At 45.7% G+C, this 144,179-nt stretch overlaps 1 protein-coding gene across 2 annotated transcripts; it reads right to left on the bottom strand.

Moving 5' to 3' along the window:
• Positions 1-28,750: 28,750 nt before the first annotated feature.
• On the bottom strand, positions 28,751-105,244 carry thbs2a (thrombospondin 2a). Of its 2 annotated transcripts, XM_041217559.1 has the most exons (23): positions 105,086-105,241; positions 104,730-104,916; positions 104,469-104,546; positions 103,748-104,301; positions 103,406-103,484; positions 88,162-88,358; positions 87,848-87,988; positions 63,492-63,585; positions 59,917-60,087; positions 57,195-57,371; positions 54,869-55,042; positions 52,735-52,862; positions 52,480-52,632; positions 50,949-51,167; positions 47,838-47,945; positions 47,552-47,711; positions 46,455-46,573; positions 44,639-44,873; positions 42,278-42,505; positions 41,059-41,330; positions 36,142-36,239; positions 32,153-32,292; positions 28,751-29,266 (listed from the first exon to the last, which is right to left on the bottom strand). In XM_041217559.1, the coding sequence occupies exons 3-23, from the start codon at positions 104,539-104,541 to the stop codon at positions 29,259-29,261; spliced, it is 3,528 nt and encodes a 1,175-aa protein (XP_041073493.1). In that variant the 5' UTR covers positions 104,542-104,546; positions 104,730-104,916; positions 105,086-105,241; the 3' UTR covers positions 28,751-29,258. The 2 variants fall into 2 exon arrangements, with proteins under 2 accessions (XP_041073493.1, XP_041073483.1); XM_041217549.1 differs by lacking the exon at positions 104,730-104,916 and having other exon boundaries at positions 105,086-105,244.
• Between the last annotated feature and the right edge of the window lie 38,935 nt (positions 105,245-144,179).

Below are 144,179 nucleotides of genomic sequence, written 5' to 3'. Positions count from 1 at the left end.
GCAGAACTAGATGCCATTTAGTGAAGGAGAGTGCAGCAAGGAGCAGAAGTCCAGGACTTGTCAATTGCAGCATGATAAGGCCATGAATAAGGCGTTTGAAGCTTCTGACGGTAGCTAGAGAAACGGGAAGTGGAAATGGAGCAGGCATACAGTGCCTGGGCAGCACCGTGAGTCTGAGAAGTCCCAAGAAGAGGCAGATTTCCCTCGATTCTGGGAGACAAGGTGATCTGGTTCATATGATCATGGGAAATTAGCGATAGGACCTCACCAACTGAACTCTGATATCCAGCTGATTAAAGATTAGGAGTTGCGCTCCCAATGCTCTCCTGGTGGATCTGGAGTATTGATCGCGAATATCCATTGTAAATAGTCTGCTCCTCTAAGTTAAGCTTTTCACTTAACGTTTATAAAGATTTGATGCCAGTAGAATAAAAGAACCCTGTTTTATAACCTTTGTGTATTCAGTGTGCTCGAATCTCCCATTACACTTCCTAACAGCACTCTGGGTGTACCTACACCACATGGACTGCAGCAGTTCAAGAAGGCAGCTCAACCACCATCTTTTCAAGGGGAATTAGTGATGGCCAACAAATGCTGATCTAGCCAATGATGCCCACATGCCATGAAAGAATAAATAAAAGTGGTTTTAGTGAGCTCCAGAGGACAGAGGCATAAGAATGAAATATTGACTTCTCATGATGGAATGGAGTAAGTGAGGAATAAGCAGGAAACCCAGCTTAGAAGGTAGTGCAGGGTTCAAGGCAATGGAGGGATTTGAAGGCAAGGGTTAAACATTCAAGGCTCCTTTTCTAGGCACAGGAAGCCAGCAGAGCTTTGTAAGAACATGCGCAACATGTGATTTTGCAGTTTCCTTTTTCACTGCTTATTACATCAGCTAAATATCCCATGGCACTTATCACCACTATGTGTGGAGCTTGTTTTAGTCCAAAGGTATAGATTAGCATAAAAGGTTCCCTTATCATGCACAACAAACAGCAGTTCATAACAATTTAGAGCTGCCCTGTATCCAGCAAAATATGTTATTAAGATACTGTCTGAGAACTTCTCAGCATTTAGACTTGTATACCAAGATGAAACAAACTCCTGAAATTCAAAAATAGAAGGGAAGACAAATAATGAGGAATAATGTGGCTGGATTCAGAAATATTTATCCATAATATTGAAGTGATCACCCTTCAGAAGTAATTAATTGGTTGCAAAGCATTTTAGGACATCCTGAGTATTCAATGGTTCAGTTGTTCTGTGTTTGATTTTGTGAGTCTGGTAACTGATCTATGCTCACTGTGCTTGATTGGTTAAGCCTGGGTGTTGACTCAGCAAAGTAAACAGACATTGCAGAAACTATTAGAAGCAGATCTGTAAGCATGAGTGCAGACATTACGTGATTGTAGATATATTTTAAAACTCTTGTAAATAAACCTATTGCATACTTAGAAACTCATGTCATCTCTGCATTGCTCAAAGATATATAAAAATTACACACCAATGATAAATGCAAGAAAATGCAATATATTACTTTTCTTTATTTAATCTTTAATTTACTCACTGGGAATGCAGTTCAGTAATTCATAATAGGAGTAAGGACTCACAGGAGAGAATGGGTGAAAAATGAATTGCTGCATTGATGAAGGAAGAGACTGAAGGTTTAATGTTAATGAGCAGCTATGATCTGGAATGCACTGCATGTTAGGGTGGTGGATGCAGCTTCAATAGTCGTCTTCAAAAGGAAATTAGATAAATACTTGAAAGAGAAAACATTGCAGGGATATGGGGAAAGAGTGGGCGAGTGGGACTAACTGGATTGCTCTTCAAAACAGCGGGCATGAACTTGATGGATCAAATGGCCTCCTACTTTGTTGTATTATTCTATGATTCACCAGTGACAGCAAAACTGAACCTCAGTATTTATCTGTAACTTTCAACTTCACTGAAAACCTTTCATCTCTTGTTGGCCACCGGATCATTATTATCAGAAACGTTGGGAGTCTTTAGTGTGTGGGGCTTCCAGAGATTGGATGTTGAGTGCTGCAAGCTGGAGATATGTTACAGCTTTCCTGTTTGTTAAACCATCTCTAAGTAAATAAGACCTCTGGTTCCCTTCCAACTTTCTAAGCAAATCATAGCCGGACTAATTTGTTGAGCAACTTCTTGAACAAGTGAGACATCTGCAATAAATAACTCAAGCCTTACAAAAAAACTATGCACTCCAGTAACAGTGTATGTAGAATATCTATTTTGCAGCATAAATAATAATTGAAGTTAATTGCATTAATGTTTCTGTCATTCTTTTGCGATGTGCAATGTCTTTTTTAGTTAAATGCAAAACATTTGAGTAGTTAAAATTGCTTTACCCAAACCACAAAAATGAATAACGGCTGGTGTTCCTTTTCCTTATGATTGCAACTTTATGCTTGTCTACAGATCTGACGAGTTGACTTAATGAATTATGTCCTTGTGGTCAACTTTGGGAAAAGGAGAGAGAAACAGTGGTCTGCCAGCACCAGGGAGCTAGGAATTTCAATGTGGACCACAGATCAGTTACTGGTCAGCTCTCCTTCTGACCAAGATTTATTGCCTACTTTCTAAGTGGACAGATAATTCTATTCACCATTATGGAAAGTGTTCTGGTCACTTAACTGACGTTCAGGACCTTGTGACGTTATTGGAAGAAGAGCAGCACTCTAAGCCACATTCCAACATGCACAAATTGGCCACGTTTGCGTACAAAATAACACTGACTACACTTCAGAAGTAACAGCTTTGAAATGCTTAAGGTTGTAAAAGACACTATATAAGTGCAAGTTAGTTCTTTCTTCTCTGACTCTGATCTCGCACAGCCCCATTTCTTTCGCCCCATCATTGACTTAAATTCCACACTCAGATTCCTTTCTTAAAACCCACCCATTCCTCTATTCTCCTTGAAGGCTTTTCTTAAAAACGCTCATCCTTTAATCCAATTTTGGTCACCTCCTCCTAATATTTCCTTCTTTGACTCGTTATCGATTTTCCTTAGGCCTTTTTTGCAACACCTTAACACACTTATCCTACAATAAAATGTAAGTGCACAACTGGGATTTGATAAAGAATGATTGATTGAGTTTGGGGGTGTTTTCTTTCCTGATGTAGATTATTTGGCAGAAATGTTCACCAATTTCCCTCGTTATCTCCATTGTCTCTCTCCCTGCTCTTTATTCCCTATTTTTTTTCCTTTGCTTATCTTGCAGAAGCAGCCCAGGCAGCAGTAAACTAACAATCATATAAAATACAGTTTTAAGCTAAACCTGCTGTTAGCAATGGGATGCAATGGTGCTTTAGGAGAAGCTTGGGGTTCAGAGCAATTAAGCCAATATAATTCCTAAACTAATGAAGAAGCCACAGGATTGTTGTTGTTTATTGGAAGAAGTGGCTTTGAAAGTAAAGATAAAATACAGCCAGTTACACAGTTCTTACCATCACTAACACTAATGGGACACGTAGCAGAAACAAGGGATTGAAACATTCAGGCTTAGAGTGATCAAACATATTTTCAATTCATCGATAAAAGCTTCCAAAAATAACAAAACTGCTTAATAAAAGGAACTGCTGATGTGTCTGACCCAGCAGCTCGTCCTCAGAGTGATGTTGCTACAAGACCGAATTCTAGAATAACAGCGCGTGGTTCCTTCTGACTGGATTTCCAGTCTATCCAGCTGAAGGAATTAAGTCCAGCTGTGCTTTCTCAATGGGCGTAAAGACTCTCAAAAAAGACATTCAAAATCTTGCTCCAATCTCATGCTTAATACTTACACTGACTGCTCTTCTCACAGCAGAGGAGATTTAAGGGTGATTTCATAGAGGTGTTCGAAATTACAAGAGGCTATTGTAGAGTAAGTAAGGAGTAACCATTTCCACTGGAGGATAGGATGGTAAACTGCAGACATAGAGTGAAAGGACTGTTCCCTCAGCAGTTCCTTGTTCCACTCCATAGTCAACTGAAAACCTCCTCCCTGTCCCACGGTTCCTTTCCCCATGCAAGCACAGGAGACGCAACACCTGCTCTTTTACACCTCCTTTCTCACTGCCCAAGGCCCTAAACACTCCTTCCAAGTGAAACAATGATTTACTTGTACTTAGTATATTGGAGTATACTGTATTTATTGCTCACAATGTGGTCTCCTCTACGCTGGGGAGACCAAGCATAGGCTGGGTGACAGCTTTGCGGAACGTCCCTGTTCAGCCTGCAAGCGTGACCCTGAGCTTCCAACACTTGTCATTTCATTTCTTCACCTTGCTCAACGTCTGACCTTTCTGTCCTTGGCCTGCTAAAGTATTCCAATGAACATTAATGCCAGCTTGAGGCACAGCATGCACCTCATCTATTGACTGGGCACTTAACAACCTTCTGGACTCAACACTGAGTTCAACAATTTTAGATCATAACCTCTGCCTCCATTTTGCTTCTTTTTTTGTTGGTTTTTTTCTTGCTTCTTTCTGAATTATTTTGTGTTTGCACAACTGCTACCCTACCATTCACACCTCCTCTAGACACATCTTCTGTTTCTTCGCTTGGCCCATTACCACTTTCCTTGGCCCTGCACCATGAAGCCTTTTGCCATTTAATCGCTCCTGCCATCCACCCTATCACAGACCTTCCCTTTTGTTCTTCCCACTCTCCCCCTTTCACTTGAGATTTCTAACTTTTCTCAGCTCTGATGGATGGTGGTCAAAATGAACAGTTAACTCTGTTTCTCTCCACAGATGCTGCCAGATCTGCTGAGTATTTCCAACATTTTCTGTTTTTATTATGCTTTTCAGCTGATTGGCGACAGAATTGTGGGGGTGAAGGGTGGGAGGCGTGTGGGATGAGCAGAATTTTCTTTATGAGTTATTATGATCTGGAATACACTGTCTGAAAGGGTGGTAGAAGCAGATTCAATTGTAGCTTTCGAAAGGAGGTTGGATAAATAATTGAAAAAGAAAAATTTGCAGGGCCATGGGGGAAGAGCAAGGGAGTAGGACTAATTGGCTAACTCTTTCAAAGAGCCAGTACTGGCACAATTGGCCAAATGGCCTCCTTCCAAACTACACAAATCTGTGATGATTTCAAATTCAACCAAGGTCTAAATGTTTACAGACCTGTTATCCCACATTTTCTTTTGCTGCAAGCTGTTCCAAAATTGGCCATTGACCAATAAGGCCAGCCCGCCACACTCACCCTCCCTCGCTGGGTCGTCCTCCCACATCGGTGGGAAAACACGCCGATGTGTTTCACAACAGCATATATAAAGCGTGCACTTGGTGAGCTGCACTTCACTCGTGGCTTTGTTTGACTACCTTGCTTCAGTCAGCACTCGCAGTCATCAGCGCCAGGCTTCACAGACAGCACCACATCACTTTTAGGCGGGTTCACAGGCAGGTCTCTACCTACCAGATAAGCCTTATCTGGGTGGCTTTCAATGGCTGCAGGACTAGGGCTTGTTTGGGGAAGGGGGAAAGTGGCCTCAGGCAAGGGGAGAGGCTGCAGGATGAGGGCTCTACTGGGGAAGGAGGGTATCCCAGGGTTTGTGTGGGGGCACATGTTGATCTGTGCAAGTGACCTCAAGATGGTGAAGACTGAGGGTCCAGAGGAGATGAGGTCAGATGGATTGTGAGGGTATGTGTGTGAGAATGGGTGGTGATGTCCCTTGAGCTGGCAGTGAGTGAGATGCCAGTGAATGTGTGATGGGCTTGAACGTATGAGTTCAGAGTGATGAGGTGGTTGCCTTACCCCAGATGCACAAATGAGATCATTCATCCTCTGTCTACGTTGGATGGCCAACCTCTTCTGTGCAGCATTGGCAGTGACCACCACCGCCATCGATTACCAAGCTGGAGTGATAATGTAGCTGTCCCTCTTGCAGCCAGGGTGCATGTAGGGGACATCACAGCAAGCCTTCACAGTTTCTGAAAGGCGCTTGAGGGCTGCAGTCTTCGTGCCTTTAGGGGCCATGTCTTCTTTGCTGCAGTCCTGGGCTGGAAACACTGAGCGCAGCTGGACTTTAAATATGGTGCCTGGCATGACGGCTTGGCAGGCGAATTGGAGCCCGCCCGCCATCAAAACGCATGTATCCTGGGAATGCATAATTAAAGTGGCAGGTTTGGGATGACACAGTGTGAAAAGCCACCGTTGTGGCAGACGTTAAAACGTTGTTTTACCCGTCGGCTACCACACTTAATGCAAACCTGGGCTGATTCTACCTTGAATTCCGCTGGCTTCCGGAGGCTACACTCCAGCACCAACTCACAGGGCCAACTCCAGCTCTTCAGCCACACCAAGCGGAGTTCCAAGGGGTTACCTTTACCCCAGCAGCCTGCAGCACGGAGTCACTGAACCTCTGCTGCCTTTTCAGCTTTCCAGAGCTTCTCCTGAGCCCTCGCTACCTGGAGCCTGCCAACAGCAGCGCTTTTGCTACCTGCAGCCTCTCCCTCAGCCTCCTCTCCCAGTTGTTTCTCTCCCCAGGGTTCCGACTGGTGGTCTCCTCCCAGTGGTTCCTTTCCCCTGTGATCTCCCTCTCTGGGTCCTCTCCCCAGATTCTCTCCCTCTGTCCCAGGACCCCCCTGGTTATGTTGCCAAAACCAGGTCCTGTGAATATTGTTTTTGCACCATGCAGGCGAACTCTAGATTTCCAAGTTGGCTGAGTCCCTTAACCGAGAAAACAAAACTAGAACGGAGCACGCACAGCCTGTCACACTGTTGTTCTCCATGCATGCCACAAACACTTGACTCTGCCAGGAGTCCTTGACCTCCACCTGGAACCAGGTAAGTTCTCATTTTGTAAAAGTTCAAGAAAAGTTGAGGTAAGTGGAGGAGCAGTAACTGGATAACACCATATTTGGGTTTAAAAAGCATGAAGATTGTAGAACAAAGAGACAACCGACGTCAGAAATTCTACAATTTTAAGCCCTGGGGAAACTGTGAGGTAGAGTTGGAAATAGTTAATAGGTGTATAAAAAAGGCTGGCATAATATGTCTTGGGATAGATTTCCCAGCTGGCACTGTTGTTGTACAAATGCACTCATGCAATTTATTCATGCGCTCATCTTAACTCATTTTGAGGAATTTTGCAACAGCTCATTAATTTAATTATTGTTGCTTGTCACTCATGCCTAAATGCCCTTGAGAAGGTGGTGGTGAGCCGCCTTCTTGAACCACTGCGTTTCTTGTGGTATAGGAATACAGTGCTGTAAGGGATGAAGTTCCAGGATTTTGACCCAGCCATAGTGAAGGGACAGTGATTTATTTCCACACCAGGACAGTGTGTGGCTCAGAGCAGAACTTGCAAGTGCTGGTGTTCAAATTCCTCTGCCGTCCTTGCCCTTCTAGGCGGTGGTGGTCTTACAAGAATGGTGCAGACTGACAAACCCTTCCTTTAGCTCTGATTTTAACCTGTTGTGCCTGCTGAGAATGGCATGGGCTTGGGGTTTGGGTGGGGTGCCCGAGTTACACCCCACCCGATTTCACTTTCCACTGGAGTCAAAATCAGGCCAGGTTTATTGGGCACCCAACACAAAGCTGTCCCACTCCCATTGGGCAAATTTTATTACCAAATTAGAGCTCCTGAAGATGCAAGAGGGAAGAAGAGGAGATTATGGTGGGTCTTCCCATATTGTAGAGTGGAGGAACTGGTCAGAAAATAATAGTTTGATTTTTAAATTTCCCCTTTTTGATACTTTCATCCCATTACCTATGAGTTACATTCTCTTTTTGTGGTAGAACTAGGCTCTTTTCAAGAGACATACTTGCATATTTATTAAGAACAGAGCTAAACGCAATCGAGACACGGTCGAGCTGGCCTTCCAGTCATGAACCGTTCCTTCCCGTCTAAAGCCGTGCTAGCAATGATTAAGTTATTTTTCTGAAAATATTATGGAAAAATTGCACATGACCACACACGCACTGTGAACATCTGTAATGCCTAAAAATGAAACAACAATACCCTCGGCTAGCAAGCATAATGCTGGCTGAGATTCTTGTAAGAGGTTTATGAGTAATAATGGAATAATGTTTCCCTGAAATATTCAGGCTCCTTTGTTCTATCCACAGTTATATTTAAAGCTACAGGCCTCCCTTATATTATTCGAAATGGGTTCCCTTCTAGTAAGGAGTGAAGGAGCGAAGATAGATACAAGAATACTCAGGGATAATTCCCACAGGAATTCCTTGAATTTCTGCTCTACCTTCATTGGAAGATCAGACAGGATCACAGAGGAATGGCAGCAAAGGCTGTTTATGCCATTTCTCCAGCATTTTCATCGATCCCCAGAAATTGAGAGGATGCTCAAGGGAATTATTGACATCTATGGGTCCCTCAGTAGCTTAGTTGGTAATGGACTCACAATCTCAAGTAATGTAAGGACAACAGTGGGTTAGATGATCTGACCTAACAATATTTGAGATTCTGACCACCACCCTCAACATCTCCCCAAACCTGTGAAATGGGGCCCAGCCCACTGATCTGTCCATTAACGGTAGCTCAGCTGGTAGCACACCACCTGCGAGTCAGAAGATTCTGCGTTCAAGTCCAACTTCAGGGCATGAGGATAAAAACAAGGTTGCCCACTCCAGGGCAGTACTGAAGGAGTGCTGTACCGTCAGAGGTGCTCTCCATCAAATGCGCCATTAAACAGAGGTCCCATCTGCCTGCTTGGGTGAATGTAAACCATCCCACAGCACTGTTTCAACAAAAAGCAGGCAGATTATTACAAAGAACAGATTATCTGTCTGTTATCACATTACTGTTTGTCGGAGCTTGCTGAGTTCAAATTAACTGCTGTGTTTCCTACATTACAACAGTGACTGTACTTCACAGGCTGTTAGAATGCTTTGAGATGTCCAGTGGTGCTGAAAAATGCTATATAAATGCAAGTCTTTCCTTTCATCAAAGTTACTATCCTGGGGTGACAACCTATCATTTGATTTGGAGCTAGGAAGTTCCAAAGCATTATTCGAAGTAAACCTCCCACTATGTGGTTGAGTTGCCCTCAGCAAGAACGATTGCAAGAAAGAAATCACCGCATAATGGCACTGTGTGTGTGTGTGTTAAGATTTCAACTCATTATTGTGACCAGGTAAAGTCTAGGCTGCCGGCTTATTGCTGGGATTTGGCGCTGTGAGTAGCTGTGACATGCTGAACCTAGCATTGTGGAAACTTGTAAGCTTAAAAAATATAGCACAGGCTACAGTTTTGTTACAGTCTGTGGAGGGTGACATTCAACTTCAAAAATCATTGGGAAAGAAAATTGTAAAAGCAGGTCCCGATGCAATATCCCTCATTTCCCACTACCATTGAAGACAACTATCGTTTGAATCTTGCTGAAAAGAGAGACATGTTGCTGAAGCTTTTCTTCTTGCTCACAACAGGACAAAGGCAAGAATGCCAAATTTTAAACAATCACACTAATTTATATTCCAGGAGAAAAGGGTACTTATTTGTTGGCAGGTCGACACTTATTGGCCAAGGCATTGCCACGGAGAAAGCAACGGGGAACTATAGGATCCCCAAGCTCCCTGGTAATTCAAAAATGCATACGGCTTGAACATATTCTTTTTGTTTGCAGAGAATGGGTCCATGTATGAAGGTATGTTGCTTCTAGCAAGTGTAAATGAACCACATTACGAGCTCAACTGATTATCTTAAATTGGTTGTTCATAATTATGTTTATAAAGTCCTTGTGCAACTCCAACGTTTAATAGCTTTGGATGTGCCCATGATAGAAGCAAACTGCGAATGGCATATGAAAGCATAATTCATAAAGTTCTTTTGCTGTTAATGTTATTGTTAATGCTGTGTTAATGTTCTTTTCCTTTCATTTCAGGCACTGAAACTGTTTAAAATGGCAACAGTAGAGGAAAAGATTAACCATGTGTTACTGCTGGCAGAACTGCAGTCCATAAAGTAGGTGAGCCACAATCCACAAAGGACCATAGGTATTGCTCTCCATTAGAGAGAGGCAGTTGGTTATAGACAACTTGAGGGACACCACTCCACCAGAGTGGGGCAAGGTGAGGAAACAGGTCTCCATGAGCTACCATAGCACAACAATAGCACTAACATTATGAATTATGTTTTCTTACATATTTATGAGTATATTTATATACTCATGTTAATATAAATATTTATATTTATATTTTTATGTCTTGGGTAAATGAGTTTGTTGGCCAACCGAACTCTAACTGCACACCTTCCTACATTCTCCTCAATTGCTGCTTGCAATCAATAACAGGGAGATGTAAAAAATAAACAGTGGTGCTTTATTGAGACATAGGGCAGTGTAACAGATCATATGTGCTCACTCAGAAACCTCCAGAGCTAGACTTAAATTTCCCAGTTGCCCACGCTGTACAGTGATTTGTCAGTGCTGTCACGTAATCAGTACACTTGCATTCTCTGAAAAGGACAGGGTATCTCACTTTACCACAGTATAGGTGCTAGTTTGTTTCTATTTTTTTCCTTAATTCTTTCATGGGGTGTGGGCATCACTGGCAAGGCCAGCATTTGCTGTCCATCCCTAATAGGCCTTGAACTGAGTGGCTTGCTGGGCCATTTCAGAGTCAGGTAAATGTCAATCACATTGCTGTGGTTCTGGAGTCAGATGTAGGCCAGACCAGTAGATTACCTTCACTAAAGGACATCAGTGAACCAGATGGGTTAATGACAATCAACGGCAGTCACAATTACTGAGATTAGCTTTATATTCCAGATTTATTAATTGAATTTAAATTCCACCAGCTGTCATGGTGTGATTTGAACCCATATCCTCAGAGCAAGCTTGAGCTTTTGGATTACTAGTCCAGTGACATTACCTCAACATTACCATACATTGATATACATGTTTGTTCGTATTTAGTTATAGATTTAGATGTGTGTCTTTTATATATGCATTAATTTGTGTGTATTTAGTGTAAATTTGCATGTGCCAATGCATTGATAGAAGGACTGAATCTTATTCTAAGAAAGCCAAGGTCTTTGAACAAACCCCATTCAGTCTTGGCCTGATTGAATCTCACCTCATTTTGGACCCATTTTTAAAATCTGGGACCACTGTCGTTACTGCTTTCCCTTCAAATATTTCATTGTTTTCATTAGCCAATACGGCAGCCTTGAATGTTTGCAATCAAGTAATAACAACTCATGGGGAACGCAATGTGCAGAGTGCGTTTGAGATAGCTGTCATTCACTGATATGGTGCTGACACTAGAATGCAGTGTGCCAAAATATATTACAAAATACAAAAATAAGTGTCGTATTGCCAAATCTAGATCCCCCCGGTTATCTAGAGGAATACAGAGGAAGATCAAACAGAAAAAGAAAGCGTACGATAGGCACAAAGAACTAAGCACTGCAGGTAGCCCAGACGAATATAGGAAGCGCAGGGACAAAGTAAAAAAGGAAATAAGGGAAATCCAAGAGAGGACATGAAAAAAGATTAGCAAGTAAAGTTAAAGATAACCCACAGATGTTTTACCAATACATTAATGCTAAAAGGTTGGTTAAGGAAAAAGTGGGACCTATCAGAGATGAAGATGGAAACTTGTGTTTAGATATAGAGGCTGTGGGAAGGGTTTTGAATGAATATTTTGTCTCCGTGTTTACAAAGGAAAGGGAGGATGTAGATACAGTAGTCCAGGAGGAACACTGCGAGATATTAGACGGGATAGTCATAAAGAGGGTTGAAATCCTTGAAAGTTGATAAGTCACCAGAGCCAAATGGATTGTTTCTGAGGCTGCTGAAGGAAGTCAGGGAGGAGATAGCAGATGCTCTGAGGATGATTTTCCAATCTTCACTAGATACAGGGAGGTACCGGAGGACTGGAGAAATGCAAACGTAGTTCCATTGTTTAAAAAGGGATCAAAGGAAATGCCAAACAATTACAGGCCAGTTAGTCTTACATCGGTGGTGAGCAAATTAGTATAATCAATCCTGAGAGATAGGATTAACTGTCATGTGGAAAGGCATGGACTAGTCAGGGATGGTCAGCATGGATTTGTTAAAGGAAGGTCTTGCCTCACAAATTTGATTGAATTATTTGAGGAAGTGACGAGGGTTGATGAAGGTTGTGCAGTGGATGTTGTGTATGTGAATTTTAGCAAGGCATTTGACAAGGTCCCACAGGGCAGATTGGTCAGGAAAGTAAAAGCCCATGGGATTCAGGGTAATGTGGCAAACTGGATAAAAGGTTGGCTTTGTAACAGGAAACAAAGGGTAATGGTCGATGGATGATGCCCTTGCAAATGGAAAGTTGTCTCAACTGGTGTTCCACAGGGCTGGCTGTTTGTGTTATATATTAACGATTTGGATGTGAATGTGGGGGGCACGATTGGGAAATTTGCAGATGACACAAAGATTGGCCGAGTAGTAGATGATGTAGAGGATAGCCATAATCTCCAAAACAATATAGATGAGTTGGTGGAGTGGGCAGTAAAGTGGCAGACGGATTTTAACATAGAAAAATGTGAGGTCATACATTTAGGGAGGTCAAACAGTTACAGGGATTACACAATAAATGGGAATATACTAAGAGGGGTAGATGAAGTGAGAGATCTTGGCGTACAAGTACACAGGTCCCTGAAGGCAGCAGTTCAAGTAGACAAGGTTATAAAGAAGGCATATGGAATGCTCTCCTTCATTGGCAGAGGTATAGAATATAAAAGTAAGTATATAATGTTGGAATTGTATAATACATTGGTGAGGCCACAACTGGAGTATTGTGTGTAGTTCTGGTCACCACATTACAAGAAGGATGTAATAGCTCTGGAGAGAGTGAAGAGGAGGTTTACAAGAATGTTGCCAGGGTTAGAAAAGTGTAGCTATGAGGAGAGATTGGATAGGTTGGGGTTATTTTCCTTAGAACAAAGAAGGCTGAGAGGTGACTTGATTGAGGTGTACAAAATTGAGGGGAATAGACAGAGTGGACAGGATAAAATTGTTTCCCTTGGTGGAGAATTCTAGAACCAGGGGACATAGATTCAAGATAAGTGGCAGAAGGTGTAGGGGGGACATGAGGAAGAACTTTTTTACGCAGAGGGTAGTGGGTGTCTGGAATTCGCTGCCCAAGTTGGTGGTAGAGGCAGAAACTCTAAACTCTTTTAATAAGTACCCGGATCTGCACCTAGTGCTGCAATCTGCAGGGCTATGGGCCGGGTGCAGGATGGTGGGATTAGAAAGGGCACTTGGGTGTTCTCGGGCTGGCATGGACAAGATAGACTGAATGGCCTCCTTCTGTGCTGTAACTTTTCTATGGTTCTATGGAGGCCAGAGTGAAGGCCCAAGCCCTTATGCAAAAGGCGTCAAGGTTAAATAATACCAAAGGAGATGATAAGATAAATACAAAGTGGTGATTAAGAGATGCCAAAGCTAAGCTTTGCCTTAAAGACCTGAGTTTGGACATTATTATTGGATGAAAGCTCGATGTGTCAGTCCCAAAGCTGTTTTGTCTGCCAGTTTTTAATGGAGGCATTAGAAGGAGGACTTTCAGCCCATTGAGCCCATACCATCTCACTGTAGAGCAATCCAATCAATCCCATTTCCCCGCTCTACCCCCATAGCCATGCAATTTTATTTCCCTCAAGTGCCCATTCAGTATCCTTTTGAAATCATTCATTATATCTGCTGCTACCGCCCTCATAAGCTGCAAGTTCCAGATCATTGGTTCCATTATCTGGTCTGATCCAGTGTGTTTAGTGTCCATATGAACCTTCAGGCTAAGAAGTAGGCGCAAACCAAAAAAGGACGAAAAGAGTTAATGCTTTCCCCTAGACTTGAGCCTGGAAATAAGTGAGGTTATGGGTAAGAATGTGGTGTGTGATCAGAGATAGTTAGTATCAATGTTAACTTCTTAATACACGGAGTAGCACAGATTGTAATAGATGCTGCTTTCAATGTAAACCCTGTCTCGAGTCCTCATCCTGTTATGGGGTGATATCTCAATGTGAATGCAGTAACACAAAGGCGGGTTTCACTCTGTGTCCAAGTTAATGTGAAGCCATTAATCAATCATATTAAAGAGTGTTGGCTGTCATGTCATATCATGTCAAAGAATCCCTTTACATCTTCATACAGCTCAGTCTTTCCAATTCATGAATGTGCATTGGGACGAGGTTACTTTTGGTTCAATGGAAGTGTTAATGGTTAGGTTGATAACTTGCAGCCGAGGAGAGATGATTACTTGTCATCTCCTTGCTGTTCCATCCAGGAAGAGTGGACCTGCCAGAAGCAGAGTCTGACATTGTCTCACACAACCCTGCAACTGAAACAGTGCATAGAAAAACATTGGGACTTATTATGAAAACATGCAAGCACACTATAGTTTGCTGCCAGAATTTAATTAAATGCAAGTTTTTTGACTGCTCTTTAATGTAGGCTTTAAAGGAGTGTTTGATCCGCTGGTTCCCAGCATACGCATCTTGTGCAACCAATGGCCACGCCAATGTAAACATGTCAGATTTGCTAGACCTGGTTACGAGGGAGAGAATCCTATTTCCTTAGGGTCTGTCTAGATATGGTAGATAAGGCAGTTTTACATGGGTGATTAAAATGGAAAATACTGGAAATACTCAGCAGGTCAGGTAAGGAAATGAAAGATGGATCTAGGGGAATTGGAAATGGCAACAGCAGAGGGAGTATCAGCGCCTGCTGTTTGAACAAATAGGACCAGTGTTTTAAATTGGGGTTGCTGTTGTCTGCACAACTCCTACCTTTTGGGAACTGACACCAATAACAATCCTATAAAGCCAGAAACAGCTTTGATATATTTAAATACAGAAATAACAGGTTGGCTTTCTTAATGTCTTTAATGACACAAATTGCTTTCACAACTATTATACACAGTTCCTACCTCATGACCGAATCTTTTGGTCACCTGTTCAATATCTCCATGGTTCAATTATTACATGGTTTAGTGTCAAACCTACTGGTTACCTCCATCCTGACTAAATCCAGGCTCAATTTCACTGGTCCTCTCATTGCTAAATTTCACTCGTTCAAAGCCTCTGTCGGCCACTTCCTGTCCTGAACTAAGTCCAGTTTATCTATTGTCCCTGCCCTTGGAAGTCCAGTAAATGCCTCGATTTTAAAATTCTCCATGGCCTCACCCCTCCCTATCTCTGCAGCCTCCTCCAGTCCTATGACCCTCCAACATCTCAGCTCCTCTCCAATTCTGGCGCATCCGCGATCTTCATTGCTTCATGTTCAACTGTCTAGGCCTCAAACCTGGAGTTATCTTCCCAAACCTCTCCGCCTCACTTTCCTCCTTTAAGACAAGACACTCCTTAAAACTTAATTCTTCAACCGAATCTTTTGGTCACCTGTCCAATATCTTCATGGTTCAATAATTACATGGTTCGGTGTCAAATTTTGATTGTTAGTGCTCCTTGGTACATTTTACTACTGTTGTCTTTCTGTTGTTGCCAATCTCAACAGGTTCCCCAATAGCTAGCTCATTGAGATCAAAATTTCATGCTTATTTGACAGTTCTGCCAGTGCCTTGTCCCACTGTAGCTTGGAAACTTCACCATGTAGAGTTCCCAATCCTCTAGGATTAGTCTGGAGTCTCCAGGAATTGCAGAATCTCCTGGTCACTGCTGCAAGTATTTCCCCTTGTTTAATAATTATCATGGAGATAGAGGTCAAGAATCATTCAATTACACAATGAAGAACCTGCTCATATTCAATTAAGCATGAAAAGGTGGGTTCCATGAGGATCAACAAATTGGATCACTGCAGGGCGGGTCATGTAGTATATTTGCAATTCTCCAATACTCTGGCACTGCCCCTGTACCTAAGGAGGATTGAAAGATTATGGTCAGTGTCTCTTCAGGTGGCATTTATTGCATAGAGGATGGTGTATAAAAGTAGTGAAGTTTTGCTACAGGGCATTGGTGAGGAAAGGTTGAGCAGGTTGGGACCAAGACTCATTGGAGTTTAGAAGAACGAGAGGAGCTCTTATTGAAACATATAAGATTCTGAGGGGGCTTGACAGGGTAGACTGAGAGAATGCTTCCTCTCTTGGGGGAATCTAGAACTAGGGGGCACTAATAAGGGACATCCAATTTAAGACAGAGATGAGGAGGAATTTCTTCTTTCAAAGGGTCATTAGTCTTTGAAATTCTTTTCTACAGGGAGCAGTGGAGACTGGGTCATTGAATATAATTAAGACTGAGTTAGACAGGTTTTTGATCTATAAGGGAGTCAAGGGCTGTGGGGGACAAGCAATAAAGTTAAGGCCACAATCAGATCAGCCATGACCTTATGTAGGTAGTTCAGGCTTGATGGGCTGAATGACCTACTCCTGCTCCTACCTTTATGCATTTATCACACTTCCTACCCTTACTTCCTTCAGTATCCTCTGATGCTTCAAATCTGACCCTGGTCATTTATCAATTTTAAGTAGAGCAATACCTCTTTGTCAATCTTTAGCCCATTCAATATCTCAATTACCCCCTCCTTCACTATGATGTTGGTTGCATCTCCTTTCTTTGTAAAGGCAGATGCAAAACATTCATTCAATACCTCAGCCATGCCCTGTGTCTCCATGCATAGATCCACTTTTTGGTCCTTAATCAACCCCACTCCTCCTTTTACCACACTTTCACCATTTATATGCCTATAGATTACTTTTGGATTCCCTTGAACCTTAGTTGCCAGGGTCTTCTCATACTCCCTCTTTGCCTCTCATTTTCTTTTTCACTTTTCCTTTGAAATTTCAAGTCAGCCTGGTTCTCATTTGTATTATCAGCCTGAAATCTGTCATGTGTTCCGTTATTCTGTATCATTTTACTGTCTCTTTTGTTATCCAGGGAGTTCTGGCCTTTGTTTTGACCTTTATGGGGATGTACCTTGACTGTACCAAACCATCTCCTCTTTAAAGGCAATCCATTGTTCTGTCGTGGTTTTTGAAAGGGCAAATTTCCCTAGATCAAAATTCCTCCCTCAACTGGCACCACCAATGCCTGCCATCCCCAACCCCCACCCCACCCCACCCCCTCCATATCATTGAACGTTCAACTTGTTTAGAATTACAGAACAAAATAGCACAGAATGAGGGCATTCAGCCCATCGAGTCTGCACCAGCTCTTTCAAACAGCAATCCAATTAACCCTCACTCCCTGGCTCATTCCTAATATCCCTGCAATTTTTCTCCTTTAAGCACTTATCCCTTTGAAGGCTGCCATGGAATCTGTATCCACCACCCAATGAGCCAGCGCATTCCAAACTCTTATTACTCATGTAAAAATGTTCTTCCTCATGTCGCCTCTGGTTGTTTTATCAATCAAGTTTGATGGTGGTGAGATGTTATGGCATCTAACAGTCGCTTCTCGGCCAAGGTCACTGAGTGTGTGAAATGCTTGGGGGTGTTTCACTGAGGTAGCAATGCCCTCAATAAATTAAATTCGTAGCTGGCATTATCTGCCTTTTTAAACGGTCAGCTCTCCCCTGGAGCAGCTGCAATTATGAATGTACTGACTGTTCATGAAGTAAATAGGCAAACTGTAATTGGTAATTGCATTTTAATATTGTGATGAGCATTTGCATCTTGTGCTCTCATCCGTAGCTGCATGGCTGACAGAAATTCATTATTTTAGACTGGACAACAGTTAATTAGCGGAGGTCGAGGAGCCTGGCTTGTCATTGTAAAACTGGTATTTCTACTCTTCAATCCTGAAGCAGAGAGCAACTGCTTGTGCAGGCAAAATGCAGATCAGCTAATGTGGGTCCCTTAGGATGTAGCTGGGCAGATGGATTAACATGTGCAATGGGTAATTTCAAAGGCAAGGAAAAGCTTGCCTTACCTTAAATAAAATGCAGAGACAATCTGGGCCTTATTATAGGGGGAAGAGGAGGTGAGTAGGGCATCAATTTTTTAATATGTTTCTCTTTCAGTAAGCTTTTAAGGTGAATTTGAAGATTGAAGATTATTTTGTGAGGTCAGCAGCAGTGTTCTCTCTCGACCCCGGCAGTGAGTGCTGACAGGGAGCTGATGACTGATGTGTGAGAAGGGTAGAATCATCCTCTGCACCACGTGCCTGAGCTTAAGTCTGTGCGGCTGTGTGGCTGAAGTGAGGAACCTCAGGAATGTCGGGCTATCAATTGGTGTCCACTCCCAGATCTCTTTATCTAAAGATTTGGAGTCAAGTGATTTTTCCCCTTTTGGCCTGAGCTTTGATTAAAAACATGCTAGAATTTTGTTTGAAATACACCCCAGTAGCGTAAAATTACCCTTTGTATTTTGAAAGAAAGGTTTTACTTGGCAATTAGAACTTTGACTTTTGTGTCAATGCATTGCTGGTCAGCTGTTGCCAGCCTGCAAATAGGTGCTTTTAATGTGAAACGGGCTAAGAAATGCACTTAGGTGCAAACTCCTTCACCATCATCGCCCTGTCCTCCCCGCCCTTCAGATTTTTGCCAGGTTCCACTGCATACTGCTCCACCCCGAAAGATCAATTATAAGATCACTGCGGTCATGTTCAAGTCTCACATGGCCTCGTCATCTGCTGTTCTTCAGTTTGCATCTGACGTCTACTCAGGTTTGCTAGTTTCTGCCATGGGTCTTCATGCGGGGTGAACAGGCCGATTCTCGATCCATAGGTCTTTGGGCACGTGGGGCAAGATGTCCCACGAGGCACTGGGATCCGGAGTTCAGGATTTGCTTCATTCTCTGTCCTTCTCTGTCGCCGTTCTACTTCATCATTAAGGCATTTGGACTCAAAGTGTGATGCAGTTTCTTGGACAAGTTGTTGCCATTTTGAACAATTGGTAGCAAGCTCCTCCCAGTTATTAATGTCAATGCTGCCGCACCTCAAGGAGAGCTTCAGAGTGTCTCTGAAGCATTTTCTTTGTTGTCTCCTGAAACTCTGGGCTTTTGAGAGTTAAAACAGGACCTGTGTGGGAGATGCTTTTCAGTCATCCGGACACAGTGTCCAGTCCATCGAAGTTGATTTTGCAGGAGTTTTGCCTGAATGCTTGTGGAGTTGGCTTCAGGAAAGAATTTTGCGCCCCGGGGTTGGATACATGCCTGGCCCGAACATGCATAAGGTCGCCCGAGATGACATCGGGCGAGCATCCCAACGTCCTCATGCATTCCCGCGATATTTCACTCAGCGGGCATGTGCAAAAGTCGGAAGTGCACCTGCCAACAATTAAGCGGCCAATTAAGCCCGTTAATGGTCCAATTGTCAGTGATTTTTCGTGGCCCCGTTCAACCTCACAGTTGGTGGACGGGCCAGTCGGCCAGCCAGGCTTTACACTTTTGCTCAAACTTCATCCAATGGTGGGATGAAATCTCCGTTAGGATTTAAAATAAATAGAAATATCTGGGGACTGCTTTTTTTTAGGTATGCTTTCAGGTGCTTTATTGTGCTGCATGGTTATATTTTGCAGCATTTTTGTTGTTTGGTTTATTCTATGGGGGTCTGCAGCTCCCTGAGGCTCAGTGGGAGCGCTCGCCCGTGCCTGTGGTGACTTCATCACCCAACCTCTTCCTGCCCCCACCCCGGCAGTGCTGAGCCTTTCTCCAGGTGCATTTCACGGTGGTTGGCTGTTAATTGACCAGCCAGCGTAAGATCACGTTCATAGCGCGATCTCGGCCGGGAGCCGAATTTACGACCGCTTCCAGCCACACCGACCCCGGGCCCGCCCTGAGGGTAAAATTCAGTATGTTTGTGCAAGAGGAAGCCCGCCATGGCCCTCACTACTCCCACCAACCTCTGTATCTCACTTGCAATAATCTAAATCCACATAGACCTCTGAATCTGGGTTGCTCCTCATTCCTTGCTCCCTGTGTAACACCACTTTTTCCTCCTTTGAGAACTGTCTTTCCAACTACAGCTGGCGTGCTTTGCTTTTAAAAGCCTGTTGAAACCTCGTCCGGGACAGCAAACAATGTCCTATAGTCAATATTTATATCTCAAGCCAATATTGCAGGGAAATAAAAGCACAATTTTTTCTTATTTCTTTCACAGGATGTGGGCGTCACTGGCAAGGCCAACATTTGATGTGCGCCCCTAAATGCCCATGAACTGAATGGCTTGCTTGGTCATTTAAGAGGGCAGTTTAGAGTCAACCACATTGCTGTGGGACAGGAGTCATGTGTAAGCCAGACCAGGTAAGGTCAGCCAATTTCCTTCCTTAAAGGGCAGATGGATTTTTACAACAATTAATGATGGTTTCATGGTCACCATTACTGAGGCTAGCTTTGAATGCCAGATTTATTAATTGAAATTTCCACCAGTTGCCTTGGTGGGATTTAAGCCCATGTCCCTAGGCCATTGGTCTGGACCCCTGGATTGATATTCCAGCGACATTAGCACCCCACTAAATCGGGTCAACTGATGACGGGGCGGGAAGGCCATCCACAGGCCAGACTTAATTGAGGTGGAGGCTCACCTGCCACCCTCCCACCTGATTAAACACCCTCCAGTCACCAAACATTAAGGGGAAGGACACAGGATTCTGTCCTCTGACACTGTTTGTTGCAGGAGACCAAAGTCAGCTTTGTCCTGGAGGGTCAACTCTCTTGCATCAGTGACCATTCTGCCAGCAGCCTACCCTCCATGGCCAATTCCAAACTCCCTCCTCCCACCGACCCAAGAACATGGGTCAGTGTTTCTGTGTAGGAACATAGAGACATAGGAAGTGTGCACCATCTACAAGATGCACTGCAGGAATTCACCAAGGCTCCTTCAACAGCACTTTGCAAACCCATGACCACTACCATCTAGAAGAACAAGGGCAGCAGATAGATGGGAACACTACCACCTGGAAGTTCCCCTCCAAGCCACTCACCATCCTGACTTGGAAGCATATCGCTGTTCCATACCCTCCCGAGGGCATTTCGCCTTTCAATTCAATAATGGCTGATTTGCTGCCTAACCCTATATTTGAGTATTGCTGAAAAAATACATTTTGTCAAAGCTTTTCATCTTGCGCTCATCAGGAAAAATGCAAGAACATCAATGCCAAAGGAACATTGTATGAGAATAGACTGCTAATTTGTGGGCAAATAGACAATGATTGGTAGAGGTATTGCCAAGGAGAATGCACCAGTTAATGTGATTGACAGTTAACTGCCAACCATTATTTGAAATTTAAACTAGGCAGCTTGATTCTAATTGGTCAAGTCATTGCCCTAAGGAATGAACCAGCAAATAGCTATCATTCATTTTGTTTAGCTGAAACAGGTGCAATGTGTGTACATTCTCTTTCTGTCTGCAAAGAACAGGGCCATTTGTATTATGTAGCTTCATATGGAAGTCACCATTAACTGGTGCATTCTCCATTGCAATGCCTCGACCAATCATTGTTCACTTGCCAACCAATCAGCACTGTCTTCTCATGCAGTATGAAGTTGTTGCTTCCCTGATGTCAGTTCCAGAACATCATTGCAGCAGTTCCCCAGGGTAATGTCTTCGGCCCAACCAACTTCAGCTGCTTCATCATTGACCTTCCTTCCATCGTTGGGTCAAAAGTGGGAATGTTCACTGATGATTGCACAATGTTCAGCACCATTCACGACTCCACCAATACTGAAGCAGTCCATGTGCAAATGCAGCAAGATCTGGACAATATCCAGGCTTGGGCTGACAAATGGCAAGTAACATTTGTGCCACACAAGTGTCAGGCAATGACCACCTCTAACAGGAGAGAATCCAACCATCGCCCCTTGATGTTCAATGACATTACCATCACTGAATCCCCCACTATCAACATCCTAGGGGGTTACCATCATTCAGAAATTGAACTGAACTAGCCGTATAAATACTGTGGCTACAAGAGCAGGTCAAAGGCTGGGAATCCTGCGACGAATAACTCACCTCCTGACTCCCGAAAGCCCGTTGACCATTTACAAGGCACAAGTCAGAAGTCTGATGGAATACTCCCCACTTGCCTGGATGCGTGCAGCTCCAACAACACTCAAGAAGCTTGATACAGGACAAAGCAGCCTGCTTGATTGGCACCACATCCACAAATATTCACTTCCTTCACAACCGACTCACAGTAGCAGCATTGTGTACCATCTACAAGATGCACTGCAGGAATTCACTTCAACGTCACCTTCCAAAACCACAACCACTATCATCTAGATGAACAAAGACAGCAGATAGATTGGAACACCACCACCTGAAAGTTCCCCTCCAAGTCACTTACCATCCTGAAATTGAAAATATATTGCCGTTCCTTCACTGTCGCTGGGTCAAAATCCTGGCACTCCCTCCCTAACAGCACTGTGGGTGTGCCTACACCACATGGACTGCAGCGTTTCAAGCGGTTAGCTGAAACAAGTGCAATGTGTGTATATTCGCTTTCCGTCTGCAAAGAACAGGGCCATTTGTATTATGTAGCTTCATATGGAAGTAACCATTAACTGGTGCATTCTCCATGGCAACACCTCTACCAATCATAGTTCACTTGCCAACCAATCAGTACTCTCTTTTCATGAAGTATGAAGTACTTCACCTTCTCATGGGCAACTAGGGATGGGTAATAAATGCTGGCTGGCCCAGCCAGCGAAGCCCACATCCCATCCCATGAATGAATAAAAAAAAGGTGGGCACCCTGTGGGAGGCTGGGTTGCCAGCCTTCCTGGCAGGCCTACAGGCCCTCCATGCCTGCCTGGGTGTAGCTGCAGCAAAGGCCATCCTGTAGATAGAATCCCCACCCCAGTGGCGGCCTGACTGCGTTTTGTATTTTTTTAGCAAAGTTTTTAACAAGTTCTTGGTGAAGTGCCCTCTCCGTTACTTACCCCTCACTGCAGCCGGGTGCTCCTATGGAGCTGGAAGGTCTCTAATTGGCCCTCCAGTTTAGAGACCCTGACTGCCAACCTTAATTAGGCAGTGAACTTGTCCCCATGCCATCTAAAGATCTTAACATTAATCAGGTTCCCTTTCAAAGAGGGTGTCACGAAAGTATAATAATTCTCATAATATTATTGTGATTTATTGTAAAAGTAGTTTAATAGTGGGGTTTGAATAGTTTCTGCGTGTGTGCGTGTGTGTGGGATTTAATTGAATTGAAGACAGCTGGCCTGGAGGCTTTGATTCATCAAAAGAAGCTAAGTCTGGAATGTTACATATGTAAACATGCCTGAAATTTTGGAATGTGAGGTGAGGTGAATTTGCATTTTTACATAAATCAGGGTAGTTTGAATTTGGATGTCACGCCTGGCCAGAGAAACTAGGCCAAGCAGTGTGTTTATTTTTCCCAAAGTTTACTGATAATATTAGCACCATGCAATCATTTATATTATGAAAAAAGTAAAGTTCCAAAGACATATGGGAACAGTGGAATTTGCATTAAAAGGGAGAAACATGTATAAAGGAGATTGAGGTTATGTGTTAGGAAAGGCATTACAAGATCTACCAGAAGTATTAAAAAGCCTCCACTATTTGTGCATCAAGCTTGCTGTCTACAGAAACCAAAGCTGAGAAAAGCAGCTTTGAATTTTACTGTCCAGGGTATTGTGTTGACTTGCCTGGATCTGTTTAAATTTATTTCTTTTTACTGTTGCCTTAACGGCGGTGTAACTGGGAGCCAGATTAATTTGGGGTTTTAGGAGTTATTATAATAGTAATTTGTGACCTATGTATGTGCTTGAAATCTTTTATTTTGTTAATAAATGTTTGATTTAGTTTTGTAAAAATCTTTAGAGTCTTGGTGGACTTTCTACTACTGAATTCAGGGCACACCTTAAAATAAAATACAAATTGCGAAATCGTTGTGACCACGTGATCAAGTTTCCTTCGTGGATTTGATGTGCCTGACACACATCATCTGCTGCATCACAACAAGGGTTAGGAACCCGAAAATAGTCCTGGCTCCTGTTTCCTGCCTCCATGAGGAATATCCTGCCCCTGGTGAATGTGTACTGATGGAGTTAACAGTCTTGGTCGTTGTGGCTTGGTTTCCATGGCAGTGAGTCAGGACAGGTGTTTCATGTTGAAGATCGCTCCGGTCCATCTTAATGACTTTTCAATGGTGCGCTTTTTCTCCACTCCTCTCAGACGTGAGTTGGAACAGGGTCACAGTTACGTGCAGGAAGCCATGTCAGGACTCACATTCTGACCTGGGCTTGGCTTTGCCCATTCAGCTTTTCTGAGCTGAGAAGTTCTGAAACGTCAAACCAAATACCAAGAGTGTTTATACAGCAGCCACTCATTCCTGTGTTCCACAATGGGGAGATACTTCGTATCAGGCTTACAAGGCTTTCAATGAACTTTCGAACATACAAAGATAAGAAGGCCAAGGAAAGATTGCCAGGTCTATCAGTGCTCAGACATTCCATTTGACTCTGTGAGTTTCTGTTCAGCCTCCCACCCTCTAATATTACTAACTACAGGAGCAGTTTCTGGGAGAAATCCCTCCATAATAAGCTCCAGATAACGGTTGCTCATGATTTATCTAGGGGTGAACTTATCTAACACAGACACCCCCAGTATTCTTGAATGTTTTTCACACTCCTGAACACCCTCCTGAATGTCTTACTCACCAGGCAATCCAAGCTCAGAACTCAAACTCTTATTCCATGCACTGAAGGTGATTCTGTTTGGCATCTGGTCTTGAAAAGTTTTGGCTCCTGCCCCACACACTTAGCTTCCTGCCCAGGAGTTAAAACCTATCGTCTGCTTTCAAAGACTGACATAGAGTATCATAGAATCAAACAAAACAAAACGAGGCCATTCGGCCCATCAGGCCTGTGCCAGTTCTTTGAAAAAACTATCCAATTAGTCTCACTCCTCTGTTCTTTCTCCATAGCCCGTCAACTTGTTGCTTTTCAATTATTCATCCAATTCCCTTCCGAAAGTTTTAATTGAATCTGCTTCCGTCACCCTCTCAGGCAGTGTATTCCCAATCATAACAACTGGCTGCATTAAAACAAAGCTTCTTATCACAGAGCAGTTTCCTGTAGGCCGTAGTTCAGTCCAAAAGTACAATTAAGTCAAGGTGCATTGTGAAAATGTGAAGGCAGCTACTGTCCACTATTTAGAGTACATAACACAGACAGGCCATTCAGCCCAATTAGTTCATGTGGATATTTATACTCCAGATGAGCCTCCCTCCCAACCCATCTTCATTGAATCCTAAAAGTATATCCAAGGTGAAAGGAACTTGGAGAAAGAGGCCCAGAGTAAGGATTCTTAACCCTGCGAAATGAACTTTATTCCTCAATGGGCAATGTAAATTTGGAATACATTAACTCTGAAGCAGACATGAATTCAAGGAACAATTGAAAGTGCTTCTTGATAGGGGGAGGATTGAGGGATAGGGCTGATAAGCTGAGTTATGAAGAGCAGGCTTTATGGGAGGCCTAAAAATTTTCAATGTAGAATTAAATGCAACATTGGAAGATGTTGCATTCATTTAACTTTCCTTCAATCTTTACTTCAATGGACTCTGTTGGAAAGCAATATTAGATAGTCAGCAGTAGTACATAATTAGTATAAATCAAAATTTTTCCAGGCACCTATGTTTCAACATTAAGGGAAAAATCTTCTCCATGTCAGGGGGGTGGGGGTGTTGGGGGGGGCGGGGGGGGTGGTGGTGGAAGTTCGGGGACGGGTGCGGGCAGGCGCGCCCCGCTATTTTACGTGGGCGGGCCAATTAAGGCCCACCCAGTGTGATGTCCACCAGGAAGCGCTATGCGCTCTCTGTGCAGGCGGTGGGGGGATTCCCTCAGCCGACAGTGCCCTCTTTTGCGCATGCATGCGAAAGAGCGCACTAATCTCCCTGAGGCTAAGTGCTGCCTCAGGGAGATCGGCTCCAACTTTAAAAATGTTAAAGAGACAAAAACAAAATTTCCCTGTCATGTCCCCTCATGTGACGCTGTCACATCCCAACATGAGTTGGAGTTAGGATGTGTCCATCACTTTTAGTGAAACCTTAATTAAATATTTTAAAACCCTCATGAAACCTCATCCTGCCCGTGGATGAGGTTTCCTGCTTTATCTTAAGCCCGCTAGGGCTCCTGGCTTGCCCGCCGATCCTAAGATTGGACAGACAGGTCCATTAATTATGTTAAGTATTTTTTAGATGGCCTCAATAGGCTGTTGATAGGTCAGCAGGCGCACAGTTGATTCGGCTGTGCCCCTGCTGACCTGAAAATTTAAATGAGACGGGGTGACGTCGTGAGTTCTGCCCGACATCCTCACGCGTCATTTTACATGTTGGTGAGCGGGCCCTGGCCCCGCTCGGAAGATCCTGCCCTGATGATGTCAGCCTTGGCACCGTGGGTGCCGCTCTTGCCTCTGAGTCAGAAGTTTGTGGATTCAAGACCTGCCTCCAGAGATCTAAGCGCAGCAGCTCTGGTGACACTCTAGTGCAGTACTGAGGGAGTGCTGCACTGTCAGATATGCTGTCTTTCAGATGAAATGTTAAACTAAGGTCCCATCTGCCCTCTAGAGTAGATGCAAAAGATCCCATGGCACTATTTTGAAGAAACGTGGGCTTGTTCTCTCAATATCCTGGACAATATTTGTCCTCGACCAGCATAACTATAACAGATTACCTGGTTGTTACCATTTGCTGCTTGAAGAACCGTTCTGTGTGCTAATTGGCTGCTGCATTTCCTACAACAGTGGAAACACTTTAAAAGTACGTAGGCTGTAAAATGCTTTTGGGACATCCTGAAGTTGTTACATAAATGCAATTTATTTTTCCTTAAGGCCTCTTATGAGCTGCTGATATTTTCTCTCGCCGTACTCTGTAGATCATTATGCACTGGCTGACCTAATGACAGAGATATGCTGCAGGCAAGACACCTCCCATTCCAGGGAGAAAACAATGCAGATCGGCTCAGGTTTGGTTTATCACTGTCTTGAACATATTGTTGTACAGGAGAGAGCCTCTAAAACCACAATCATTTCCTGCAGACGCCTGCTGCAATTCTGATACAAGAATATTGAAACGTAAAGCTGAGTAATTTTATTAAATGCTTCATTAACAACTGCACCCTTTAGCTATGTACAGTTAATATGCTAAACTTGTGTGTGCGTATATATATATTTATATATCAAAAAAAACACAATAAACATGACAAGCATCAAAACCTGATAAAGGAAAACAAATTATTCTGCGGTACTCAACAGCTATACAATGTGAAGACATGCATTGGTGTGGCAAGATTTTGGATCAAGCAACACATTTATCCTCAGAGATAAAAACAAAAAACTGCGGATGCTGGAAATCCAAAACAAAAACAGAATTACCTGGAAAAACTCAGCTGGTCTGGCAGCATCGGCGGAGGAGAAAAGAGTTGACGTTTCGAGGACTCGAAATGTCAACTCTTTTCTTCTCCGCTGATGCTGCCAGACCTGCTGAGTTTTTCCAGGTAATTCTGTTTTTGTAACACATTTATCTTGCTGTTCTAAGGGGACATATCTCCATGTACATTGTGAAGCGTTTGAGGTAATAAAATACAACTAGAGTGGAGTGATGAAAAATGTGGGAATTGACTGTCGCCAGCAATGGAGTGGCTGAACCGTGAGCTTTGACCCAACGTGCAGGCTGCGAGGCCTAGAGGCCTGGTCCAGCGGGGCCCATTTGTTACTGGCAGGCTTGCCCAGTTTGAATTTGCCAGGAAAAGGTGGGGCTGGTGGGGTGGGGGGTGGGTGGTTGGTTGGGGTTTGTGGTTTGAGCAAATATTAAATCAGAATGGCCAAGCTCAGTTAGCGCTACTTGCTTCGGATATAGAGCAGATTAATGGAGAGGTGGATTTAAATGCTGCATGTGTCTTAAGGGGCTGCACAGTATTGTAGGGAATCACCAGGCCACAATAAAAGCCTTGGTCTCTCCTGCTTTGCAGAATACCAGATCTATTTACAGTTTAAAAGGAAACAAGGTAGAGCAAATTTATTTAATTAACAAATATGGTGTATAAACATAAATTGGTTTAACTCACAGAACACTGTTTCAGCCTTTTTTGATAGTTTATTTGCCTAACATTAATCAAAAAATATAGACTAGGGTTTGTCGGCCAAGTTTCTCTTTCAAATTTCGATATTGCTTCAGTGTAAACAAATAAATAAATTATTTACAATCTTTGGCAAAATTCACTGCTTCCCACAAACAATTTTTTAAGAAGGAAAAGGGAGAGAGAGAGAATAAAACCATAAATAAATTAAATAGCAAAATATGATACAATCTAAATATTCACATCTTTTGCCCCCTCGCCCTCTGCAAACTGTTTTTTCTTTCCTTGAAAGATGGTTGCACTTTGCGATGACCTGTGGAACCACTTGGATGTTCCTCGTCCAAAAGGGGGGGGCGGGTTGAGGGGGAAGGGAGGTGGGTTGCAGTAGAGAGGGAGGGGGAGATATAGGAAAGTCAAAGGGAGGAGTTGGTTGCTTCTCAAATAAGAAAGAGTTTCTTATAGCTGTCACTAACATTGAAAGACTCTGCAATGTGTGTAAAAAAACCAGAACAAAAATGATATACGATATATGGAATATATATAGATACACATCTACATATATTCAGATTAAGCCGATACATTATTGCTTGCGGTTTACTTCATCCCCAACAACCCCCCGAATACCAGTCGTAGCTTTTTCTCAGCTGAGGGAAAGCAACTGGCATGTCAGTTAATCGATTAAATGGTACATAATAGTGTTTATAGGATTCGTATGCCATTACTGTAATAGCTGTGCCGTCCGGTAATACCAATAGCTGAAAAGCTTTTATATACAATGAAATGTGATAGAAAAAGTTGTAAACAAAGTGGTTTTAAAACATGTTTTTTGTAATTCATTATTGTTTCCCAGAAGATGTCATTTTTAACATTGTTAAATCAGGCTTTCTTTTTAAAAAAAACAGTCCGCTGCTCGGTTTCCTCGACAACAGCCTTATTTAGAAAATAGTAACGGCAGGCTTATATTGCAGTATGATAAGTTTGTTAAATGTTCACTAATCCCTCTATCTAGGTATAGCCACGGTGCGAGACTTGTTTGAGATACAGTCAGCTTCCTGCCGATTAGCGTCTCGGTTGCCGCATTTCTACCAGGCCGTCCAGAGAGCTGGTGCACAGAGTCACCACAGTCGGCCGAAGGTGGGTAGGGGTGGGGGTGGGGTGGGGGGTAGGTGGATGGGAGAAAGGGAGGGATGGGTCAAAGGTTACACTCAGGAAGCCAGCGAGGAAAAAGTGGGCGTAAATCGGGACTCCCAGTCCGATTGAGGTGATGAGGCTGCACAGCATGTTCAGGACTCCCACGACGTGTGCTGCAGGCAGATGCTCAGTTATCTGTGAAAACAAGACATTGCATCACATTGAAATTCTCTCTGTTTGGAGGCCATGATTTTTTTTTTTGTAAATTCACGAAATGGCAGCTCATTTTGCACAAGCTTGAAGGAAAAGAAAAATGTTGCTGACAAAAGAGAAATGATGTTGAAGCTTTTCATCTTGCACTCACTAGGACAGATGCAAGAATGCCAAACTTCAAAGGGAGCAACAATTCATACTGCATGAGAAAAGGATGCTGACTGGCTAGCAAGGTGACTCTGATTGGTTGAGGCATTGCTAGGGAGAATGCACCATGGAACTATTGTCTCCCCATTCTTTTATTTAATTCACAAAAGGTGCAAAACCTTCCTCCTGTATTCTTCCATGGCAACACTTCAACTATTCAGAGTTGACTTGCCAACCAATCAGCACCCTTTCCATGCAGTATAAATTGTTGCTCCCTTTGAAATTTGGCATTCTTGCATCTGTCCTGATGAGTGCAAGATGAAAAACGTTTTGACAGCATGTCTCTTTCTTCAGCAATGCTCAAATTCTGAAAAGAAAAATCCGCGTCTGCTCTTCGCAGGCATTTTAGCGCATCAGGGATGTTGTTCCTCAGGCTCCCTGAGCAGGTTTTGCTTGATATTTATGCTGCTTGGTGTGGTTAAACCACCTGACAGGGAAGGCCTCAGGGTCAACCTGCAACATGGACTGTGGTAGTGGGCAAGCCATTGAAGTGAACTATATTAATGGGTCCAAGAGATAACTAGATTTGCTTCTGGAGAGAGAAGGGAATCGGTAAATGGGATTGATTGCTGTAAAAAGCCGGGTGTTTATATTGAGGTAAGTGGCTCTTAGGAATTTACCATTAAAATTAATATACATGTCATAGAATAGTGACCAACTTGAGCATACGAGCCTGGAGTGTAACAGAGGGCTTCTAATAGAATCAAAGAACTCCAAGGACCAATGTTGAATCACCGCTTGTAACCAATGACCCCAATAAAATTTAATTGTTGCCCCGTGACCGCTTTTTTCAATGCACGGGATTTAACCAGAACAAGCCTGCTGTGCAACCGGGCATGCGCATATAGCAGGAGCATTGACGGACATACTCCCAATAAAGCATTGTTATTTTGTATATAATTACTCTAAGGCATTAAACAATTGTTGGAATATGGCATGGATAGGTAAAGTCTGCATTTGCCGCCAGTGCAGTGCATAGGTAGTTGCCGACTGATGGTAGGTCCAGGTTAACGCCATATTTATAGGGGGCAATGGGGAGCCAGATTCATGAGTGGTTGCCAGCTTTATAAGGGGAAAATATGCAGTAGGGCACATGAGTGGTCATCACTGGCCCTGGAAGCAGGAGCAGAAAACATTGTGTATTTCTGTCCTGGACTGACGGTGATGGATTTTGGAAGCTCATTAGAAGGGAAGGATTTGCAGACAGGAACTAAATCTTTTCCGTGTGGGATATTTTACTGCAGTCATGTTGGCCAGTGTTTCCAAACTCTGTCTCACAATGTCAGTAATGTAAATGGATTGTAGGTTGCTATGAATATCTGACTATATTGCCTCTCCTCATTCATCCCCCCTACCACCCTGAGTTCCTGGCTGCAGGCTGCAGCAGTAATATCATTGGATTTCCGCAGTCCAGTGCACATGCTCAGATGGGTATCGGCAGCCTACTTGCACGGTCATAGTGTGTTGGCAGGAGACCCAGTGGATAAGTAACAGCTTCTCAAGCCTGGCTGCCAAGCCAATCAAAGGTCAGATCCTGTGACAGGAAGGGATGACGTGTTTAGCTCTGGTCAGACCACACCTGGTGTACTGTGAGCAGCTCTGAGCACCACACCTTTGGAAGGATATATTGACCTGAGAGGGAGGGCCACCAAAATGATACCTGGGTTCCAAGGGTTAAATTACGAGGAGAGATTACACAAACTAGGGCCATATACCCTGGATTTTAGAAGGTTAAGGGGTGATTTGCCTGAAGTATTCAAGATATTATGGGGAACAGATAGTTTCTCTCTATCTAGCCTATTTCCATTGGTTGGGGAGTCTAGACTCGGGGGCAGAGCCTAAAAATTAAACCCAGACATTTCAGGAGCAAAATTAGGAAACAATTTTACACGGAAAGGGTGGTAGAAGTTTGGAAATCTCTTCTTTAAATGGTAATTGATGCTGGATCAATTGTTAGTTTTAAAACTGAGATTAATAGATTTTCATAACCAAAGGTATTAAGGGATATGGAATTAGGTCACAGATCATTCAGGATCTCACTGAATGGTGGGTGGAACATGCCTGAAGGATTGAATGGCCTCCTCCTGTTCCTACGTTAAACATTGCGACAAGATTATGCTCTGAACCACAATCAGAACAGGACAGCTCAATGACCTAGAGGGATTTATTTGTTTGCAATCTATCAATATTATATACTCACATTTACACATTATTACATACATATAAATAAAATATACAGGAGTAAAATACATTGCACTGTAATTGTAATGTGTATGTGTACATATCTCTGATATCAACCTATGTAATATAGGCTGCAAAAAATCTATTCATATCTATATCTATTTGTCCAGGTTTCTTCAACCATTGTGATGGACAGTGCTAATGACAGGGTCCTGCGAAGACCATGGGCTGGATTTTCCAGTTCCGCCAGGGACCGGAAATTCCTGCCCAAAATCAACGGAATTTTGGCTGCTCTCCAAATTCTCCAGTCCCGGCCGTGCCAATTCCCACCACGGGCGGGACCGTAAAATCCCGGCCCACACCTAAGTTGAACCAAATATTATGGTTGGTGCCACAGTTCGAGGGATATGGGATGCCCTGTGCCTATTGTGGATTACAATATTGTGGACATACAGAGACAAGGGCAGTGGGCAGGCTTACCTCGACACTCGTATTTGAGGTCAGAGAAGTAGACGGCCTCCTGGGAGAAGACAAAGAGTCCTAGTCGTCCGCCGGCTAACGTCTGATCATAGATAGGGCCAGAATCAGCCATGATTTGCTTTCCTTCATAGACCACCACTCTGCAGAAACAGAAGCAGAACTGAGGATCGCTCCTAAAAACCATAACTTACACATATCATATACAACATGAAATAGATTTCAAATATCTGCAAACATATGTGGATGGAACATAAATGTACCTGCATCAAAACAGATTCTGTAGAGAACTGTGTGACAGAGAACTAGACTATTTATGCTTGATGTAGATGTCCTTCTCTCTCTAACCCAGATCTGAGTATTTATGAGTATATCTCAAACTATATACATATATATTTTCGACATATACATTTGTACAGACTAAGGGCAGTACTTAGTGAAGTGTACTGCCTTTTAATTTTACTTCTGCTTTAAAGAGAATGTCTGCCCTTCGCTGTCATTAAGTTCACTGATGCAGACAAGGGAAACATTCATCATTTCCATCTCCCCTCTATTCAGATACGGATGGACCTGCTGACTACTTTCTGGGGTTTTTTTGCTGTTATATTTCTGACATTTGCAGTTTGTGTTTAGATTCATACTAGGGGCAGAATTTTGCCCTTGATGGGTGGGCGGGCCCCACCAGCTTAGTGGCGGGTGGGCAGCCAATCGCTGCCGCCGAAACGGGCCCCGCCACCATTTTGAGTGGGTGGGCCACCTGACAGGAAGCACTATGCACTTCCTGTGGAGGGGGGATTCCCCAATTGTCAAAGTGCACTCTTTCACGCATGCGTGTGAAAGAGTGCACAGCTCCCTGAGACTAAGTGCTGTCTCAGGGAGAGCGCTGAAAGTTTTATAAGCTTAAAATATAGAAAAATAACAAAATTATTAACATGTCCCCCTCATGTGACAATGTCACACAAGACAGGACATGTCAACAAATATCACATAAACTTTTTAAAGTTTTTTAAAACGGACATGAAACGTCATCCCCGCCAGTGGTTGAGGTTTCATGTATTATCAGAAGCCCGCCGGGGCTCCTGGCCTGCCCGCCAGCGTTAAGGTTGGATGGGCAGGGCCTTTAATTGGCTTAATTATCCTGTCAAAGGCCTTAATTGGCCATTGACAGGTCGCCGGGCGGACAGCTGATTTCGCTGTCCGCCCGCCTTCCTGAATATTTAAATGGGGCTGGATGATGTCGGGTGTTCCCCCTGATGTCATCCCTCATCATTTTCGCGTCAGCAAGCCGGCCCCGCCCCCAACTCACGGACGGAAAGATTCTCGCCCCATGTTGCTGATAAACCTAGTGGAATCACACCTTTCAAAGTGCGAGCTGTTGGCAATGATGAGTCCAGTGCGACTGCATATTCAAAAATTCATCCCATAATGTATTCGAATGATATCCCCACTTGTCACCATCTTAATGGAGACATTAACCAGTTCAATTGAAATGGCCAAACACCTCAATGGAAGTTTATCTTTTCATTTGTCCGAGGAATGTGGACGTCACTGGCAAGGCCAGCATTTATTGCCCATCCTTAATTGCCCTGGAGAAGGTAAGGGTGAGCAGTGTTCTTGAATATAACTGAGTGGCTTGCTAGGCCATTTCAGAGGGAAGAAGAAGAGTCACACAAATATACTAAAGATTCATTTGTAATTTCTCTGCAAGAAGTCAGAAAACTGCCTACCCACAGAGATCCCTCTCTCTGTCTCATTTGTGAACTGTGTGTCATAATGACATGTTCACGATGTGAAGGCTTCAACAGCAATGACAACTTATATTTATATAGCACCTTTAACATAATGAACTGTGCCAAGGTGCTTAGTAGGAGTGTTATTAAATGGGAATTGACACCAAGCCACATAATGAGGCATTAGGGCAGCCAAAAGCTTGGTCAAAAGAGTGGATCTTAACGATTGTCTTGAGGGAAAGAGAGGAGAAATTCAAGTAGAATTTCACTTTGTGCTTCACATGATTTCTTTCATATCGACTTTTCCTTTTTAGATTTCAAAACATTTTTTCATCAAATAGTAATAACTCAACTTGCTTACTTTTTGGGCACTGACTGATACCTTCACCTTTCACCTTTCATACTTGGGCCTTGAGAGTATTTTTTTTTGCATTCCTATGAGATTCCTTTGTCCACTATTTCAATAAAAGTGTCAACCTAGTTAAAATTAATCGGTGAACACCTCCATTAAAACAACAACAGAAGAATTTCATATGACTGTGTCAGCGGTTTGTTAAAGAGTATATATAAATATATTCTCTCTACCTCGCTCTCCTCCTTTAAGATGCTCTTTAAAACCTACCTCCTTGACCAAGCTTTTGTTCACCTGACCTAATATCTCCTTATGTGGCTTGGTGTCATATTTCGCTTTATAATGCTCCTGTGAAGCGCCTTGGCATGTTTCCTTGCATTAAAAGCACGATATAACTATAAGTTGTTGCTATATTCACAAATTGCTACATCATAGTTAAAAAATTTTGTTTTTTTGAACTACAAAATTTGTCCCAGAGCTAATCCACCCATGCCCGTTCATCCAGCCTCTCCCCATCCCTTTTAACTTCCTCTATTTTCAAAATATTTATCCTGCTTCCTTTTCCCGGCCGTCATGGATTCTGCTGCCATCATCAATTCTGCTAAGGCATTCCAGGCCCTAACAAGCAATTGTAAAAAAAAAAATTCTATTCACTTTCCTCTTGTTCTTTTACTGGTCATCTTAAGCTATCCTCTCTGATCGTTGACCTATGAACTTGTGAAATTAAGGCCAGGATTTTCCAGCCCTGTTGTGTCGGGACCCACCATGGGAGATTGGGCCACCCGGCCAAAAGCCCATTGATGTTCAGTGGGGATGGTGGTAGGCAGGGCCACAAAATCCTACCCCAGGTTTCCTCGATTTAACATATCAAAACTCCTCATAATACCACTTTGCTTTTATACTCCTTTTACACTTTACTATTCCTGTCTAATCAGGACTTAAGGTACCACGTGCTTTTTTTCAAAGTTTCATCAATTTGTCTCATTTATAATATTAAGAGTAGCTTCCCTTCTACTCATTTCGAAGGAGGACAATTGATATTAGAGATGAGAGGCTTCAGATACGTGGACAGATTGGAGAAGCTGGGGGTTGTGCTCTATAGAGAAGACGAGGTTGAGAAGCGGTTTGATAGAGGTGTTCAAAATTATGAGGGAACTGGACAGGGTGGCTGGAGAGAAACTGTTCCCATTGACTCAAAGGTTGAGAACCAGAGACACCGATTTAAGGTGATTGGCAGAAGAATCAGAGGCGATGTAAGGAAAATCTTTTTTATGCTTTGAGTGGTAAGGATCTGGAATGCACTGCCTGAGAGTGTGGTGGAGGCAGATTCAATTGTGGCTTTCAAAAGGGGATTGGATAATTATCTGAGGAGAAAATGCTTGCACGGCTACAGGGAAAAGGCAGGGGAATGGCACTTGCTAATTTGCTCTTGCAGAGAGCCCAAATGGACATGAGTGAATGGCCTCCTTTTGTGTTGTAACACAATTTTCTGATTCTGTGACAGATTGAATGAATCAATCAATCAATATCTGTCATAACTTTGAATACATCTATCAAATCTCCTCTTAACCTTCTCAGCTCTAAGGAGAACAGTCCCAGCTTCTCGAGTCTCTCCGTATAACTGAAGTCCCTTGTCTCCGATATCATATTAGCAAACCCCTTCTGCAAGCTCTCTCGTTCTTCCTGGCAAAATTATTAACCAGCTTACAAAAAAGGTAAGAACAGACCAGCCTGAGTCTCTGCCACCCCACCATAGGGTAACTCCCCCAAGCCTTAATACCTGCCTCTGCGCAACCTGTGTTCTATTCACCAAGAGGAGGGAATGTCCTAGACGTGTTTAGGATTTGCCAGAACTCAGTCACCTTCTCTCCTGTTCCTGGCCAGCAGTCTGGGCATAATTTGCTACTTACCTGATGAAGCCTGTTTTGGGTCGATGGATCAAGTGCCACCTGTAGGCGGTGTAATCCTTCCAGCCAATATTCTTGGGGTCGTGCCATAAGGTTCGTACCTGAAACACAAACAGATTCACATTAACATCACAGGAAATTTTTTCACGGAAAATGTGTTTGCACCAAAGTGGTTTAGATTGACAGAGTTCATTTGTTTGTTGGTGTCATCTTCTTCCCAGAAGATTGACTGCCACGGGTCTCCATGTCTGTCTGTCCTGTGCTGCCCTTACACATTCCACATCAGTCAACTGCATCCAGTCCATTATATCCGTCATCCATTTTCTCCTCTGCTTCCCCCTTCTATGCTTAACTTCGATTTTCCTCTCCAATAACTCTCTGTCTATCATTTGGTCCAACATTGTGATCAAAATATGGATGCAGTGTAAGTAGGCCTGGGTAATAGATTTTAGTGTAACTTGACTATTTTTATATTAATTTCATCTTATATTATTTGTGATAAGCTAACAAGGTCAAAATGCCATTTTGTGCTAACACTGGAAATCAAAGTCATTTTGTATCTATATTTTATAAACATTCACATGTATTAATTAAGGGTTATGTAATTGAGAACCAGCCAGAAACAGATGATAACCAAATAATATACCTCAATTAAGTTGTAATTGAAGAAATGGTAATTAATCAAGTTGTTAGATTTAGAAGGCTAGATTTAAAAGCTTTTAAACAGTGCTGTAAGATTTCTGCTTTGGATGCACATCAAATCAGACATTTTGTGCTAAGCACATAAACCTTGACCAAATGGACAAGAGACAATTGTGCAAAGTCAGGTAACAAAAGACACTTCTAAAGAAACAATGTACATAGGTAGTCAAACTCCAATTAAAACAAAAGCAAAAATTGCTTGAAAAACTCAGCAGGTCTGACAGCATCTGTGGAGAGAAAGACAGATTTAATGTTTCGAGTGCGTATGACTCTTCATCATTCATACGGACTCGAAACGTTAACTCTGTCTTTCTCTTCACAGATGCTGTCAGACCTGCTGAGTTTTTCCAGCAATTTTTGTTTTTGTTTTAGATTCCCAGCACCCCCAGTATTTTGCTTTTATCCAATTAAAACAAACCAATTGTGGTCTGAGATGAGGTATTGATAATTTAGGGGATAAAAATAAAGGCTTTGAGTTACACCTTTGCTTGCTAGTCTCATACTGGATGCTCCCGAGGCAGAATTTGAAAAAAATTGCTGTCAACGATGAAACACGAGGACAACCTTTCTCTTCAACGACCCTGATCACTCATTTGTAGCTGTAAAGTCTATTTTATGTTTTTAATTATACTTTCTCCTTTGAAAATAAACTCTCTCTTTTAATTTGCTATTCGAGAGTCCTTCTCACCTTACGGTCGACCCAAAACACTTATTGGATTTTATTGGATTAATTTGAAGTCAGATAATTGAATAATTAAGAGTTAAGATAAATTGAAATACTCTGTATATAAAAACCTACAAGACTCATTTCCCCCTTTCTCCAGCCATTTTCAATACTTCCTCATTAGTCTTTCTCTCTGTGTTGGATATGTAGAACACCCTCCTATATGTCCACATCCCAAATACATTCGATTTATCAACAATCTCTTTGTTTGTTGTCCATGACTCTGAGGCATAACAGAGATGACAAAATGTAGCACCTCAGCATTCTTTTCCTAAGATTCAGGTTCACTTTCTTTAAAGTTAACACATATTTCATTTCTCCGCCATTGTTTAGATCATGGCTGATCTGTATCTTTATTTACCTGCCTTGGTTCCCAGTCCTATAATAACATTACTGAACAAAAATCAATCACAGACAATCCTACCCTGTCCACATCTGATATGCAACCACACCCACTTGCTCTCCAGCACTACTGGCACAATATATCCCTGACGTGGGGTGAATGAGGGGGAGGCTACTCCTGCTAAGTGTGGGTTGAAACTAGGCTATGCTAGCCCAGCATTTATGGGAACCCAGATGTCATGAGTTCAAATCCCACTCCAATGCCAATGTGTGATGGTGCATTTAGGATGTGGTACTTTGTGGGTTGGCACCAGATGTAAGGTCATGACATCTGCTGGCTTATCATAGAAATCCAAGTTGTTGAGGGAACTGGCCCCTCCTTAGCCAATCTGGCTAAAGAGTTGGCCTCAGACCCACATTCTGTGGTTGACCCTCACGGCAACCAGAAATGAACACAGCATTTCCCTACTTTTATATTCCATTCCCCTTGCAATGAGAACCAGCATTCCACTTGCCATCCTAATCACTTGCTATACCTGCATAGTAACTTTTTGTGATTCATGAACCAGGGCACCCAGATCCCTCTGTACAGTATGGGCTGCATTGCTGGGGTTGGCTATATCCTCGGAATAAATTGCAACCATGGATCTGTGCCCTTACAGTCAGCGTGGTTCTAAATTACAATATAGGAAAGTTCTATTCAGTGACTGGCCGTGTGCTTGTTCAGAATGTTATACCAATTAATTCTACCCACCATTACCTCCTGCACTCGCTCTGCTGGCAATGGCCCATCATTAATTTCGTTCATTATTTAAAAAGGCCATTTTTCTTTTTAGGTTGCTGTATTAAAATAAAATGCTTGCATGCACAAACACCTTTTTGTGTATCTACATGTGCCCAAGCAAATAACATGTATCTACGTGGTGCTGTTAACACAGTAAAACATCCCCAAGATGCTTCACAGGAGCGTTATCAAAGACGAATCTGACACAGCGTTACACGAGGGGCAGAAAGTTTCATTTGGCGGGTGGGCGCGAGTGTGAAATGACGCGCATTGATGTTGGCCAAGCATGCCCGCCAACTGTAAGGTCGGACAGGCAGTGAAAAATTTCTCCCCATTAACTTTTTAATGGCCTTACTGGCAGCGCGCCCACCGACCGAAATATTGCGCAAGTGCGTGATGACATCATCGCCCAATATCATCGTGCGTCAGTTTACGCTCGGTTGGGTTGGGTGCATGCCCACCTGCCAAGCTAAAAATTCTCCCCCTGAAATCCATTTGCTTGCCTTGGTTCCATAACCCTCAACTAACAAAAATCTAGTAATCTCAGTTTTAAAATTAAACACCTCATTCAGACCTCCCCTTAACTTTCTAGACTCAAGGGAATTCAAGCCTATTCTAAGCAACCTGTCCTCATAATTTAACCCTTTTAGTCCCAAGTATCATTGTGGATTAATTAAGGAAAGCCAACACAGATTTATTAAAGGTAAAATATGTTTAGCTAACTTGCTAGAGTTTTTTGTAGGGTTACAGAGAGGGTTCATACGGGTAATGAAGTTGATGTGGTGTAAATGGACTTCCAAAAGAGATTGGAGCCCATGGATACGAAGTTGGCTGAGTGACAGGAAGCAGAGAGTAGTGGTGAATGGCTGTTTATCGTACTGGAGGAAGGTATACAGTAGTTTCCCCAAGGGTCAGGACTATGACCACTGCTTTTCTTAACCTATATTAATGACCTAGACTTGGGTGTACAGGGCACAATTTCAAAATCTGCAAATGATGCAAAATTTGGGTGTATTGTGAACTGTGAGGAGGATAGTGATGGGCTTCAGGAGAACACAGACAGGCTGGGTTGACACGTTGAAGATGAAATTTAATGCAAAGAAGTGTGAAGTGATACATTTTGGTAAGAAGAATGAGGAGAGACAATATATAAAATAAAGCATATAGTTCTAAAGGGGGCACAGGAACAGAGAGACCTGGGGGGTATTTGTGCAGAGATCATTGAAGGTAGCAGGGCAGACTGAGAAAACAGGTAACAGGCATACAGGATCCTGGGTTTTATAAACAGAGGCATCGGTAAAAAAGCGAGGTAGTTATTGTGAACCTTTGTAAAACACTGGTCCAGCCTCAACTCGAGTATTGTGGCCAATTCTGGGGACCACATTTTAGGAAGGATGTGAGAGCTTTAGAGAGGGTACAGAAAGGATTTATCACATTGGCTCCAGGAATGAGAAACTTCAGTTACGTGGATAGATTGGAGAAAGTGGGGCTGTTCTCCTTACAGAAGAGAAGGTTGAGAGGTGATTTAGTGGAGGTGTTCAAAATCACAGGGGCTTCTAGACAGAGTAGATAGGGAGAAACTGTTCCTATTGGTGGAAGGGTTGAGAACCAGAAGACACCAATTTAAGGTGATTGGAAAAAGAAGCTACCGGAATATGAGGAGGAGACTTTTATGCAGTGAGTGTTTAGGATCTGGAATGCAGTCCCTGAGAGTGTGGTGGAGGCAGAGTCAATTGTGGCTTTCAAAAGAGAATTGGATAAACACCTGAAGAGAAAAAAAAATGTCGGGCTACAGGGAAAAGGCGGGGAAGTGGGATTAACTCTTACAGAGGGCCAGCACAGATGTTATGGGCCAAATGATCTCCTTCTGTGCAGTCTATGAATCTGTGCTGCACTCCCCCACCCCCAGCCACCCCTGTACTCACTTACTCCAGTAAAACAAGGCTGATGGATGACCTGGTAATAGGTTCAATAGGGTAGGTGTAGATGTTTTCACTTATGGGGAAATCTAACACTAAGGGCCAAAAATAGATATTAAATCCAAAGGGGAATTCAGGGGAAACAGCACGTTTCCCAGTGTGGCGAGAATGTGTAACTCTCAAACACAGGGAGTAGTTTAGGTGATGAGCATCGATGCCTTTAAAGGAAAAGAACAGAAGGATATGTTGATAGGATTGGATGATGTAAGGCGAGAGGAAGCTCATTTGGAGCATTAATACCAGCATAGAAGATGCATGGGGCCCAATGGCCTATTTCTGTGCTGTATATTCTGTGCAATCTAATCCTTTGCCCATGCAGAGCTGATGAGTAAACAGACATAAAGATTTTGAAGGTCACAGACAGATCATTGTAGCTGGGCAGTGCTTACCTGTCCGGGGGTGTTCCCGGTGTGCCAGAGTGCATTCCGCAGGTGCTCTCCCCGGCCTGTGGTGGAGTTCACCACCTTAAGGGAAACGCCAGCATAACCATGTGCTCTGGAGGGCTTCTCCTCCCAGTAGGTCTGGGTGACCTGCTTCCACATCACCACGTAAAACCGGCTGCTGGACTGGTAGCCAAAGACGAACCCAGCGTAATCATCATCGCGGTCCGTGTTGACGTAGAAGGTGCCACTGAAGTCGATAGCATTGAACTCATCGAAGCCTGCGGATTATCAAGGGAGATGTTTCCTCTCAATCGCAACTCAAGAGGCAGAATAGATCATTTCAGTACATTCGTTTCAAATGGGCGACGCCTGACACTTTTGCTCATTCTCAAGATGTGGCAAGGCTGGCATTGATTGCTCATCCCTTGAGAAGGTGGTGGTGTGAGGTCTTTTTGAACCGCTGCAGTACATGCAGTGAAGGTGCTCCCACAGTGTCGTTAGGCATTTGGGGAGTGGGGAGAGGTGGAGGTGGATGGATTGAGAAGAGTGTTCCAGGATTTTCACTCAGCGTTCTGTCATTGAGTTCCTGATCCATATCAGTGAGCACTCAGACTGAGCTCAGTAACACCATCCAGGTTGTGCTGCATTGGGAGGTCATTGGTCTGAAGATAATAACCACATCCCAAAACACAAGGGTGGCTCATTATAATAGTAAAAATGTGTTTACAACTCAGCACAGCTTAAACTAGAAAATACTTTTGGGTGGGGTGGGGGGGTGCTGTTGGTGGCAGTGCTAGGTGTATGGTGTGGTTAGGAAATGGACACAGCCCCAGGAAATTAAGAACCTTTTACAGGCTCTAGCTGCATTAGGAGAGCAGCTCACGAGGGAGCAAAGGGTCATAGGATAAAACCAAGGCTGCCCAGAAGAAAAATTTACATTAGGCCTCTCCTTCTGTGCCTGTTGCTAATGGTTACTGAGTGATTGGTGCATTGCTTAGGCATGGCAACAGCATCATTAGAAGCACTGTTAATTGCTATGAGTTCTGAGGCCTCCATGATCCTGACATGACTGATGCTACACAACCATTCCACCAAAATGTGTTGGCCAACCACACTGGTGTGTATAAGGTGAATTAGACTCCAAGTAGGCCTCAAGCCTTGGTGTCCACTAACTCGGGGAACAGGCACCTGAAGCACCTCAGACTGGCTCCTCATTATTGCTTACCAACGGCTAGACCGGGATCAGAATTGGCTGTCTGCAACAGCTCCTTGCCCTGGTTACGCACTACCCAGTTAGGATCAATCTGCGTTGTTCCCTTTGGATCTAGGTGGACCATCTGGAATTTCCTCAGGTCAGTCTCGCTGATGGCGCTGTTCTCAGGGCACACATCATCAATATCTGGGATGCTGTCATTGTCGAAGTCGTCCTTACATGCGTCCCCTCTGCCATCACCTGCCAGGAACATTTAAAAGCAGTTAATTCCTGGAGCCCAGTCCAACCAGTTGAGAAAGAGTAGTCAAAGGCCAAAGGCTTCAAAATGGCGCAGGGGAATGAATGTCCATCATGTGTCTTGGACCTATTAGAAAACATTGGGCTGAACTTTCTTGCTATCTTTAGGCTCCTGTCAGGATTATTCCTGTGCGCCAAGCTGCATGAGTCAGAGGTGTGCAGAATCTCTGGGAGGTGGCCAATTAACAGGCCTCTCCACGTTTGCCATCCAATTAAGGATGAGAGGCCAGTTCCCGCGGCGCGGGGCCCAATCAGAGGGCCGCCGGGAGGGCACCTCCAAGATGCCGCTGGCCAGCTGACTCAGGGGACGAGCTGAAGATTCCAGCAGTGTCCTCGACCGGCCACAAAATGGGCCATTAATTATCTACTTACCTTGGCCAGGTGGGTATCTGGCGTCATGGTGACCCCGGCACTGGTAAGATTGCTGGGAGGTGGAAATGTGCCAGGGAGTTGATGTGATGCACAGATTTAAAGTCATCGAGTAAAGAACCGGAGGTGAGGTAAAGAGAATTTTTTTAACAGAGGGAATTATAATCTGGAATGTTATAATCTGGGATGTGCTTCCTCAAAGGGTGGCGGAAGCAGATTCAATAGTAACTTTCAACAAGGAATCGGATAAATTCTTGTTGAGGAAAATATTGCAGGGCTCTGGGAAAAGGACAAATGAGTGGGACTAATTGGATAGTTCTGTCAAAGAGCAGCCCAGGGACAATGGGCTGAATGGCCTCCTTCAAAGCTGTGATCTTTAGTTATTTTACTCACTTCCAACATGCTTTCATTACATGGCCAATCCTCACACCTGGGCCCAGACACTGAGGATTTAGAAGCTTATTTCAGTGCTTGCGTTTTTTTTTTCTTTATTCTTTCATGGGATGCGGGTGTTGCTGGCAAGGCCAGCATGTGTTGTCCAACTCTAATTTGCCCTTGAATTGAGTGGCTTGCTAGGCCATTTCAGAGGGCAGTTAAACATCAACCACATTGCTGGAGTCACATGTAGGCCAGATTGGGTAGGGACGGTTGGTTTCCTTCCTTAAACCAGATTGGTTTTTAAACAACAAAACGTAACAGTTTCATGGTCACCATTACTGAGACAAACATTATATCCCAGATTTATTGATTGAATTTAAATTCCACCTGCTACCATGGTGGGATTTAAACCTGTGTCCCACAGCGTTAGCTTGTGTCACTAGGCTACTAGTCGAGTGACTTGATCGCGACACCACCGTCTCCCTATACGGCGTGGAATCCTGATTTACATATTTAAAGGACCCTACTGCCTGAAACAGGCAGCTGCTTTGGCCACCCACCAGTAGGATACCCCTGTCAAAGGCCAGAATTTTTACCTCGATGGGTGGGCGGGCGCCACTGGCTCGGTGGCGGGTGAGTAGCCGAACTCCGCCGGCGAAACGGGGCCTGCTGCCATTTTGAGTGGGCGGGCCAATTAAGGCCCACCCAGCGGCCTGCCCGACAGGCTTCCTGTGCAGGGGTTGGAGGGATTCCCCATCTGACAAAGTGCGCTGAGCGCACTGCTCCCTGAGACTAAGTGCTGTCTCAGGGAGATCACTGACAGTGTCAAAAACATTAAAAATAGAAAAATATAAAAGTTATTAACATGTCACACGAGATGGGAAATGTTAATAAAAAGGACATAAACTTTATTAAAGTTTTTGAAAACAGACATGAAACCTCATCCCGCCAGTGGATGAGGTTTCATGAATAATCAGGAGCCCGCTGGGGCTCCTGGCCTGCCCGCCAGCCTTAAGGTTGGACGGGCAGGGTCTTTAATTATCTTAATGATCCTGTCAATGGCCTCAGTTGGCCATTGACAGGTCGGCGGGTGGACAGCTGATTTCGCTGTCCACCCACCTTCCTCAAAGTTTAAATGGGCCGGGATGATGTCGGGGGTTCCTCCCAACGTCATCCCACATCATTTTCCTGTCGGCGAGCAGGCCCCACCCCCAAATCGCCGAGGGGAAAATTCTGCCCTTAGTGTTGGCATGTTGATTGTCATCTGCCATCACCAATCCTCAGACTGTTATCTGGTCTGTCAACAGGCCAATAAAGAGAAACTCTTACCATCAGAGTCGGTTTGGTCAGGGTTGGGGACAAGACGGCAGTTATCCCTCCCGTCGGGGATCCCATCATTGTCATCGTCAGGGTCACAGGCATCTCCTTTTCCATCCTTGTCATGATCGGCCTGGTTGGAATTGGCGACATACGGGCAGTTATCCAGGTTGTTTTGGTGCCCATCTTCATCAATATCTTGATTGTCATCACACTGATCACCCACCAGGTCAGAGTCAGAGTCTTCCTGCAGGACAATATTACATGAGTAACCTTTATTACATAAAAAGAAAGACTTGCATTTATATAGCACCTTTCACAACCCCAGGACATCCCTAGACACTTTATTATAAATAATTAGGCACATTTAAAGTGTGGTCAATGCAGAAGTTTGCGCACAGCAAGGTCCCACAACAGCAATGTGATAATGATAAAGTATTCTACATCAGTGGTATTGACTGAGAGATAAATATTAGCCAGGAGAACTCCCCTGCTCTTCTTCAAAATATCGGCCAACAGATCTTTTACATCCACCTGAGACAGAAGGCAGGGACTCTGTTTAATGACTCGTTCAATAAGACAGCACCTCTGATAGTGCAGCATTCCCTAACTGCATGGGACTGTCAGCCTACATTATTGTGTTTTAGAGTAAGATTACAAACCCATGACGTACTGACTCAGAGATGAGAGTGCCATCAACTGAGCTACAGCTATCATGTAATCTCAGCTGGTCTGATGAATGTTGCAGTTTTAGCGGTAACACAGATTTTTACTTGTCCTTGAGATGTGGCCATTGCTGGTATGTCAGTTTTTGTTGCCCACCTCTGTTTGCACTGAGGATGTAGTGGTGTCTGTTGATGCCCATTTCACTGCCAATGTCCATTACACCACCAATGCCCATTACACAGCCAATGTCCATTACACAGCCAATGCCCATTACACAGCCAATGCCCATTACACCATCAATGTCCATTACACCATCAATGCCCATTACACCATCAATGCCCATCACACTGTTGATGCCCATTACACTGCCAATGTGCATTACACTGCCAATGCCCGTTACACCAATGTATTACACTATGGCCAAAACTCTTCGCTCACCATGCGTGCGCGCGCCCGACATGCTCAAGTGTGAAATAGCGCGCGACGACATTGAGCGAGTGTCCCGACCTCATCGCGCGCTTGCACGATATTTCGGTTGGCGGGTGCGTGCGATAATCGGCAGCGCGCCTGCTGACAATTAAGAGGGCGATTAAGCCCATTAAACGCGCAATTAACTAGGGTTTTTCGCCAACCAACAAACCTCATTGGTTGACGGGCAGGCGAATCAGCCAGGTGGCCTTTGCATTTTTCAGGAAACCTCACCCAAGGGTGGGATGAAGCTTCCGAGATTAATTTAAAAAAAGATAAAAATGTTTGGACACAGGTTTCAGCATCCATATGTTTAGGTGACTGATGCTGATGCGTGGGCATTTTTTTTTAAACAGATTTTAAAATCTGTTTTTATTGAATTTAAATTCTTCAGCTCCCTGGGGCAGTTCTCTGCCTTCAGGAAGCTTTCTTTGGGCACTCCCCAGTGCCCCATGCTGCCCTCCTGCCTCCACGCCAGCAGCACTGGGTCTTATCAGTGCACCTTTGATGCTGGCTGGCCATTAATTGGCTAGCCAGCATGAAATCGCGGGTGGAGGCCAATCGCAGGCAGCGTTCCCAGGCGATGGGCCATTTCCTGGCTGTTCCCAGGCCCGCTGATCGTGGCCGCCCGCCAGCCCGAAAATCCTGCCCTCTCATTCTAGGTACTACAGCAGCAGCAAATGTTCTTTCTTACCTGGTCAGGGTTATGCATAAGGGGGCAGTTGTCACACATGTCTCCAACCCCATCCTGATCGGTATCTCTCTGGTCAGTGTTGTAAACATAAGGACAGTTGTCACTCTCATTCAAGATATCTGTTGACATCGGAACAAGATTATTAAGATAACAATGACAGCACACTGCAGTTCAACATAAAGGTTAAATCAGCTTCAGGTCACAGAATGGGTGCAGCTGATTGGTCTATCCACAGCACATCAATTCTGTAAGATTCCCATCAATCTCCCACTCTGAACAAATATTTCCAGGGTTAACAAATGCACGAATGCACCTGGAGATCCATTCCAAATGATGATCACTCTTAATGTGATGAAGAATTAGTCAAGAGGAGGGGAACAGAAAGAGTACCCTGCTGAGAAAGGGGATCTGGCACATTATCGGGATATGGTGCTGAGAGCATTTGTTTGTGCTCTCTCTCTGGCCAGAGTGCCAAATCTTGACATGCAGTCCCAAATGGGAACACACTTCATTCTCCATCCCTCACTGTGCTGAGCACTAAACAGAAAAATGTAGAACTTACAGCACAGATGCTGGCTATTCAGCCCAACTGGTCCATGCCAGTGTTTATGTTCCACACAAACCTCCTCCCACCCTACTTCAAAGAGCCATATATGTATATCCTTCTATTCCTCTCTCCCTCATGTACTTACCTAGCTTCCCCTTAAATGCATCCATGCTAATCACGTCAGCTACTCCCTGTGTTAGCGAGTTCCACATTCTCCCCATTCTCTGGGTAAAGGTGTTGCTCCTGAATTCCTTGTTATGTTTAGCAGAGACTATCTCATCATTTATGGCCCCTAGTTTTAATCTCTGTCACACCTTCTCTCTGTCTACCCTGTCCAGCTCTTCCATAATCTTAAAAACCTTTATCAAGTCACTGATTGACCCTCCCTGTTCTAGAGCAAGGGCCCCCATTCCTTCCTGATAGTTATAACTTTTCAGATTTACTTTCACTCCAATATCCAGTGACACCTCTAGAACCCACACGCATGCACCAAACTGAGGTGCGACCCAGTTCCGAGAGAGTTGGCACATTACTCTGCCACCACACTCACCATCTCCATCAATGTCAACTGAGCAGGCATCGCCTTCACCATCTCCATCTGTGTCGATCTGTGACGGGTTGTGGTCGTAGGGACAGTTGTCACAGCGATCACCCACATCATCCTTGTCATAATCAAACTGACGGGGGTTGTAGAGCAGAGGGCAATTGTCCTGGAAGGAAAAAATATGGAGGGATGGTCCCCATTTTATCCTCGGGCATTCAAGGCACATTGGCAGACATGTCACAATTACATTTTTGGTGGTTGGGGGAAGCAAAAGGAAGGTTCTGGGACTCACCCTCTCGTCATTTATGCCGTCGTTGTCATCATCTTTATCGCAAGCGTCACCCACTCCATCCTTGTCAAAGTCCTCTTGTCCAGAATTGGGTAGGTGAGGGCAGTTATCCTGTTCACGAGGTGAAAAAAAGAACAGCTACTAGGATGCCAAGCACCATGGCTGTATTCACAGACAAAATGGGTGTGTGAGGAAGGCCCGATTTGTTTTCAACCAACAGTTGGGAAATAGCCCAAATGTTGTCTCATTGTGAATTGTTCAAGTCATGAAGTTCTGCAGGCCTGTTTTCTGATTTGCCCAAAATGTTCTGGAAAGCTCAAAGAGAAAGAAACTGCCTTGGGAACCTTCCACTAAGAGTTTTCTTCATAAGTCTGGCCTACTTCAGGGAGCTTTTCCAGCACTGGTGACATTTTAATGGATGATTATTGCTGCCATTATCTGCTGTGCTTGCTGTTAGGACTTGAGGAGGCTTTAGTCTCAATACACAACCATGGCCCTCTGGATCTCAGCTTTGATACAATCCACGGACATCCTACCTTCCTCAAATGTGACAGTCTATCAATCCAGCAGCAGAGCTGATTCTGTTCCTCAATCAATGAAATGTGATAGCTTCTACTCACGACACTCATCAGACTCCAGTATGTTAAAGTTCAAAGCTTAGTGCTGTATAGTAACAATTGTCATAAAATCCATTAGCATGAGGCAGTCGACTGAGAGCCATTGACAAAGCATTTTTTTTTTAAATTCACTGTTGGGAACGTGAACATCACTGGCAAGACAGGGCATTTATTGCCCATCTGTGGTTGGCCTGGATACAGCTGAGTGACAGTTAAGAGTCAACCACTTTGCTGTGGGCCTGGAGTCACATTTAGGCCAGACCAGATAGAGTTGGCAGATTTCCTTCCCTGAAAGGCACTAGTGAACCAGTTGGGGTTTTACAACAATCCGACAGCTTCATGGATCCCAGCATTTAATGGCCTGATTTTATTTTTTAAACTGGAGAAATGTTTATGGCAGCATTCATAGAAATTTAGGAGGTCATTGTTCTGATGCCTGAGTTGGAACTTGAGCTGGGAACGTCTGCTTTAAACCCCCTCATAGATATTAACAGTGAACGTCTACAAGGTAGAGGTCACTGTCGGTGTGCAACGTCGCTTAAAAGAGAGGAACATACATAATTTCATAAACATTCAGAATGCAACATCACCTGCATTAACTTCTCATTTTAGTAAAGTGGGGAGAGCTAAACTTGCTTGAATAAATTCAAGGCTTGCGAGAGAGATAGATCAATAGAGAGAGAGAGAAGGTGAGAGATGGAGGGAGAGGGAGTCAGTGAGAGATATAAAGAAAGATAGAGAGCACAAATGAGCCAGCTAGAGGGATCATAGAGAAAGTAAGAAATGGAAGGAAAGAGACATATAGAGATATGAGAGATATAGAGACAGATAGAGGGAGCAAGGGAGTGAGAAAGAGTGAAAGAGATAAGCAAAGAGAGAGGGTATGGGGGGTGGGGGGAAGACTAAGAGATAATGGGAGAGAGAAGGAGGGAGAGTTGGAAAATGAGTAAGAGAGAAAAAGGTGGTAAGAGAGAGAAAGATAGATAAAGTGAGGGAGATAGCGGGCAAGCAATAGAGAAGCAGAGTAAGAGAGATAGAGGGAGAAAGCAAGAGAGAGAGAATCATAATCATTAACAGGTGAAAAATCTAGTGGGGAATTTTTTTTTTTAAATCATGCTTGCGCATAAGCTTTGCTTTTTCTGATGTTACTGCTGGGTGTAAGATTACTGCCTGGGGGAAGATTTGTGAGCCGACTGTGAGATTCTCCAGTGATGTGACTGAGGTCAAAACTCTCCATTCAAATTAGGAACATATTTAGACCTCTCCATGATAACAAAAGGGTTGCGGATTTTCTCTTCATTTCTCAAGCTCCGGGCACATTTCCTTTTTCTCTAGAAACAACTTAGTTGAATGACTTTTTAAAAAAATACTAATGACCTTTAGGCTTCCACCATGTACAATTGGGTCAGGATTGCGTGCGTCAGTGAAGAGTGTTCATTGCCAAGTTGGGGTGTCTTGTAGTTAATGTCTTACCCCGAGCTTAATCTGTGAGTATAATTCCAAAATACACACCAAGTACAACACAGATTGTGTAATGTGTACAGCATCCTATTGCTGGCCACAATTACCTTGGGATTAGGCTGTTTGAATACTCACACGATCTGCTAATACACTCTTGTGTAATTTCTTTGTGTGCCATTTTAATGGACCATCACAAAACTTGCAGCGTGGGTGGACACCATTTGACCCGATTGGTCTATGCTGGTCTTTTTCTTCCCACCTATCTTCATCTAAACTGATCAACATGTTCTTCTATTCCTTTGTCCCTCAAGTCTTATTCCTCCTCCTTAAATGCACTTATTCTATTCCCCTCAGCTGTTCCTTGTGGTACCCTGTGGGTAAAGAAATTTCTCTTGAATTACTTATTGGATTTACTTGTGACTATCTTACACTTATATTTATATTCGATATCCCCCATAAATGGAAAGATCTCCATATCTATCCTATCAAATCACTTCATAATTTAAAGGTCATCTGTTAGGCCATCCCTCAGCTTTCTGTTTTCTAGAGAAAGGAGCCCTGGCCTGTTCACTTTTTCCTGACAGTTGTAGCCTCTCAGTTCTGGTATCATGCTTGCAAATTATTTTTGCACATTCTCCAGTGCCTCTATATGTCATATGGAGCCCAGAACTGAGCACAGATCTCCAAGTATGGTCTAACCAAAGTTCTATATAAGTCCAGCATAACTTCTTTGCTTTTCAATTCTCTCTCCCCCTAGAAATGAACGCCAGAGTTTTGTTTGCATTTTTATGACCTTTTTAATCTGTTTCGCTACTTTTAATGATTTGTGCATCTATACCCCTAGATCCTTTTGTCCTCTACCCCAATTCGACTCTTGTTACCCTTGCAGTAGGGGGGCTTCTTTATTCTTCCTTCCAAAATACACCACCAAATGCTCATCTGTTCTGAAATCCATGAGAGCCCCTCCTTGCATGTTTATTGACATGTTCTTCTCATGTTCTGAATGCCCTGGGTTACCCATGTTCCTTTTCCTTACCTTCTTACAGTGGTAAGTGGCATTGGCTGAGCAGGCCAGCTGTTCATTGGGCCAGCCATCCAAGTCAGAATCTTCTCCACAAACAATGCCGTCCCCGGCGTATCCAATCCGGCAATCGCACTTGTATACAGGGTCACTGAAGAGGCTCAGAAAGATACATCTGGCGTACTTGTGGCAGTTGTGTGACCCATCTTTACACGGGTTATGGGGCTCGCACACCTGCAGGGGCAAACGGTGCAGAGTCACAAATAATAGCAACAACTTGCTGCGTAGAGCCTTTAAGGTAATAAACCTTCCTCAAGGCCTTTCGCAAGCGCAATGGCAGGTGAAAATTGACAGAATCATAGAACTGTTACAGCTCAGAAGAAGGCCATTCGGCCTACGTGTCTGCACTGGCTCTCCGAATGAGCAACTCACCTAATGGCATTCCCCCGTCTTCTCCCTGTAACTCTGCGTATTCTTCCTTTTCAGATAACAATCTAATTCCCTTTTGAACGTTTCAGCTGAACCTGCCTCCACCATACTCTCAGGCAGTGTATTCCATGCCCTAACCACTCGCTGCATGAAAACATTTCTCCTCATATCATCTTTTCCTCCTCTACTAATTACCTTAAATCTGTGTCCTCTCGTTCTTGGTCCTTTCACAAGTGGGAACAGTATCTGCCCTGTCCAGAACCCTCAAGATTTTGAATACCTTCATCAAATCTCCTCTCAACCTTCTCTTCTCCACTGAAAACAGTCCTAACTTCTCCAATCTATCTTCATAACTGCAGTTCCTTATCCCTGGAACCATTTGCATGAATCTTTTCTGCAGTCTCTCCAATGCCTCCACTTCCTTCTGTGAAGGACAGCCATGTAAGGTGATAGTAGGACCGGTGACCAAACACTTGGTCAAAGAGGTAGGATTTAAGGACCATATTAAAAGGAGTGGAGAGTCATGAGGCATAGAGGTTTAAGGAGAAAATTCCAAAAGCACATCCAGCGGAGGCACATAAAATCCAGCCCATTGAGCAAGGGTTCATGTTTCCACTGTTGATATTGCACTGGTAAGATAAACATCACTAAGGCCCTGAACCTCTGTATTTAGCACATTTTAAGATGTTAGTGCTAATTTTATCCAGTAAATCTATACTTGTTTCGAATCCAAAAACCGACCGGTCACTCAACTGCCTGAGTTCCATTTACTACGCAGAATGCTGGCGAATGATGTTAGAAACTTAGACCCAGAAATTCAGGCACTTGGAATGGGGCTGTTGCAGGGTCCATATGTCAGCTACCAACCTCGGGGAGGAAATCTCACTCAGGCATTAGGCCCATTAACTGCACAGCTTGATTGTCCAGGCCCCACGCGATGGGAAATCCGCATCCAGTTGGTTTTATGCACATACATCCTGCCCTCCATTTCAAGGACTTGGTAGGCCATCTAGTTGCCTGAAAAACCGATCTAGTTTCTAGGCCATATTAATCTACCCAACCGTAAAATTGAAGATTAAACTTCATCTTTAACAGACTCATTTTATGTGCTCCTTACCTGCTTGTCAGTCTTGGCTGCTTCAATTCCCAGACCAAAGGGTTGGTTCCCTCGATAGCGTGGTGGGCAGGGCAGACAGTGGAACCCAGGCTCAGTGTTGACACATCTCTGAACTCCATTCACTTGGTGACAGACATCAGAGACCTCTTCACACTGGCAAACAGAAAGGCAAAGTCAATAGGTTGACAAGGGATCTTTGGCCACCATGTTTAGAATCCAAACTGCTGAGCTACCAACTCCTCAATGTTCTCATACCTCATTGATGTCCTCGCAGAATGTGCCGTTGCCTCGATAACCTGAAGGACATGGGCCACAAGCCCAAGAGCCGTCTGGAGAGCTGCTGCACTCTACGCCAGCAAAGCATGGATTGGATAGGCACCCATCTGCGATAGATGAAGGTAAAAGCTCTAGTGACAGCACAGTAATTAGGACTAACAATAGAGAACCACATTGTCAGAAGCATCTCACGAGTTCACCTACAAACTATGTCGGATTGTTGGAAGATATTGGTTTACCAATAATGTTTAGGGAAGGAAACAGAATCACAAAATCTTAATGGCACAGAAGGAGGCCGTTTGGCCCATTGTGTCTGCACTGGCTCTCCAAATGAGCATTATAACCTACTGTCATTGCCCTGCCTTTTCCCTGTACCATTGCATATGGTTTCTATTCAAATAATCATTTAATGCCCTCTTGAACCTGCCTCCACCACACTTCCAGGCAGCGCATTCCAGACCCAAACCACTCGTTGTGTGAAAAAGCTTTTTCTCACGTCACATTTGCTTCTTTTGCAACTCACTTTAAATCTGTGCCCTCTCGTTCTTGATCCTTTTACGAGTGAGAACAGCTTCTCCCTATTTACTCTGTCCAGCCCCCTCAAAATTTTGAACATCTCTATCAAATCTCCTCTTAGCCTTCTTCCCAAGGAGAACAGTACCAACCTTTCTAATCTATCCTCATAGCTGAAGTTTCTCATCCTTGGAATCATTCTTGTACACTTTTTCTGCACCCTCTCCAATGTCTTCATATCTTTCCTATAATATGGTGCCCAGAACTGTAACAATATTCCAGCTGAGGTCTAACGAGTGTCTTATATAAATTCAGCATTACCTCCCTGCTCTTGTACTCTCCGCCCCTATTAATAAAGCCCAGGATAATATATCCTTTATTAAATGCTTTTTCCACTTGTCCTCCCACCTTCAATGATCTATGCACATATACACCCAGGTCTTTCTACTCCTTCACCCCCTTCAAAATTTCACCCTTATCTTATATTGTCGATCCATGTTCTTCCTACCAAAATGCATCACCTCACACTTCTCCACATTGAACTTCATCTGCCACCTATCTGCCCACTCCACCAACTTGTCTATGTCCTCTTGAAGTTCCACACCATCCTCCTCACAGTTCACAACACCCCGAAGCTTCATTATCATCTGCAAACATTGAAATTGTTCCCTGCACATCAAGGTCTAGATCATTAATATATATCGGAACAGCAACAGTCCTAATACCGACCCGGGGGAACTCTGCTACAAACCTTCCTCCAGCCCAAAAAATTTCCATTGACCATAACTCTCTGCTTCCTATTTTTCAGCCAATTTTGTATCCACATTTTTACTGTCCCTTTCATTCCATGAGCAATAACTTTTCTCACAAGTCAGTTATGTGGTAATATATCAAATGCCTTTTCAAAGTCCACGTACACCACATCAACAGTATTACCCTCATTGACCTTTTCTGTTACCTCTTCAAAAAACTCTAGAAAGTTAGTTAAACATGATTTCCCTTTTAGAAATCCATGCTGGCTCTTCCTTATCAATCCATATTTTTCCATGTGACTTAATTCTATCCCGAATAATTGTTTCTAGAATCTTGCCCACCACTGAAGTTAAACTGACTGGTCTGTAATTGCTGGGCTTATCCTTACAACCTTTTTTGAATAGGGGCGTAATGTTTGCAATTCTCCAGCCCTCTGGCACCACCCCTGAGCCTAGGGAAGACTGAAAGATTATGGCCAGTGCCCCTGCAATTTCTACTCTCACTTCCTTCAATATCCTTGGATGCATCTCATCCAGTCCTTGTCAACTTTAAGTACCGACAGTCTATTCAACACTTCCTCCTTATCAGTTTTGAGCCCTTCTAGTGACAGAATTCCCTCGTCTGTCACCATTGCCTGGGTAGCATCTACCTCCTTGGTAGGAGGACTATATGTGACTCCAGTCCCACACAAGTGTGACTGACCCTTAACTGACCTTAGAAGTAGCTGAGCAAGTGAATCAAGAAGACCTATGAGGAGATGGGTCAATAAATACAGTCAAACCTTACAAATAAATTAGCAATATATCTCACAAACAAGTAAAATAATATCTCATGCGTGCCCACCTACCTATCGGACAGAGATCATTGTTGCATATTTTAGTGTCCTTGGCATCCCCCAGGCATTTCTTCCCTCCATACTTGGGCACTGGGTTGTTGCAGTTCCGCTTGCGCTCATGCAGTCCGCCGCCACATGTAACAGTACAAATTGACCATGGGGACCAGGGACTCCAGTTACCGTCAACTGCAAAGGAACAAGACAGTCAGTCAGCCAGATATCAGAGGCGAGTAAGGGAGCGGACTCCTGAAGCATTTTGAATCAAGGCCTGGTAGGGGGACAGAAAGCACGTCGGGCCAAGAAAACCAGCATAAAGCAATGACTTTTCAAGTGCGGCCCAGGCGACAGAGGAAGCAAGTTGGTAAAGGGAACCGCTGCTCTGCTTTACTGCAGGAATGGAACCTCCTGAGGGTTCACAATGGATCTATCCCCGATCTCATAAAGAAAGACTTGCACTTGTATAGCACATTTCACAATCACGGGGATCTCAAGATGCCAATGAAGTAAATTTGAAGTGGAATCACTGTTGTAATGTAGGAAATGTGACAGATAATTTTTCCCATAGCAATCTCCCATAAACAGCAAGATGACAACAACTAGGTGATCTGTTTTAGTGAAGCTGGTTGAGGGATAAATATTGGAAGATAACTCACCACCCCTTTTTCAAAATTGTGCCATGGGATCTTGTATATCCACCAGAGAAGGCAGACAGGGCCTCATTTTCATGTCTCATTTGAAAGATAGCACCTCTGACAGTGCAACCCTCCCTCAGTGCTGCATTGGGATGTCAGCCTTGATTTTTGTGCTCAAATCCTGGGGCGGAATTTTACAGCCCTGCCACTGGCGTGTGTGGTACCATAAATTACAGCGAACCATTCAAAGATCCATTGACTTTGGCATGACCGGAAAATCCGGCTGGTGGGAGCGGCTGTAAATTTACACCCCTGGGGTGGGACCTGAACACAAAACCTTGATGACTCAGGGACAAGTGTGCTACAAACTGAGTCACAGCAGCCATTGCTCCTATCAGGAAGCAGCCATTTGCAAGGTTGCCAATGGACTCAGAAGTACTTTGTGAAGTTGTGGGGGTGGGGGGGTGGGGGGGTCCTAGTAATTCTCTCACCACCACCCCAAACACACCCCCAGCTACACTCCCACCCACCATCACCCTGCCCTAGAGCAATTTTTCTCTGTGCTTAACAGGAGTAGAGAGCTAGCAGCTCTGGATTACACCCTAAGTCATAGCCCTCCCACCTGCTGGAATTGTACCCCAGCTGCGTTCCCCCATCACCAGCAAATGCGAGCATTTCTAAACTCAAAAGTCTGAATGAATAAAAAGTTAATTAAAAATCAGAAGTCAAAGGGGATAAATATCTGGAACACTCTGGCAGGACGAAAAGACTTTGGCGGTTCTAAATCATATTTGAATGCAATGTTGGACGAGTTAGGTTTGAGGGATTATCTTCAGTTGCCTTTGTCGTGTCCTGAATTTTTCCCAACCTTTGCTTTCTTACAAATTTTTGAAATCTGCTCAGAATTCTAGGCTTGTCTTTTCTCTTCTCAGATGTTGGTAGACCTGCTGCATGTTCGCAGCACTTTCCGACACAGAATCATAGAACCTTCCGGCAAAGAAGACTACCATTTGGTCCCATTGTGCCAGTGCTGGCTCTTTGGAAGAACTATCTAATTGGTCCCACTCTCCCTGCTTCCCATAGCCCTGTCCCCACTCTTGCTCCCCACTCTTCCCCATAGCCCTGCAAATATTTTCCCTTCAAGTGCTTATCCAATTCCCTTTTGAATGTTAGTATTGAATCTGCTTCCATCAACCTGTCAGAAAGCACATTCCAGGTCATAATAACTTGCTGCTTAAAACAACTCTCCTCATATAATCTCCACATCATTCATGTTATGTTAAATCTGTGCCCTCTTGTTTGTGCCCTTCTGCCAGAGGTTTCTCTGTACTCCATCAAAAGCCCCCATAATTTTGGATACGTCTGTCAAAAGTCTACTTTAATCTTCTCTGCTGTAAGGAGAACATCCCAGCTTCTCCAACCTCTCCCTCATCCCTGATACCATTCTGGTAATCCTCCTCTGCACCCTCTCCAAGGCCTTGACATCTTCCCAGAAGTGTGGTGCCGGGAATTGCAGCAGAGTGGCCAGGGGTTCATTTACAGACCATGATGCCCGTAGCTAAGAAGGTAACCTCTTATGTCATGGGCTGACTGCTAGTTCACGGCAGAAAACATCAGCTAAAACCAATCCGTTAGTTCCAAGCAAATACATAAAGGGGCAACAGCCAGCTTGAAAGCCAGCCAAGGAGCTGCATGAGTGGACTTACTGGGGCACGGAGCCTTCACACATTGCTTTGTCTCCCGTCCATTACCCTGGCAGTCCTGGCCATCGAGCTGTGGCACGGGCGAGTTACAGAGACGGATGCGGGTGGTGATGCCATCGCCACAGGTGACCGAGCATGGAGACCAGGGCGACCAGTGGCTCCAGCCACCATCCTGACGAACTGAAAGCACAAAAATTAATGTCAGTAGAGGGAATCAGACGGTGAGAAATGGCAGTGCTCCCCAAATTGAAAGACATGGGGCTGATAATAGATCGATCAATGGACAATAGAAATTGGCTGATAATTGAGACTCCCCAAACATTTATTTTACACAAAGGGTAGAACTATAACCTAAACATGAGCAGAAAGGCATCTGCGATACAAATAAACCGCCTTGACTTAGACGTATATTGCTGTTCCTCCATGGTCGCTGGGTAAAAATCCTGGGAACTCCTTCCTAACTGCACTATATGGGAGTACTTACACCGGACTGCAGCTCTTGAAGAAGTTTACACACCATCAGCTTCCCAAGGACAATCAGGGATGGGCTGTAAAGTCTTCCCTTGCCAGGAATTCCCACATTCCCAGAATGAATGAATAATTATAAAAAAAATTTGAATCTTTCTTACACCATGTTCTGTCAGAGAGGATTATCTTATGAGGAGAGATTGAGTAGAACGGAGTTTCCTTGGAGTTCAGAAATATGAGACGCTATCTTATTGAAATGTATAAAATTCAAAGAGGTCTGAATGGGAAAGATGCTGATTGACTATTTATCCCAGCAGGGGTCCAGAAATAGAAGCAGTTTAAAGAATAGTCTCAGGATAAGGGGTCAGCCAATTAGGACTGAGATATGATGACTCAAAGGGTTGTAAGTCTTTAGAATTCTCTAATCCAGATTTTCAGTGGTTGAGTATATTTAAGACAGAGATCAGTAGATTTTTTGAGACAAAAGAAATCAAGGGATTTGGGGATGGGGGTTAAAATGGAGTTGAGGTAGAAGGTCAACAATGAACTTACTGAATGATGGAGCAGGCTCAAGGGACTGAATGGCCTACATCTGCTTGGTGTTAGTTGTGTTGCAAAGTGACAGCAAGTCTGATTTCAACCTGAGCTGGTGGCAAGAAATGGGCCCAATTTTTCTACCTACTGATGCCAATGGAATGAATTATCAGACAGGTTGTACAAGGTTGGCCGATGTCTATTTTCCACCCGTCCCCCAAAATAAAAATTAAGATTGTGTCCTGGAAAAATTTGGATAATTGGAGAATGGAGGTCAGGTACATAGAAACAAGAGTAGGCCATTCAGCCCCTCAAGCCTGACTGCAATGTAAAACAATGACTCCCATCATTTTGAAATTCCAAAGCTACATTTGTTACATTTTAACATGGTTATGATCATCTTTAAGTGATGTGAGCTATAAAACAGGCAGCCCCTTCCAACATGGATAAGTTAAAGGGCCCTGACATATAATATCAACAGCAGCTTCCTTTCACAGCTGATTGTAAAATATATTCTTGACATACAGATGCAGAGATAACAAAAGCAGAGTGAATGTTCTGGGAGGTATCAGATATCTCCGTCACACTCCAAATCAGGTCTTTCACAAGAACCTCAGAGGCAGGTGAAAGACAACAACTGTCTGAAATCAGCCTCTGTGTCTGACATGCCACCTCGAGCTCTTTGCAAATATTCCAAAGTGAGGGACTCCACACTGCTATCCAAATTCATCAGATACTCCGATTATATCTGACAGCAGAGGTAAGGAGCTGACATTGAGAATAAACAGGAGGGGTAGCTCTCAGGCTTCAGGCGAGAGTGTAAAACCATGAATAGCAAGTCAGCAGTAGCGTGATTCATATCTGTCTATCTTGACTTCAATGGATTTAAAAGTTGAGAGAGATGTACGGGCTCACTATCGTCTGTTTTGCACCATTGTGCAAAATCAAGTTCTACGCCAGACACTTTTCAATCCCATGTCTTCCCCTAATTTTCCTTTTCATCTTCTTTACGTGGCATGGCTACCCTTGGTGAGGGTGCAATTTTGAGAACATCAGGCACTTTCTCCCCCACGCGGCCAATTATCACGGGTGTGCCCAGGCAAGCTTTTCAATTACATGGGAAATTTCCACCTTTCATCGCCATGGTGCAGCTGCCAAGCTGAGGTGATTGATTTAGCAAGACCAGGAACTGAACATGAGAACTCGTGGCTTGACTGGTTCAGCTGAAAAGAAATTTATGGATGTGGGCGTCACTGGCAAGGCTGCCATTTATGGCCCATTCCCAATTGCCACTTGAGAAGTTGGTGGTGGGTGTCCTTCTTGAACCGCTGTGCTCCCATTGTCAGGAGAGAGTTCCAGCACTATGACCCAGCGATCACGAAGGGACAACGGATATATTTCCAGGTCAGGGTTGGGTTTGACCTGGCGGTGGATTGGGTGCTGATGGTGCTGTCAGGCACCTGCTGCCCTCTTCCTTGTAAGTGACAGAAGTCGCAGGTTTTAGAGGTGCCATGAATGCATTTCCCAGCCAAGCCTAATAGGCAAGCTCACCTGTTATAGTTTGTGCATGATATGTTTATGGTAAACAGATAGCATGTTGATTTGGTCCTGTTAGAAGCTAAGATTAGTCCAGTTGCAAAATCTGCTACACCTCGTTCGTTATTACAGTGAGAACAACTGACAACCTGAGAGGCATCCAAGACATCCACCGAGTGAAACTTACTCCGTTTGTCGCATTCCACTGACTGGCAAGATTTAGTCTGGATGGATGGGCCCTCACAACGACTACTGGTGGGGTCACAAGACCTTCCCCGTTGCTGCGTTCCAATGCCGCAAGACACGGAGCATTCTGTCCATTCAGACCAAGGAGACCAACCGTCTTCACTGTCCTTAACTGGAGAGAGAATACAAAACAGCTCTTGTGTAGTCAACAACAGAACAACAACTTAACATAATTTTATTATTGAGAAACTAAAGTGAAAGGCTCATGGTCACAGCGCAAGACACCATCTGAGCTGAATAAAGTAGAAATGGGAAAACAGGAATCACAGAGAGTGCACAGTGCTTAGTCTGGGTTTGAAGATTGCAGGAGGAAGGACAGGTTGAGGGAGTTTTCCATCCTGATTAGACTGATTAGAGCAGGAGACAGTCCAGTGACTCTTCTTGGTAATGCAATGAAAGTCAGGAAGAAGGAAGAGTAACCAAGATGGCACACTGATAAAACAAGAGATGAAGCAGAAAGCAAAAGCTTTATTCCAGTAGAATATGTGCCAGATCACTCACGACAGCCATTAGTACACGGGCCATCCAGCCCAACAAATTCATGCCAGTGTTTGTACATCACTTGAACCTCCTCTCATCTTTCCTCAACTAAAGCTATCAGCATAACCCTCTATTCCTTTCATCTAGTTTCCCCTTAAATGTATCTATACTATTTGCTTCAACTGCTCCTATGGTAGCATGTTAAGAGGATCCAAACCTGTTGGTGAGGTGAAATCAAGACACAGAGCTTTTCCTTATTGAGAGTTTATTGACTTGTTCAGTCTCACAGCTCTCCTCCCACTCAGCCCAGTGCCCCAGCTGTCCCCTATTTATTTGTGCTCAAATATAATTAATACCCATTGCCTGTTTCTCTTAACCTTAACAATGTAATTGAAAAGACATTAACAGCGGGTTCTACATTCTCACCACTCTTTGGGTGAAGAAGTTTCTTCTGAATTCCTTGTTGGATTTCTTGGTGACTATCTTGTATTAATGGCTTCTAGTTATGCTCTTCCCCACACGAGGAAACATTCTCTCCGCATCCACTCTATCAAAACCTTACATAATTTTAAAGACTTCTATTAGGTCACCCTTCAGCCTTCTCTTTTCAAGAAAAAAGAGGCCCATTTCATCCTATCCTGAAAGAATCAGCAACTTTGCCTTTTAGCTTAAGGTAAGGTTTGTGATCTTTCCTTTTCTGTTTAATGTTTGCAATTTGGCAAATGGCCTCAAATTATTTTCTTTCAATTCGGCAGCTTAAAAGGTTTGAAACTGCTTCCAATCCAAGTGTCTGAGATGATAATTAATGACTGTGGGTCTGTCCAATCAGGGTTTGAGATATGAATCAGCCTGTGCGCTAATGACCTCGATTGCATAATCACAGATTTATTTCTAGAATGTTTCAATCTAACCAGTTATGTCATCCATTATGCAAGAAGTCATTAATTATAAGTCTTGACAGGATTTGGGCTTTCTGCGTATTATGAACCGCAATGCCTCAATAATAGCAAGGGCTGGACAAACAGCCAAGTTCTTTGGAAGGTTTTGACGTGCCCTACATTGCATCCAATTTTGGTCATAATCTTGACCCATAGCTGAGCTGAAATGATTGAGTTTGATGTGCTTTCTTGCACAACACCGGGGGAATGCTGCAGGGCCTTTCGACTGAGATGTCAAATCAAGCTCCCATCTACCCCTCTCAGCAGGACGTTAAAGATCCCAGGATGCTATATTGAAGAAGAGCATGGGAGATCCCACCGGTGTCTGGTTGAATATTTATCCTCAGCCATCACCACCTAAACAGACAATCTGGTCATTACCTCATTGCTGTTTGTGGGAGGTTTGCTGCTACATTTCCAACATTACAACACTTCAGAAGTATTCATTGGCTGTAAAGGGTCATCCTGAGTTTGTGAGCAGTGCTGTATAAATGCAGGTCCCTTCCTTTCCAATATTATAGAAGGCACTTTATGTTTTTGGAGGCTGCCTGCCGTTTTATTGTGCTGTTGCCTTCCAATTTCTAAAGCAAAAGTCTTTCCCTGAAAGGTGCTGTTGAAGGAGCCTTGGCGATTTGCTGCAGTGCATCTTGTAGATGGTGCACACTGCTGCCACTGTGCATTGGTGGTGGAGAGAGTGAATATTTAAGGTCAGGGATGGGGTCCTGATGAAGAGGACTGCTTTGTCTTGGATGGTGTTGAGCTGCACTCATCACACTCCTGACTTGTGCCTTCTAGATGGTGGACAGGCTTTAGGGAGTCAGGAGGTGAGTTACTCACTGTAGAATTTCCAGACATGAGATCCACAGCCCAGGAGCTGATACATACATATTCCAAGGTATCTCCCAAGCATTTTAAATATCGCAAGTTACTAATACTAACCATTTCTGATGTTTTGATGCAGCATTTACTCACCAGTACTAAGAACTGCTCTTTCTAAACCATATGAACCTCACAGGACAAACAAGCCAGTTAGAAACACAAGTCCAAATAGTACAGTTGCCTGGGCTTGGGAGGCTGTAGGTGGTCCTTGGACATCCACTATTGCTCAGATGTCTGAACAAACTTATCACTGCAGTCCAGTGCTCCAACTCTTGACTGCCAGTGCCCATCCTGTTTTAAGAGGCTCACTGATTGGCTATCACCATGGAGACAGCCCTGAGCATCCCAGTCTGCTAACTGAAAATATATCAGGTGAATATAATATAAAAATGCCACAAAACAATGCTTGAACTATAGAGACAAGATGTTTCTCTCTTTCCCAGCCTTTCTGCTGTCTGCTTCTCTATTCACTGTTCTATTTCATTCCTCTCTTCCCACCATCTTCTCTCTCAATTCCTTTCAGCTGTTTCCTGTCTGGTTCTCTATGATTCACGAGTTGATAAAACACATGGAATGCTCCAGGCGTTTACCAGCTCTCTGTGACTCTCGCCCTGGCTCAAAGACAATGCTTAGAAATTTAAAACCTCTGAAACTGCCAGCAAAGCAACATTCTCCACAGACCCCTCATGACCTACACTGACTGACCCCAACAACACCCCTCCCAAACACTTTTTATTATTGCAATGAAAATAAACTCCTACTAAAAACCTCATGACATCAATAACAAGAGCATAATCAGAAAAAGGGCAGCACAGCATTTCTCAAGTTGCACATGTGTTGTAATTTGGAACATGTACTTTTAATGAAATAAATGCCAAAGCTAAAAACTCCAGGAGCCTCACAGAGTTGGGGAGGATCTTCTGCAGATAAATGATCAGGTAATCTCTTTTACTGATGATAACTGGGGGATAAATATTGATCAGAACAGAGACGGTTGCCATGGGGTTTGCTACATCCACCTGACAGAGAAGAGGATTTAAAGTCATATCTAGCAGGGTCATATCATTAGGCCGCTCTCTCTGTTAAGACTGGACTGGTAGCTTCCCCCTCTGTCCCTCGCCCCAAACCGTGGTATGTGCTTCTGTTCCCTACAAAGCCTACAGAGCACGAGACATGGCAACACAATTTAAAAGCACAAATCCTTCAAGTGTGCACTTACGGAGACACGAGGGACAGCACTCGCCTTCGATGAAAGAGGGATTGGCACATGACACTGGCGGACAGGTGATCCGGCGACAGATGATGCTGAAATCCTGCGATGGGGGAAAAAAAATGCCATCTTCCTGTCAATGTAAGCTTGAGAAACACTGTCATACTGAATGTGAATCTTTGTACATTGCTATTCCAAAGCTTCAAATGCTGTTAGACCATCATTCTCTGGCTGTGTAACTACAGTGTAGGTCATATTACAGTTTTGCATTTTGTGAAGTAACGTAATTTGAGGGGAGCACTTCATGTTTCATTCTCATCTTCTGCTGCCCCATATCTTAACTCACACCAAGTCCCATTCATCCATCACCCTCTGTGCTTGTTGACCTAATACTGGCCTCAGTTTTAAATTCTTACCCTGGTGTTCAAAACCCTTCATGGCCCCACGCCACCCCCTATCCACCCACCTCAGTAACATCCTCCAGCCTTATTGCCCTTTGAGATATCCACGTTTCTCCAATTCTAGACTCTTGCACATCCCCAATTTTCATTACTCCACCATTGGCTTCAGCTGCCTAAACCCTTAGATTTGGAATTTTGCCCCTAAACTTCTCCAACTCTCCATCTTAAAAGCTTACAATTTACCTCTTGGACCAAGCTTTTGGTCACCTGTCCTAATACCTCCAAGGGTCCTTCGAAAGCATCTTCCAAACCCATGACCTCTACCAACTATAAGGACAAGGGCAGCAGACACATGGGAACACCACCACCAGCAAGTTCCTCTCCAAGCCACACACTATCCTGACTTGGAACTACATTGTGGTTCTTGCACAGTTACTGGGCCAAAATCTTGGAACTCCCTTCCTAACAGCACTGTGGTATACCTACACCACATGGACTGCAGTGGTTCAAGAAGGCATCTCACCACCACCTTCTCTGGGGCAGTTAGGAATGGGCAATAAATGCGGGTATTGCCAGCAAAGCCCACATCCCAAGAATGAATAAAAGAAACTGTGGCTCGGTGTTAAATTTTGTGTGATAACGGTTTTGTGAAGAGCCTTGGGATGTTTTACTATGTTAAAGGCGCTGTATAAATGCAAGTTGCTATTGTTGTTGGAACACACAGGATGGCAGGTATGGGGAATGGAGAGAAACCCATCACACTTGTGCAATCCAGAGCTCTCATGAGGCCAGTGCATAGGCTTATTGTTTGGGCAAAGTCATGGGAGCTACAGTCTGCAAGCAACTCTGCTATTCCACAGCTGAGGACGCTGAAATGGGATGGCTGAAGCAGGAAGAGATTCATTTCTGAAACAAGCTCGGAAGAGGAAATGTTTAAAAGCTAACGTAGGCCACCTTTGTATAACCAGAGAGACCCAAATTTCTTGCGTAGCCATGCGTGGAAGCAAATACATTCTGATTATAAATCAAGTATGCTACCTAAATAAACTGGAATTTTTGAGTGGTGCACGCAAATATAATGTGACTAAATCTCATCAGTCTCTTATGACTGCCTATCAATCCTGCCACCTCCTCTGCCCATTAAACTGTCCCCATGCTGAAGTGCAGAGCCTCATACCCCGGTTTCCTGCAATTGCACTCGCTGGGAGTCTCTCCTCAAATTACCACCAGATTTTCAGGCAAAACAGGAAACTGATGTTTTATTGCAATTGTTTGAGTATTTTTCTCTCTCAAATTTAGCCCCACTGAGATCTGCTCTTTATTATCTGTTTCTTTGAAAGAGTTTTTATGGTGTCAGTATGACACACATTAAAAATTGTAAAGCTTCTCAAATTCTTAAACATGTGGTGCCAAACATGAATGACTGACAGTTGAACAATCGCTGGAACTTTTAACGTGCATACCCAAGGAAGAAATAGATTCTGTGAGTTTGGCACTTTTCTCAGGCCCCAAATATTTACTCTAATTTATGCCCATCTTTCAGGCTGAGTAGATTGGCAACGCATGTTGAGAATGGTCCAGCATCCGAGATGTGCCCAAGCAGGTAATTCAAAGCCATAGTATTTGGCCTGAATATTGAGACCTCTGCTACCTGCCGTAGGAGAGTAGAATCTCAGTGGATGTTGCCAGGGTTAGAAAAGCATAGCTACGAGGAGAGATTGGATAGGTTGGGGTTATTTTCCCTGGAACAAAGAAGGCTGAGAGGTGACTTGATTGAGGTGTACAAAATTATGGGGGGAATAGATAGAGTGGACAGGATAAAACTGTTTCCATTGATGGAGAATTCTAGAGCCAGGGGACATAGATTCAAGATAAGTGGTAGAAGGTGTAGGGGGGACATGAGGAAGAATATTTTTATGCAGAGGGTAGTGGGTGTCTGGACTACCCTGCCCAAGTTGGTGGTAGGGGCAGAAACTTTAAACTCTTAAAAAGTACCTGGATCTGCACCTTAAATGCTGTAAGCTGCAGGGCTATGGGCCAGCTGCAGGAAGTTGGGATTATAAAGGGCACCTGGGTATCCTCGGGCTGGCATGGACAAGATGGGCTGAATGGCCTCCTTCTGTGCTATAACTTTTCTATGGTTCTATGGATAAAAGGAGCTGAGCCTAATAATTGTAAGTCTGCTGAAAAAAGAGACATGCTGTTAAAGATTTTCATCTTGCACACATCAGGACAAATGCAAAAATGCCAAATTTCAAAGGGAAAATTGGCATCCTTGCGTCTGTCCTGATGCGTGCAAAATGAAAAGCTTCCAAAGCAAGTCTCTTTTTTTTACAGCAGTGCTCAAGTTCTGTTCTGCCAAGCGATTCCACAATTGAGATTCTCCAGCTTTAACTCCTGCCCATAAGATGCGAACAATACTGTCAGCCCAGGAGTGAAGACCAGTGTGACACAAATCATGTCAATGGAATCTCAGCTTACATGCGCAGTGAACTCGATTTAGACAAGAAAGGAGGAGAAAGGAGCTGGCGGGCCATGTCACAGGACGACATCGCACTCAAGGCTCCATCTGGTGAAGACTTGGGGAGGGAACATGAGCGCAGATAACAGAGAATCCATGGCAGAGATTTTGTACGATGCTCTCTGGTGAGCCACCTATGAGAATATGACGGGTAAAATATGATTAGGGTTGTTTGCAAACGCGGATGGTAAATGAACTCTTGGGCCAAATGTCCTGTATGTGCGCTGTTCCTTTCAGTGCACTTCCACGTGCTTGCTGTTCACTGAGTGAAGTCAGTCTAACAAGAGGCATGTTAAAATAGAAAAGCTGCTAGGGTTTCCCACTCACAAGGAGGTTACCCAGAGAGAGGGAGATTTGAAAAGAAGTTTTTTTATGCAGTGAGTTCCTATGATGAGGGATTTATGGCCTGAAAGGAGGGTAGAAGCAGATTCAAGAGTAACTGTTAGAAGGGAATTAGAAAAACACTTTGAAAGGAAAAATTTGCAGGGCTGCGGAAGGAAAAAGCAAGGAAATGTGGAATTAATTGGACAGCTCTTTCAAAGAGCAGGCAATGGCACAAAGGGCCTCCTTCTGTGCTGTAATATCTAATGATTCTATGAGAGCCTGTTTCTACATTCCTTCAGCTTTTGTTCAGGTACATGGGCTAAGAAAATATCAGCACTCCTCGGGCTGATCTTGGATGAAACCATAGCAGAGGAGCAGTTTATCGCCACTTTCGGCACTGCTTTTAGCTGAGAAACCGCTAAGAACTGATGTCTATCAGCCTCGCCCATGCTGCAAACTAGGCCTTAATGCACAGGGGGCTAAGAATAATGAAGAAAAGAACTGCATTATAACTCGCCTTTCATAACCTCAAACTGCCCCCACTGGGCTCCAGTTCATGAAAATCTCCTTTGAAGTGTAGTCACAGCAACCAATCTGTGCACAGCAAACTTCCACAATCTTCAGTGGGATAGATGACCAGATCATATGTTGGTTGAGGGATAAATATTGGCCAGGACACTGGGGAACAGATGCATTTAGATCACCGCCCCACTAATGATTAAACACACAGTCAGTCGAGGATCTGCCTCTGCCAGGACTCTCTTAAGACTGATTAGAACCATCATGATTGAAACCTTTCACAGACTTCAATTACATCTGTTACAAATCTGATTTTAAAAGTCATTATTCACTCTTTGGTGCGGTTTTTCATTGGAGGCCAGGAGCTGATGGTGTGTGTATTACACTAACTCTCTCAGTGGTGCCTCCCAGCTCCAGCTTCACAGTGGATCCTCAAAAAACCCCAAGGAGCCCGGCTGATGGTGCAGATGAAACCAATTATGGCCTGTTTATTGAGTTCATAACTGAGCATAAAACACGTGCAGGAAACGCGGCTTGGGTAGCAAGAAGAAACAAAGTCATTCAGGGAGAATGGATCCAAATGTCTTTGAGCATAGTTGCATAGGCTGGAATTTTCCAGCACCCCCATGGCGGGTTTCCCCATGGTGGGGCCAGCGAGCCATTGAAATCTCCGTTCACATTGGTGGGACCGGCTATACAGTTTATAGCACAGAAACAGGCCAATCAGCCGAACTGGCCTATACCAGTGTTTATGTTCCACATAAGCCTCCTATCCCTCTTCTAGCCAACCCTATCAGCATATCCTTGCATTTTTTAAAATTCACTCATGGGAGATGGGCTTCACTGTCTAGGCCAACACTTATTTCCCATCCCTAACTGCCTTTAAGAAGGTGGTGGTGAGCCTTCTTGAACTGCTGTAGCCCACAAGGTCTAGGTACGCCCTCAGTACTGTTAGGGAGTTCCAGGATTTTGACCCAGCAACAGTGAGGGAACTGCGACGTATTTCCAAGTCAGGATGGTGAGTGGCTTGGAGGTGAACTTCCAAGTGGTGGTGTTCCCATGTGCCTGCTGCCCTTGTCCTTCTAGATAAAAGCAATTCTGGGTTTGTAAGGTGCTGTCTAAAGAGCCTTGGTGAATTCCTGCAGTGCATCTTGTAGATGGTTCACACTGCTGCCACTGTGCGTCAGTGGCGGAGTGAGTGAATGTTTGCAAATGGGGTGCCAATCAAGCGGGCTGCTTTATCCTGGATGGTGTCGAGCTTCTTGAATGCTGTTGGAGCCACACCCATCCAGGCAAGTGAAGAGTATTCCATCGCACTCCTGACTTGTGCCTTGTTGATGGTGCACAGGCTTTGGGGAGTCAGGAGATGAGTTATTTGCCGCAGAATTCCTACCTCTGACCTGCTCTTGTAACCATAGTATTTACATGGCTAGTCCAGTTCAGTTTCTGGTCAATGGTGACATCAGGATGTTGATAGTGGGGGATTCAGTGATAATGATGCCATTGAATATCAAGGGGCAATGGTTAGATTAAATATCAAGGGGCAATGGTTAGACGGTCATTGCCTGACACTTGTGTAGCGTGAATGTTATTTGCCATCTGTCAGTCCAAGCCTGGATATTGTCCAGGTCTTGCTGCATTTGGACATGGACTGCTTCAGTATCTGAGTCATCATGAACGGTGCTGAATATCGTGCAATCATCAGTGAACATCCCCATTTCTGACCTTATGATGGAAGGGAGGTCATTGATAAAGCAGCTAAAGATGGTTGGACTGAGGACACTACCCTGAGGATCTCCTGCAGTGGTATCCTAGAACTGAGATGATTGACCTCCAACAACCACAACCATCTTCCTTTGTGCCAGGTATGACTCCTGCCAGCGGAGAGTTTTCCCCTGATTCCCATTGACTCCAGTTTTGCTAGGGCTCCTTGATCCACAGTCGATCAAATGCGGCCTTGATGTCAAGGGCAGTCACTCTCACCTCACCTCTGTAGTTCAGCTCTTTAGTCCATGTTTGAAACAAGGCTGTAGTAGGGCCAGAAGCTAAGTGATCCTGGCGGAACCCAAACTGAGCGTCAGAGAGCAGGTTATTTCTAAGCAAGTGCCACTTGATAGCACTGCTGATGACCCCTTCCATCACTTCATTGATGATCGAGAGTGGACTGGTGGGCCAGTAATTGGCCAGGTTGGATTTGTCCTGCTTTTTGTGGATGGGACATACCTGGGCAATTTTCCACATTGCCAGGTAGATGCCAATGTTGTGGCTAGGGGCACAGCAAACTCTGGAGCACAAGTCTTCAGTATTATTGCCGGAATATTGTCAGGGCCCATAGCCTTTGCAGCATCCAGTGCCTTCAGATGTATCTTGATATCAAGTGGAGTGAATCGAACTGACTGAAGACTAGCATCTGTGATGCTGGGGACCTCCGGAGGAAGCCGAGATGGATCATTAATTCGGTACATCTGGCTGAGGATTGTAGCAAGTGCTTCAGCCTTATCTTTTGCACCGATGTGCTGGGCTCCCCCATCATTAAGGATGGGGATATTTGTGGAGCTTCCTCCTCTAGTGAATTGTTTAATTGTCCATCCCCATTCACGACTGGATGTGGCAGGACCGCAGAGCTGAGATTTGATCCATTGGTTGTGGAATCGTTTAGCTCTTGTCTATCACTTGCTGCTTATGCTGTTTGGCACGCAAGTGGTCCTGAGTTGAAGCTTCACCAGGTTAACACCTTATTTTTAGGTATGCCTGGTGCTGCTCCTTGGATGCCCTCCCGCACTCTTTATTTCTTTCTCCCTTATGTGTCTATCCAGTTCCCCCTTAAATGTACCCAGAGAGAAACAGGGAGAGAAACAGAAGACGAGTCTTGCGGATTTCAAACATTAACTCTGTTTCTCTCTGCACAGATGCTGCCAGACATGCTGAACTTTTCCAGCAACTTCTGTTTTTATTTCGGATTTCCAGCACCTGCAGTTTTTGCTTTAAATCTTTATGGCAGCAAGTTACATATTCTCACTTCTCTCTGCATAAAGATTCTTTTGAATTTATTGGTAACCATCTTATATCTATAGTCCCTAGTTCTGGTCTCCCCCACAAGTCGAAACCATTTCTTCTTGTCTACCCTTGCAATACCCTGTATTATCTTGAAGAGCTTTATCAGGTTAACCCTTTCTTTTCTCTTTGAGAAAAGCTGCCCGTGCAGCCTGTTCAGATTTTTTTAGTAAGTGTATCCTCCCAGCTCTGGTATCATCCTTGTGAATCTTTTTGGCACTTTCTCCAACCTAACAAGACTTCTCAAACAGAACAGCAGGAAGGAAACCAGAAAGCGCCCCGGATGCAGGAACAGGGGGGGGGGCACAGAGCTTTACAGAACAGAAAGCAGTATAGAAAACGGCACAAGGGTCTGTGATCTAACGAGGCAACCATTTGTACAAATTATAGCACAGGAGGCAGCCAGTTGGCCTATTGTGCTTTGCTGGTGCTGGTTCCACAACCAGGGTATAGGAATCTCTCACAGTGGAGAAGGTGCAGAGACCTCTCAGAGTGGGGAGGGTACAGGGATCTCTCAGAGTGGAAAGGGTGCAGGGACCTCTCAGGCTGGAGAGGGTGCAGGGATCTCACAGGATGGGGAGGGTGCAGGGATCTCTCAGAGTGGAGAGGGTACAGGGATCTCTCAGAGTGGAGAGGGTGCAGGGATCTCTCAGGGTGGAGAGGGTGCAGGGCACTCTCAGAGTGGGGAGGGCAGAGAGATCTCTCAGGGTGGAGAGGGTGCAGAGGTCTCCCAGAGTGAGAGGGTGCAGGGATCTCTCAAGGTGGAGAGGGTGCAGGGATCTCTCAGAGTGGAGAGGGTGCAGGGATCTCTCAGGGTGGAGAGGGTGAAGGGATCTCTCAGGGTGGAGAGGGTGCAGGGATCTCTCAGAGTGGAGAGGGTGCAGGGATCTCTCAGAGTGGAGAGGGTGCACGGATCTCTCAGAGTGGGGAGGGTGCAGGGATCTCTCAGAGTGGAGAGGGTGCAGGGATCTCTCAGAGTGGGGAGCATGCAGGGATCTCTCAGGGTGAGGAGGGTGCAGGGATCTCTCAGAGTGGAGAGAGTGCAGGGATCTCTCAGGGTGAAGAGGGTGCAGGGATCTCTCAGAGTGGAGAGGGTGCAGGGATCTCTCAGGGTGGAGAGAGTGCAGGGATCTCAGGGTGGAGAGGGTGCAGGGATCTCTCAGTGGAGAGGGTGCAGGGATCTCTCAGGGTGGAGAGGGTGCAGGGATCTCTCAGAGTGGAGAGGGTGCAGGGATCTCTCAGAGTGGAGAGGGTGCAGGGATCTCTCAGAGTGGAGAGTGTGCAGGGATCTCTCAGAGTGGAGAGGGTGCATGGATCTCTCAGAGTGGGGAGGGTGCAGGGATCTCTCAGAGTGGAGTTGGTGCAGGGATCTCTCAGAGTGGGGAGCATGCAGGGATCTCTCAGGGTGAGGAGGGTGCAGGGATCTCTCAGAGTGGAGAGAGTGCAGGGATCTCTCAGGGTGAAGAGAGTGCAGGGATCTCTCAGAGTGGAGAGGGTGCAGGGATCTCTCAGGGTGGAGAGGGGGCAGGGATCTCAGGGTGGAGAGGGTGCAGGGATCTCTCAGAGTGGAGAGGGTGCAGGGATTCCTCAGGGTGGAGAGGGTGCAGGGATCTCTCAGAGTGGAGAGGGTGCAGTGATCTCTCAGAGTAGAGAGGGTGCAGGGATCCCTCAGGGTGGAGAGGGTGCAGGGATCTCTCAGAATGGAGAGGGTGCAGGGATCTCTCAGGGTGGAGAGGGTGCAGGGATATCTCAGGGTGGAGAGGGTGCAGGGATCTCTCAGAGTGGAGAGGGGGCAGGGATCTCTCAGAGTGGAGAGGGTGCGGGGATTTATCAGATTGGAGAGGGTGCAGAGATCTCTCAGAGTGGGGAGGGTGCAGGGATCTCTCAGGGTGGAGAGGGTGCAGGGATCTCTCAGAGTGGGGAGGGTGCAGGGATCTGTCAGAGTCGAGAGGGCGCAGGGATCTCTCAGAGTGAAGAGGGTGGAGAGGGTGCAGGGATCTCTCAGTGTGGAGAGGGTGCAGGGATCTCTCAGAGTGGAGAGGGTGCAGGGATCTCTCAGTGTGGAGAGGGTGCAGGGATCTCTCAGAGTGGAGAGGGTGCAGGAATCACTCAGAGTGGAGAGGGTGCAGGGATCTCTCAGGGTGGGGAGGGTGCAGGGATATCTTAGGGTGGAGAGGGTGCAGAGATCTCTCAGAGTGGAGAGGGTGCAGGGATCTCTCAGCATGGGGAGGGTGCAGGGAACTCTCAGTGTGGAGAGGGTGCAGGGATCTGTCAGAGTCGAGAGGGCGCAGGGATCTCTCAGAGTGAAGAGGGTGGAGAGGGTGCAGGGATCTCTCAGTGTGGAGAGGGTGCAGGGATCTCTCAGAGTGGAGCGTGTGCAGTGATCTCTCAGAGTGGAGAGGGTGCAGGGATCTCTCAGAGTGGAGCGTGTGCAGAGATCCCTCAGGGTGGAGATGGTGCAGGGATCTCTCAGAGTGGAGAGGGTGCAGAGATCCCTCAGGGTGGAGAGGGTGCAGGGATCTCTCTGAGTGGAGAGTGTGCAGGGATCTCTCAGGGTGGAGAGGGTGCAGGGATCTCTCTGAGTGGAGAGTGTGCAGGGATCTCTCAGGGTGGAGAGGGTGCAGGGATCTCTCAGAGTGGAGAGTGTGCAGGGATCTCTCAGAGTACAGAGGGTGCAGGGATCGCTCAGGGTGGAGAGGGTGAAGGGATCTCAGAGTTGATAGGGTGCGGGGATCTCTCAGGGTGGAGTGGGTGCAGGGATTTCTTAGGGTGGTGCAGGGATCTCAGAGTGGAGAGGGTGCAGGGACCTCTCAGAGTGCAGAGGGTGCAGGGATCTCTCAGAGTGGGATGGGTGCAGGGATCTCCCAGAGTGGGGAGGGTGCAGGGATCTCTCAGGGTGGGGAGGGTGTAGGGATCTCACACTGTGGAGAGGGTGCAGGTATCTCACAGGGTGGAGAAAGGGCAGGGATCTCAGAGTGGGGAGGGTGCAGGGATCTCTCATGGTGGAGTGGGTACAGGGATCTGTCAGAGTGGAAAGGGTGCAGGGATCTCTCAGGGTGGGGAGGGTGCAGGGATATCTTAGGGTGGAGAGGGTGCAGGGATCTCTCATGGTGGAGTGTGTACAGGGATCCTTCGGGGTGGTGAGGGTGCAGTGATCTCTCAGAGTGGAGAGGGTGCAGGGATCTCTCAGGGTGGAGAGGGTGCAGGGATCTCTCAGGGTGGAGAGGGTGCAGGGATCTCTCAGAGCGGAGAGGGTGCAGGAATCTCTCAGAGTGGAGAGGGTGCAGGGATCCCTCAGGGTGGAGAGGGTGCAGGGATCTCTCAGAATGGAGAGGGTGCAGGGATCTATCAGGGTGGAGAGGGTGCAGGGATCTCAGTGGAGAGGGTGCAGGGATCCCTCAGGGTGGAGAGGGTGCAGGGATCTCTCAGAGTGGAGAGGGTGCAGGGATCTCTCAGAATGGAGAGGGTGCAGGGATCTCTCAGGGTGGAGAGGGTGCAGGGATCTCTCAGGGTGGAGAGGGTGCAGGGATCTCTCATGGTGGAGTGGGTACAGGGATCTGTCAGAGTGGAGAGGGTGCAGGGATCTCTCAGAGTGGAGAGGGTGCAGGGATCTCTCAGTGTGGAGAGGGTGCATGGATCTCTCAGAGTGGAGAGGGTGCAGGGATCTCTCAGTTTGGAGAGGGTGCAGGGATCTCAGAGTGGAGAGGGTGCAGTGATCTCTCAGAGTGGAGAGGGTGCAGGGACCCCTCAGGGTGGAGAGAGTGCAGGGATCTCTCTGAGTGGAGAGTACAGGGATCTCTCAGAGTGGGAGGGTGCAGGGATCGCTCAGGGTGGAGAGGGTGAAGGGATCTCTCAGAGTGTAAAGGGTGCAGGGATCTCTCAGAGTGGAGAGGGTGCAGGGATCTCTCAGAGTGGAGAGGGTGCAGGGATCCTTCGGGGTGGTGAGGGTGCAGTGATCTCTCAGAGTGGATAGGGTGCAGGGATCTCTCAGGGTGGAGAGGGTGCAGGGATCTCTCAGGTTGGAGAGTGTGCAGGAATCTCTCAGAGTGGAGAGGGTGCAGGAATCTCTCAGAGTGGAGAGTTTGCAGGGATCTCTCAGGGTGAAGTGGTTGCAGTAATCTCTTAGGGTGGTGAGGGTGTGGGGATCTCTGTGGAGTGGGCGCAGTGACCTCCCAGAGTGCAGAGGGTGCAGGGATCTCTCAGAGTGGGGTGGGTTCAGGGGTCTCTCAGAGTGGGGAGAGTGCAGGGATCTCTCAGAGTTAAGAGGGTGCAGGGATCTCTCAGTGGGGAGGGTGCAGGGATCTCTCAGAGTGGGGAGGGTGCAGGGATCTCTCAGAGTGGAGAGGGTGCAGGGAGCTCTCTGGGTGGGGAGAGTGCAGTGATCTCTCAGAGTGGGGAGGGTGCAGGGATCTCTCAGGGTGGAGTGCATGCGGGGATCTGTCAGTTGAGAGGGTGCAGGGATTTCTCAGGGTGGAGAGGGTGCCGGATCTCTCAGAGTGCGGAGGGTGCAGGGCTTTGTCGGAGTGGAGAGGGTGCAGGGATCTCTCAGAGTGGGGAGGGTGCAGGGATCTCTCAGGGTGGAGAGGTTGCAGGGATCTCTCAGAGTGGAGAGTGTGCAGGGATTTCTCAGGGTGGAGAGGGTGCAGGGATCTCTCAGAGTGGAGAGGGTGCAGGGATCTCAGAGTGGAGAGGGTGCAGGGATCTCTCAGGGTGGAGAGGGTGCAGGGATCTCTCAGAGTGGAGAGGGTGCAGTGATCTCTCAGAGTGGCGAGGTTGCAGGGATCTCTCAGAGTGGAGAAGGTGTGGGGTTCTCTCAGAGTGCAGGGGGTACAGGGATCTCTCAGGGTGGAGAGCATGCAGGGATCTCTCAGAGTGGAGAGCATGCAAGGATCTCTCAGAGTGGAGTGGGTGCAGGGATCTGTCAGAGTGGAGAGGGTGCAAGGATCTCTCAGAGTGGAGTGGGTGCAGGGATCTGTCAGAGTGGAGAGGGTGCAGGGATCTCTCAGGGTGGAGAGGTGCAGGGATCTCTCAGAGTGGGGAGGGTGCAGGGACCTGTCAGAGTGGAGAGGGTGCAGGGATCTCTCAGAGTGAAGAGGGTGGAGAGGGTGCAGGGATCTCTCAGTGTGGAGAGGGTGCAGGGATCTCTCAGAGTGGAGAGGGTGCAGGGATCTCTCAGAGTGGAGTGGGTGCAGGGATCTCTCAGAGTGGAGAGTGTGCAGGGATCTCTCAGGGTGGAGAGGGTGCAGGGGTCTCTCAGAGTGGAGAGGGTGCAGGGATCTCTCAGAGTGGAGAGTGTGCAGAGATCTCTCAGGGTGGAGTGGGTGCAGGGATCTCTCAGAATGGAGAGGGTGCAGGAATCTCTCAGAGTGGAGAGGGTGCAGGGATTTCAGAGTGGAGAGGGCTCAGGGACCTCTCAGAGTTAAGAGGGTGCAGGAATCTCTCAGGTTGGAGAGGTTGCAGGGATCTCTCAGGGTGGGGAGCATGCAGGGATCTCCCAGAGTGTAGAGGATGCAGGGATCTCTCAGGGTGGAGAGCGTGCAGGGATCTCAGAGTGGGGAGGGTGCAGGGATCTCTCATAGTGGAGAGGGTGCAGGGATCTCTCAGAGTGGAGAGGATGCAGTGATCTCTCAAAGTGGAGAGGGTGCAGTGATCTCTCAGTGTGGGGAGTGTGCAGGAATCTCTCAGGGTGGAGAGGGTGCAGGGATCTCTCAGGGTGGAGAGGGTGCAGGACTCTCTCAGAGTGGAGAGGGTGCAGGGATCTCTCAGAGTGGAGAGGGTGCAGGGATCTCTCAGAGTGGAGAGGGTGCAGGGATCTCTCAGAGTGGAGTGGGTGCAGGGATCTCTCAGAGTGGAAAGTGTGTAGGGATCTCTCAGGGTGGAGAGGGTGCAGGGATCTCTCAGAGTGGAGAGGGTGCAGGGATCTCTCAGAGTGGAGAGTGTGCAGAGATCTCTCAGGGTGGAGTGGGTGCAGGGATCTCTCAGAATGGAGAGGGTGCAGGAATCTCTCAGAGTGGAGAGGGTGCAGGGATCTCAGAGTGGAGAGGGCGCAGGGACCTCTCAGAGTGCAGAGGGTGCAGGGTCTCTCAGAGTGGGATGGGTGCAGGGATCTCTCAGAGTGGGGAGAGTGCAGGGATCTCTCAGAGTTAAGAGGGTGCAGGAATCTCTCAGTGGGGAGGGTGCAGGGATCTCTCAGAGTGGGGAGGGTGCAGGGATCTCTCAGAGTGGAGAGGGTGCAGGGAGCTCTCTGGGTGGGGAGAGTGCAGTGATCTCTCAGAGTGGGGAGGGTGCAGGGATCTCTCAGGGTGGAGTGCATGCGGGGATCTGTCAGTTGAGAGGGTGCAGGGATTTCTCAGGGTGGAGAGGGTGCCGGATCTCTCAGAGTGCGGAGGGTGCAGGGCTTTGTCGGAGTGGAGAGGGTGCAGGGATCTCTCAGAGTGGGGAGGGTGCAGGGATCTCTCAGGGTGGAGAGGTTGCAGGGATCTCTCAGAGTGGAGAGTGTGCAGGGATTTCCCAGGGTGGAGAGGGTGCAGGGATCTCTCAGAGTGGAGAGGGTGCAGGGATCTCAGAGTGGAGAGGGTGCAGGGATCTCTCAGGGTGGAGAGGGTGCAGGGATCTCTCAGAGTGGAGAGGGTGCAGTGATCTCTCAGAGTGGCGAGGTTGCAGGGATCTCTCAGAGTGGAGAAGGTGTGGGGTTCTCTCAGAGTGCAGGGGGTACAGGGATCTCTCAGGGTGGAGAGCATGCAGGGATCTCTCAGAGTGGAGAGCATGCAAGGATCTCTCAGAGTGGAGTGGGTGCAGGGATCTGTCAGAGTGGAGAGGGTGCAAGGATCTCTCAGATTGGAGTGGGTGCAGGGATCTGTCAGAGTGGAGAGGGTGCAGGGATCTCTCAGGGTGGAGAGGTGCAGGGATCTCTCAGAGTGGGGAGGGTGCAGGGACCTGTCAGAGTGGAGAGGGTGCAGGGATCTCTCAGAGTGAAGAGGGTGGAGAGGGTGCAGGGATCTCTCAGTGTGGAGAGGGTGCAGGGATCTCTCAGAGTGGAGAGGGTGCAGGGATCTCTCAGAGTGGAGTGGGTGCAGGGATCTCTCAGAGTGGAGAGTGTGCAGGGATCTCTCAGGGTGGAGAGGGTGCAGGGGTCTCTCAGAGTGGAGAGGGTGCAGGGATCTCTCAGAGTGGAGAGTGTGCAGAGATCTCTCAGGGTGGAGTGGGTGCAGGGATCTCTCAGAATGGAGAGGGTGCAGGAATCTCTCAGAGTGGAGAGGGTGCAGGGATTTCAGAGTGGAGAGGGCTCAGGGACCTCTCAGATTTAAGAGGGTGCAGGAATCTCTCAGGTTGGAGAGGTTGCAGGGATCTCTCAGGGTGGGGAGCATGCAGGGATCTCCCAGAGTGTAGAGGATGCAGGGATCTCTCAGGGTGGAGAGGGTGCAGGGATCTCAGAGTGGGGAGGGTGCAGGGATCTCTCATAGTGGAGAGGGTGCAGGGATCTCTCAGAGTGGAGAGGATGCAGTGATCTCTCAAAGTGGAGAGGGTGCAGTGATCTCTCAGTGTGGGGAGTGTGCAGGAATCTCTCAGGGTGGAGAGGGTGCAGGGATCTCTCAGGGTGGAGAGGGTGCAGGACTCTCTCAGAGTGGAGAGGGTGCAGGGATCTCTCAGAGTGGAGAGGGTGCAGGGATCTCTCAGAGTGGAGAGGGTGCAGGGATCTCTCAGAGTGGAGTGGGTGCAGGGATCTCTCAGAGTGGAAAGTGTGTAGGGATCTCTCAGGGTGGAGAGGGTGCAGGGATCTCTCAGAGTGGAGAGGGTGCAGGGATCTCTCAGAGTGGAGAGTGTGCAGAGATCTCTCAGGGTGGAGTGGGTGCAGGGATCTCTCAGAATGGAGAGGGTGCAGGAATCTCTCAGAGTGGAGAGGGTGCAGGGATCTCAGAGTGGAGAGGGCGCAGGGACCTCTCAGAGTGCAGAGGGTGCAGGGTCTCTCAGAGTGGGATGGGTGCAGGGATCTCTCAGAGTGGGGAGAGTGCAGGGATCTCTCAGAGTTAAGAGGGTGCAGGAATCTCTCAGTGGGGAGGGTGCAGGGATCTCTCAGAGTGGGGAGGGTGCAGGGATCTCTCAGAGTGGAGAGGGTGCAGGGAGCTCTCTGGGTGGGGAGAGTGCAGTGATCTCTCAGAGTGGGGAGGGTGCAGGGATCTCTCAGGGTGGAGTGCATGCGGGGATCTGTCAGTTGAGAGGGTGCAGGGATTTCTCAGGGTGGAGAGGGTGCCGGATCTCTCAGAGTGCGGAGGGTGCAGGGCTTTGTCGGAGTGGAGAGGGTGCAGGGATCTCTCAGAGTGGGGAGGGTGCAGGGATCTCTCAGGGTGGAGAGGTTGCAGGGATCTCTCAGAGTGGAGAGTGTGCAGGGATTTCTCAGGGTGGAGAGGGTGCAGGGATCTCTCAGAGTGGAGAGGGTGCAGTGATCTCTCAGAGTGGCGAGGTTGCAGGGATCTCTCAGAGTGGAGAAGGTGTGGGGTTCTCTCAGAGTGCAGGGGGTACAGGGATCTCTCAGGGTGGAGAGCATGCAGGGATCTCTCAGAGTGGAGAGCATGCAAGGATCTCTCAGAGTGGAGTGGGTGCAGGGATCTGTCAGAGTGGAGAGGGTGCAAGGATCTCTCAGAGTGGAGTGGGTGCAGGGATCTGTCAGAGTGGAGAGGGTGCAGGGATCTCTCAGGGTGGAGAGGTGCAGGGATCTCTCAGAGTGGGGAGGGTGCAGGGACCTGTCAGAGTGGAGAGGGTGCAGGGATCTCTCAGAGTGAAGAGGGTGGAGAGGGTGCAGGGATCTCTCAGTGTGGAGAGGGTGCAGGGATCTCTCAGAGTGGAGAGGGTGCAGGGATCTCTCAGAGTGGAGTGGGTGCAGGGATCTCTCAGAGTGGAGAGTGTGCAGGGATCTCTCAGGGTGGAGAGGGTGCAGGGGTCTCTCAGAGTGGAGAGGGTGCAGGGATCTCTCAGAGTGGAGAGTGTGCAGAGATCTCTCAGGGTGGAGTGGGTGCAGGGATCTCTCAGAATGGAGAGGGTGCAGGAATCTCTCAGAGTGGAGAGGGTGCAGGGATTTCAGAGTGGAGAGGGCTCAGGGACCTCTCAGAGTTAAGAGGGTGCAGGAATCTCTCAGGTTGGAGAGGTTGCAGGGATCTCTCAGGGTGGGGAGCATGCAGGGATCTCCCAGAGTGTAGAGGATGCAGGGATCTCTCAGGGTGGAGAGCGTGCAGGGATCTCAGAGTGGGGAGGGTGCAGGGATCTCTCATAGTGGAGAGGGTGCAGGGATCTCTCAGAGTGGAGAGGATGCAGTGATCTCTCAAAGTGGAGAGGGTGCAGTGATCTCTCAGTGTGGGGAGTGTGCAGGAATCTCTCAGGGTGGAGAGGGTGCAGGGATCTCTCAGAGTGGAGAGGGTGCAGGGATCTCTCAGAGTGGAGAGGGTGCAGGGATCTCTCAGAGTGGAGTGGGTGCAGGGATCTCTCAGAGTGGAAAGTGTGTAGGGATCTCTCAGGGTGGAGAGGGTGCAGGGATCTCTCAGAGTGGAGAGGGTGCAGGGATCTCTCAGAGTGGAGAGTGTGCAGAGATCTCTCAGGGTGGAGTGGGTGCAGGGATCTCTCAGAATGGAGAGGGTGCAGGAATCTCTCAGAGTGGAGAGGGTGCAGGGATCTTAGAGTGGAGAGGGCGCAGGGACCTCTCAGAGTGCAGAGGGTGCAGGGTCTCTCAGAGTGGGATGGGTGCAGGGATCTCTCAGAGTGGGGAGAGTGCAGGGATCTCTCAGAGTTAAGAGGGTGCAGGAATCTCTCAGTGGGGAGGGTGCAGGGATCTCTCAGAGTGGGGAGGGTGCAGGGATCTCTCAGAGTGGAGAGGGTGCAGGGAGCTCTCTGGGTGGGGAGAGTGCAGTGATCTCTCAGAGTGGGGAGGGTGCAGGGATCTCTCAGGGTGGAGTGCATGCGGGGATCTGTCAGTTGAGAGGGTGCAGGGATTTCTCAGGGTGGAGAGGGTGCCGGATCTCTCAGAGTGCGGAGGGTGCAGGGCTTTGTCGGAGTGGAGAGGGTGCAGGGATCTCTCAGAGTGGGGAGGGTGCAGGGATCTCTCAGGGTGGAGAGGTTGCAGGGATCTCTCAGAGTGGAGAGTGTGCAGGGATTTCCCAGGGTGGAGAGGGTGCAGGGATCTCTCAGAGTGGAGAGGGTGCAGGGATCTCAGAGTGGAGAGGGTGCAGGGATCTCTCAGGGTGGAGAGGGTGCAGGGATCTCTCAGAGTGGAGAGGGTGCAGTGATCTCTCAGAGTGGCGAGGTTGCAGGGATCTCTCAGAGTGGAGAAGGTGTGGGGTTCTCTCAGAGTGCAGGGGGTACAGGGATCTCTCAGGGTGGAGAGCATGCAGGGGTCTCTCAGAGTGGAGAGCATGCAAGGATCTCTCAGAGTGGAGTGGGTGCAGGGATCTGTCAGAGTGGAGAGGGTGCAAGGATCTCTCAGATTGGAGTGGGTGCAGGGATCTGTCAGAGTGGAGAGGGTGCAGGGATCTCTCAGGGTGGAGAGGTGCAGGGATCTCTCAGAGTGGGGAGGGTGCAGGGACCTGTCAGAGTGGAGAGGGTGCAGGGATCTCTCAGAGTGAAGAGGGTGGAGAGGGTGCAGGGATCTCTCAGTGTGGAGAGGGTGCAGGGATCTCTCAGAGTGGAGAGGGTGCAGGGATCTCTCAGAGTGGAGTGGGTGCAGGGATCTCTCAGAGTGGAGAGTGTGCAGGGATCTCTCAGGGTGGAGAGGGTGCAGGGGTCTCTCAGAGTGGAGAGGGTGCAGGGATCTCTCAGAGTGGAGAGTGTGCAGAGATCTCTCAGGGTGGAGTGGGTGCAGGGATCTGTCAGATTGGAGAGGGTGCAGGAATCTCTCAGAGTGGAGAGGGTGCAGGGATTTCAGAGTGGAGAGGGCTCAGGGACCTCTCAGAGTTAAGAGGGTGCAGGAATCTCTCAGGTTGGAGAGGTTGCAGGGATCTCTCAGGGTGGGGAGCATGCAGGGATCTCCCAGAGTGTAGAGGATGCAGGGATCTCTCAGGGTGGAGAGCGTGCAGGGATCTCAGAGTGGGGAGGGTGCAGGGATCTCTCATAGTGGAGAGGGTGCAGGGATCTCTCAGAGTGGAGAGGATGCAGTGATCTCTCAAAGTGGAGAGGGTGCAGTGATCTCTCAGTGTGGGGAGTGTGCAGGAATCTCTCAGGGTGGAGAGGGTGCAGGGATCTCTCAGGGTGGAGAGGGTGCAGGACTCTCTCAGAGTGGAGAGGGTGCAGGGATCTCTCAGAGTGGAGAGGGTGCAGGGATCTCTCAGAGTGGAGAGGGTGCAGGGATCTCTCAGAGTGGAGTGGGTGCAGGGATCTCTCAGAGTGGAAAGTGTGTAGGGATCTCTCAGGGTGGAGAGGGTGCAGGGATCTCTCAGAGTGGAGAGGGTGCAGGGATCTCTCAGAGTGGAGAGTGTGCAGAGATCTCTCAGGGTGGAGTGGGTGCAGGGATCTCTCAGAATGGAGAGGGTGCAGGAATCTCTCAGAGTGGAGAGGGTGCAGGGATCTCAGAGTGGAGAGGGCGCAGGGACCTCTCAGAGTGCAGAGGGTGCAGGGTCTCTCAGAGTGGGATGGGTGCAGGGATCTCTCAGAGTGGGGAGAGTGCAGGGATCTCTCAGAGTTAAGAGGGTGCAGGAATCTCTCAGTGGGGAGGGTGCAGGGATCTCTCAGAGTGGGGAGGATGCAGGGATCTCTCAGAGTGGAGAGGGTGCAGGGAGCTCTCTGGGTGGGGAGAGTGCAGTGATCTCTCAGAGTGGGGAGGGTGCAGGGATCTCTCAGGGTGGAGTGCATGCGGGGATCTGTCAGTTGAGAGGGTGCAGGGATTTCTCAGGGTGGAGAGGGTGCCGGATCTCTCAGAGTGCGGAGGGTGCAGGTCTTTGTCGGAGTGGAGAGGGTGCAGGGATCTCTCAGAGTGGGGAGGGTGCAGGGATCTCTCAGGGTGGAGAGGTTGCAGGGATCTCTCAGAGTGGAGAGTGTGCAGGGATTTCTCAGGGTGGAGAGGGTGCAGGGATCTCTCAGAGTGGAGAGGGTGCAGTGATCTCTCAGAGTGGCGAGGTTGCAGGGATCTCTCAGAGTGGAGAAGGTGTGGGGTTCTCTCAGAGTGCAGGGGGTACAGGGATCTCTCAGGGTGGAGAGCATGCAGGGATCTCTCAGAGTGGAGAGCATGCAAGGATCTCTCAGAGTGGAGTGGGTGCAGGGATCTGTCAGAGTGGAGAGGGTGCAAGGATCTCTCAGAGTGGAGTGGGTGCAGGGATCTGTCAGAGTGGAGAGGGTGCAGGGATCTCTCAGGGTGGAGAGGTGCAGGGATCTCTCAGAGTGGGGAGGGTGCAGGGACCTGTCAGAGTGGAGAGGGTGCAGGGATCTCTCAGAGTGAAGAGGGTGGAGAGGGTGCAGGGATCTCTCAGTGTGGAGAGGGTGCAGGGATCTCTCAGAGTGGAGAGGGTGCAGGGATCTCTCAGAGTGGAGTGGGTGCAGGGATCTCTCAGAGTGGAGAGTGTGCAGGGATCTCTCAGGGTGGAGAGGGTGCAGGGGTCTCTCAGAGTGGAGAGGGTGCAGGGATCTCTCAGAGTGGAGAGTGTGCAGAGATCTCTCAGGGTGGAGTGGGTGCAGGGATCTCTCAGAATGGAGAGGGTGCAGGAATCTCTCAGAGTGGAGAGGGTGCAGGGATTTCAGAGTGGAGAGGGCTCAGGGACCTCTCAGAGTTAAGAGGGTGCAGGAATCTCTCAGGTTGGAGAGGTTGCAGGGATCTCTCAGGGTGGGGAGCATGCAGGGATCTCCCAGAGTGTAGAGGATGCAGGGATCTCTCAGGGTGGAGAGGGTGCAGGGATCTCAGAGTGGGGAGGGTGCAGGGATCTCTCATAGTGGAGAGGGTGCAGGGATCTCTCAGAGTGGAGAGGATGCAGTGATCTCTCAAAGTGGAGAGGGTGCAGTGATCTCTCAGTGTGGGGAGTGTGCAGGAATCTCTCAGGGTGGAGAGGGTGCAGGGATCTCTCAGGGTGGAGAGGGTGCAGGACTCTCTCAGAGTGGAGAGGGTGCAGGGATCTCTCAGAGTGGAGAGGGTGCAGGGATCTCTCAGAGTGGAGAGGGTGCAGGGATCTCTCAGAGTGGAGTGGGTGCAGGGATCTCTCAGAGTGGAAAGTGTGTAGGCAGCTCTCAGGGTGGAGAGGGTGCAGGGATCTCTCAGAGTGGAGAGGGTGCAGGGATCTCTCAGAGTGGAGAGTGTGCAGAGATCTCTCAGGGTGGAGTGGGTGCAGGGATCTCTCAGAATGGAGAGGGTGCAGGAATCTCTCAGAGTGGAGAGGGTGCAGGGATCTCAGAGTGGAGAGGGCGCAGGGACCTCTCAGAGTGCAGAGGGTGCAGGGTCTCTCAGAGTGGGATGGGTGCAGGGATCTCTCAGAGTGGGGAGAGTGCAGGGATCTCTCAGAGTTAAGAGGGTGCAGGAATCTCTCAGTGGGGAGGGTGCAGGGATCTCTCAGAGTGGGGAGGGTGCAGGGATCTCTCAGAGTGGAGAGGGTGCAGGGAGCTCTCTGGGTGGGGAGAGTGCAGTGATCTCTCAGAGTGGGGAGGGTGCAGGGATCTCTCAGGGTGGAGTGCATGCGGGGATCTGTCAGTTGAGAGGGTGCAGGGATTTCTCAGGGTGGAGAGGGTGCCGGATCTCTCAGAGTGCGGAGGGTGCAGGGCTTTGTCGGAGTGGAGAGGGTGCAGGGATCTCTCAGAGTGGGGAGGGTGCAGGGATCTCTCAGGGTGGAGAGGTTGCAGGGATCTCTCAGAGTGGAGAGTGTGCAGGGATTTCTCAGGGTGGAGAGGGTGCAGGGATCTCTCAGAGTGGAGAGGGTGCAGTGATCTCTCAGAGTGGCGAGGTTGCAGGGATCTCTCAGAGTGGAGAAGGTGTGGGGTTCTCTCAGAGTGCAGGGGGTACAGGGATCTCTCAGGGTGGAGAGCATGCAGGGATCTCTCAGAGTGGAGAGCATGCAAGGATCTCTCAGAGTGGAGTGGGTGCAGGGATCTGTCAGAGTGGAGAGGGTGCAAGGATCTCTCAGAGTGGCGTGGGTGCAGGGATCTGTCAGAGTGGAGAGGGTGCAGGGATCTCTCAGGGTGGAGAGGTGCAGGGATCTCTCAGAGTGGGGAGGGTGCAGGGACCTGTCAGAGTGGAGAGGGTGCAGGGATCTCTCAGAGTGAAGAGGGTGGAGAGGGTGCAGGGATCTCTCAGTGTGGAGAGGGTGCAGGGATCTCTCAGAGTGGAGAGGGTGCAGGGATCTCTCAGAGTGGAGTGGGTGCAGGGATCTCTCAGAGTGGAGAGTGTGCAGGGATCTCTCAGGGTGGAGAGGGTGCAGGGGTCTCTCAGAGTGGAGAGGGTGCAGGGATCTCTCAGAGTGGAGAGTGTGCAGAGATCTCTCAGGGTGGAGTGGGTGCAGGGATCTCTCAGAATGGAGAGGGTGCAGGAATCTCTCAGAGTGGAGAGGGTGCAGGGATTTCAGAGTGGAGAGGGCTCAGGGACCTCTCAGAGTTAAGAGGGTGCAGGAATCTCTCAGGTTGGAGAGGTTGCAGGGATCTCTCAGGGTGGGGAGCATGCAGGGATCTCCCAGAGTGTAGAGGATGCAGGGATCTCTCAGGGTGGAGAGGGTGCAGGGATCTCAGAGTGGGGAGGGTGCAGGGATCTCTCATAGTGGAGAGGGTGCAGGGATCTCTCAGAGTGGAGAGGATGCAGTGATCTCTCAAAGTGGAGAGGGTGCAGTGATCTCTCAGTGTGGGGAGGGTGCAGGGATCTCTCAGGGTGGAGAGGGTGCAGGGATCTCTCAGGGTGGAGAGGGTGCAGGACTCTCTCAGAGTGGAGAGGGTGCAGGGATCTCTCAGAGTGGAGAGGGTGCAGGGATCTCTCAGAGTGGAGAGGGTGCAGGGATCTCTCAGAGTGGAGTGGGTGCAGGGATCTCTCAGAGTGGAAAGTGTGTAGTGATCTCTCAGGGTGGAGAGGGTGCAGGGATCTCTCAGAGTGGAGAGGGTGCAGGGATCTCTCAGAGTGGAGAGTGTGCAGAGATCTCTCAGGGTGGAGTGGGTGCAGGGATCTCTCAGAATGGAGAGGGTGCAGGAATCTCTCAGAGTGGAGAGGGTGCAGGGATCTCAGAGTGGAGAGGGCGCAGGGACCTCTCAGAGTGCAGAGGGTGCAGGGTCTCTCAGAGTGGGATGGGTGCAGGGATCTCTCAGAGTGGGGAGAGTGCAGGGATCTCTCAGAGTTAAGAGGGTGCAGGAATCTCTCAGGTTGGAGAGGTTGCAGGGATCTCTCAGGGTGGGGAGCGTGCAGGGATCTCCCAGAGTGAGAGGGTGCAGGGATCTCTCAGGGTGGAGAGGGTGCAGGGATCTCTCAGAGTGGAGAGGGTGCAGGAATCTCTCAGAGTGGAGAGGGTGCAGGGATCTCTCAGAGTGGAGAGGGTGCAGGTTTCTCTCAGAGTGGAGAGGGTGCAGGGATCTCTCAGTGTGGGGAGTGTGCAGGTTTCTCTCAGAGTGGAGAGTGTGCAGTGATCTCTCAGTGTGGGGTGTGTGCAGGAATCTCTCAGAGTGGAGAGGGTGCACGGATCTCTCAGTGTGGGGAGTGTGCAGGACTCTCTCAGAGTGGAGAGGGTGCAGGGATCTCTCAGAGTGGAGATGGTGCAGGTTTCTCTCAAAGTGGAGAGGGTGCAGTGATCTCTCAGTGTGGGGAGTGTGCAGGGATCTCTCAGAGTGGAGAGTGTGCAGGGATCTCAGAGAGGAGAGGGTGCAGTGATCTCTCAGTGTGGGGAGCTTGCAGGGATCTCTCAGTATGGGGAGGGTGCAGGCATATCTGTCATGTTATACCAGCAAAACAGAGGGCATTGATTGGAAGAAAAAAAGAGGCCTCATACTGCTTGGAAAATAAATGTCTAACTGGCTACAAGAGGAATCTGTGTACAGATATTCAGATTATTAAAAGTAGTGAACCAGGTTAATATGGTCCTAAAAATGCTAACAAAACACTGGAGTTCATTCATGTAAGGGCAGAATTGAAAAGCAAAGAAGTTATGTTAAACTTGTAAAGAACCTTAGACTTTGAATACTGCGAATCCTCCTGGTCTCTATATTACTGGAAGGATATAGATGCACTAGAGATGTTGCAGAAAGGATTCACCGGAATGATTCCAGGACTGAGAGGTTGTTTCTATCAGGAAATATTGAAAAGGCTATGGATCATTTCTCTAGAAAAGAGGTGGGGGTGTGGGTGCGGTGGGGTAGTCACCTGAACCAGTCCAGGGGTTATGTTGTACTTTTTGTTATTTTTTGCATTTTATTAGTCTCCTATCAAGTACTTTACAGCCTAGAGGCCAGGGCCAGTGTCCCATCCTACAGAGGAAATGTGAAGGGATCTCGGAGGATGTTAGACGCCAAACTGTGTGCTGGGTCATATTCTGACAAGTGAGTTAAGGTACTGGACCTTTAAGTGGCCTTCCTGAATCACAGCTCCTTAACTTTCAATGATGGTCTTAAAGGGACGTGGCTGTTATGGAAAAATACGTTTGGCAAATCTTTTCTCCTGCCACCCACCTCCCCACTGGTTGGCAAAATGCATTGGGATAACATGAATGCCATTGAATCCTGTCACTTATCCACAGCTGAAAATGCACCATGCTCTGTTCTGATTGTCCTGACATTCCCAGGACTGTTGACTCTTTGCTAGGTAGACTTGTCCTAAGTGATACTGCTTCATGATTGAGCCCATAGGGTGAGGACTGGATGATTGTTTGACTGTGGAGAGCATCACAATTGAGCCAATTCTGTCTCCACCTAATCTCCATACAATTACACTCTCCAGCAACCCTATGTTTCTTTCCCCACTCCACTCCCACTCCTCCCTTGCCTAGAGACACCAGGGACAATGATTGAACTCAGCTGAGACCAGTTAGCTCAGCACAGAGCAGGAATTGAATGCCTTCACCAAAGGAGCTGAGTTAAACGCTTTTCTCCTGAGAACAGTGCTCCATTAAAACGTGTTTTAAATGGATTGACCCAGTGGTGATAATACCTTTGACATAATTTTAAAACAATATTGACAAATGCTTAGCAGTGACTGAATAAAATGTATACAAAATAGTTATGTTTCCTGACTACAGTATGAACTGCATTTGTGATTGCACTTCACAAACTTTGGATAATTTCCACCTTGTCAATTTAGGAAATTAAAATTGCACAAAATATTAACTGTCACTTGGATAGTACAAAGCTTGAATCATGCTGAAGAGAGAGACATGTTGCTGATGCTTTTCGTCCTGCACTCATCAGGACAAATGCAAGAATGCCAAATTTCAAACGACTTGCCAGCCAACCAGCACCCTTTTCTCCTGCAGTATAAATTGTTGTGATTGTCTGAAATTGAGTGCAAGATGGGCAGCTTCAGTCACATGTCTCTCGTTACAACAATAAAATATTAACTGTCAAAACAAAGTAACATATCAACAATCTAATCATTTGCCCAGAATGTATTTGAAAGCAAGACTCACCTGACAGGTGCACTTGGTACAGCTGTCCACTGTCCACTCCTCCTTGTTGTCAAAGAGACGGCCACTATGCCAGCACTGGCCTGGTTGAAAGTTCTTTAAAGCATCGTCCAGGATGTCACGAATGATTACATTTTCTTCCGTCTGCAAAAAAGATTTTCCAGGCATAGCAGTGTTATTGAATCTACATGTAGCATTTAAGTTTTACAATGCTATACTGAGAGGTATACTCCTCGGTGTTTGTATTCCCCTTTTGCTAACAGTGTGACGTGTAGTTTGTTTCAAAAACAGCAAATACTAAGGTCTATGACACGTACCACTTTGACCAGTCCATCGGCCAGATTGCTGACAAGAACCCTCAGGCCATGCAGCTCCTTAAACATGTTCCCAATATCACTGCAGGAATGGTCGCAAAAGTCCACAACCTTATTGGTTTTGTGGCCGATGAAATCGCTCTTGATGGCAGGGCTGACACCGGCAAACTCTTGGTTTTCTTTGCTGTTGGTTTCCTCGGCTGTGCCATGAAAATGAAACAACAGAATAGTCACCACGTGTAGCACTAAAGCCGTTTTCAAAATTGGATTGGGGGCTGTGATGGCAGCATGGTGGTAAATGTTACCGCATTAGTAATCAGAGTTTGGGACTGATGTTCTGGAGATATGAGTTCAAATCCCAGCATAGTAGCTAGGGGGAATCTAAATTCAATTAACGAACAAGTACTGGTCTCATCAATAATGATTGTAAAACTATTGGATTGTTGTTAAAAACCCATTGGTCTCCCTAGTGGAAAGGAAACCTGCTGTCCATACCTAGTCTGGCCTATCTCACAGAAAGACAAAACAGTTCAGACCAGTGCTGTTATTTCCCAGTTTTTACTGGTGTTCCATTTTAAGGTATGGAAGACCATCATACCAGAGCAGTATTCTTATTTCCCAGTTTTTACTGGTGTTCCATTTTAAGGTATGGAAGACCATCATACCAGAGCAGTATTCTTATTTCCCAGTTTTTACTGGTGTTCCATTTTAAGGTATGGAAGACCATCATACCAGAGCAGTATTCTTATTTCCCAGTTTTTACTGGTGTTCCATTTTAAGGTATGGAAGACCATCATACCAGAGCAGTATTCTTATTTCCCAGTTTTTACTGGTGTTCCATTTTAAGGTATGGAAGACCATCATACCAGAGCAGTATTCTTATTTCCCAGTTTTTACTGGTGTTCCATTTTAAGGTATGGAAGACCATTCCAGAGCAGTATTCTTATTTCCCAGTTTTTACTGTTTTTTTGTTCTGGGATGTGACTCCAGACCACAGGTAGTGTGGTTGAGCCTTAAATGTTCGAGTTAGCCACTCAGTTATATCCAGCTGCTACAGGATACAGCACTATGGATATACCTGCATCACATGGACCGCAGTGGCTCAAGAAGATGGTGCCCCACCACCTTCTCAAGGGCGATTAGGCAGAAGGAATGTTTGCCTTGCCGTATTTTGAGACTGAATTTTTTTTTAAATCCTCAAAATGGCCACCCAGCAACAGTTGTTGATGTTTTCTTTCCAGTTGCCAGGTGATTGCTTTTACAGAACATGTTCAAGAACCGAATCAGCAGAATTTTAATGGACTCAGCACGATGAATCTGTGGCGACAGCCTCATTGCCAATCAGAGCCGTCAACTTCACAAATAAAGTTCTCACATTAGGAGTAGAATCATTAGGGAACAGATTCCAGAGTCAGCGTGCATCCAAAATAATCACAGCTAGGGACTGGAAAGTGTAATGAGGATGGAAAAATGATGGCAGATGCTTTTACAGAAGCGCAGCCCAGATGTGGGGACTCCTGCACTGCCAACGGCTTGAAACTCAACACACACCATCCTTTCGACACTTCAGTCCCCCTGCTAAATCTGAAATATTGCCACTGACAACACATTACATTATTGCTGATGAGCCCCCTCAGAGAAGGAAAACCACCAAACCATTACATCAATATCCTTATTTATGGAGATTGCTATTTTGCTAAGATTATTATTTTTGAGTCGCTTCCACACCAGAATGAAAATGAAACCACAAGATAGAAAAATGGCTCAGAAAGGGCATTCAATCCATCCCAGCAAGAAAGGTTTCACGTCCACCCAACATGACATCCAGCTCTCTCTCTCATACAGTTTCAGTCTTTTCTCTCCACTACATCTATCCTTATTCACTCACAATGTATCACTGACAGAGTGCTGTCCTGCCACTGTGCTGTCTTTCAGTTGAGACATTAAACCGAGGCTCTCTCAGGTAGGCGTAAAAGATTCCATTGCACTAGTTAACTAAGAATAAAGGAGTTCTCCCTGGTGTCCTGGCCCAACATTTATCCCTCATCCTACATCACTAAAGAACAGGTTATCTGGTCATTATTATCATATTGCTGCTTATGGGACCTTGCCGTGTGTAAATTGGGCAGCTATGTTACCTACTTCACATCAGTGACTACACTTCACTAAAGTACTTCACTGATTGTAAAGATGTTCTAAAGGTTGTGAAAGATGTGATATAAATGTAAGACTTTTTTTTCTTGCCTCTTTATTTATTTCCTGAAGGATGATATAAAATGTAATGTAATTGTGAACTCAATGACTCGCTCTGTTCTCCATATATGATTATGGAGCCAATTTAAACAGGCTAAATGGAAAAACATGCAGCACAGTGCAAATCCATTAACCCAATGGTTAATGAACCATATCTGCCAAGTTAATATATTAAGTTAAGGTCTAAAAAATGCTGACATACGAACATATGAATTAGGAGCAGGAATAGGCTATTTGGCCCCTTGAGTCTTCGCCGTCATTCAATAAGATCATGGCTGATCTCATTATGACCTCAACTCCACATTCTGCCACCCCCGACAACTTTTGACTCCCTTGTTAGTCAAGAATCTATCCACCTCTGCCTTAAAAATATTCATGACCCAGCCTCCACTGCTCCCTGGTGAAGAGAATTCCACAGACTCATGACTCCCTGAGAGAAAAAATCTCTCCTCATCTCTGTCTTAAATGGAAGACCCCTTATTGTTAAACTGTGTTCCCTAGTTCTAGTCTGCCCCACAAGGAGAAACATCCTTTCAGCGACCGCCCTGTCCCCTCAAGATTTTTATTATTTATTATTTTATTCTTTATTATTGTCACTGACTTATTATTGAAGAACTGGGCTCTATCCTAGAGCTGAAAACAGACAGAGAGATTAGGCTGACTGAGCGAGAAGCTACTTTCAAATCAGTGTCTGTGGGCTGTCTGCAGAAACAGGGTCCTCCAACATCAAGCTGCAGGCCAAGTGTAAAATCAGAATGACTTGCAATGTCTACTAACAATCTTCCCTCCTGCAGGTCTGGATGAGTCCTGGTAGGTTTACAATTGGCTTGCAGCCGGCTAAATAATACCCCGGCATCTAGAAGTGGTGATGCAAACATTGCTCTGACACCAATGTAGAACCTAAAACTGGGCTAATGTCTATTCCTGTGTCTGTCAGCTGTGGCTCAACTGGTAGCACACTCACCTCTGAGTCAAGAGCTTGTGGGTTCATGCCCCATTCCAGTGGCTGCATTTTACAGGGGAGCAGAAGGCTCACCCACCCATTAGCCCCCAAAACTTGGGAGGAAAGTTGGCTGGAAGCCAACTTACCCCATGCAAGGCCATCTCACATCCATAATATGCTGTGGGTGGGCTAAATTGGCTAACAATGGGAAATCTGCCCCTCACGAGGAGGAAGTCCTGCCCTTGGGAGCTGCTGGCCAATCAGATTTGCTGGCAAATCCAGCAGTCCTGGCAGTGCCAAGACCTCAGTCATGGGCAGTGCTTGGACTACAACCAGTGCCAAGAAGAAGATCCAAAGGATCCTAGAGCGAAGCAAGTCCAGGGTATTGTGTGGATGGCCAGCTCGGGGTGGGGGGGGGGGGGGGTGGTGCTGGTGCCGGTGGGCTTTGGAGAGCAGATGGGTAGGAAGGAAGGGGGAGTACTATATTAGGAGGGCTGACACTGATGTGCAAAGTGGCAAGAAAGTTGAGTTCAAACTGAAGATCAGCCATGATCATATTGAATACTGGAGCAGACTTGACAGGCTGCTATTGTCTACTTCTGCTGTTATTTCTTATATTCTCATGTCCTTATGGGTCCTGCAATCTGTGTTAAGTGTAGACATTGCTGTTGTTTCTCATCGACTTGCACTGGGCCCTAACACTTGTTTTACCAATGACATTTTCTCAACACAATAAAAAGGAATTTAGACAAATAAAGTCAGGGAAGTCAAAGTGTAAACTGATGAGCACTGATTTTCATATTTTTCTTTTCTGCATGCTAAGGAAACTGATATTATCCCAATAATATAATATAAATAACAATAATACTGCAATGGCATTCTGGGGAATTGTCAATATCTCAATGATACTTTGATAGGTTGAGAATGTCACAATGATAACTCTGACGAATGATAATCTGACAGTAACTCTCTGGGGAATGACATTGGTATTCTGGAGAATTGTTGATAACAGAATGATACAAACAAGGAATGATAATATTTTAATGTTATCTTGGGAGATGATATCTCAATATAACTCTAAGGAAATTGGTAATGTCACAATGATAATCTGGTGAATTATTAATGTCAGAATGATAATTTCGCAATGATACTATAGGGAATGATAATATCATAACTATACTCTGGAGTCTCACAATTTAGCACTAAGACAAAAGAAATGTCTTCAATCAAAGAATTATGCATCTTTGGCAAAGGCTGTGGATATTCTCTCTGCCTCTGTTTATAGCTACTCCTATCAGAAGATCTGCTGTCATGGTATGTCATACTTGTCTATCTTGCGCCATCCTCACACACCCACTGGAACGCATTGACCCTCTTTCTGCTGACCTCCACTTTGTCCTCTAGGAGAGATCTCTCTAACTTTTCAGCTCTGACCAAATGGTGGAAATACTGAAATTCTCCTTTCTGGATGTCACTCTTAAGAGTTCTTTTTGCTTTTGTAATTTCCTCTCATAGACCCTGTGGTCGGTATATTGAATTTTAAACTTACATCTTAGCATCCACATTTCAAGGGCCTTTATTTTATTTCAAAGGTCTTTATTGTTCAGGTTCTGTGGTTTACAGGAAGGTCGATAGAATGCAGCATCTTACGAGTTTTTTCATTGTTACAAGCTTGAGTTTTCTTGTTGTCAACACATCTTTCATCTTCTCAAAATTATTTCTGGCTATCTCCATCCTTTTTCTGACTCCAGCATCGCGTCAATCATCTTCTGTTATCATTTGTTGATGCTCGATCATTGAATATATTCAAGACAGGTGTCAACAGAGTTTTGGATACGAAGGGAATTAAGGGACAAGGGGATAGTGCAGGAATGGGGATTTGAGGTCGAAGATCAGCCGTGATCATATTGAATGTTGGACTAGGCTCAAGGGACCGAAAGGCCTACTCCAGCTCCTGTTTCTTACTTTTCCATGTTAATTGATAATATCACAAAAATACACTGGCGAATTGGTAAAATTGCAATAAGGAATTGATAATACAATCTCCACAGCTTGCAATGTCCGGAGTTAAAACCGGCAGCCACCGAGATTGACCAGAAGACCAATAGCTATTATCCATGTGCATTAATGTCAATTTCAAAGTTGTTGGTTCCAGTATCTTAGGAACTCCATTCATTTTGAACAGAAACAGTTGTATTCCCCCACTACTGCGCACCTCATTAATGTTTCCCTTTCATTAAATCCACCTCCATATCCAGATCTTTCTCTTCATTTGCCATTCTCTGCATGTTGCCCTCTTACCTTGTCCTGTTCACATTCCGGTAGATTTTACAATGCCAGTTCATTGGTACGAGAGCTACAGCTTCTTCCTGCAAAAATCTATCCAATTCCTGTTCCTCCGGCCTTCATTAGGTTTGCCGTAATATTGAAAGAATTGTATTGTACAAATGGAGGCACCTAATGTCCAATATCGCACCTGAAAAATGGCTTATTTTCTCTCTCTCTCTGTAACATCCCAGAGCTGCATCTTCAATGGGAGTAGATCAGATGGCTGAAAAAGGTTTGTGTCTGTGATAGCAACTGGATATACCCAGATTTTTAAAAAAGCCAGGAAACATCAACTTTGCAAGAAGAACAATGATACTTGGGGAAATTGATAATATTGCAATTGCAGGAATTGAAAATATCACAATAATACTTTTCCCCCAAGGTAATATAACACAAATACTCCAGGGAATTCTAATATCATAATGATACTCTGAAGTAATGTAAATCTTACAATAATATGCTGAAGGAATGCACTTAACGCAATGAGACCGTGGGGAATTATTAATAGACTGCTTAATGACACAACGTAGTTTAATTAACAAGATAACACTCAGGAGTTAAGACAATGCACACCACTAACATTCAGGAATTTATGTATTCAGATAACAGTGCTAACACTCAGGAGTTCGGATAAGGCGCAATGCTAACACTTGTGAGTTCAGGTAAGAATTGATTTCCGATGCGATGGAATTTAGGACTAGCAGACAGGATGTACCAAGCAGATTGGCAGCGAGTTGATTTTGGAAGACCATGTGCAGTGCACATGTGCGGTAAGGGTGTCATCACGTGGGAGGAGTCTCATGCATGGGTTTGATTAGCTAGACTGATGCCAATGCAGGTGGCTAGGGAATGCTGCACATACACATGGACTAAAATGGAAGTGATCATCCCTGGTCAAAATCCAGTCCATTTACTGCATCACATATGTGACTATCACAATGATAATCTGGGGGAATTATAATACAAGAGTTTTATAAGATTCATGAGAAATCGAAACATGAGCATGGATCTTTTTTATTCGAACATTGCAAAGTCTGTGACAATATGGTAGAATTCGACAGGGTAGCTAAGAAGCACGCCATTTCCAGTTGTTGAAGGGTGTAGAATGAATCACCATAGACACAAAACTAAAGGTGAGAGGTTGGCTCAGAAAACTTTAAAGGCAAAGTTCTGAGGATGTGGAATTTACTTCCAGGGTTAATGATGGAAGGGGAACCATTGCCCCGGAATTTTTTCAGAGCATCTCCAAGCTTGGGACTCCAATGCAGACTGGTTTCTGGCTTAAGGCCGTGGAACTTGTACAGCACTGAAGAAACTCTGGGTATTTGTCAACACTGAAGGTAAGATTGGCCAGGTGGATGCAGAAAAAAGGGTGGAAAGGATATGGAAGCTGGATGAGTAAATGTGTTTGGACCTATTTAATCGAACATGGACAAGTTTAATCTACTGGTCAGTTTCTATGTTGTAACTTCTATTTCTAGGTATATCCAAATGATAAGCTGGGGGATTGATAACATCACAATATCCCGGGATAATGATAACATCACAATATCAGTTTAGGAGAATATACCTTTTTGTTGTACTTGAAATTAAATTGTAAACTGGTTTATAAAGAGTAGGTTTGGTTTAAACAGAGGAAATCGCTCTCCAAGTGGTAAAGGCATCTACTCCAATCCCACCAAAAAAAAACCTGGGCTTCATATGAAGGTTAGTGGGGGGCATTTAAGATTGTCTTCTGAATGGGGCATTAAGGAAACACCAGTCTGTATTACACCCCACAAGGATTAGATATTGCTACTCACAAGGCTACCTGTTACTCATACCTATTTGGGCAACTGTTATGTTACTGTTTGGCAAACAATGTTTTTTTCCACTGAACAGCAGTTAATGCATCAAGGAGTTTAATACCAAATGGCTAATTCAGGGACACTACGCTCTTGGATCAAAGTCTCGCTATTTGGGAGCACCATTCAGAGAATTAGGCCTCCTATCATTATACCCCTATCTCCAACATGTATTTCTGTCTCCAAGAGCACAGCTTTGCTGAATTTTCCCTCAGAAGGCCTCCATTACTGGACAGAGTTCCATATATACTGGAGGAAAGTTCCATGTGTATACAAGGGTATAACTTGAAATTCATAACTTGTTGCAATGGATTGAAGCCTAGTGTGTTCACTAGGTAGGCTCAGTGCATTTACAAGATGATAGGGGAGGCAATGGTGTAGTGGTATTGTTGCTAGACTAGTAATCCAGAGACCCAGAGTAATGCTCTTGTTTGAATCCCGCCACAGCAGATGGTGGAATTTGAATTCAATAAAAATCTGGAATTAAAAGTCTAATGATGACCATGAAACCATTGTTGATTGTGTAAAAACCCATCTGGCTCACTAATGCCCTTTAGGGAGGGAAATCTGCTGCCTTCGCCATGTGACTCCAGACCACAGCAATGTGGTTGGCTCTTAAATGTTTCAAGTCAGGATGGCAAATAGCTTGGAGGGCAATTAGGGATGGGCAATAAATGCTGGCCTAGCCAGCGACGCCCACATCCCATGAATGAATAAAAAAAAGACAATGCCAGTCCAACTTCTCCATCATGAAGATCAAATTCACACATTACCAGTAGTTCATCTATTGGATCCTGATTGAACTTTGCTCCCTGTAACCTAGCTAGAGGACCATTGTGATGTTGATCAGTCTTTGAGTTAATAAGTTACTCCTGGCAGCAGTGTTAAATTTACTCCCATCTTTCTGGTCTTCCCATTACAGCATCTAGCTGCTTCTAAGATTGAGTCCAGTATCTCGATAGCCATGCCAATCATTTCAGTTGATGCGTATGCTCTGTGCAAGCACATGCTTCCTGGAATCTCACTTAGGCAAGCCTTTCACAACCTGAAACCTGTGTCCTCCTGTCCTGGTACCTGGCATTTTTTAAAATTCATTTATGGGATGTGGGCATTGCTGGCCAGGTCAGCATTTATTGCCCATCCCTCAATGCCCTTGAGAAGGTGGTGGTGGTGAATTGCCTTCTTGAACCACTGCAGTCCCTATGGTGTAGGTACAGCCATAATGCTGTTAGGGAGGAGTGCCAGGAGTTTGACCCAGATACAGTGAAGGAACGACGATATAGTTTCAAGTCAGGATGGCAAGTGCCTTGGAGGTGAACTTCCAGGTGGTGGTTTTCCCATGTATCTGCTACCCTTGTCCTTCTAGATGGTAGTGGTCGTGGGTTTGGAAGGTGTAGTCTAAGGAGCCTTGGTGAGTTTCTGCTGTGCATCTTGCAGTGCATATGTGAATGTAGAAATTCCATTGAGCCAGAACTCAAACTCTGCATTCTCGAATATCGGATCCCCTCCTGCACTTTTCCCAAAATTATCCTAACGTTTATGGAAATTAGGATTGTGTTAATGCTGAATGAGCTTTGGAGAATCTGTTAAGATTTTAATTTTTTTTTCATTTAGAATGTGTCACAGACAAAACAATTCTATCACACTGCTCTCAATGCTTCAGAATTCCCTGATCAGAATGTATTTAATTTCACTGTTTCCAAACACATTTCTCACAAATTTATCATGAAATCCCTTTAATGCCCATGTCGCCTCCCTCTGTCCAGTGCAGCAGCATATTCACTGGTAGCAGTGCTATACTGCAATCTTCTAGTCATCTGGCACTGCTCCCAAATTTAAGGATGATTTGGAAGATTGTGGAGAGAGCTTCCATCTCCTTCAACTTTTATTTTCCTCTCCCACCGAGGATATATCCCGTCTTGACCAGGTGACTTTTCTACCTTGAGTACTTCCAGTCTTTTAAGTACATCCTCTTTATCGATTTTTATCCTGTCCAATTTTCTTCTACCTCCTCCTTTACTATGACACTGGCAGCATCTTCCTCAAAGAAGACAGATACGAGGAACTCAGTTGGTACCTCAGTCTTCCCCTTGGCCTCCATCAGAAGATCAATCTCTTTTTGGTCCCTAATTGGCCTCACCTGACCATCCTTTTACTATTTCTAAAAGAATTTTTGAGTTCCCTTTTAAGTTACCTACTAATCTATTCTTGTGTACTATCTTCTCCCTTCTTGTTTATCTTTGAGTTCTCTATGGTACTTTTTGTATTTGGCTTGGTTCTTTACTGTATTCTGAGCCTGGATTTGTGACACATAGGCCATGTCTGACCCATCTAGTAGATTTTTGAGGACATCACTAACACAGTGGATAGGGGAGTGTCCGTGGATGCTGTCTATATGGACTTGTAAAAGGCAAAAAGGCATTTGACAAGGTTCTGCACAGGAGATGACTGCCAAAAAGTAAAAGCTCACTGTATTGGAGATAACCTTGTGACGTGAGTCAGTACTTGGTTGGGAGAAAGGGTCTCATTGTGATAGACATCCCCAATGGGCTTTCCCTCCTGTAATGGCAGCAATTTCCTTTTATTAACCTTTTGAACTGAAGCAGCTCATCTTCCATCAGGCAGAGAGGCTGGTATGGCACAGTGCAAACAAACAAAACAGCTTTGTTCTCTTCCTGGCATGAGCTCCATCACTGGAACTTACGAACAGCCTCATGAACCACACTGCCACAAGAACAGCTCCACTTCCAGCAAGTGTGGTGAGCACGCGATCCAATTTGCAGTGTGAAGCATCTCTGGGCTCCACAGCTGAGACACAAGCTGAATGCCAACTGCTGTTGATATCCGCAAAGAATGACACTGAGTAATTGTTGGCAACAACTGGTGTCTCTTTCATTTGCATATGTGCCTGATGGGGTTCTGGCAGTAACGCTCAGGCAGAGCAGTGTAATTACTGCCTATGGGTGGTGGTTTGAACCTTCTTGTTTTCGGTGAGTTCCAGCAATGACACTGAGTTCAGTTACTAAGTGCACCATCCAACGAGGACTGAACTGTTCAGACCAGAACATTTCCTGGTTTGACCTTAGGGGTTGAGCTCAGTTTGTGATCTTAGGTAAGATTGGTGCTACTAGTGCTGTCAACAAATGTGCATCAGGAGAAAATAGAAAATACAAGATTGCAAGATGGGTTGAATCAAGAAGGCCCTATAGCCCATTTGATCTTTTCTTTCCAGAATATCAATCATGCTCTCTTCCCATTAGCTAGCTCCTAGCAGAACGTCTAATATTCTGGCCTCAGCTCTCCTTCACAGCAATCTTCCAACTGTTTATCATCTTCTATTAAATACTTCCCAACTCCCCTGCTCTTCTCTAAAATAGTGCTCAGGAATTTTTTATGTCCAACTGAGAAGGCAGGCGATTTACCATCTCACTCGCAAAACAGTATCTCTGGCAGTGCAGGGTTCCCTCAGTCCTGCACTGAAGACCTTGAGGTCAAATCTCTGGATTAGGAATTGGGGCACTAGAATCATTAAATCAATAGGGAAAACAGGAGAAGGGAAAGCATGGCAAAATACAACCACTGAAGAAAGAAAAGAGCATGAAAGAAAAAAATAACACCAGTGACAGAAAGGGAAATAAACTTATGAGCACCAGGCACAGACTGATACAATTCATTAAGTTACTCAGCTGCTAATGTAAGGGATTTTCACACAGGCCCTGAGATTGGGAAAGTCGTAGGATTCTACACAATGATTGCAATCTGCTTATTAACAAATGGCAGCCCCAATATCATTCTGGTAAACCTGTGCTGTTCCCCCCTCTATGGTCAGTATATCCTGCCTGAGGTACAGCACCCAAAAATGAATGCAGTAGTCCAGCAGTGGTCTAACCTTAACTTTGTACAAACTACAGTACAACCTCCACTCCTTTGTATTCCAGCCCACTTAAGATGAAGGCTAACGTTCCATTAGCCATTTCATTACAGTTTTGTACCTGTCCATTAGCTTTAAATCATATCTGTACTTGGACTCCTAAAATCTCTGTTTCTCTACATTTCCCCACTTCTCTTTTTAGAAAATACTCTGACCTAACTTTCCGAAAGCAAAGTACTGCAGATACTGGGCGTCTGAAATAATCAGATCAGAGACGGTCAGCCATAATCTAGTTGAATGAGTGGATCAGGCTCGAGGGGCTGAATGGCCTACTGTTCTTATATTCCTAAAAACAGAAAATTCTGGAAATGATCAGTAGGTCAGACAGCATCTGTGGAGAGAGAGGCAAAGGTTGATGACCTAAGAGTTCTGACAACAGGTCATCAACCTGAAACGTTAACTCTGCTTCTCTCTCCACCACTGCTGCCTGACCTTATATATCTTTCTCAGGGCCAAAATTGAGGACCTCATACTTCCCTGTGTTGATCTCTGTTTGCCACAGTTTTTGCCCATTTACTTTATCTATCTATGTTCCTTTGCAAATTTCTGCTGCAAGTGCCGAAATCCTGCAAGATTTGACCTTAGATCTTGTGCTCCACTGAGTTGCTTGAGTGAATCGTAATCCAGGAGGGTCCAGTTTGAATGGTTCAAGAACATTACCTGAGCCTCAAGCTGGTATCAATATCTTTGAATCTAGTTCTTTATATTTCCTGTCTAACAGCTACTTGCTATAATTTGTTTTGACTGAGGACCTTTTGCTGGTGCCTACCTAGAGCAGGTTCTTGGTAATACAGACTTGCTGCTCCAAGTGTTTTAAGTCAGATGTCACAAGGGTTTCACAAGAAAAATAAAACATTTAAAGTCCTTGAGGATATCTGGAGGCAGTTGGTACTTCTGATTTTATCTCCCTGATCTGCATCACACTGTCTGCTCCTTTTACTGTAGCGAATTTAGCAGAAATATAACTAATACAGACACAGATACAGCAAATCGGTGATATTGAACCAGAAAAAAACAGCATCAAACGGTACTGTAGTTTTACAAACGGGAACCTTTTCAATGATATTGTAAGGAAACAAAAACATATTTCTTCTGCAGAGAACAATAGAAAGCTAGGAATTTGTTTTAAGGGTGTTGCGCACTTAATGAATTCTGTTGAGATTATAAACTGAGTATTACTGCACCTTTGACATACCCCAAACCATCTCTAAAGCGAAGAAGAGTCATATTTGACTCGAAACATTAACTCTGTTTCTCTCTCCAAAGATGCTCCCAGACCTGCTGAGTTTTCCCAGCACTTCCTGTTTTTATTCCATCTCTAAGGTGGCTTGTTCTCCTGGGAGACCCTGCGAAATCCATCAAAAAATTTCACAATACTTTAAAGGTGTAGGCCATTTGGCTCTGAGCCTGGGGGATAGTCTCTGCCTGACCCCTCCCTATCTTGACATCAAACTTAGTGAACTCTACAATAATAACGTGGCCCACGAGGATATACAAGGCTAAACATTTCTAATCACAAATCGACAATATAGATATATAGGCTAAGGTAATTCAACCATTATTTTTATTCCTTCATGGAATGTGAGCCAAGGCCAGCACTTGTTGCCCACCCCTAAATGCCCTTGTGCAGGTAGTGATGAGTCACTCACTGTTCTTGAATCATTGCAGTCCATCTGGTGTAGGTATACCTACAGTGCTGTTAGGCAGGGAGTCCTAGGTTTTTGACCCAGCAACAGTGGTATATTTCTGAGTCAGGATGGTGCGTGGCTTGGGGGGAACTTGCGGTGGTGATGTTTCCCATGCTGCCCTTGTCCCTCTGGGGTAGTCATGGGTTTGGAAGGTGCTGTAGAAGGAACCTTGGTGAGTTGCTGCTGTGCATCTTGCATATGGTACACACTGCTGCCACTGTTTGTCGGTGGAAGAGGGAGTGAATGTTTAGGGTGGTGGATGGGGTGCCGATCATGTCGGCTGCTTTGTCTTGGATGATATTGAGTTTCTTGAGTGTTGTTGGAGCCAAACTCATACTGGCAGGTGGAGAGCATTCCATCGCACTCCTGAATTGTGCCTTGTCGATGGTGGACAGGCTTTGGGGAGTCAGGAGGCGAGTTACTCATCGCAGAATTCCCAGCCTCTGAACTTGGAAGAATATCCAGCCCCTTCTCAAAGTATTCAGCTGTTTCTAAAATGATTCCACGACTATGGGGAAAGTGCAGGAGAATGAGACCAATTGGATGACTCTTTCAAAGAGCCGGTACAGACAGGATGGGCCAAAAGGTCTCCTCAGTGCTGTGTGTTCCTCTGAATAGAGGAAATTAAGTTTGTCCACATTGGGGAAAGAAAAAAAATCCCTGATGGGCAACAAGGTTCAAGTTTTTGCAATGACACCCATCTGAAACGAGCAATCAGACATTTTTAGAAACTAATGATGGTTTGAGCTATTCATGAGCTACTTAATGCCAAGAATGCTGGAAACATTCAACAAGTCAGATAGCATCGTCAGAGTGAAAAACAGAAGGGCAGTGTTTCAAGTCGATGACCATTCATCAAAAACGGACCTGAAACATTAACTCTACCCTCCAGTGCCACAGATGTTTCAACTTCAGACTTCTAATATCTGCAGCATGTTGCTTTGTCTTTATGGAGTTGTCTGCCACCTAGCGCAGGGAATGGTTAAACCAGTTTAAAAAATAATAATAAATGGCCTAATTCCTGAGCCAGTGGGAAGTTTGATGAATGAGCTCCTCATTATAAGAGCTGGTAGGTGAAATAAGCCCAAGCTAGCTCCTGTTCAAGGACCTATATGAGCTGAGTGAACTGAAAAGCAACATTTATGTCTCTGACCTCCACATTGTTCTCTCCTCCCATCCCATTATTGATCTTTGATTATCCCACCATCTATGGCTGAAAATATTTCCCTTATTGAGATCGAAGCAAAGCTATTGTGGCTGTGGAGATTATTCTCAAGTTGTACACTTACAATAGCTGTAGTTTTCTACAATACATACATGTAGTATCATTATATTCTGCCATTAATATTTTGGCAAAAATTTTGATATAAATGATCCAGTTAGCACATATGTTTGTCAAATACTATTCCAATCGAGTTCTCTGCAACCGTCAAACCATCATGCCTTCAAACAAAAAGTAACAATTCAAACATCTCTTCTCAAGTGACTTAAGTAAGTGAATCCTTTGATAACGTTCATTCATTCCGATCTGGAGGTAGCAGTTTCCTTTCTTTAGTTCCGCACACTTTTCAAAATAACCCCAATGTTAAAGCATGCTCCAAATCCCTTTGTTTGTGGAATGGAATTAAATATGTGATTATTGTTGTTCTATGGCAGCAGCTGTCAGCTTTGTAAGTGTGAGCAGGGTAAAAAGGCTCCACTCAATCCGACAGCAGACTACGCTTCCAGTTACGCCCGTGTAACAACCACCTTAAACATTACTGGGTACTGGCCTCCGTGATTAATGAGAAGTGCAGAACAATTTCCTTTTTGAGGTTATGTCTTATAAGAACATAAGAAATAGGAGCAGGTGTAGAGCCTGCTCCACCATTCAATACGCTCATGGCTGATCTTAGGCTTCAACTTCTTTCGCGCCTGCTCCCCATATCCCTTGCTTGCCTGAGAGACCAAAAATCTATCTCAGCCTTAAATGTGTTCATTGATGGGGCATCCACAGCCCTCTGGAGTCAAGAATCCCAAAGATTCACAACCCGCTGAGTGAGGAATTTTCTCTTCATGATGGGTCCCCTTATCCTGAGAGCCCCGCATTCTACATCCCCCCAGCCAGGGAAACAACCTTTCACTATTTACCCTTTCCTACCCTTCAGAATCTTCTGTGTCATCTCTGATATTTCAGAGCAGAACAAGGTCAAACTGCAAACCAATTGAAAACCACCGTCACCAAACAGGTCTTAGAAGTGGACTGAAAATTCAACCTTACCTGTTTGGAGGCAACCTTTTTTTCGGAGAATATCCACCATGGAAGTACCAAATACAAAGCGGACATTCTGCAAGAAGCCCTGAGGACAAAATAGCAACACCATTAATCTATACCGATCAGGACTAGGTTGTGAAAATCCAAACTGGTCACTTGTGACATTAACATCGTTTTGGAAAGTATCAGATAAAATACTTGTAATTATTGAATAGCGGACACATTCATCCTGTCTAATTAACAGAATTCATTATTAATTACTCATTCGTTATCATTACTGGATTGCAATCGATAATCTGACTTCTGGTTTGTTACTAACTCTGCTAGTCCCCTAGGGGACTAACCTACCTTGAAGTTCTTCGCTGGTGTTAGTCCTTTGGCCACATACAGTTTGCTGTTGGTTGCACTCAGTTGCTCGTAAAAAGGGTCATCGAGGATGAAGCTGTCTGCAAGCTCACAGCCCACATACAGGTAAGCATTCTCCCCATTCACGTGGATGGTGATATTCTTCCAGTGGGAATCGGCAATGTCCACATCCTGGAAGGAGACCAGGTTCTGGGACTGATCCGCCGAGTACTGAAAGTCCAGAGTGTTGTCCAGGCCGTTGGATATGATCTCCAGCTGGGATTTGTAGCCAGGGCCCTCGATGGCCAGTAAGGTACCCCGGCTCCTCCTGTCCTGCCTCAGGTTAGCCATCAGGATGAAGCCCTCATTGTACTGCATGAGTCTGATGATCTCCTGCAGCTTCTCGCCCGTGGCTGCGGGAATCTTGTCAAACCTGGAGAAGCGGAAAGCCGGAGTGCTGGGGTCGGGACCTCGAAATAGCTTCACTCCTGTAGTCTGTCTGTTCACATTGCTGATCGCGAACAGGTCGAAGACAGCCTCCTCTTCCCGGGCAACAGCTGAAAGACAACGGGGAGGGGAGGGGGAAAGAAAACTATTAAAACGATCCAACGACAGCAGATAATCAGAGAGTTAACCTGACTGACTAGCGGTGCTATAGAGGTTACTATAGACAGAGGAATGACACTTGTCAACGAATGTGCTGTAACACGGAGTTGTTCCTTACCGAGGGATTGACTCCTGGCTCCCAGTGCCAGCAACACAGGCAGCAGCCACCACAGTCCATTCCTCCACAACATCAGTCCTGGGAAGAAGAGAACAGCGGATCTTCAGCGGTTTAAAGCCGGATTAACAAGCAATCAGAGCGGACAAATCGGGAGCCCCACAAACCGGTCCCCCCGCTGACAAGCCTGCTTCAATATTTCATCCTCATATACTCAAGAATTGCACATTAAAATGAATATGAACATCTGAAACAACTCCTTACTTAAGAGATTTCTGTATTATTTTGTGCTTTGAAACTTTTTTTTTGGTGAATGACAGAGACTGTGACAGTGATCCAACTTCAATTTCGCACCGAAAACGAGCTGCAGAAGTCGTTTAACAGTTCGCTCGTATTTGGCTGTGACTCACAGCTATATCCAGCCTCCTGCATTAACTGCGGACAGAAACTTCTGAAGGCAAAAAAAAATGTGCAGAGACCTGATTTAATGTTTGCAAGGAAGTTTCATTTAACTGGGCAAAAAATTGGAAATAAAACAAAGTTTTATTTTTTCTTAAACTGTTGCGTGTAACATTAATTTGTGTCTATATAGTAACGAAGTAAAAATGTAACTGTCTCACCTGGCGTCGGATCTTCTTAAGAAGCAGCAATTTGTCCAGTTTTAGAGTGCAGCTCTGCTCTCAGTGTAGGGAGTGTGTCAGGGACTTGGTTCCCCAGTTCTGCGCTCTGGGGTGACAAATCGTGAGGCGCTGCCTTTGTGTAGCAACTTGAAATAGTGGACCGCACCTCACCCTGTCCTTTATATATACACTTGATGGAGGGTGCTGTCAATCACCCGGAGAGGAAGTGCTGCCTCATTCAGTCTTTCAGGGCAGTTACATAACCCTCCCCGCCCAGCCCGTGCGCCTCATGCACAACCCACAGCTTCCCCTGTTTGCACCACCTACCTGCGGGTACAACCTGGGTTACAGCCTCCCTGTTACTCACCCCTCACCCCCACTTCCTTCTGTATCCACTCCCCCCACCGCCCCCCCCCCCCCCCCTCCCCTCCTCGTCTGGAAACCGACCACCCTTTCACGGTGTGGACCAGAGCTGGGAGGAGTGAGCAGCCCCTCGCGTGTGAAGGGCAGACACACACATTCTGACATGAATGTTGGATATTGGAACTTAAGTAACAGAGACAGAGAGAGAGAGAGAAAAAAAGGACCCGCGCCGGATTGTAGAGAACTCCAGCCCCTTCTCAGGTGGAGAGGAGGGCAGGGAGGCATCGCAAGTTTAAATTGAACTCTCCCCTTCGCCCAAGTGATTTATTTAACAGTCGGCTTAATGGGAGAGATAACTCCACATGTATGAACACACACACACACACACACACACATATACTTTAGCATTTTTTTTGGTTAAAAACAAATCTATTTGTTCCCAAGTGCATTTAATTTTTGCCCAGCTGAATGAAACTGCCTTGCAAGATATTTAAACACTTTTTTTTCTACCTTCAAAAGTTTCTGTGCCCGGTTAGTGTTGGAGGCTGGTCCCAGGGTCACAGCCAAGTTTTCAATATCCCGCTTTACAAGCGAAAAAATGATTTACGCATTAACATTCATTATGAATGTGTACACGCCGCTAAAGTGGGTTATTCATGTAATATATGAAAACAGATTTGTGCTTGGTATACAGGGAATCTCTGTTAACGTAATAGTCGCCGAGCGCAGGCAAGTTAGCTTGAAGAGACTGCATTGCCTGCTCTCCCCTCCGCTGTTCTGCGTGCATTGCTGACAATGGATTGTGATGAGGAGTCGCTCAGATGGACCATGTACTCGGACCGACATTCTCATCAAATCTGTCAGATTTTTTTTTTTCATCGCTAGCAGCAAATGTGCCCCTGTAAGTATTGCCCAGAGAAATGTGGCCACTTGTGCAGATACGGTAAAAGCAGCTTTAAACCTCGGAATGTGCTGCGAGGAAGTGTTATTGGACAGCAGTTGCTTGATCCGTTCCTGCAGCATCACTTAGACCATAAGACGTTAGTTGGAGAAGTAGGCCATTCGGCCCATCGAGTCTGCGCAGCCATTCAGTGAGATCGTGGTTGATCAGATAATCCTCTGCACCACTTTCCTGCCTTTCCCCCATAACCCTTGATTCCTTTACTGATTAAAAATCTGTCTATCTCAGCCTTGAATATACTTAACGACCCAGCCTCTACAGCCCTCTGTGATAAAGAATTCCACAGATTCACTACCCTCTGAGAGAAGAAATTCTTCCTCATCTCTGTATTAAATGCCACCCCCCAACTTACTCTGAGATTATGCTCTCTGGTCCTAGACTCTCCCACAAGGGGAAACAACCTCTCAGCATCTACCTTGTCAAGCCCCCTAAGAATCTTATATGTTTCAATAAGGTCACCTCTCATTCTTCTAAACTCCATTGAGTACAGGCCCAATTTACTCAACCTCTCCTCATAAGAATATCCTTTCATACTCAGGATCAACCTAGTGGACCTTCTCTGGGCTGCCTCCAATGCCAGTGTATCTTTCTTTAGATAGGGGACCAAAGCTGTTCACAGTACTTCTGAGACATATTGGCCCTCACTTTAAATGGGTTCACACCTCAACAGGATTAACTCACCCACAAGACTAGCATTTCCACTGGGTTAACTCATCTACTGGATTAGCATCTCCACTGGATTAACTCAGCCACTTGGTTAACACCTCCAGTGGATTAACACAGCTGCTAGGTTGACACCACCATTGGGTTAGCTCATCTACTCAATTAGCACCTCCACTCGATTAACACCTCCACTGGATTAACACCTCCACTGACCATAGCGCAAAGTATTGTTAGTAGGAAGAAATAATACTGTTCAATAAATGGTCCAATAATATCTCTAACTGCAAATCCAGGCTTCAGTGTCTACCCTAATCTAGTGTATGTAGAAGAATTCCTTCCACTCTGCAGCCCACTGTTTATAATTCAAAGTTCTTTTTTGTTGGTGCTTAAACACATTAATTCACTGAAGCATCTGAATTAAGCAATGTAAATAACACATCAATGTGTGAATTTAACATTAAAATATTATCAGATATTTTGAATGCAGTAACTTTGATTTGAGAGTGGACCATATGATGGGACTCCTTTCTATTCCTGCTTGCCCTGTGTTATGTCCTCTAACATTTTTAGCATCACTGAGTGAAGCCATTACATTGGGAAATGTTCTCTTATGGTGAGCCTAACTTAGCCAGAGAACATACAATGCAGAGGAGGCCATTCGGCCCAGTGAGCACATGCCAATATCTATGCTTCACTTGATTCTAATGGTGACTAAAGGTGAGCATGCAACTGCTTATTCACAAAGAGATCAGCAGTCGAGCCAGAATTGCTCAATTCAAGGAGTTAATTTTTTTTTTGGGAGACAAACAGAATGTTTTCTGCTCTTGACTCAAGTGACACAACAGGTCTGGAATGCACCATTTTCTACGCAACCATGACGCAGTTGCTGCATCCAGACAATGTTCTACATATTGCATGAGCTGAAACTTCCTCCCACTTTCATATTTCTGTAATGTCTGTTGTGGGGGGGAGTGGAAGACAACATGTTCTATTTATCAAAGTATGGAACATCAGGGCTGAGGAATTCGACAATTTTCGACTTTTGGCACCCAATGCCAGCACCAAAGGATTCCCAGATCAGGTACTGCACAGGTCAGGTGAACAATCTTCCCTAAGTGCATTCCTAGCAGCACACCCTAGCAGCCCATCTCCTGCTGTGCCAGTGTGGATTTTATATTTCCCACATGAGCTTTCTTTACGAGGTACATTGTTAGCTTAGTGCCAATTTGTTCTGAATTATTGGGCAGTTTTGCACTCTGCCTGCAATGAACTGGGTTAAGAGTTATGCAGACTTGTTTTTGTTAACTTGGCAGAGAGAGAAAGAGTTCCAAACCTGCTAAAAAAAGAGTAGTCTGAGAATTGACCTAATCAAAGTCTTTAAAATTCTGAAAGGATTTGATAGGGTAAAAATGGAGAAGATATTTCCACTTGTGGGGGAGACCAGAACTCGGGGCCCTAAACACAAGACAGTCACTAATAAATCTGAAAAGGAATTCAGGAGAAACTTAGGATGGAGATGAGAAGAAATTTCTTCACTCAAAGCGTCATGAAATTTTGGAACCACAGAGAGCTGTGGATGCTCAGTCATTGAGTATAGTCAAGGTATAGGCTGATAGATTTTTAGATACTAAGAAATCAAGACAAATGGGGGCAGTGGGAGGGTGGGGGGTGGGGACAGTGGGGGGGAAGGTGAAGCTGAGGTAGAGGATCAGCCATGATCTTATTGAATGGTGAAGCAGGCTCAAAGGGCAAAATAGCCTCCTCCAGCTCCTATTTCTTCTGCTCATGTGTTCAAATGTTCTTTATCCAAAGAGAAGTTAGAATGCGGAACTCACTACCACATGGAGTAATGAAGGCAAATAGGATAAATGTATTTCACGGAAGCTCAGATAACTATTAGAGGGAGAAAGGAATAGGGTTGATAGGGGTGAGATGAAGGAGGGGTGGGGTGGGGTGGGGGAGGAGGCTCATGTGGAACACAAACACCAGCTAGACCAGTTTGACTGAATGGCTGTTTCTATGCCATAAATTTTATATTATCTGTCAATCTAGGCTAGACTTCAACCTGTGTCTCAGAAGGGAAAAAAGATAGCCTGCAAATAGTTTGTGACTTAGTTTCCACCTGCACTCACTCTATCTACCATTGAAGCCAATCCAGGTTACTCATTGGCCAGGATTACACACACCAGAGCTGATTATGACATAGTGGTTTAGACTTCTGCATCATAACCTCACTGAATTGGACCAGAATTGTGCTTGGCTGCGCTAAAATTAACCAGGGATCCATATTGTACTTCAGCTGCATCTCAGAGGTAACTTTGGGTTATTCAGCTCCATAAATAACTATAAGGGAACAATCTTGAAGGGAACATCATGATTACAGCATTCTGTCAGATGAATTATCTATAAAATAGGAAAGTGGAAAAAATTCCATTCATAAATCCCGTTCTCCTCCTCGTTCTCTATTTTCAGATCAATCTGACAATGATTTATCCTGGGTGACTGAAAAATGAAGCAATAAAATAGTTTACCAGTTCCAGCCAATTGTGGCTCCACTAAAGAACATTCTACAGGAAGCCACATGAGTCATACCAGCTGAGACAGATTCATAATTCTCCAAGCTTCTAGTTCAAAATTTTTCAATCATGTGCAGTTAAACTGTCCATATTGGTACTTTATTTAGTGATAATGGAGATTCGAACCATTAGCTTTCATTGTGATATTGATAAACTACACAGTGGCATAGTGGTAATGTGGTAATGGACTCGTAATCCAGAGACCCAGACTAATGTTCTGGGGACACGGGTTCAGATTCCACCTTGGCAGCTGGTGGAATTTATAAATCTGGAGTGTAAAGCTAGTCTTAGTGATGGTGACCATGAAACTATCATCAATCATCGTTAATGCATCTAGTTCACCAATGCCCTTTGGGGAAGGAAACCTGATATCCTTACCTGGCCTGCCCTACATGTGACTCCAGACCCACAGCAATATGGTTGACTCTTAACTGCTCCTCTGAAATGACCTAGCAAGGTCAATTCAAGGGCAATTAGGGATAGACAACAAACGCTGGCCTTGCCAGCGACACCCACATCCTGTAAAAGAATAAAGGAAAAAACAATTACAGAAGGACAAACAACTAAAGAAAAGGGGGAAAAGCTGCAAAAGTACTAGAGAAGTTTGTTTGGCCATAAAGCTGGAAATTAATGGTTGCTCAGATGGGAAGAGATGGAGTCAGCTTTGGCTGACCCCAACTAGAGTTCCTAGAATTTGGAATCTGTGAAGTGATTGAGATGAATAGCATTGATGAATTTAAGGGGAAGCTAGATAAACTCACATGGGAAAAGGGAGTAGAAGGAGATGTTGCTTGGGTGAGAGGAAGAGGTTCCTGTGGAACATAAATCCCAGCATACACCAGTTGTGCTGAATGGCCTGTGTACTTTAAAATGCTGTGTAATTCTATGTCACATCAATTAAACCACATGACCAGCTTCTCTACAGATCCATGTAGTCTTCGGGCTCCTCAGCCTAGCTTCTTATATTTCTTTCTTTAACACACAAAGACATCCACTTCCCCACTCCAGCTTTTAAACTCCCTTGCCCCAGAGCACTACACACTCACACAAGTACATTTGGGCAGAGATCCTAAGTCATGAAACGCAATGTGTTCACAGCCAGCAGTATAACTCAGGTCTGCTCACGTGTGCAAAATTATATTCCTTTTCATAGGAACATACAACAAAGAAGGAGATAATTCAGCCCATCATGCCTGTGCTGGCTCTTTGGAAGGGCCATCTAATCAATCCCACTCCCTTGCTCCTTCCCATAACTCTTCCAATTTCTTCTTTTAAGGAAATATCAATTCCTTTTTGAAAATTTCTATTGAATCTGCTTCCATTACCCTTTCAGGAAGTGAATTCCTGATCATAAACATTTGCTTGGCAAAGAAATCTCATTACATCCCCACTCCTCCCCACCACCTGCCCTAATCTTTTATCAATCTGTGTCCTCCGATTACCAACTTACATGTCAATGGAAACTACCTACTTTACCAAAACCCTATATAATTTTGAATACTTCTGTTATAGCTCCATTTAATCTTCCCTGCTCTAAGGAAAGCAGTCCCATCTTCTCTTATCAAAAGAGAATGGATGAGTGGAGCCAAATGGCCTCCTTCTGTGCTCTAACTGTTCTATGATTCTATGAAAAGACGTGGGTAGTGGCAACTTCAATTCTCCAATCTCAGGTTATGGAGTTGGATCACATGGGTCCATCTCCTCATTGCAAAACCGACCACTGAGCTTTAAAGGATAGGTTTATAGATAATGTCATCATGGTCAGGACTGCCAAAACCCACCAGGCACTGTGAACCCCTTCTACAACAGTACCAGTTTCTGCTTCACACTTGATATAAGGAAGAACAGCAATGTGTATCTAGAAAAATCAACAAGCTCGTTGACATTTTAAGAACATTGGTTTGCTGTCCCAGTTTCATATTGGCTCCTTTCTGTGATGTTTAACTTGGAAGGCTAAAAATCCAGTTTACAAAGTGTCATAATGAATGCACAATCCCACATTTAATTGCCAAGAGGTTGATACCACTTATAGATGCTACTGGCATAGTGGTAATGTTACTGGACTTGTAATCCAGAGGCTGAGACTAGTGCTCTGGAGACAATATCCCACCAAGGCAACTAGGGAATTTAATTAATTAACAAATCTAGAATGTAATAATCATCACAAAACTATTGGATATTGCTGTTTAAAACCCCATCTAGGTCATTCATGTCCTGGGAAGGAAATCTGCCATCCCTACCTGATCTGGCCTATGTGTCACTCCAGATGCACAGCAGTGGGGATGAAGCACTGGGGGTGTACCCACAATATATGGACAGCAGCGGTTCTAGAAGATGGCTCATCACCATCTTCTCAAGGTCATTTAGCGGTGGGCAACAAATGTTGGCACTGCCGGCAATGCTCACATCCCAAGGACGAATTTAGAAAAAGACCTAGTCATTTTTGACTTGAAGCATTAACTCTGTCTCTCTCTCCACAGACGCTGCCAGACCTGCTGAACTTTCCCAGCATTTTCTGCTTTTATTTCAGATTTCCAGCATCCGCAGTATTTTGCTTTTAAATAAGATAAATGTTCATTATACCTGTTAGGCCAATTACAGAAATCCTGAGATTGAACACTGACCTTGCAAATTTGTGGTAAGACACACTTTTTTTTAAAAAAATTGAAAGCTATTACATATTTGGATTCTCACATTTCTCTAGTCTGGTGGTTAAAATTAGGAATGCAAAGAAAATCCTTTTGTTGCAGATGTCATACTTCAGAAAATACTTTCATACCTTGAAAGCTAAAAAAAACTTTTAGTTGTCCAAGAATGACTTAATAAACTGTTCCTAAGTGTTCCAGGATGCAAAGTATGACTAGTAGATTATTTCTGGATATCTGCGGTTATTTTATCGCCAACAATGTAACGCATGCTCCAATCTGAAGACTGAAAATTCACTCAATGTCCCAATTGAGTCTTTTTGTTACATCTTGCATTTAAAAGTCTCTTCCTCACAGGCCATCTTGAGACGACTGAAGGAGAAAACGATACATCTATAGGAGAATGTTTTATTAGAGAGTTTCTGCCCGTCCCCCCTTACGCCTGGCAACACTGTAGTTCTGGTTAAATCATTCACTTTATTGAATAAATAATACCTTTGCCAAATGGCAAAGCAACAGCTTGCGCCTTAATAGCACCTTAAATACAGTAAAACATCCCAAGATGCTTACAGGAGTGTAATCAAACAATGACACTGAGCCAAAGAAGGAGATAACAGGACAGGTAACTTATAAGCTTAGTCAAGAGTTAAGCTAAAGGGAGTGTGTTACAGTATCTGCCAAAAACGTCAGTTACCAGAGCAGCTATATTGTACACCACCCTTCAGATAAGGGAAACTTTCTCAATAAGTTGCATGATCATGAGCTGTGGTGGCCAATGGCTGCGGTGTTGTGATCCTTTTAGCTTTTTGTGAATTTATGACAGAAAACTCTCAACCTGAAGCTCAGTTCTGCCAGTGTACTACCTGTTTGTTTGTCAGTTTGTCCCAGTAAAGCTTCTGTTAATAGGTTCCCAGACAATGGCCGGAATCTTCCGTTCTGGCGTCTAAGTTTGGTGATGGGAGTGGAAGTGGGAGTGATTTCAGCTGGAAAGGGGGTGGCGGGATGGCTGACCACATGCGATCTTGCACTGTTCAGCTCATTAAATATGTATCCATGAGGAGCTCGTTTATTCCCATGCCTGGGCGGACATGAAGTGGCCATTCCCACCATAAACCTCATGGGCTCGAAGAACATATTTAACGGACACCCAGACAGCCTGCATTATCCCTTCCACCTTTATCCAACCACTGTTCCACCCTTCCCCATTATCCTCCCTCCCTTCATTGGTCACCCACTGCACTTCCACCATCCGGTCTCAAGCATCGGCTGGCATTTATCTCCAAAGAGGACAATGCAGCGGCAACTCACTGTTAATCATGCAAGAAGTCTACCTCGCCAGGCGAGCACCACATGTGCAGTTGTGAACGTGGACGTTGTAAATTCTCGCTGGCTGGGCACTTGATTTGAAAGGGGATCTTAATTCTGATGAGGCGGCCTTCTAATAAGCATGTGTGAGTCATGACAATGCATGCAAAAGGGCTTCCCGACATTGTTTGTTGGGAAGTTCAGCCTGCTTTTAACCCACCTTTAAAGTCCTGAGAACATAATTCCCAAAGTTCATTGGGAAACTGATTTTTGGCCTCAGCTCCCTGCTGCTGGCGGGACTGAAAGATTCCCACCCAATGTTTTCACCCAAACACTCCAGAAGGGGGACCTCTCAAGGTGGGCCCCTTTCGTGGTGCCCGAGTTGCTTTGGGAAAACCGTTCATGGGCAACTTTCATATCCTGTGACCCAAACTCTGAACATAAGGTAACGGGGGGTTCACAATGCAGTTGAAAAATAAAATTCAGCAGCACAAAAATGTAACTGCAGCATTGGCCAATTCTGAAAAAAAAAACCCTCGACTGTTTCTCCACAAAGGGACAACAAGACTGAGTCAGAGAGCTGTGTATCATGAAGATGAAAGAATTAGACTGAGTAACAGATTTTTGTTCATTAGATGCTATTGTTTGAATGATGTAAGCACCTCTTTTACATTGGCAACTCAGACATTTTGTCATCATCATGGAAATCAACCAAGGTTTATGGCACTGATCATTATCCAGTAAACCCGATTGGAAAATGCAAGCGTGATCTTGACAAGGCTCACAAAAGAAGAATTATGGAGACCTTTTCTAATGTTCTTCTGGCTAGCCTCCCACTTTCCAATCTCCATAAACTTCAGCACATCAAAAACTCTGCTGCCCCTATCCTAACAGGCATCAAGTCCCATTCGCACATCTATTCGCTGCTTGCTGACCCACACAGGCTCATGGTCCAGCAACACTTTGCTTTTATAATTCTCACCCTTGTATTTAAAACCCTCCATGGCCTTCTCCCTCCATACCCCTGTAATCTCCTCCAGTCCTACAACTGCCTGAAGTCTCTGCATTACTCCAGTTCTGGCTTCGGGTGCATCCCAATTTTCTATGCTCCACCATTGTGCTCAAACTGGGCCCTAAGCTCTGGAATACCCTTCCCAAGCCTACCCACCTTGCCATCTCTAGACTCTCCTCCTGTAAGATACTCCTTAAAACCTACCTCTTTAACCAAATCTTTGGTGGTCTGTTCAAATAGTTCCTTACGTTGCTCGGTGTCAAATCATTGTTTGTGAAGCACATTGGGATGTTTTACTGTATTAAAGGTGCTATATAAATGCAAGTTGGTGTTCTGGATGTCAGCAAGGGTCACATATGAGGCTGGCCATTTGGACAAGGTACTGAAGACTGGAATGTGCGGAAACGTAACACTATACAAACTAGTGGCTCATCAGGGCTGGGAGAACAATTAGAGGGAGTCAAAAAACAATGTCTGGGGTTTTAATTTCCTCTGTATGCTCTTTTTTTATTTAGCACATTGCTTAACACACTCCTGTTAAATTCCACTTTGAGCTGCTTTAACTGTGTTGTTAACCATTTTAAAATAAAGGAAATGAAAATGCTGTACCAGTAATAAACAAAAGGCCACTGCAGCTACTTATATTAAAAACAGACAAGTCCTGTCTCAGAAAGAACAGTTCTGTTTAAGAATAACAAGCTTCAATCCTGTCAAAAGGAATGTGACCCAACATATTTCACACAAAACGTCTGATGATGCCTCACTGGAATTCAGTGTAAACTAGTCAACATGATTCAGTTTGAGGATTTAATATTTGCAATCTGGGAAATGTTTGTGTAAAAGTGAGAATGGAAAGACCGCTGACTGAGTGATCCCGTCTGATAACTTCCATCTCACTTTGAAAAGGTGAAGGGTGTCCCGTTTTCCAAGATCACTCAAATTGTTGGATCACGGGTTCCTACTCAGCTCAGCATATTGCCTCGATATTTTTTCTTCATTTATTTTGCATTGCCTAAGTTAATGGACAATGGACAAGTCCAAGGTCCTGTTAATCGAGGTTAGTGTGGGGAAAATTGCCAACAGGGTGGCCATTATTTCACACCTAACTTCAATGGGGAAGCCAAGTAGGCAAAATGTGAACGTTGGGCCTTGACTGTGGCTGAGACAGTACAGGTATTCACCAATCTTCATGGGATGGACAGCTTTTGTTTGTTAGGGAAAGGGTATTAAAGTTTACAGAAGCAAGGAGGGTAGATGGAGTCAAGATGCCGATCAGCTGTGATCTAACTAAATGAAAGAACAGGCATGAGGGGCTCAATGGCCCCCCCACTATGTCCCTCGGTGATTTTTCACCATGGATGGAGAGACTAACAGTGGTTTAGCTTCACTGAGCTTGTTAAATTTTCTCCTTCCTAAGTTTGATTCAGTTAAAACAGGTAGTTGCTGTAGTAGGAAAATGATAGGGTTGATTTTCTGGTAGACGCAATGGAGTACGAGGAAGGGTCTTCTTTAATCTTGTTTTCTTTTTAATCTTGTGATTTGATTTTTAGGACAGTAGTCACTGTCCAGAATGAATTTATTGGAAGCAGAGAAGGTGAAACATGTAGATTTCTTGGATTCTTGACAGGATTGTGATGAGCCCCAAATGATCCTGTCTGTTTTTTGCTTTCCAAATGGCTTGTGTGGCATAAATGTTATAAAGAAAATTTTTGACACAGCCCAACCAAAACTAGGGGTGATAAGTGTAAGATAATTCACTAACTAATTCAATAGAGAATTCAGGAGAAAACAGAGAGTGGTTAGAACAGAGTAGTTGAAGTGGATAGTTTAGGAACATTTAAGGGGAGGCTAAGTAGATACATGAGGGAGAAATGAATAGAAGGATATGCTGAAAGGATGAGCTGAAGGCAGGTGTGAGGCGATGTGTATGTAGCATTAACCCGGCGTGAACCTGTTGGATCAAATTGCCTGTTTCTGTACTGTACGTTATATCTAATTCTATGGGCAGAATTCAATTTCGTGGCAGGGGCCTGATGTCCGCCACCAAAACTGGTGGCACCTGTTATATTTTAATATTGGTGCTACGGATAATCTTTCAGAGATTGATAAACACTCAGGTAGGCACAGAAGTGGTTGAACAAGGTGCTTTGTTTATTAACTGCAGCAACTGAACTAACCAAACAACATGGATTATGTGATCCCATAATGCACTGGCTTGCAAAGTACAACAAGTCAAACAAGACATTCAATGTATAACGTATGTTACTTTTCAAAAAAATTCTCAAACTCCTGGGAGACAAACTGAGGTCCATTGTCGGCCACAAGCGTATTGGCTCTCTGCTTTGTTTAAAGTCCTGAAGTGAACGCTACGGCCCTTTCCACACCTGAGGGCATTATGTGTGAAATGACGGCCTCAGCTCCATGAGGCGATGTGTCACGTGCAAGTTGTAGAGGTAAGGAGGGATCAAAGTGTGTCAGTACCACGGAATTTGTCAGTGCTGCTTTAGCCTTCTTGAACACAGCATCACAGGCTTCTGTCCATTTCCAGGTTTTGTCCTGACACAGAAGCTCATGCAGAGGTTTCAGCAGGATTGCCAGCTGTGGAATAAATCTCCTGTAATAATTCAATAGCCCTAAGAACAAGCGAAGCTGGCTGGTATTCTGAAGAGCTGGAGCATCCCTAATAGCCTCGAACTTGGAGGGTGCTTTGTGAAGCCCAGCAGCATCAATGACGTGACAGAGTGCTGAAAAAACTCACATTTGTCTTTGCAAACCCGTAAGCCATGCTTCTCTAGCCTTTGTAGGGTGGCATCCAAGTTCTTGAGATGATCCTCATCAGTCTTGCCTGTTACCAAGATGTCATCAAGGTAGCACTGAGCTCAGGATCTGGTCCATGGCTCTCTGAAACAAGGCTGAAGCTGATGTTATTCCAAAAGGCAAACGGCAATATCTGCACAGTCCCTTGTGTGTTGTGATGGTCAGATATTCTTGTGACTCCTCATAAACGTGCATTTGTAAGAAGGCCTGGAATAGATCTAGTTAGCTGAATTTCTGTCCACCAGCCAGACCAGTAAAAACGTCCTCAATATGGGGAAATGGATATTGTTCAGCACACAACACAGGGTTAACAGGAACCTTGAAATCTTCACAGTTGCGTATGGAGCCGTCTTTCTTGAGCACTGAAATGATGGGTGCTGCCCATTCGCTATGGGAGACAGGTACCAAGACTCCTATCTTGACCAGATGCTCCAGGTCAGCTTCGACATTTGGTCGTATGGCATAAGGCACAGTTCTGGCTCTCAGAAAGTTTAGTTGAGAGTCCACTTCGACATTCAATTTTATGGTAATTCCCTTCATGCTTCCCAAATCTCCTTTGAAAACAACAGCATGTTTTTTTCTAACAGCTGTCAGAACAGTTTCTTCTTTTGCAATGCTGCGTACTCCTGCCCAGTTTAACCAGACCTTCCCAAGCCATGACCATTCAACTAAAGCTGGAGAGTTGCCTTTCACCACAAAGATTGGTAGCTTAGCAGTCTGTCCATTTAACTTCCGTTCTGCCCATTAAAGGCACAGAGTCCCCTGTATATGCCTTCAGAACAACTTTTTGCAAGTGTCAAAGGGAGGGGTTTAAGCTTCACCAAATAGACAGCATCTGGGAGCAGGGAAGCTGCTGCCTCTGTATCCAGTTCCATACGTGTTGGTTGGCCCTCCAGCAGCGGTGTTACCCAGTAGCCCTGTGAGCCACCTGCCACTGACAAGGTGTGGAGGGGTACTTCTTCTTCGAACTCAGTGCCACTCTGGTCCTCCCATTCCTGCTGTATGACATGCAGAGTTTTCTTGTTATGCCAGACAGCAGATACCTTTTTCTCTGGTTTGCCTTCCTGATTCACTGCTACTTTTTTGTTTTTGTAGGCACACTCAACGTGTCCCTTCTTGCCACACTGACGGCATTCAAGGTCTCTGCACCAACATTCAGATGGATGGTGACCAAACTTTCCACAATGGTAACATTCTCGGGGCTGCTTGCTATCTGGTGTGCATGCTCAACTGTCACGTTATGCACTCGAGCTGCTGCACTCAACTGCTGTCCTTCTTTTGCAGCCAGCTCCATGGAGATTGCAATCTCTATGACTTTCTGAAAAGTGAGGCTAGCCTCTGTCAGGAGGCATTTCTGGGTTGCTTCAATATGAAGGCCACAGACCAACCTGTCACAGAGGGTTTTGTTCAGAGCTTCATTAAATTTACAATGTGCAGTGAGCTTTTTAAGTACTGCAACACACTGCGTAATTGTTTCCCTCTCTTCTTGGTTTCTTTTGTGAAACTTAAATCTTTCTGCTATGACAAGTGGCTTAGAGGAAAAATGCATCTCTAGGTCTTTTACATTGTCCTTGTATGATTTTGTGCCAGGTTTGTCAGGCTGCACTAAGCTTCTTAATAAACCAAAGGATTTAGCTCCCAACGCACTTAAGAAAGTTGCCACGTTTCTATCATTTTCAATTCCATTTGCAAGGACAAAATATGCAAAGCCTTCATTGTAGGAGCTCCACTGTTCCACAGTATCATTGCAATGCCCCATAGGTCTGATAAGTGTAGTCATTTTCCACCTTTTTATTCTCTCTTATTTTTATTAAATATTGTTTCCTTTTCTTTGTAGTTGCCACTTTAAATGCTATTACAGCTTTAAGAGCGGTAGCTGATTTTTTTTTATTCAGGCTGTCAGTAGCTGCTAGTTATGTCTCTGTGGTTTTACTTGCGCATTTCTGGTTTTGGCAGGCTCCCAGTGATCATGGGCCTTCTTTTCTAAACATTTTAAAACTTTCAAGGTTAGAGCACTTCTTTTCCCTGGGATTCTTTCCTTTTACCTTTGGTCCTGTTTTAGAACTTTGAAGGCTGTCTGCAGCCGGTGGCCCTGTCGTTGTATTTTTCCTAGGATCCCTGCGACCGTGGGTCTCTTTTTCCTTTAAGCGCTTGAAAAAAACATTATTGCAGCACATTCTTCACTGGGATGGTCCTTTCTTTTTATTCTTGCCTTTGTCTTTTTTTTTGTCCTTCTGGAGCACTGGTGAGGGGTGGGGTTGAAAAGTATCAGAGGAAATTTAAGTGTGTGGCTCAACTCTCAGCTGTTCAGATCGAGCCCGTTTATTCTTTAAATCCAGAGCTGCAACACTGCCCTGATTGCCTTTTTTTGTTAACTTTCTTTATTTTTAATTAACGCTACAGGAACTTTGTTGTTTTTGAACCTTGTGCTCCTGGAGTATCGGCAGGCGCACTTTTTTTTTACTGGTAATTTCGTTTCACCAGCTGTTTCATTGTTCAAGTGGCACTACTGCAAAGGTCCATCGTCCTCATCGCCAGTTTGTTATATATTAATATTGGCACTTGCCGATAACCTTTTAGAGATTGATAAACATTCACGTAGGCGCAGAGGTGGTTGAACAAGGTGTTTCGTTTATTGACTGCAGTAACCGAACTAACCAAAAACAACATGGATTCTGCGATCACATAATGCAGTGGCTTGCAAAGTACGGCAAGCTAAACAAGACATTCAATACATAACAGCACCCAACCCAACTTGATCTCCTGGGAGTCCCGAGGAAATTAAGCCCCTACTTGGCAGCAGGAACCCTGCCACCATGTGTGCAGGCTCCATGGGGGACATTTGATTCCAGGACTTCTGTCAGTAGGATGGAAATCCCACTCCCGAGAGCTGCCACCAATCAGAGGCCAGTAGCTCTCCATTACCAGCAGCGCCACAGGGGGCGGTGGCTGTTGCCGGTGATACACTTGGGCCTTCACCAGGGATTGACATTGGATCCCTTGAGAAAAGTAAGTGAGGGTGGGATGGGGGTCGCGGGGAGGGGGTGACTGGTGAGGGGTGGGGTTGAAAAGTATCAGAGGAAAGTTAAGTGTGTGGCTCTCATTGGGTGCCCTCTTTCCTATGCTGGGTCCCTCAATTAGGCACTGAGTGCCTTTGAATGAGGGCCCCCATTGCAGTAGGCGGCAAGCAAACCTGGCAGGCTTTTTCACCTGCATGGTGAGTTCCTTGCCCTTCACTGTTTGAATACCAATGGTGGCAGGATGAGGCTCTTAATAATTGCCCACTAAAGGGCCTCAGTTGGCATTTGGGCAGGAAGATTACCTTTGAGCCTTCCCACCCCAGACTTAACTGAGGGGAGGTAGGGAGGTGGTGGGGTCCCCATCCTATACCCTCCCGCCTGATGACACCGCCCCTCCCCATTCCAAACTCACCTCTGGGGGGGCATTAAATTCCCTCCTATGTTTTGGACATGGTTTTGTGATGTCACCACTATCCAAGTAGAGAAGCCGTTCAATTCAATTCAGAAATGAAATCTTGGCAATTCTCTAACATCTGGTAGATGTCAGTCTGTCAGTTGTAGGTGTAGCTACTCCAATGGGTCAGTCCCAATTGCGGTGATGTAATGTACAGTGTTGCACAGTGCAGTGACCTCAGCACCAGTAATGGCAAAATAGCAACAGCTCATTAATCTTAAATGAAGTTGCTGCATTAACTCTTGAAGGGATTGACCTGTGGACCTTGAGGGATGACCAACCATTAAAGCTAAAATAAGCCAAAGAAGCCTCGGATCTTCACATCAACTGTTGCAGTTTTACATTCCTTGTAAAACCCTGTCGATTCCCTCTGCACTCTTTCTAGTGTGATCGCATCTTTCCAGTAATATGGTGAGCTGAACTGTATGCAGCTCTTATGATGTGGCCTAGCTAGTGTTTGATAGTGTTCTAGCATAACCAAACTGCCCTTATATTCTCAATCGCATGTGCTCTGGCCTAAGGCAGGTCCTTGGCTCAGTGTCTGCTGTTGCTTCAACCTGAGCTGTGTTCTTGGCAGTTCTTGTCAGTGTTGGTTTGCCATTGCCTTCTACTCTCAGGGGTAGTGCAAGGAGGCAAGTTCCAAGTCTACCTCAATGAAAACAGGAATTGAACCCTCCCTGTTGGTGTTATTCTGAACCACATGCTAGTTATCTAGCCAACTGAGCCAACTTCAGCTAAGTCTCAGCTAATAAAAAAGAGCATCCCGTGTTCCTTTCTGACCATCTTATCCACCTGTCCTGCTATCTTCAGGGATCTTTGGATATTTACTCCAAGGTTCCTTGTTTCTCTACATTTCTCAGTATCCCACCTGTATATTCCCTTGCCTTGTTTATCTTCCCCAAATGCATAATCTCATACTTCTCCAGACTGAATTCCATTTGCCATCTTTCTGTCTATCTGACCAGCTTATTTATGTCTTTCTGTGGCCTACAACTTTCTTCCTCACAATCAACCACACGGCCAATTTTTGTATCATTGGAAACTTCTTAATCATACATTTAAATATAAAACATTGATATATACCATGAAAAGCAAGGGGCCTCATACTCTGTGGAGCCCCTCTGAAAACAACTCCCAATCACAAAAACATCCGTTAACCATAACCCATTGCTTCCTGCCACTGAGCTTTCTCCCAGGGTGGAAGAGTCAATTACTAGGGGACATAGATTTAAGATGAGAGGAGAAAACTATAGAGGAGATGTGCGGGGCAAGTTTTTTACACAGAGGGTAGTGAGTGTCTGGAATTTGCTGCCAGAGGAGGTGGTGGAAGCAGGTACGATAGTGATGTTTAAGAGGCAGCTTGACAAATACACGCATAGGATGGGAATAGAGGGATACGGACCCCGGAAGTGCAAAATGTTTTAGTTGACGGGTAATATGATCGGCGCAGGCTTGGAGGGCCGAAGAGCCTGTTCCTGTGCTGTACTTTTCTTTGTTCTTTGTTCTTTGAGCCAGTTTTGGACCCAGCTTATCGCTTTCCCTTGGATGTGATGGGCTTTTACTTTTCTGACCAGACTGCCATGTAGGTTTGTGTCAAGAGCCTTGCTAAAACCTGTGTACACTACATCAAATGCACTACCCTCACTGACCCTCCTCCTTTACTTCCTCAAAAAATTCAGTCAAGCTAATCAGACATGACATTCTCTTAATAAATCCATGCTGGCTGTCCTTGATTAATCAGTGTCTCTCTAAATGATGATTTATATACTATTCCTCAGAACTTTTTCCAATAATTTGTCCACAACCAGGGTTAGGCTGACTGGCCTGTATTTATTCAATTTGCCTTTTCCTGCCTTTTTAAGCAACAGTACAATGTTAGTAATTCTTCAGTACCACGCCTGTTTCCAGAGAAGATTGGAAAATGATGGTCAGAATCTCTGCTATTTCCTCCCTTTCTTCTCTTAGCAGCCTGAAGACATTCCTTCTGGGCCCATGATTTATCCACTTTCAAAGATGCTACACCCCTTAATATTTCCTCCATTTGTTGTAGTGTGGCTGCTCTGACATTTAACACTATCTTATTCTCACATGTAAACAAAGGGTAATTGTTGATGGATGTTTTTGAGACTGAAAGGCTGTTTTCAATGGGGTTCCGCAGGGCTCAGTACTAGGTCTCCTGCTTTTTGGGGTATACATTAATGATTTGGACATAAATGTAGGGGGCATGATCAAGAAGTTTGCAGATGACAATGGGACGATACAATGCAGTGCATGTCCACAGATCCCTGAAGGTAACAGGACAGACTGATAAGGTGATTCAGAAAGCATATGGAATCCTTTCATTTATTAGCTGAGGCACAGAATATAAGAACAGAGTGGTTATGCTGGAACTATATAAAACACAAGTTAGGCCATAACTTGACTACTGTGTGCAGTTCTGGTCACCTCATTACAGAAAGGCTGTAATCGCACTAGAGAGGGTACAGGGGAGATTTACGGGGGAGTTGCCAGGACTGGACAATTGCAGCTATGAGGAAAGATTGGATAGACTGGGGTTGTTCCCCTTGGAACAGAGGAGGCTGAGGGGAGATTTGATTGACAAAATTGTGAGGGGCCTGGATAGAGTGGATGGGAAGGGCCTATTTGCTTTAGCATAGAGTTAATTGATTAGGGGTTAAAGATTTAAAGTGGTTGGTAGAAAATTAGAGGGGAGATGAGGAATTTCCTTTTTACCCAGATGGTTGTGGGGGTTTGGTACTCACTGCCTGAAAGGGCAGGAGGCAGAAACCCTCAACTCATTTAAAAGGTGTCTGGATGTGCACCTGAAGTGCTGTAACCTGCAGGGCTACAGGCCAAATGCTGGAAACTGGGATCCGGCTGGTCAGCTTGTTTATCAGCCAGCACAGACACAATGGGCCAAGTGGCCTCTTTGTGTGACGTAAACATTCTATGATTTTATGAATCTACTTCACTTTGAATATCACTTAGTGTTGATTTGCATCATATCTTAGATCCACAGAGTGGACCGCGCATGACATGCAACTGGAAGATAATTCTGAGAATCAATCAAAGCATTGTAAACAGGATATGTCACAGCCAATAGGATACTCAATGCTTCTAAAAAGTTACGAAATACATCTGGCAGGATCAACCAGATGCCTATTTCTAAGGAAACCTGTTTCTGAACCAATCTGGCCATTAGACAATAAAAAGCAACTCATGTTTGGGAAATACTTGATTTGCCAGAGTACCAGGAAATTTCAAGTAGCGGGGAGAAAGTGACGTGGTAAAAGATTGATTGCAATTCTTGCATCAATAAATCATCATTATGGTGGGGAAATAAATATGGTCCTCGTTTTAGAGCTGCCAGACATCACTGTGGTTAGTCCTTAACGTTCTTCTGGATTTAAGTTTGCTGTGTAACATTCTGATAATATTTGTAACATTGCCTTTATGTGAAACCCGCCTGTCCTCTAACCACACGAACAGATTAGCATCTTTGTTAAAAAAAAGGAACTTCATACATGTCTGTTACCAGAGACACACTGAACACTTCTTGACTTCAACTGCAGAAAATCGATTCTTCCACTGCACCCTAAGCAAAGAAGTACGCCGTGGCCCAGAATTTCCTCAATTTGACCTACACCACTGCTGCACCTTTAAGACAAAAGTGCTCCATTGGTAACTGGCCTTGAGTAGTGGAAGATTTCTCATTCGCATAGCCATTGGCGCAAGTACTGGTGCAAAGCCTGTGCAAGATGGATGGAAGCAGATAACCGTCCAGGAGATTTCTTTGCTGCTTTTTACAAGCGTTGTTTGGCCTGCACTCGAGCAGCACTCCAGGAGCTTAACAGATCAAGTCACAAACACCCTTTCTCTCCTTCATTTCACTCTTGAATTACCTCAGTGCATATAATCTGGATTATGTTTTGGCAGTATTATGACCAGTCAAATGCCATCTGTGCCCAGCGGCCTAGCAGGGTGGGTCTATAACCACATGAACAACACAGAACTTCTCTAAAGATCTCTAATCCTTCCTGGATGTGTTTGAAAGCAGGAGGCATGGACTCCTGGGCTTGCAAGTCACTGAGCCAGCCAAAATGTCAGTCATGCCATCTGAATGAATGTATACTGGCATGGCTATCAATTCCTTCACTCCCAGAACAGTGCCAAAAAGGTTTAATGACTTGACGAGGATTCCAAGGAACAAATTCACCACATTCTCCCTTTCATTCTTGGATCATCACACTCTTACAACACAATGCACTGTACTCCAATTAGAGTGCCTCTAATTGGCTATATTGGCTGCCTATAGCTACACACTTTCTGCAGCACACAGCAACTGACTTAAACCAGACCAAATACTTTTCTCCATGTAATACTCCCACATTGCCCTACCTCTCCCACTTGTTACACATTCTTTACCTGTCAATCCGAACTTTATTTTCTTATTTCTTTGTAAGAAAACTTGGCACTCAATGGTCGACAAAGGGAGGTCACTGGAGGGGGCATTCCCATCTTCAGGTCCCTTGCAACTACCTTGAGGACAAGGTCATACAATAAATGGGCACACGTTGTTATGGCACATGCTGAAGTTGTCAGCCCTTTGCTCCTATGACTTTGGCCTCTGCAGTACACACAGTCAGACTTCAATCTCTTTTCTAGGTTTCCTTTAACCCAAGGTGGTTATGGTCATCCGTTTTTCCTTTCTGCTGTCCTTCCCTACTGTCTCAACTGTGGCTTCAAGTCTCACTCCAGAGCCTTGAACATAGAAATCCAGGCTAACACTTCAGTGCAGTACTGAGGGAGTGCTGCACTGTCAGGGAGGCAGTCTTTCGGTTGAGTTCTTAAACCAAGTCTCCTCTCACAGATGGATGTAAAGGATCCCATGGCATTATTTTGCAGATCAGGAGGAGATTTCTTCCCAAAGTCCATTCAATCCTGTAAGTCAGAAGTGGGAATGCTACACTGAGCCACAGTTGGAAAAGATGGCGGAATGAAAGCATGGATGAGTATGATCATCTTGGGATAAATTTATTGCTGAAACCTCTCAGCTCCACCTCTCTCAACTCCTCCACTGTTTCTAAATTGTCAGACTGCTTGTCTAACATCAGGCAGTGCAAGAGGAAAATTTCCTCCAGTGAAATTTTGGGAAGACCAGAGTCATTGTCTTTGGTCCCAGTAAACTCTAGTCCCTCGCCACTGAATGTACCCTTCTCCCTGGCAACTGCCTGAAGATCATATTTGACTCCGAGATCAGCTTCCAACCATGTAGCTGCACCATGACTAAGGCATCCTATTTCCACCTATGTAACATCGCCCAACTTTGCCCTGCCTCACCTCATCTACTGACCTTATTTACATATTTGCTACCTCTAGCTTGACTAGTCTAACACACTCCTGGCCAACGTCCCATATTTTAACATCTCTACACTTGAAATCATCCAAAACTCTGCTTTCCATGTCCTTACTTGCACCAGGATCTACAGTGGCTCCCTTAATCTCAAACCCTTATTGCTGTAATCTCCTCCAGTCCCACAACCCTCCAGGGTATCTGTGATCCTCTAATTCTGGTTTAGCAAACCACCCCGTTGTATCAAAACTGCTACAAAAAACTGCAATCCGCATGGACTGCGGCAGTTTAAGAAGACAGCTCACCAACTCCTTCTCAAGGGAATTAGGGTGGGCAATAAATTCTGGCCTTGCCAGTAATACACACATCCTATGAATAAAACAACTCACGTCTGGCAGAAACTCAGACTCCCACTGAGATAATACTGAGGAATTGGCACTGGGTGATTCCTCAAGCACAGGGACTTGGAGGAGTAGGAGAGGATGTGGCAGAGATCAGTGTACCCTGAACTCATTGTACTCACCTGCAAAAAAAAAGGCCCTCCTATTTAAGACAGAGATGAGGAGGAATTTTTTTCTCTAGGAAGGTCATTAGTGTATTGAATTCTCTACCTGAGAGAGCAGTGGAGGCTACACGATTAAATACATTCAAGGCTGAGTTAGACAGATTTTTGATTGACAAGGGTGTCAATGGTTATGGGGGATAGGCAGGAAAGTGGGGTTAAGACCACATCAGGTCAGCCATGATCTTATTGACTGGTGGAGCAGGCTCAAGGGGCTGAATGGCCTACTCCTGCTTCTATTTCTTCTGTTCTTAAAAAATAAAGGACGTTTGACGGAAATGATACAGGCTCCAGGTGACATCGCCCAAGATGTAGCAGTAACTGGCAAGCATGGCTGTCTGGAATCTACAACTCTCCTTTGCAGTGGCATCTTGGAAATTTGATCACCCTTGAAGCTAGTAGCAGCTTCATTGCAAACAGCAGCAGGACTTCAGGCAAGAGATAGTCAGAGAGGGTTCTACCTCCAAGGAAGCACAGACTACTCAAGAGACAGAGATTGGAGCCCAACTTCCAGACAGTGGCCCCTGCTGTATCCCAAAACTTTCAGGATCAAATAACTGCCATTGGGACAGTTTGCAAATGAGAAAGTCTTGTATCTATGCAGTAACTTTCACAACTACCGGATGTCCTGAGGTGTTTTACAGCCAATGAAGTACTTTTGAAGTGTAGTCACTGTTGTAAGGTAGGAAAGGCCACAGTCAATTCGCGCACAGCAAGCTCCCACAAACAGCATTGTCATAATGACCAGATAAACTGTTTTTGTGATGCTGATTGAATGATACATATTGGCTGGGATACCAGGGATAATTGGCCTCCTATTCTTCTTCGAAACCATCTTTTACATCCACCTCAGAGAGGAGACAGGGCCTCGGTTTAACATCTCATCTGAAAGGCCTGTGCTCCTTCAGTACTGCAACGGGATTCAGCTTTGATTTTCCTGCTCAAGTCCTGGAGTGGCACTTTGTGGTTCAGGGAAGAGGGACCTCCCAACTGGGACATGGCTGACAGCAAAACAAGCCCCAAAACGTTTGAGGGGAGTCAGGGAAAGGTGCCGAAACCACATTTAAAATGGACTGGGTTTTTTGGCAGCATTGCAAAGTTGCTGGAAATGATGACTGAATTCAGCCCCTAAATTCCCAGTAACGCCGAACAGGAGCTGTTTGGAAACAGCATAAATTTTGATGCAGAGATGGCAATAATGGAAAATTTAAGACTTTATTTTACATCTGGTGAAGGCACAAAATGCTACACAAGAAACACAACTGGTGTCTGCCAGGTTAAAATGTGATGGTGGAATGCAAACCACACCATGGGGAGGAACAGGCTGAATTCAGACCTGTTGCCAAATATCTATTGGCAATCATTATTTATGAGTTACAGTTAATGTCTCCTTAATTGCTGTGCATTAAGTTTGAGAGGGTATTCCTCAACCAAGCAAGCTACTTCACTGTGTGTAGTTCTAAGCTACCTCATTGTGTGCAGCCCTAAGCTATCTCACTGTGTGTAGCTCTAAGCTATCTCACTGTGTGCAGCACTAAGCTACCTCACTGTGTGTAGCTCTAAGCTACCTCACTGTGTGTAGCTCTAAATACCTCACTGTGTGTAGCTCTAAGCGACCTCACAGTGTGTAGCTCTAAGCTACCTCACTGTATACAGCCCTAAGCTACCTCACTGTGTACAGCCCTAAGCTACCTCACGGTGAGTACCCTTAAGCTACCTCACTGTGTGCAGCTCTAAGCTACCTCACTGTGTGTAGCTCTAAGCTACCTCACAGTGTGTAGCTCTAAGCTACCTCACAGTTTGTAGCTCTCAGCTACATCACTGTGTGTAGCTCTAAGCTACCTCACTGTCTGCAGCTCTAAGCTACCTCACTGTGTGTAGCTCTAAGCTACCTCACTATGTACAGCTAAAAGCTACCTCACTGTGTGTTGCTCTAAGCTACCTCACTGTGTGTAGCTCTAAGCTAGCTCACAGTGTACAACTATAAGCTACCTCACTGTGTGTAGCTCTAAGCTACGTCACTGTGTGTAGCTCTAAGCTACCTCACTGTGTGCAGCTCTAAGCTACCTCACTGTATACAGCCCTAAGCAACCTCAATGTGTGTAGCTCTAAACTACCTCACTGTACACAGCCCTAAGATACCTCACTGTGTGCAGCTCTAAGCTACCTCACTGTGTGTAGCCCTAAGCTACCTCAATGTGTGTAGCTCTAAGCGACCTCACTGTATACAGCCCTAAGCTACCTCACTGTGTGTAGCTCTAAGCTACCTCACTGTGTGTAGCTCTAAGCTACCTCACTGTGTGCAGCTCTAAGCTACCTCACTGTGTGTAGCCCTAAGCTACCTCAATGTGTGTAGCTCTAAGCGACCTCACTGTATACAGCCCTAAGCTACCTCACTGTGTGTAGCTCTAACTACCTCACTGTATACAGCCCTAAGCTACCTCACTGTGTGTAGCTCTAAGCTACCTCACTGTGTGTAGCTCTAAGCTACCTCACTGTGTGTAGCTCTAAGCTACCGAACTGTGTGCAGCTCTAAGCTACCTCACTGTATACAGTCCTAACCTACCTCACTGTGTGTAGCTCTAACTACCTCACTTTGTGTAGCACTAAGCTACCTCACTGAGTACAGCTCGAAGCTACCTCACTGTGTACAGCTCTAAGCTACCTCACTGTGTGTAGCTCTAAGCTACCTCACTGTGTGTAGCTCTAAGCTACCTCACCGTGAAAAGCTCTAAGCTACCTCACTGTGTGCAGCTCTAAGCTACCTCACTGTGTGTAGCTCTAAGCTACGTCACTGTGTGTAGCTCTAAGCTACCTCACTGTGTCCAGCTCGAAGCTACCATACTGTGTGTAGCTCTAAGCTACCTCACAGTGTGTAGCTCTAAGCTACCTAACAGTGTGTAGCTCTAAGCTACCTCAATGTGTGTAGCTATAAGTTACCTCAAAGTGTGTAGATCTAAGCTACCTCACTGTGCGTTGCTCTAAGATGCCTCACTGTGTGTAGCTCTAAGCTACCTCACTGTGTGAAGCTCTAAGCTACCTCACTGTGTGCAGCTCTAAGCTACCTCACTGTGTGTATCTCTAAGCTACCTCACAGTGTGTAGCTCTAAGCTACCTCACAGTGTGTAGCTCTAAGCTACCTCACTGTGTGCAGCTCTAAGTTACCTCACACTGTGTAGCTCTAAGCTACCTCACTGTGTGTTGCTCTAAACTACCGCACTGTGTGTAGCTCTAAGCTACCTCACTGTGCGTTGCTCTAAGCTACCGCACAGTGTACAGCCCTAAGCTACCTCACTGTGTGTAGCTCTAAGCTACATCACTGTATACAGCCCTAAGCTACCTCACTGTGTGTAGCTGTAAGCTACCTCACTGTTTACAGCTATAAGCTACCTCACTGTGTGTAAATCTAAGCTAACTCACTGTGTGTAGCTCTAAGCTACCTCACTGTGTACAGCTCTAAGCTACCTCACTGTGTGCAGCTCTAAGCTACCTCACTGTGTGTAGCTCTAAGCTACCTCACTGAGTGTAGGTCTAAGCTACCTCACTGTGTGCAGCTCTAAGCTACCTCACTGTGTGTAGCTGTAAGCTACCTCACTGTTTACAGCTATAAGCTACCTCACTGTGTGTAGCTCTAAGCTAACTCACTATGTGTAGCTCTAATCTACCTCACTGTATACAGCCCTAAGCTACCTCACTGTGTGTAGCTATAAGCTACCTCACTGTGTGTTGCTCTAAGCTACCTCATTGTATACAGCCCTAAGCTACCTCACTGCGTGTAGCTCAAAGCTACCTCACTGTATATAGCCCTAAGATACCTCACAGTGTGTAGCTCAAAGCTAACTCACTGTGTGTAGCTCTGGTACATCACTGTGTGTAGCTCTGAGCTACCTCACTGTGTGTAGCTCTCAGTTACCTCACTCTGTGTAGCTCTGGTACCTCACTGTGTGTTGCCCTAAGCTACCTCACTGTGTGTAGCTCTGAGCTACCTCACTGTGTGTAGCTCTCAGTTACCGCACTCTGTGTAGCTCTAAGCTACCTCACTGTGTGCAGGTCTAAGCTACCTCACTGTATACAGCCCTAAGCTAACTCACGGTGAATAGCTCTGAGCTACCTCACTGTGTATAGCTCTAAGCTAACACACTGTGTGTAAGTCTAAGCGACCTCACTGTGTGTAGCTCTAAGTTACCTCACTCTGTGTAGCTCTAAGCTGCCTCACTGTGTGTAGCTCTAAGGTACCTCACTGTGTGTAGCTCTAAGCTACCTAACTTTGTACTGCTCTAAGCTACCTCACTGTGTGTAGCTCTAAGCTACCTCACTGTGTGTAGCTCTAAGCTACCTCACTGTGTGTAGCTCAAAGCTACCTCACTGAGTGTAGGTCTAAGCTACCTCACTGTGTGCAGCTCTAAGCTACCTCACTGTGTGTAGCTGTAAGCTACCTCACTGTTTACAGCTATAAGCTACCTCACTGTGTGTAGCTCTAAGCTAACTCACTATGTGTAGCTCTAATCTACCTCACTGTATACAGCCCTAAGCTACCTCACTGTGTGTAGCTATAAGCTACCTCACTGTGTGTTGCTCTAAGCTACCTCATTGTATACAGCCCTAAGCTACCTCACTGCGTGTAGCTCAAAGCTACCTCACTGTATATAGCCCTAAGATACCTCACAGTGTGTAGCTCAAAGCTAACTCACTGTGTGTAGCCTGGTACATCACTGTGTGTAGCTCTGAGCTACCTCACTGTGTGTAGCTCTCAGTTACCTCACTCTGTGTAGCTCTGGTACCTCACTGTGTGTTGCCCTAAGCTACCTCACTGTGTGTAGCTCTGAGCTACCTCACTGTGTGTAGCTCTCAGTTACCGCACTCTGTGTAGCTCTAAGCTACCTCACTGTGTGCAGGTCTAAGCTACCTCACTGTATACAGCCCTAAGCTAACTCACGGTGAATAGCTCTGAGCTACCTCACTGTGTATAGCTCTAAGCTAACACACTGTGTGTAAGTCTAAGCGACCTCACTGTGTGTAGCTCTAAGTTACCTCACTCTGTGTAGCTCTAAGCTGCCTCACTGTGTGTACCTCTAAGGTACCTCACTGTGTGTAGCTCTAAGCTACCTAACTTTGTACTGCTCTAAGCTACCTCACTGTGTGTAGCTCTAAGCTACCTCACTGAGTGTAGCTCTAAGCTACCTCACTGTGTGTAGCTCAAAGCTACCTCACTGTGTGTAGGTATAAGCTACCTCAGTGTGTAGCTCTAAGCTACCTCACTGTGTGTAAATCTAAGCTAACTCACTGTTTGTAGCTCTAAGCTACCTCACTGTATACAGCTCTAAGCTACCAGACTGTGTGGAGCCCTAAACTACATCACTCTGTGTAGCTCGAAACTACCTCACTGTGAGTAGCCCCGAAGCTACCTCACTGTGTGCAGCTCTAAGCCACCTCACTGTGTGTAGCTCTAAGTTACCTCACTGTGTGCAGCTCTAAGCTACAGCAGTGTGTGTAGCTCTAAGCTACCTCACTGTGTGTAGCTCTAAGCTACCTCACTGTGTGTAGCTCTAAGGTACCTCACTGTGTGTAGCACTAAACTACATCACTTTGTGTAATGCTAGGCTACCTCACTGTGTGTAGCTCTAAGCAACCTCATGTCTGCAGCTCTAAGCTACCTCACTGTGTGTAGCTATAAGCTACCTCACTGTGTGTAGCTCTAAGATACCTCACTGTGTACAGCCATAAGGTACCTCACTGTGTATATCTCTAAGCTACCTCACTGTGTGTAGCTCTAAGCTACCTCACAGTATACAGCCCTAAGATACCTCACTGTCTGTAGCTCAAACCTACCTCACTGTGTGTAGCTCTAAGCTACCTCACTGTGTGCAGGTCTAAGCTACCTCACTGTATACAGCCCTAAGCTAACTCACGGTGAATAGCTCTGAGCTACCTCACTGTGTATAGCTCTAAGCTAACACACTGTGTGTAAGTCTAAGCTACCTCACTGTGTGTAGCTCTAAGTTACCTCACTCTGTGTAGCTCTAAGCTACCTCACTGTGTGTAGCTCTAAGGTAACTCACTGTGTGTAGCTCTAAGCTACCTAACTTTGTACTACTCTAAGCTACCTCACTGTGTGTAGCTCTAAGCTACCTCACTGTGTGTAGCTCTAAGCTACCTCACTGTGTGTAGCTCTAAGCTACCTCACTGTGTGTAGGTATAAGCTACCTCAGTGTGTAGCTCTAAGCTACCTCACTGTGTGTAGCTCTAAGCTAACTCACTGTTTGTAGCTCTAAGCTACCTCACTGTATACAGCTCTAAGCTACCAGACTGTGTGGAGCCCTAAGCTACATCACTCTGTGTAGCTCGAAGCTACCTCACTGTGAGTAGCCCCGAAGCTACCTCACTGTGTGTAGCTCTAAGCCACCTCACTGTGTGTAGCTCTAAGTTACCTCACTGTGTGCAGCTCTAAGCTACAGCACTGTGTGTAGCTCTAAGCTACCTCACTGTGTGTAGCTCTAAGCTACCTCACTGTGTGTAGCTCTAAGCTACCTCACTGTGTGTAGCGCTAAACTACCTCACTGTGTGCAGCTCTAAGCTACCTCACTGTGTGTAGCTCTAAGGAACCTCACTGTGAACATCTCTAAACTACCTCACTGTATGTAGCTCAAAGCTACCTCACTGGAATCAGCCCTAAGCTACCTCATTGTGTGTAGCTCTAAGGTACCTCACTGTGTCTAGCTCTAAGCTACCTCACTGTGTGAAGCTCTAAGCTAGCTCACAGTGAGTAGCCCTTAGCTACCTCACTGTGTGTAGCCCTAAGCTAACTCACTGTATGTAGCTCTAAGCTACCTCACTGTGTATACCTCTAAGCTACCTCACTGTGCGCAGCTCTAAGCTACCTCACTGTGTATAGCTCTAAGCTACCTCACTGTGTACAGACCTAAGCTGCCTCACTGTATACAGCCCTAAGCTACCACACTGTGAGTAGCCCCGAAGCTACCTCACTGTGTGTAGCTCGAAGCTACCTCACTGTGTGTAGCTCTAAGCTACCTCACTGTGTGCAGATCTAAGCTACCTCACTGTGTGTAGCTCTAAGCTACCTCACTGTGTATAGCTCTAAGCTACCTCACTGTGCGCAGCTCTAAGCTACCTCACTGTGTGTAGCTCTAAGCTACTTCACTGAATGTAGCTCTAAGCTACATCACTCTGTGTGGCTCTAAGCTACCTCACTGTGTGTAGCTCTAAGTTACCTCACTGTGTGTAGCTCTAAGGTACCTCACTGTGTGTAGCCCTAAGCTACCTCACTGTGTGTAGCTCTAAGCTACCTCACTGTGTGTAGCTCTAAGCTACCTCACGGTGTGTAGCTCTAAGCTACCTACCTAGGTGTAGCTCTGAGCTACCTCACTGAGTGCAACTCTAAGCTTCCTCACTGTGTACAGCCCTGAGCTACCTCACTGTGTGTAACACTGAGCTACCTCACTGTGTGCAGCTCTGAGATACCTCATTGTGTACAGCTCTAAGCTACATGACGGTGTGTAGCTCTAAGCTACCTCACTGTGTGTAGCTCTAAGGTACCTCACTGTGTGTAGATCTAAGCTACCTCACTGTGTGCAGCTCTAAGCTACCTCACTGTGTGTAGCTCTAAGCAACCTCATGTCTGCAGCTCTAAGCTACCTCACTGTGTGTAGCTATAAGCTACCTCACTGTGTGTAGCTCTAAGATACCTCACTGTGTACAGCCATAAGGTACCTCACTGTGTATATCTCTAAGCTACCTCACTGTGTGTAGCTCTAAGCTACCTCACAGTATACAGCCCTAAGATACCTCACTGTCTATAGCTCAAACCTACCTCACTGTGTGTAGCTCTAAGTGACCTCATTGTGTGTTGCTCTAAGCTACCTCACTGTATACAGCCCTAAGATACCTCACTGTCTGTAGCTCAAACCTACCTCACTGTGTGTAGCTCTAAGCTACCTCACTGTGTGCAGGTCTAAGCTACCTCACTGTATACAGCCCTAAGCTAACTCACGGTGAATAGCTCTGAGCTACCTCACTGTGTATAGCTCTAAGCTAACACACTGTGTGTAAGTCTAAGCTACCTCACTGTGTGTAGCTCTAAGTTACCTCACTCTGTGTAGCTCTAAGCTACCTCACTGTGTGTAGCTCTAAGGTAACTCACTGTGTGTAGCTCTAAGCTACCTAACTTTGTACTACTCTAAGCTACCTCACTGTGTGTAGCTCTAAGCTACCTCACTGTGTGTAGCTCTAAGCTACCTCACTGTGTGTAGCTCTAAGCTACCTCACTGTGTGTAGGTATAAGCTACCTCAGTGTGTAGCTCTAAGCTACCTCACTGTGTGTAGCTCTAAGCTAACTCACTGTTTGTAGCTCTAAGCTACCTCACTGTATACAGCTCTAAGCTACCAGACTGTGTGGAGCCCTAAGCTACATCACTCTGTGTAGCTCGAAGCTACCTCACTGTGAGTAGCCCCGAAGCTACCTCACTGTGTGTAGCTCTAAGCCACCTCACTGTGTGTAGCTCTAAGTTACCTCACTGTGTGCAGCTCTAAGCTACAGCACTGTGTGTAGCTCTAAGCTACCTCACTGTGTGTAGCTCTAAGCTACCTCACTGTGTGTAGCTCTAAGCTACCTCACTGTGTGTAGCGCTAAACTACCTCACTGTGTGCAGCTCTAAGCTACCTCACTGTGTGTAGCTCTAAGGAACCTCACTGTGAACATCTCTAAACTACCTCACTGTATGTAGCTCAAAGCTACCTCACTGGAATCAGCCCTAAGCTACCTCATTGTGTGTAGCTCTAAGGTACCTCACTGTGTCTAGCTCTAAGCTACCTCACTGTGTGAAGCTCTAAGCTAGCTCACAGTGAGTAGCCCTTAGCTACCTCACTGTGTGTAGCCCTAAGCTAACTCACTGTATGTAGCTCTAAGCTACCTCACTGTGTATACCTCTAAGCTACCTCACTGTGCGCAGCTCTAAGCTACCTCACTGTGTATAGCTCTAAGCTACCTCACTGTGTACAGACCTAAGCTGCCTCACTGTATACAGCCCTAAGCTACCACACTGTGAGTAGCCCCGAAGCTACCTCACTGTGTGTAGCTCGAAGCTACCTCACTGTGTGTAGCTCTAAGCTACCTCACTGTGTGCAGATCTAAGCTACCTCACTGTGTGTAGCTCTAAGCTACCTCACTGTGTATAGCTCTAAGCTACCTCACTGTGCGCAGCTCTAAGCTACCTCACTGTGTGTAGCTCTAAGCTACTTCACTGAATGTAGCTCTAAGCTACATCACTCTGTGTGGCTCTAAGCTACCTCACTGTGTGTAGCTCTAAGTTACCTCACTGTGTGTAGCTCTAAGGTACCTCACTGTGTGTAGCCCTAAGCTACCTCACTGTGTGTAGCTCTAAGCTACCTCACTGTGTGTAGCTCTAAGCTACCTCACGGTGTGTAGCTCTAAGCTACCTACCTAGGTGTAGCTCTGAGCTACCTCACTGAGTGCAACTCTAAGCTTCCTCACTGTGTACAGCCCTGAGCTACCTCACTGTGTGTAACACTGAGCTACCTCACTGTGTGCAGCTCTGAGATACCTCATTGTGTACAGCTCTAAGCTACATGACGGTGTGTAGCTCTAAGCTACCTCACTGTGTGTAGCTCTAAGGTACCTCACTGTGTGTAGATCTAAGCTACCTCACTGTGTGCAGCTCTAAGCTACCTCACTGTGTGTAGCTCTAAGCAACCTCATGTCTGCAGCTCTAAGCTACCTCACTGTGTGTAGCTATAAGCTACCTCACTGTGTGTAGCTCTAAGATACCTCACTGTGTACAGCCATAAGGTACCTCACTGTGTATATCTCTAAGCTACCTCACTGTGTGTAGCTCTAAGCAACCTCACAGTATACAGCCCTAAGATACCTCACTGTCTATAGCTCAAACCTACCTCACTGTGTGTAGCTCTAAGTGACCTCATTGTGTGTTGCTCTAAGCTACCTCACTGTATACAGCCCTAAGATACCTCACTGTCTGTAGCTCAAACCTACCTCACTGTGTGTAGCTCTAAGCTACCTCACTGTGTGCAGGTCTAAGCTACCTCACTGTATACAGCCCTAAGCTAACTCACGGTGAATAGCTCTGAGCTAGCTCACTGTGTATAGCTCTAAGCTAACTCACTGTGTGTAAGTCTAAGCTACCTCACTGTGTGTAGCTCTAAGTTACCTCACTCTGTGTAGCTCTAAGCTACCTCACTGTGTGTAGCTCTAAGGTAACTCATTGTGTGTAGCTCTAAGCTACCTAACTTTGTACTACTCTAAGCTACCTCACTGTGTGTAGCTCTAAGCTACCTCACTGTGTGTAGCTCTAAGCTACCTCACTGTGTGTAGCTCTAAGCTACCTCACTGTGTGTAGGTATAAGCTACCTCAGTGTGTAGCTCTAAGCTACCTCACTGTGTGTAGCTCTAAGCTAACTCACTGTTTGTAGCTCTAAGCTACCTCACTGTATACAGCTCTAAGCTACCAGACTGTGTGGAGCCCTAAGCTACATCACTCTGTGTAGCTCGAAGCTACCTCACTGTGAGTAGCCCCGAAGCTACCTCACTGTGTGTAGCTCTAAGCCACCTCACTGTGTGTAGCGCTAAGTTACCTCACTGTGTGCAGCTCTAAGCTACAGCACTGTGTGTAGCTCTAAGCTACCTCACTGTGTGTAGCTCTAAGCTACCTCACTGTGTGTAGCTCTAAGCTACCTCACTGTGTGTAGCGCTAAACTACCTCACTGTGTGCAGCTCTAAGCTACCTCACTGTGTGTAGCTCTAAGGAACCTCACTGTGAACATCTCTAAACTAGCTCACTGTATGTAGCTCAAAGCTACCTCACTGGAATCAGCCCTAAGCTACCTCATTGTGTGTAGCTCTAAGGTACCTCACTGTGTCTAGCTCTAAGCTACCTCACTGTGTGAAGCTCTAAGCTAGCTCACAGTGAGTAGCCCTTAGCTACCTCACTGTGTGTAGCCCTAAGCTAACTCACTGTATGTAGCTCTAAGCTACCTCACTGTGTATACCTCTAAGCTACCTCACTGTGCGCAGCTCTAAGCTACCTCACTGTGTATAGCTCTGAGCTACCTCACTGTGTACAGACCTAAGCTGCCTCACTGTATACAGCCCTAAGCTACCACACTGTGAGTAGCCCCGAAGCTACCTCACTGTGTGTAGCTCGAAGCTACCTCACTGTGTGTAGCTCTAAGCTACCTCACTGTGTGCAGATCTAAGCTACCTCACTGTGTGTAGCTCTAAGCTACCTCACTGTGTATAGCTCTAAGCTACCTCACTGTGCGCAGCTCTAAGCTACCTCACTGTGTATAGCTCTAAGCTACCTCACTGTGCGCAGCTCTAAGCTACCTCACTGTGTATAGCTCTAAGCTACCTCACTGTGTACAGCCCTAAGCTGCCTCACTGTATACAGCCCTAAGCTACCACACTGTGAGTAGCCCCGAAGCTACCTCACTTTGTGTAGCTCGAAGCTACCTCACTGTGTGTAGCTCTAAGCTACCTCACTGTGTGCAGCTCTAAGCAACCTCACTGTGTGTAGCTCTAAGCTACCTCACTGTGTGTAGCTCTAAGCTACCTCACTGTGTGTAGCTCTAAGCTACCTCACTGTGTATAGCTCTAAGCTACCTCACTGTGCGCAGCTCTAAGCTACCTCACTGTGTATAGCTCTAAGCTACCTCACTGTGCGCAGCTCTAAGCTACCTCACTGTGTATAGCTCTAAGCTACCTCACTGTGTACAGCCCTAAGCTGCCTCACTGTATACAGCCCTAAGCTACCACACTGTGAGTAGCCCCGAAGCTACCTCACTGTGTGTAGCTCGGAGCTACCTCACTGTGTGTAGCTCTAAGCTACCTCACTGTGTGCAGCTCTAAGCTGCCTCACTGTGTGTATCTCTAAGCTACCTCACTGTGTGTAGCTCTAAGCTACTTCACTGAATGTAGCTCTAAGCTACATCACTCTGTGTGGCTCTAAGCTACCTCACTGTGTGTAGCTCTAAGTTACCTCACTGTGTGTAGCTCTAAGGTACCTCACTGTGTGTAGCCCTAAGCTACCTCACTGAGTGCAACTCTAAGCTTCCTCACTGTGTACAGCCCTGAGCTACCTCACTGTGTGTAGCACTGAGCTACCTCACTGTGTGCAGCTCTGAGATACCTCACTGTGTGCAGCTCTAAGCTACATGACGGTGTGTAGCTCTAAGCTACCTCACTGTGTGTAGCTCTAAGGTACCTCACTGTGTGTAGATCTAAGCTACCTCACTGTGTGCAGCTCTAAGCTACCTCACTGTGTGTAGCTCTAAGCTACCTCATGTCTGCAGCTCTAAGCTACCTCACTGTGTGTAGCTATAAGCTACCTCACTGTGTGTAGCTCTAAGATACCTCACTGTGTACAGCCATAAGGTACCTCACTGTGTATATCTCTAAGCAACCTCACTGTGTGTAGCTCTAAGCTACCTCACTGTATACAGCCCTAAGATACCTCACTGTCTGTAGCTCAAACCTACCTCACTGTGTGTAGCTCTAAGCTACCTCACTGTGTGCAGCTCTAAGCTACCTCACTGTGTACTGCCCTAACCTACCTCACTGTGGGCAGCTCTAAGCTACCTCACTGTGTCTAGCCCTAAGCAACCTCACTGTGTGTAGCTCTAAGCTACCTCACTGTGTGTAGCACGAAGCTGCCTCACTGTGTGCAGCTCTAAGCTACCTCACTGTATACAGCCCAAAGATACCTCACTGTGTGTAGCTCTAAGCTACCTCACTGTGTGTAGCTCTAAGCAACCTCACTGTGTACAGCCCTCAGCTACCTCACTGTGTGTAGATCTAAGCTTCCTCACTGTGTACAGCCCTAAGCTAGCTCACTGTGTGAAGTTCTGAGCTACATCACTGTGTGTAGCTCTCAGCTACCTCCTGTATACAGCTCTAAGCTACCTCACTGTGTGTAGCTCTAAGCGACCTGACTGTGTGTTGCTCTAAGCTACCTCACTGTGTGTAGCTCTAAGCTACCTCACGGTGTGGAGCTCTAAGCTACCTCACTGTGAGTAGCTCTAAGCTACCTCACTGTGCGTAGCTCTAAGCTACTTCACTGTGTGCAGCTCTAAGCTACCTCACTGTGTGCAGCTCTAATGCTATGTCACTGTGTGCAGCTCTAAGCTATCTCACTGTCTACAGCCCTAAGCTACCTCACTGTGTGTTGCTCTAAGTTACGTCACTGTTTGTAGCTCTAAGCTACCTCACTGTGTGTTGCTCTAAGTTACCTCACTGTTTGTAGCTCTAAGCTACCTCACTGTGTGCAGCTCAAAGCTACCTCACTGTGCGCATCTCTAAGCTACCTTACTGTGTGTAGCTCTAAGCTACCTCACTGTGTGTAGCGCTATGCTACGTCACTGTGTGTAGCTCTAAGATACCTCACTGTGGGTAGCCCTAAGCTACCTCACTGTGTGTAGCTCTAAGCTACCTCACTGTGTGTAGCTCTAAGCTACCTCACTGTAGGTAGCTCTGAGCTACCTCACTGTGTGTAGCTCTGAGCTACCTCACTGTGTGCAGCTCTGAGCTACCTCACTGTGTGCAGCTCCAAGCTACATGACTGTGTGTAGCTCTAAGCTACTTCACTGTGCGTAGCTCTAAGGTACCTCACTGTGTGTAGATCTAAGCTACCTCACTGTGTGCAGCTCTAAGCTAACTCACTGTGTGCAGCTCTAAGCTACCTCAATGTGTGTAGCTCTAAGCTACCTCACTGTGTGTTGCTCTAAGCTACCTCACTGTGTACAGCCCTAAGATACCTCACTTCTGTAGCTCAAACCTACCTCACTGTGTGTAGCTCTAAGCTACCTCATTGTGTGTTGCTCGAAGCTACCTCACTGTGTGTAGCGCTATGCTACGTCACTGTGTGTAGCTCTAAGCTACCTCACTGTGTGTAGCTCTAAGCTAACTCACTGTGTGTAGCTCTAAGCTACCTCACAGTGTGTAGCTCTAAGCTATCTCACAGTGTGTAGCTCTAAGCTACCTCAATGTGTGTAGCTCTAAGTTACCTCACAGTGTGCAGCTCTAAGCTACCTCACTGTGCGTTGCTCTAAGCTACCTCACTGTGTGTAGCTCTAAGCTACCTCACTGTGTGTTGCTCTAAGCTACCTCACTGTGTACAGCCCTTAGATACCTCACTGTCTGTAGCTCAAACCTACCTCACTGTGCGCATCACTAAGCTACCTCACTGTGTGTAGCTCTAAGTTACCTCACTGTGTGTAGCGCTATGCTACGTCACTGTGTGTAGCTCTAAGCTACCTCACTGTGTGTAGCTCTGAGCTACCTCACTGTGTGTAGCTCTAAGCTACCTCACTGTGTACAGCTCTAAGCTACCTCACTGTGTGTAGCTCTAAGCTACCTCACTGTGTGAAGCTCTAAGCGGCATCACGGTGTGCAGCTCTAAGCTACCTCACTGTGTGTAGCTCTAAGCTACCTCACAGTGTGTAGCTCTAAGCTACCTCACAGTGTGTAGCTCTAAGCTACCTCACTGTGTGTAGCGCTAAGCTACCTCACTGTGTGCAGCTCTAAGCTACCTCACTGTGTGTAGCTCTAAGGAACCTCACTGTGTACATCTCTAAACTACCTCACTGTGTGTAGCTCAAAGCTACCTCACTGGAAACAGCCCTAAGCTACCTCATTGTGTGTAGCTCTAAGCTACCTCACTGTGTCTAGCTCTAACCTACCTCACTGTGTATAGCTCTAAGCTACCTCACTATGCGCAGCTCTAAGCTACCTCACTGTGTATAGCTCTAAGCTACCTCACTGTGTACAGCCCTAAGCTGCCTCACTGTATACAGCCCTAAGCTACCACACTGTGAGTAGCCCCGAAGCTACCTCACTGTGTGTAGCTCGAAGCTACCTCACTGTGTGTAGCTCTAAGCTACCTCACTGTGTGCAGCTCCAAGCTACCTCACTCTGTGTAGCTCTAAGCTACCTCACTGTGTGTAGATCTAAGCTTCCTCACTGTGTACAGCCCTAAGCTAGCTCACTGTGTGAAGTTCTGAGCTACATCACTGTGTGTAGCTCTCAGCTACCTCCTGTATACAGCTCTAAGCTACCTCACTGTGTGTAGCTCTAAGCGACCTGACTGTGTGTTGCTCTAAGCTACCTCACTGTGTGTAGCTCTAAGCTACCTCACGGTGTGGAGCTCTAAGCTACCTCACTGTGAGTAGCTCTAAGCTACCTCACTGTGCGTAGCTCTAAGCTACTTCACTGTGTGCAGCTCTAAGCTACCTCACTGTGTGCAGCTCTAATGCTATGTCACTGTGTGCAGCTCTAAGCTATCTCACTGTCTACAGCCCTAAGCTACCTCACTGTGTGTTGCTCTAAGTTACGTCACTGTTTGTAGCTCTAAGCTACCTCACTGTGTGTTGCTCTAAGTTACCTCACTGTTTGTAGCTCTAAGCTACCTCACTGTGTGCAGCTCAAAGCTACCTCACTGTGCGCATCTCTAAGCTACCTTACTGTGTGTAGCTCTAAGCTACCTCACTGTGTGTAGCGCTATGCTACGTCACTGTGTGTAGCTCTAAGATACCTCACTGTGGGTAGCCCTAAGCTACCTCACTGTGTGTAGCTCTAAGCTACCTCACTGTGTGTAGCTCTAAGCTACCTCACTGTAGGTAGCTCTGAGCTACCTCACTGTGTGTAGCTCTGAGCTACCTCACTGTGTGCAGCTCTGAGCTACCTCACTGTGTGCAGCTCCAAGCTACATGACTGTGTGTAGCTCTAAGCTACTTCACTGTGCGTAGCTCTAAGGTACCTCACTGTGTGTAGATCTAAGCTACCTCACTGTGTGCAGCTCTAAGCTAACTCACTGTGTGCAGCTCTAAGCTACCTCAATGTGTGTAGCTCTAAGCTACCTCACTGTGTGTTGCTCTAAGCTACCTCACTGTGTACAGCCCTAAGATACCTCACTTCTGTAGCTCAAACCTACCTCACTGTGTGTAGCTCTAAGCTACCTCATTGTGTGTTGCTCGAAGCTACCTCACTGTGTGTAGCGCTATGCTACGTCACTGTGTGTAGCTCTAAGCTACCTCACTGTGTGTAGCTCTAAGCTAACTCACTGTGTGTAGCTCTAAGCTACCTCACAGTGTGTAGCTCTAAGCTATCTCACAGTGTGTAGCTCTAAGCTACCTCAATGTGTGTAGCTCTAAGTTACCTCACAGTGTGCAGCTCTAAGCTACCTCACTGTGCGTTGCTCTAAGCTACCTCACTGTGTGTAGCTCTAAGCTACCTCACTGTGTGTTGCTCTAAGCTACCTCACTGTGTACAGCCCTTAGATACCTCACTGTCTGTAGCTCAAACCTACCTCACTGTGCGCATCACTAAGCTACCTCACTGTGTGTAGCTCTAAGTTACCTCACTGTGTGTAGCGCTATGCTACGTCACTGTGTGTAGCTCTAAGCTACCTCACTGTGTGTAGCTCTGAGCTAACTCACTGTGTGTAGCTCTAAGCTACCTCACTGTGTACAGCTCTAAGCTACCTCACTGTGTGTAGCTCTAAGCTACCTCACTGTGTGAAGCTCTAAGCGGCATCACGGTGTGCAGCTCTAAGCTACCTCACTGTGTGTAGCTCTAAGCTACCTCACAGTGTGTAGCTCTAAGCTACCTCACAGTGTGTAGCTCTAAGCTACCTCACTGTGTGTAGCGCTAAGCTACCTCACTGTGTGCAGCTCTAAGCTACCTCACTGTGTGTAGCTCTAAGGAACCTCACTGTGTACATCTCTAAACTACCTCACTGTGTGTAGCTCAAAGCTACCTCACTGGAAACAGCCCTAAGCTACCTCATTGTGTGTAGCTCTAAGCTACCTCACTGTGTCTAGCTCTAACCTACCTCACTGTGTATAGCTCTAAGCTACCTCACTATGCGCAGCTCTAAGCTACCTCACTGTGTATAGCTCTAAGCTACCTCACTGTGTACAGCCCTAAGCTGCCTCACTGTATACAGCCCTAAGCTACCACACTGTGAGTAGCCCCGAAGCTACCTCACTGTGTGTAGCTCGAAGCTACCTCACTGTGTGTAGCTCTAAGCTACCTCACTGTGTGCAGCTCTAAGCTACCTCACTCTGTGTAGCTCTAAGCTACCTCACTGTGTGTAGCTCTAAGCTACTTCACTGAATGTAGCTCTAAGCTACATCACTCTGTGTGGCTCTAAGCTACCTCACTGTGTGCAGCTCTAAGTTACCTCACTGTGTGTAGCTCTAAGGTACCTCACTGTGTGTAGCCCTAAGCTACCTCACTGTGTGTAGCTCTAAGCGACCTCACTGTGTGTAGCTCTAAGCTACCTCACGGTGTGTAGCTCTAAGCTACCTACCTAGGT

The sequence above is a fragment of the Carcharodon carcharias genome, chromosome 2 (assembly GCF_017639515.1).
Source record: "Carcharodon carcharias isolate sCarCar2 chromosome 2, sCarCar2.pri, whole genome shotgun sequence".
Taxonomy (NCBI): Eukaryota; Metazoa; Chordata; class Chondrichthyes; order Lamniformes; family Lamnidae; genus Carcharodon; species Carcharodon carcharias.
Note: the sequence above shows the minus strand (reverse complement) of the source record. Positions and strands in the feature narration are given on the sequence as shown.

Bases quoted from the DNA above. Each gene is read 5' to 3' on its own strand.
- thbs2a (XM_041217549.1), bottom strand. From the start codon at position 104,541: ATGTTGTGGAGGAATGGACTGTGGTGGCTGCTGCCTGTGTTGCTGGCA. The intron at 63,586-87,847 runs GTGAGTCTTGCT...CCCCCATCGCAG, and splicing joins GTACCAAGTGCACCTGTCAG to GATTTCAGCATCATCTGTCG. The intron at 46,574-47,551 runs GTGAGTGTGGTG...CGATGTCAACAG, and splicing joins AGTTGACATTGATGGAGATG to ATATCTTGAATGAGAGTGAC.